At 46.4% G+C, this 142741-nt stretch overlaps 2 protein-coding genes across 2 annotated transcripts; both read left to right on the top strand.

The window, feature by feature from the left end:
- Positions 1 to 33115: 33115 nt before the first annotated feature.
- UTP6 (UTP6 small subunit processome component) lies at positions 33116 to 65303 on the top strand. Its single transcript, XM_055133756.1, has 19 exons — positions 33116 to 33308; positions 37463 to 37547; positions 41317 to 41358; positions 41608 to 41700; positions 44371 to 44418; positions 44731 to 44794; positions 45847 to 45965; positions 47579 to 47656; positions 49137 to 49218; positions 50267 to 50348; positions 52016 to 52203; positions 54180 to 54259; positions 54593 to 54670; positions 56924 to 57103; positions 58546 to 58626; positions 59959 to 60068; positions 61337 to 61403; positions 63258 to 63330; positions 64884 to 65303. Exons 1-19 carry the CDS (start codon positions 33217 to 33219, stop codon positions 65039 to 65041), a joined length of 1800 nt encoding a protein of 599 aa, XP_054989731.1. The 5' UTR covers positions 33116 to 33216; the 3' UTR covers positions 65042 to 65303.
- Positions 65304 to 70221: 4918 nt separating this feature from the next.
- Positions 70222 to 76634, top strand: COPRS (coordinator of PRMT5 and differentiation stimulator). Its single transcript, XM_055131527.1, has 4 exons — positions 70222 to 70373; positions 72141 to 72207; positions 75532 to 75753; positions 76256 to 76634. Exons 1-4 carry the CDS (start codon positions 70308 to 70310, stop codon positions 76423 to 76425), a joined length of 525 nt encoding a protein of 174 aa, XP_054987502.1. The 5' UTR covers positions 70222 to 70307; the 3' UTR covers positions 76426 to 76634.
- Positions 76635 to 142741: the final 66107 nt, after the last annotated feature.

The following is a 142741-nucleotide window of genomic DNA, read 5'->3' as shown; positions in this document are numbered from 1 at the left end:
TGTGTGGACTGAAGGGATAGCTCAACATACAGAGTACATACTTTGCATGCAGGAGGCCTGGGTTCTGGCACCACATATAGCCCCTGAACAAATAGCCAGCAGTGCCAGGTGTGACCCAAAAACCAGGATGGTGGATGGGAAAAGGTAATATGAAGGAAAAATTATTTTTGAAGAAACAATTTTAACGATTTTATTAACAGTAAAATCCCTAAATTTACTTATTTTTGTTTCTTTTGTCTAGAAAAGAAAAGACCAAGAACCATGGAACTTTTATTGTGTATTATGAAGTTTTCTAACAAACCGCTGATGTGTGTGTGTGTGTTTATCTAGAGTTAACTAGATATAATAAGGGTAGTTTAAAGCCATAGTTAGAACCCCTGGGATAAGAAGAAACTTGACACTAATAACCTAAGGGAGGAAAAAACCACCTGAGACAAATTGGAAATATCTAAACCTGAATTTGGGGGGATGTGTGTGCGTGTGTGTGTGTGCACCCAGTTGTATGTGACTCAAAATTCCATGTATTTTCCAGTATAACTAAGGTATCCAGGTTGTGATGTTGGAATCCCCAGGTGAAGGGAAGTCCCCCAGGGAACCAGTCATGCTGTGATACGGTGGGTTTTGCATCCCTATTTACCTTCTGTTAGAGCTGTTCTGCTTTGAGCTCTTGTTGTTTTGAGCATTATATTTCTTGAAAATAATTGAATCCTGGTCAACTGTGTGCAAGGCCTTACCTGCTGAACTCTCTCTGGCCCCCTCTAAGAAATTTATTGAGATTATAAAATCACTCAACAATAGAAATCAGAATTCAGGCCAGAGGGATATAGTACAGCAGGTAGGGCATATGCCTTGCATGTGAATGACCCTGATTCAATCTTTGGCATCCCCTATGGTCCTCTGAACACCTCCAGGAGTGATTCCTAAGTGCAGATCCAGGAGTAACCCCTGAGCATTGCCAGCTATAACCCAAAAAGTAGAAAAAGAAAAAGAAGTCAGAATTCTGTAACTGTTTTCTAGCAAAGGCACTATAAAGATATAGACAATTGGAGGAACAAGACATATAATTATATCATAATAAATGAAGCCTGTGTAATTTTTTGGAGGAAAGGGCCACTTTCAGTTCAGTGCTTGGGGATCGATCACTCTGGTGATACTCAAGGGACCATATGGTCCGAGGGATTGAATTTGGGCTTCCTGACCGAGAAACAAACACACTAGCCCCTTAGGCTATCTTCCTGACCCCAAGTTTCTATACTTTTGGTGTATTCAGATTAAATTAACAGAGATCAAGAAATTTTGGTTTAGATTTTACTCAGAGAGCACTCTTTGAAGTGAACTCTCTTAAGGAGAGAAATATTTAAATATTTCTATTTCTTTTTTCTCTTTTTGACCACACCTAGTGGTATTCAGAGATTATTTCTGGCTCTGCACTCAGGATTTACTCAGCAGTGCTTGGAGGACCATATGGGATGCAGAGGATACCCAGGTCAGCCACATGCAAAGAGAGTGCTCTACCCACTGTACTATTGCTTCAACCCCTATTTCTATTTTTAAAATTCATTGTTACTTCAAACTCCACTGCAACAAATTTAGCAGAAGTAACAATTTACTATGAATTAAGATTAGACTAAGTCATTAATTCACAGTGTGAATTTAAGGAAGTTAGTTGAAGCTGGGGATGTGGCTCCATGGTAGAGCAATAGCTTTACACGCATGACCTTGGTTGGGTTCCTGACACTGCATGCTTCTCTGAGAACCATTGAGACTTATTTACAAGCAAAGATCCAGGGGTAGCCTCTGAACATCACTGGGTAATGACCCAAAATACAAAGTTATGTGATTTCTCTGGTTTTTCCAAATATAAAGTGAAGGTTTGATTTTAAGACAGAATCCTTGGATGTTGAGGATAGATCATTCTTAACTTGCAAAGTCATTTGTACTTTCACCATTTTTCAACCACTCGCAGTGGTGTTTAGGGTTACACCTGGCTCAATATTTAGGACTCATTCCTGATAGTGTTTGGGACCATGTGCAATGTGGGGAATTGAAAATGAGGCTCCCACATGCAAAGAATATGTATCAGCCTTTTGAGCTACCTCCCTGGCCTCTCACTTGTATTTCTTATACTGTAATAATTGAGAATAAAATTCAGGTGACATATAATAAAAGAAATACATTCTTCTGGATATCAGTGTTAAGGCACATATCACTAGAGAGAGAGAGAGAGAGAGAGAGATTTTACGACAATAGGAATCTTCCCCCTTCACTTTGTTGCTGTTTTGACTGGGATCACACACTAAACTGAAGTGCTCTCCAGAGGTGACTCTCTTTAGAGATGACATACTCTGTTGTAGCCCTGAGAATCCCAGAGGGCAGTGCTGGCCAGTATTGCTGGGACTAAACTCAGCATGTGGGGCAGTGCCAGGATAAAACTTAGGACCTCATGCATAAAAAGTGGGCACTTTACCAACAGAACTATCCTCAGTCCCTATATAAGAATAACTTGAAAAGAAAAAATTAGACAGGAGGGGTCAGAGCATTAATAGTACAGCAGGTAAACTGTTTGCTTTGCATGTGACTGACCCAGGTTTGCTTCCTGGGACCTTCCACATGGTCCCCCAAGCACCACCAGGAGTGATTCCTGAGTGCGCAGCCAGGAGTAACTCCTGATCATCACCAAGTGTGACCCAAAGAGAAAAAATTTAGACAGGAGGGTATTTGACATGACTCAAAGGGCTAGAGCGCAGGTTTTGCATGTGAGAGCACTGGGATGAATCCCTGGAACTGCATGATCACCTGATCACCACTGGGAATAATTCAAAACATCACCAGGGAATAACTTTAGCACCACCAGATGTGGCCCCAAAATAGAGAAAAAAATTAGACCTGGATGTAGGCAGGAGTCAAAAATGAATCAGGGTTCTTGTAAAGTTCTCCCGTATTTAATGCTAAGAAAGTTCTAGGAATTCCCCTTCGGTGGTTACACCAACATGTAAATTATACTAAATGATCCTTATCTATAAAATATAAGGCTTGTAGGCTGGAAAGATATTACAGGGAGCAGGGGATTTATCTTGCATGCAGCTGACCCAGGATTAAAATGGCCAATTATTTTTAATGTTCTCAGAATGTTTCAATAATATGTATATTTTCTGTTTACAAGGTTTACTGTATTTTTCACCATCTATCCATCTGTCCACTAATCTATCTACCGCTTAACTTTTATTTTTTAACTTGTTGGCTTTTGGGACCATTCCTGAAGGATCAAACGGTTGGGTTCACCACTGGTGGGGATCCAGGGAACATATGGGGTGTCATGGATCAAACCAGGGTTGGTTGTGTACAAGGCAATCACCCTACCTGATGTAATATCTCTCCAGTCCCTCATAAGGAGAAACATTTTAAGCTTTTCTTAGGAGTCTGGGAGGAATTCCTTTCTTACTTTGTGTATGCCTCTTGTACTGTATTTACCACATTCAAAGGTATATATTTAAGTTTTTACTTCTTCTATTATACTGTACTTCCAAAAAGAAGACTTATATTATTCATCCTTATATCCTCAGCCTCTTGCTTAAGATCTTGTCCAAAGCAGATACTCCTGATCAATATTTGCTTAAGGAACAAATAAGTAAGGTGGAATATAAATTGAGTATTAACCGTTAAGAGTTTATAGGCAGAAGAGCAATAAAGAGCTTGACTCAGGAAAGTGATGTGAATCAGAACTTCATTTGGAAAAATCACTCATTTAGTTTTACTAAGTTGGAAGCCATGATTTTAAATTTTGAAGGAGTTTGCTAGAGTTAGATTATATCATCTTACAAAGAACCAACTCTTAAATTTTCAAGAATTTTGTTAAACAGAGGCCAGAGTGATAGTACAGTGGGTAGAGCATTTGCCTTGTACTCAGCCAACCAGGTTGGCATCCCATATGGTCTCCTGAGCACCACCAGGAATAATTCCTGAGTGCAAAGCCAAGAGTAATCCCTGAGCATTGCCAGGTGTGGCCCCAAAATAAAACAAAAGCAAAAGTGAAAAGGACTTTTGTTAAAGAGTCATTATTAAAAGTTAGATTATAGGGGCTAGAGCAATAGTACAGCAGGTAGGGCATTTGCCTTGCACGTGGCTGGCCTGGGTTTGATCCCCAGCATCCCATATAGTCCCCTGAGCACAGCCAGGAGTAATTTTTGAGTTCAAAGCCAGGAGGAACCCCTGCGCATCACCGGGTGTGACCCCAAAAAGCAAAGAAAACAAAAACAAAAAAAACCAAAAAAAACCATAAATCTATTTTTAACTATAAAAGTTTATTACAACAGGGGCTGAAGAGATAGTACAGTGGTTAGGGCACTTGCCTTGCACACAACTGACCCAGGTTTGATCCCCAGCATCCCATATGGTTCCCTAAGCACCTCCAGGAGTAATTCCTGAGTACAAAGTACAAAGGAGTTACAAAGGAGTTACCCTTGAGTACAAAGGAGTACAAAGGAGTTACCCCTGAGCATCACTGAGTGTGGGGTGAAAAAAAGGTTTAAAAGTTTATTACAACAAAAGTAATTAAGTATTCAAAACTCATCACTTCCAATTTGTCTATCACATTGATATGGTAGAAAGGGTAATATACATAATAAGAGACTACAGTTCTACCTCTGCATTTGGTGATAAAAGATTAATAGTTTGAAATCTGTTGTGGTTAAATATTTACATTATAAAGAATGGGAAAATAGTGGCAATCAAGGCTTTTCCCCACTTCAGAGAGTGTTTGGAAGGCAGTCACTAGCATAATTTGTTTATGCATTGTTTCAAAAACAAAATTGGTAAAGTAGTTGGGGGAAAGGGTGTAAAGTGGAAGAGGAAAGAACAAAGAATTCAAACTATCTGGAGATTGCAATATAGAATTAACAAGACATCCCTCCAAAACTTATTTTTTTAAAGAAAATACTACTCCTGCTCCTCAATTTTAAAAAATTAAAGGAACTTAAGATTGTAAAAACAAGATAATTGAGGATGGAGCATTTTTATTTGCATTTTTGGGAACTTGTGGGGGCTATACCTAGCAATGCTCAGGAGTTACTCCTGGCTCTGCACTGAAGAATTACTTCTGGCAGTTCACCATATGAGATTCTGGTGATCAAACCAATCATGCTGCACAAGGCAAGTGCCATACCCACTGGACTATCTTTCCATCCTCCAGCCTGAGGATAGAGCTTTTTTTTTTTTTTGATGGAGCATTTTAAAAATGAAGATGAGGGGCTGGAGTGATAGCATAGCAGGTAGGGCGTTTGCCTTGCACGCCACCAACCTGGCTTCGATTCCCAGCATCCCACATGGTCCCCGAACACCACCAGGAGTTATTCCTGAGTGCAGAGCTAGAGAACCCCTGTGCATCGCTGGGTGTGACCCAAAGAAAAGAAAAAAAAAGAAGATGAGTGGCTAGAGTCATAGTACAATAGGATGCTTACCTTGCATGTGCCTGACCCAGGTTTGATCCCCAACATCCCACATATTTCCCTCAGCACCGCCAAAAATGACCCCTGAGAAGAGTTAGGAGTATCTCCTGAGTATTGTGGGGTATGACCCAAAAACCAAAAAAATTTTTTAAAAAATGAAGATGAGAGAGAAGCTTCCATGGGGCTGGAGAGATAGTACAGCCACTAAAACATTTGTGTTGCATGTGGTTGACCTGGTTTTGATCTTTGACACACCTCCATATGGTATCTAAGCACAGTCAGAAGTGATCCCTGAGCATAGAGCCAGAAGTCCTGAACTCAACCAGGTCCCCCCACCCCTCAAAATAACTCCCAGATGGAAAGGGCCAGAAAGATAATACCACTAGTAACATGCTTGCTTTGCAGATAGCTGACCTGGAATTCAATTTCTGGTGCTACATATCATCCTATGAGCCTGACAAGAGTGATCCCTGAGCCCAAAGCTAGGAGTAAATCCTAAGCACAGCCCCAAAACAAAACAAAAAAGAAGAAAGAAAGAAAAAGGAATACACAAAAGGCTGAGGCCCAGTTTAGTGGTAACCACAGGTTTCCCATGAGGCCTCAGGTCTGCCAGTCCCACCAACAACTGCCACAAAAAATGTATTTTAAATATACACAGGGGCTGGGGCTGGAGAGATAGCACAGCGGGTAGGGCGTTCTCCTTGCACATGGCCGACTGGGGTTCGATTCCCAGCATCTCATATGATCCACCGAGCACCACCAGGAGTAATCCCTGTGCATCACCCGGTGTGACCCAAAAAGAAAAAAAAAATACACAGGGGCTGAAGCAATAACACAGCGGAGAAGGCGTTTGCCTTGCACACGGTCAACCTAGGTTCGATTCCCAGTATCCCATATGGTCCCCCAAGCACCACCAGGAGTAATTCCCTGATTACATGAGCCAGGAATAACCCCTGAGCATTACCAGGTGTGACCCAAAAAAAGAAAAAAAAATACACAAAGGGATAGATATAGATGTGTCTAGAGTAAAAATTTCCTTATGATTCTCAGCAATAATATTGGGAACTAGAAGATAGTTCATAGTTGAAGGAAAAACAAATTCCTATCTGAGTGAGGGAATTGACTTAAAGAGTTGGACCATGGGGCCTGGGTTCCATCCCTGGCTTACTGGATCCCAAGTACTTTCAGAGATTGCCCTGGTAGGTGGGAGCAGCACTCCCTCATTAAGTCCTGACACAGAACCCTGAAGGTCCTGGTCCAAATGATCACATCCATCAGGTGAGGTGGTCAAATAAGGACATTTTCAGACCTGCAACATCTAAAGTAAAACAGATCTCGTTCAAACGTGCTTTCTCAGAAAGCTACTGAAAAATGGACTGTACCAACATAAGACAAACAAGCTACAAACACAGGACACTGGATACTCACAGAAAAATCAGGAAAATTCCCAGCTAGCTTGCAGGATGGCTACAGAGTTGGCCCAGTGCAGTTCTGGCTGGAAAACATGGATAAATGACCCCAATGAATTTTGTTTTTATGGGTGGAAAGGGGATGGCACACCCGCCAGTGCAAAGGGCTTACTGCTAGCTCTATGCTCAGGGATCACTCCTGGCAGGATTAAGGGGAACGAGAGGGATGTCAGATCCAATCCTGACCAACTTCCAGGGTGTGATGTACATGCTCTACCCTTGTACCATCACAACGACCGTACCTGATGAGTTTTGAATGGACAGAGATTTATACTTTGGGCAGAGCAACTGGGGAGGAAATGAAAGGTAAGATTTACCAACAAAATATTGCAACAAGGATTACCAACCCTAAGGAAAGGCGAAGGGGGTGGGGGAAGGGAAGGAACCGCAATCATAGTATATGACCCAAGCCCACTATGAAAAAAAAATTTTAGTTCATCTTTGAGGAAATGAAAATCAAATATTTAACCCAAAGTTGTGCTGTCAGCTTGGGGGGCAGGAAAGGGGTGGGGGGAAGGCAGGGTGAGGGGAGGGAGAAGGATGAGTGTGAGGAGATGGGCTGAGGAGTGGGTGACAAGTCAGTAATGGGGACCACACTTAGTAGGAAACAAGTTCCCACTCCCCAAACCCCAAACAGGAAATTACTCTCAAAACTGTTGAGGTGTTTGAGTCTTACCGCCCCCACCCCCTAGCTTAGTCTCATAAAGGGCTTAAACTAAGGAGGGTCAGTAGGGAAAGTTGGAGGGCACCGGTGCCGCGAGTTCCTAGGCAAGGATATTGTGACCCCGCTTTGGAGGAAGGGACAAGGGTGTTCCTTATCCTCCACCCCGAGTCTCAGTGGGGCCTCTCTGCCGCGTGGTTCAAGCAGGGAAGCGAAGTCCCGCGCACAGAATCCGCGGAGCTGGGCCGAGGCTGCGGCCGGGCCGCTGGGCGTGGTTGGAGGGAAGTAGGGGTCGCTACGGAGGGCCCAGTGGAACCCGCCGGGGCCGGGGCAGGGAAGCTCCAGCGTTCGGGCTCTGCGGGCTCACAGCCCCACCACTCGGCTCAACCAGCAGCCGCCCGACCCCCAGCCCCAGCCCTCAACCCCCAACTATGACCCCCCTGCGCCCTGAACTCCATCCTGACGCTCTCCCACCGAGCTCAGACCTTGACCCCACCCATCGAGCCTGGCGTACCCATCCCCTTCCCGACGCTGGCCCACCTATCCCTGTCCTGCTTCCTCAACCATGCGACCGGACCCTCGGGGGGTCTCCAGGCACCCTGACCCTTTCCCCAGATACTGACCCTCTCCCCCCACCCCGTACCCTTCCACCCACTCCCTCTAACTCCTAGGTCATGGGGAGGCTCCTCCCGGGTCACCCTGCTAATTAATTCTTTTTTTTTTTTTTTCGCTAATTAATTCTTAAGGCGTGGGTGCCAGGGACTCACTGAAGAAGGGGACCCTGCTGAAGTTTCCAATCTGGAAAGAGAGTGACCGGTGAAAGCACGCGAGAGGAGCGGAGCGGGTAGAATGTCTCGTGGAGTCCTGGTCAGATTCCCTTTAGTCTGTGCAACGCCTGGGTGGTTATTTACAAATGAATGTATCGGCAAACTGGTTAGACCCCGATTAGACGTCGTGTAAAAGGCTCCACGTGGTTGCAAAACTGCAGACAGAGGAGAAGGGGCCGATGAAATGTTTGTTTTCTTTACAAGACTTAGACTACCATTTGATGCTTGGAGGCATTTAATTAGGGCTGGGGTGATCCTCCAAAGGGCTTGAGCGACTGCTTTGCTTGTAGGAACCTCAGCTTAGAACCCCAATGCCACAGGTTACCTAAGTACCACAGTAGCTACAACCCTCTCTCCAACCCCATTCTCAACGATATTGGGAGAAGCCCTGAACATTACCAGGTGCAGCCCCCAAAGCAACAATGAACAGTTAAAGAAGTAGGGCCTTAGAGAGAGAAGAGCAAGTAAACGCTTGCCTTGTTTGCAACTGACTTGGGCTTGATCCCCAGCACCCCATACGGCCCCTGAATCTTATGGGAGAGCAAAGGGCCAGGAGTAAACCCTGAGCACAGTCGAGTGTGACCCAAAAAATAAAATAATAAAAGAGAGAAATGGATAAGTAAATATCGGTTGTGACTTTTAACAAGTCCAAAGCCTAGATTCCCCATCAAGTTCCCTTATTTCCTAGCTAGTTGTGTCAATTTGGGCAGATCCTATTATCCTTCGGAGCATTGGTGTGCTCATCCATACGGTATTATCTGGGGCTGGAGCAATAGTACAGGGAGTCAGACCTCTGGTAGCACTTGACCAACCAGGGTTCAATTTCTGGTCCCCTGAGCACCATCAAGAATGATCCCTGAGCACAGTTGAGTGTGGCCCAATAAAATAAAATAAGGGAATGGAGAGAATACAGTGGGTAAAGCGCTTGCCTTGCCTTGCACTCAGCTGACCTGGGTTCTATCCGCAATATCCTATATGTTCCCCCAAGGGTAATCTACCAGGAGTAATCCCCGAGCACAGCCAGGTGTGGCCAAAAAACAAAACAAACAGAAAATAAATAAAGCTACTATCACCCACACACCGAGTAGCTGTGAGGATTGGTGACAAGGTTGGCAAAAGTGCTTTGTCAGTGCCTTGTTGATGGGCACAAACTAGTTGTGTTCAATGAACCTTATAAAGTTATTCAGAAATGAATGAAGGGGTTTGTATAGCCCAAGGGCCTCTTGCCCACAATACCTGTGTGCTGAAGGGCTGGAGTGGATGTGAACCAATTTGAATGTGTTTTTTCAGCCAACCAAGACTGCAAAGGAGACAGCAATAATAGAGCTGCTTGTGTGAACAACTTGAGGTCTTTTTAAATGTTAATTTGTACCTGGACAGCTCCCAGGTTGTGGAGGCACCAGGAAAGATGCAGAGAAAAGGGTGCAGGGTTTGCAAAAGAGACAGAACATGCCCTATTTATTGTGGGTATCTTATTAATAAACAGACAGGGACTGAAATTCTCCACCTTACAAAAAGTATTGCTCATGTGAAAAATGGATTTCAAGGCACTTTAGGAGAAATTTTTCCTGGATGAAAAAAACAACATGTTTAATAAAAGCTGAGGTGTTTCATCAATTGCTGTCTTATTTATTACAAGTTCAGAAAAAGCAAATTTTAATATGCCAACTAATCTCAATCAATGACAGAATTGGGATTTGAAACTGAGTTTGATTCTGAATCTGCTTCTTTCAGTTTTCTTTCCTCTATTAAAAAAAAGAACTTACAAAAATAACATACTTTTGTTGTATTACTTTAAAAATACAGTAATGTGTAAAGTCTATTCAACTTTTCAGAGGAACCAGCATGTAATGGCTCTGTGGGCAATTCTCCAAGCATTTTTTTCTTCATATACACATTTAAAATGTATTATGCAATAACTATTGCTCTGCAACTTGCCTTTTAAAGATTAACAATAGGCCTATTTCCATCTCATTACATACACCTACTCCTCATTCTCTTTCATAGTTGTATATGTGGCTGTGATAGAACATTTAGAATTAAAAAAATATTTTTGCAGTTAAAAACATTGCTTCAATGACCAAAGTGATAGTACAGTGGGTAGGGTGTTTGTCTTGCATGTGGCTAACCTGGGTCCTATCCTCATATGGTCCCCCTAACACCCCCAGGAGTGATTCCTGAGTGCAGAGCTGGGAGTAAGCCCTGAGCACTGCCAAGTAAGGCCCAAAGTCAAAATAAAAAAACCTGAACAAACATTGCTTCAGTGACTATCTTTACACTTGTAAGTTTGTGCGCTTTTTGGGACTGGAGCGATAGCACAGGAATTAAGGTGCTTGAGTTGAATGTTGCCAACCCTGGTACCATACATGTTCCCCTGAGTCCTTCCAGGAGTGGTCCCTGAGCACAGAGCAAGGATTAAGTCCTACACACTTCCAGGTGTGGCCCAAAAGTCAACGAAAAGAAAGAAATGTTCACTTTTTGTTGTTGTTGTTTTTGGGTTATACCTGACTGTGATCAGGGATCACTCCTGGTGGTGATTGGGAACCATGTGTGTTGCCAGGTGTCTAATTCATTGGCTGCATGCAAGGCAAGTGCCCTACCTGCCGTACTGTTGCTTTGGATCCCAAAATGTGCACTTTGGTTAGAATATTTTTCTTTACTTTTTTTTATTTTTGTAGGTTTTTGGTAGTGCTGGTAGTACTCAGGGGAAACTCCTGACTGAGTGCTCAGGGATCATATGTCTATCTACCATGGTGCTCCAGGGAACATGAAGTGCTGGGAATCAAATCTCTGGGCTCCTACATGCAGAACATGTGCTCCAGATCTTTGAGCCATTTCCCTGGCTCCTTGTTAGTATTACAGCCTCCAGAAATTCTAGATTTGTAGCTGTTAAAATTAAGATCGGTAAAAAAACGTGAAGACTCAGTTTTTTGTTTTACACACTCAGTAGAGCTTAGGGCTTACTTCTGACTTTGTGCTCAGAGATTACAGCTGACCGGGCTTGGGGATCATATGAGCTGTTTGCAAGTAGCTGGGTCAGCTATTTGCAAAGCAAGCATCTTACATATATGTCTGGCCCAAGACCAGGCTTTAAGGCAGATATATAATGTTAGCAGATACTGCCAAAGTATACTTAAAATAAAGTTGGAGGTCTCAGTTATGTACTACAGCCCTTCAGCAAATTAAATAACACATTTTTGTGACATGGCTTGGCCCTAGATTCAATCTCTGGCACAACATGGTCTCCTGAGCATGAATCCAGAAGTAACCCCTGAGTATTCCCAGCTATAATTACCAAAGCCCCCCCCAAAAAATTTTTAAAACAAATTTGCTTCTTCTGTGGGAGCTCTGTGAACGCACAGAGGGGGCTATGGACATTAAAAAGTTAAAAAGAGAGAGAAAGAGTCTGACCAAGTCTGAAGCAGAAAGTTCTTTTCCTTAGGTGCTTTGTGTCACCCAAGTCAATGAATTTTCTTCATTGAAACTTAGGGGAACCTATACTTGTGGCTCTTTTTATGCGCCATAGGTGCTCACTATTTAAAAATGGCATTTTAATTTCTAATTTTGTATTATTGTTATTATGATACAATATGGTATGATATTATGTTATATGTTATTACAATAATATATGATTGATTGTTATTACTGTTGTATTTACAATCAAGTAATTGTCCAGGGAAATGGCTCAAAAGGGTAGAGTGCTAAAAAAAAAAAAAAGTAGAGTGCTGGGGCTGGAGTGATAGCACAGCGGGTAGGGCGTTTGCCTTGCATGCGGCCGACCCAGGTTCGATTCCCAGCATCCCATATGGTCCCCCAGCACTGCTAGGAGTAATTCCTGAGTGCAGAGCCAGGAGTAACCCCTGTGCACTGCTGGGTATGACCCAAAAAGCAAAAAAAAAAAAGCTAGAGTGCATGGATTGCAGGCAGGAGGTGTGGGTTCAATCTCCGGTGCTACACAGTCCCCTGGTGCACCGGGTATGACTTATAAACCAAAACCAAAGCCATACAAAGAAAAATAAATTAAAAAGTCAAATAAAAAAACTGCTAAAGGTAAATATTAAAAAATCATACATATTTTGAGACCATAACTGAGGTGCTTGGGGTGGTACTCCGTGCCATGGTACTCCTGCCTCAGTGCTTAGGGGTTGTCCCCTGTGATGTTTGGGAAAACAGGAGTGCCAGGGGTAGAACCTGGGTCTCCTGCCTACAAAGCATGTGCTCTAGCCCATCAAACCACCTCCCTAGTATCACTGTATCACTGTCATCCCATTGCTCATCGATTTGTTCAAGCGGGCACCAGTAACGTCTCCCATTCTGAGGCTTGTTACTGCTTTTGGCATATCAATTATGCCACAAGGAGCCTGCCAGGCTCTGCCATGCGGGCAAGATATTCTCAGTAGCTTGCCGGGCTTTCTGAGAGGGACGGAGGAATCGAACCCTGGGTGGACCGCGTGCAAGGCAAATGCCCTACCTGCTGTGCTAAAGTTCCAGCCCTCACCTCCTTAATACAGCAAATAATCTATTGCTGTAAATCCAGAGTTTCAAATTGGTTTAAAGCAAGGCATAATCATGCTATACGTGGATTCTAGCTTGCTGATGGAGTGTGAGTGAAACCAAAAGTAAGAAACCAAGAGAAACCAAGTGAGACTTCAGAAAAGAAGGTTCCTCCCACTGCTTCCTTAATGCATGTTCAAAGCTTCAGGGGTGAATTGCCTAAGGCTTTGAGGAACATCTCAGTACAATCATTTGATAGAAGATATGAAAACAAAATACCTTCACTTTTCTACATGAGACAGCAAATAAATGAACAAAGACTAGTATTTAGTTAAGAATTGAGAATTATAAAGGTGATAATCTTTTTTATTTATTATTTTATTTTTAAATACATTTTTTTTTAGTTTTGGGCTGTACCAGTGGTGCTCAGGGCTTACTCCTGGCTCTGCACTCAGAGATCATTCCTGGTGGGACTTGGAGGACCATATGGGGTGCAAAGGATCAAACTTGGGTCTGGTGCATGCAAGGCATGCATCCGGGCTGCTGTACTATTGCTTAGCCAGTATTTATTTTATATATATATATATATATATATATATATTTAGGTAACATGGTTACAAAGGTGTTAAAAGTTTACAGGATTGATCTGAAAAGTTACTATACCTTTCCCATCACCAAAGAGCCCTTGATCCTCCACTACTGTCCTTAAGTTGCTTCTAGTCTATTTCTTTCTTGACATGCCCCTGACCACTCCCTAACAGCTTTGTAACTCAAGGGTATTTATCATTATTTGATACTATCCCATTGCTTGGACTGGAGTGATAGCACAGCAGGTAGGGCATTTGCCTTGCATGTGGCCGACCTGGGCTTGATTCCTCTCAGAGAGCCTGGCAAGCTACCAAGAGTATCTTGCCCACATGGCAGAGCCTGGCAAGCTACCCGTGGCATATTCGATATGCCAAAAACAGTACCAAGTCTCACGATGGAGATGTTACTGGTGCCCGCTCAGCAAATCGATGAGTAGTGGGATGCAATGGGATGACAGTGATGATGGCAGTGATCCCATTGTTTAGTTCCTCTATCTTCCACAGATGACTGAGATCATCTAGTACTTGTTCTTCTCCCTCTGACTTTGTTTAGCATTTTACCCTATAGTTCCATCCATGTGTAACAATTATTTTTTCCTTACAGCTTTCATCGTCTCGTACAATTGCAAAGTATTCCATGGTATCTACCACAACCTCTTTATTCCTTCACTCATTCACCTGTAGTTGGACATTTGGGTTGCTTCCATATCCTGACCACTGTACTCAGCTCTATAATGAACATAGGTGTGCACAACTCATTTCAAATGAATGCTTTTGTGTTTTGCAGACAGAGGCAAAGAAGTGAATTACTGGGCTATCTTGGAATCTGTGCTTAGATATCACTGCTGGTGGGGCTCTGAGGACCATGTGGGATGCTAGGGATTGAATTCGGGTAGGCCACAAGGAGGGCAAATGCCCTGCGAGCTGTACTATCATTCCAGCTCCTATTCTTATTTTTTGCTTTTGTGTTTGACCACCCCCAGCAGTGCTGAGGTCTTACTCCTGGCTCTGCACTCAGAGATCACTCATGACAGGGCTCAGAAAACATGTGCAAGGCAAGCACCCTATCAGCTGTACTGCCACCCTGACCTTAATGGGTCCATTTTCACCACATCCCCATCAACAATGGTTGTTTCCTTTGGGCGGGTGGGGGAGGGGCATACACCCCCCCCCCCAAGTGCTCAGGGCTTAGTCCTGGCTCCGCACTCCTGGTAATCTCAGACCATATGGAGTTCTGGGTTGAGTATGTGCAAGGCTAGCATCCTACACTGTATTATTGCTTTGGTCTCTGTTTCCACTCTTGATATAAGCCATTCTCACGGCTGTGAGATGATAAGAAGATCCTATTTGAAGGCACCTCAAGCAGTTGGTCAGGATTCTTAGTTGACACTGAAAGCAGAGCCTTTAGGGGAACTAGATTAAAAACTATTCAAAACGGGACTTGAGGCAAGGTAGATTGGGAGTGCACCTTTTATTTGCAGGAGTGCTTTTCAATCCCCAGAGCCAGACTTGTGCCTTGGGGGAGGGAGTGACCCTGTGTGCTGAGCAGGGAATAGTCACAAGGCCCCTCCCCCCCACAACACCATTTAGCACCATCGCCCCTGGATGTGGCCCCAAAACCTAAAATCACAACTAAAACCAATAAAACAATAAAAATAGGGCTTCAATGGCAGGAGTTTATGGACCCTCACTCTATGGTGGTCAAGACTTAGAGACACATTGACTTCTGTTAGGATTTATAACCCTTGCCACCTTTGCCTGCCCCCCTTGCCCCTTTGCCTTTACTTTGTATTTATATCTATATTTCAGGGTTTGCTGGGCTCGGTATATTACTCAGGTCTCATGCTTGCAAGGCACCTGCTTTACTGTGGAGACTTCCTAGTTTCCTCTTATTCATAGATCCTGCTTCTTTACAGCTTGGCCTTCCCAAGCTTTTCAGGCACAGTTTTTTCTCTGCTGATTTATTGAACTTTTTGGGTGCCAGTGACGAAACCCAAAACCTCACACACTAAAGCAACCACTCTGAGCTCCATAGGCAGCACGGGCCTATTTTCTAATTCACAACTCTCTTAAATTTACACTCACATTTTCACACCATGTAATTCTCTTTTCTCCTCTTTCTTTCTTTCTTTCTTTCTTTCTTTCTTTCTTTCTTTCTTTCTTTCTTTCTTTCTTTCTTTCTTTCCTTCCTTCCTTCTTTCCTTCTTTCTTTCTTTCTCTTCTATGATGAAAAAAATATTGTATATGGAATTAATCAGCTGGACTGTTTGGATGATCCCAGTTTTGTTGGCTACATTCAAGGTGTCATGGGAAGGAGCAAGCTGAATATGGGCCTTCTTTTCTCCGGCAGGTCTTATCAGGGTGGTAAACTTGGCATGTCAGTGTCCTAGGGCTTCCCCCCCCACACACACACACACACCCGGCCTCTTACTCTGGTGCTCCTTGGCCTTGACACCCACAATGAACACAAGTATGTGGTTACTTTCTATCTTCTCCATAGATGGCTCAGTGCTCAGAGGGAGCTCTATGATGGAACAGTGGTCAAGCTTATTTCTCTGGGGGTGCTCTCTGAGAATATCAGGGCTGCCTTCTTAGCCACGGTGTTTGGAGTCTTGGGTCTTCAGAAGGTGGGTGATGTGAGGATCTTCTTTCTGTAGTGTGGACACCTTTCAGCACTTCTCTCTCTCTCTCTCTCTCTCTCTCTCTCTCTTTCTTGCTTGCTTTCTTCCTTTCTTTCTTTCTCTTTCTCTTTTTCTTTTTTTAATTTGCCCAGAGTATGGCATTATTTTTTTGTTTGTTTGTTTGTTTGTTTTTTGTTTTTTTTGTTTTTTTTTTGGGTCACACCTGGAAATGCACAGGGGTTACTCCTGGCTCATGCACTCAGGAATTACTCCTGGCAGTGCTTGGGGACCACCTTGCTGGCGGCCGACCTGGGTTCAATTCCTCCGTCCCTCTTGGAGAAGCCAGCAAGCTACTGAAAGTATCCTGCCTGCACAGCAGAGCCTGGCAAGCTACCCGTGGTGTACAACAAGCCTCACAATGGAGATGTTACTGGTGCCTGCTTGAGCAAATTGATGAACAATGGGACAACAGCGCTACAGTGCTACATTTATTTTATTGAATTACATGGCATCATAATATATACTTCATAAGTCCCTTTTCTTCTTCTTTTTTCTTTCTTTTTGGGTCACACCCAGTGATGCACAGGGGTTACTCCTGGTTCATGCACTCAGGAATTCCTCCTGGCAGTACTTGGGGGACCATATGGGATGCTGGGAATTGAAAACCCAGGTCGGCCGCGTACAAGGCAAATGCCCTACTTGCTGTGCTATCACTCCAGCCCCCCCTTTTTCTTCTTAATTTAGGAGAATTAAGTTCAATTTTGTTTGTTTAGTTTAGTTTAGTTTTTTTTTTTTTTTTTTTTGCCAGAGGGTTGGAAAAAGAACTCAAAGGGCTGTGGGCAAATTGCTTTGCTTGTGAAAGAACTGGCTCTGGTTTCTGGTGCTGCGTGGTCCCTGAAGTACCTCCAAAGGTGAGCCTCAGACCCAGAGCCAAGAGTAGCCCATAAGCACCATGAAGTGTTTTACAACCCCCAAATAGTCTTTAAGTCATATGTCTAGTGACACCAAGTATAGCCCCTGAAAACCCCTCAGAAAGTCACTCTATTATAAAAGTCTGACATAGAAATGAAAGAAGTTATGATACAAAATAAGTAGTACAACGACTCGAGTATCATTCATTCACCAGATACCCACCAAGCACTTATGTGTGCCTGACGCCGGAAACGGAGCAGCAGTCTCACCTCCATGGAGCTTAGGCTTCAGTGTTCCCAGGAAAAGAGACGAGTAATAAATACTACCTGATATGTTGGATACTGATCAGGATAGGGAACGGGTGGAAATCAAGAATGTGTGCTCAGGGCTGGAGCACAGGATTTTCATGCAGAATCCTCAGCTTCAACCCTGACCCCTTTTGGTCCTTAGGTACTGCTGGCAGTGGCTTCCTCACTAAGAAACAGGCCCAAGCACCATTATTTTGCCCGCTCAATACCCCCAAACAAAAGTACCCCAAGAAAGTATGAAAAGGATTGCTGACTGTAGTGGGGTGCAACTTGGAGGTGTGGTGGTATTCTAGGGGTCATGTAGAGTCCAGGATTGAACTTGGGGCCTTCACTCTTGAACTTGGGGCACAGTAGGCCCTCCAGCTCTTTGCCTTATCTCCCTGGTCCCCTTATTTTATTTATTTACATGCGTTGATTGATTGTGTTTTGGGGGACACACCATTCGAGGGTTTTGTTTATTTTTAATTAATTAATTATTTTTTTTGCTTTTTGGGTCACACCCAGCGATGCACAGGGGTTACTTCTGGTCTTGCACTCAAGAATTATTCCTGGCTGAGAATCTGGAAAAAACCCGAATGCCCCAGAACGGATGACTGGTTGAGGAAACTTTGGTACATCTATACAATGGAATACTATGCAGCTGTTAGAAAAAAGGAGGTCAAGAATTTTGTAGTTAAGTGGATGGGCATGAAAAGTTTCATGCTGAGTGAAATGAGTCAGAAAGAGAGAGACAGACATAGAAAGATTGCACTCATCTATGGTATATAGAATAACAGAGTGGGAGACTAACACCCAAGAACTGTAGAAATAAGTACCAGGAGGTTGACTCCATGGCTTCGAGGCTGGCCTCACGTTCCGGGGAAAGGTCAACTCAGAGAAGCGATCACCAACTACATTGTAGTCGAAGGCCATGTGGGGGAAGGGAGTTGCGGGCTGAATGAGGGCTAGAGACTGAGCACAGCGGCCACTCAACACCTTTATTGCAAACCACAACAGCTAATTAGAGAGAGAAAACAGAAGGGAATGCCTTGCCACAGTGGCAGGGTGGGGTGGGGGGGAGATGGGATTGGGGAGGGTGGGAGGGACACTGGGTTTACGGGTGGTGGAGAATGGGCACTGGTGAAGGGATGGGTTCCCAAACTTTGTATGAGGGAAGTATAAGCACAAAAGTGTATAAATCTGTAACTGTACCCTCATGGTGATTCTCTAATTAAAAATAAATAAATTTAAAAAAAAAAAAAAAAGAAAAAAGAATTATTCCTGGCTGTGCTGGGGTGGGGGTGGGGGGACCATATGGGATGTTGGGGATTGAACCCGGGTTGGCCACGTGCAAGGCAAACACCCTACCCGCTGTGCTATTGCTCCAGCCCTGTTTATTTTTATTTTTTGCATGAATTATTGTGTTTTTGTGTTTCTGTTTGGAGGCCATATTCTTTGAGAGTTTTTTGTTTTGTTTTTATTTTTGGTTTTGGGCCATGACTAGTAGTGCTCAGGGCTTATTCCTGGATCTGGAGGTCAGGGACCAGTCCTAGTGGAGATCAGGGGAAACCAAAAGGGGTGCTAGAGATCAATATTTGGTCAGATAGGTGAAAGGCAAACACTTTACCTGCTGTACTCTCTCTGGACCATACCCTTTGGATTTCAGAACGACTTCTGATTCTGGGCCCAGCGGTGACTTCTGGGGCTGCTTGGAGGATCAAACCAGAGTCTTCAAAGAGATTTCCTCAAGCTACCACATTGAGCTAGATATCTAGCCCTATTAATTTTTTGAATTTTTTTCCAAGTAGTTTAAAAAAAAACTTTTTTGCTGTTAAGAACTTTGCTGTTAAGAAGTTAAGAACTGTCTCCAAAACTGAAAAAAAAAAAAACTATCTCCACTCTCTAACTTATGGTTTAACAAAATCACTGGTTGTTATTAAGAATTGATATTTGTTAAGAATTGATTCAAGGGGTGGAGCGATCGCACAGCGGTAAGGAGTTTGCCTTGCTCGCAAATGATCTGTGTTTGATTCCCAGCATCCCATATGGTCCCCTTAGTACCGCCAGGAATAATTCCTGAGTGCTTGAACCAGGAGTAACCCCTGTGCATCGCCAGGTGTGACCCCCCAAAAAAAAAAGCAAAAATAAATAAATAAATAAATAAAAATTGATTCAAAGGGTTGCATCGAAAGTACAAAGTGATTAAGGCACTTGTCTTGCATAGAGCCAGCCCCAGTTTGATTTCCGGCACTGAGTTTCTCTGGCACCATTTGATCTCAGCACTCCTTTGGGACCCCAAATATCTTTAGGAATGATCTCTGAGCAGAGAACAAGAGTAAGTACTAGTACTGATGGGTATGTCATTCCCCTACAAAAAAGGGAATCGATTAAAAAAAAATTATATGTTTAAAAAAATTTGTCCTTCTTCGTCCCGCGTTGGGACCCTGCCTTTTAGAGGGCTAGGAACTGAGGGCAACCAAGGCTACAGTCAAGAAAGCAGATGCCCGGGAATTAATAATATTCAAAGCCAATTAAATCCCAATTGCAAAGGCATAATATTAAATGTCTTCCTTTGTCCATACAAAAAGACATGGCTATAAACTAAACTATTCAAAAGACAGGAAGAGAGGAGAAAGACAATATCTCACTCATACATATAAAATCATAGATTTAACTCATCAAAAATACTTTGCCATATAACTGAAAACCCAATACCAGAAGGATAGTTATTACAGGTACTATGAATTTACAAATCCAATATTCTAACTGTTCATATATATATATATATACTATACGCTAACAAATGATTCTTAACATTATCCCATAAAAATTCAGTCAAATTTTACAGCAGAAGTAAATTTATACAAAATAAAGCATAATTCTAATCTACAGGAAATCAAAAGGGCGCACAAGCTAAAACAAAGAGTTAAATTTCTGTTAAAATACATCAGGTTAAAAATCCAAATTAAATTGATGCAGTAAGAAAAAATCTATTGCATCCATACACTGATTATCTTTAAATTGCCATACCAGGCTTATTTCTACTCTTTTGTCTATATGAACATAACTTTGATGGGCGTGGCCATACCTAAGCTCCTAGTGGCAAGGGGAGAAAGGACGAACCAATGATATCCAACACCCACCCACGTATGAACCCACAAACAAAAAATAGAGCAAAACCAAAATGTCAGGCTAATAAAACAAAACCAAGAGGGTCAGGCTATAGTGAAAGAGTCTAGCAATAGTTTAGATATGAGTGGTGATTTGTACAAGGATGATAATAGCAATCATGGGAACAAATTATGTTCAGTCTGTTTTGAGATTGGATTGCTGGCAAATTAGACAGAGTCAGGGTCAACTTCCTGACTTTCGGCCTGAGAAATTGAAAGAATTAAATTGCCACTAACTAGAAGAAGATTAAAGCGAGAACAGATTTTCAGTGAAAATATCAGCAATTTTATTTTGGACATACTGCTTATGAAATCTCCAAGTTCAGGTTGCTGAGTAGGCATTTAGATGTACTGGCATGGTTCTGGAGACCAGGGCATGGTCATGGTTTGGTGCACACACTTGACAGTACTCAGGAGACACTCCTGGCTGGCTTAGTTATTGCTTCCTGAGGTGCTCAGGGGTGCTTGGGATCGGACCTGGGTCTTCCTCATGCAAAGACTGTGCTTAGCCCATTGAGCTGTATCTCTCTGCCCACTGGTACAGTACATTTAGGAGTCATTATGCTGATGTATAACTGCTAGAGACCTAAGGCAATTGATGTCTTAAAGAATGAAATGAAACAAAAAAAAAATTCAGTTTCTTAGTTGGCCTAGTCATATTTCAAGTACTCACTAGGTCTTTGGGAAATATTGCTGAAGGACATTTGATGTGAAAGACTGATAAAATCTAGAGAATAAGTGAGAGGTAAATAAGGGTATTTGAAGACTGAGCCCCTTATGTCAATGTAGATTGAGTATACGGATTGGTGGAGGTAATGAAAGAGTGAGGGGTTAAAGAAATTCTAGGAGTCTGGAGAAATAGCACAGTGGGTAGGTGCTTGCCTTGAACATAACAGACCTGGGTTCAATCACCAGCATCCCATACGGTATACGAGGCACCACCAGGATTAATTCCCGAGTGCAGAGCCAGAAGTAAGCCCTGAGCATTGCCAGGTGTGCCCTCAAACAAAAAAAGCAAGCAAACAAAAAATTCCAGGTAGTGGGTGTTAATAAAAGTATAAAATAGCATTGTCTGGTTGGGGAACTAGAAGAGCACTGGGAATTTCTGGATTTAATTAAGTATAGATATCATTTTGGAATCATTCAAGATTCCATGTGCAACACAACTCCAAGCCTTATCTTTGCTTCGATGTTTTTTCAGTCTGAGCATGTGGGTACTCAGGCTAATCAGCCTAAGGCTAATTGGAGGGCAGAATGAGAAGGTCAGAAAGAACTTTCCTTGTCACTTGTAAAGTGTGGGCTGGGCTGGGCAGTAAGAATTAAATTTAGAGAAAAGATTACTACCTCTTACCACTTCAGTGATAAAAATGCAGTGTGATGTTCATTTTCAATTTCTTTAAGCTTTGTTCAGTAAAAACCTGAAAATTGTTTATGCAGGGACAGGTTTTCTATTCAGATTGGGAGAAAACTGAAAAAGAAAAAAATTGATGTAGCTAATCAGCTATGGCTTTGATGAAATGTATTCAGTCACAAACAATGGCCTGGCCCATCTGAAGAGCCAGTCATTCCAGAACATGTTTTTTCAAGAATCAGTTTAATAGTAGGTTTTTATCCCCAAATGACTGTATTATTTTTAATTTTTAGTCTATAAAATAGCCATGACTTAAGCCATAGGAAGAAAAATTTGCAAAAAAATGCTTTTTAACCAATTACAAACCACGTTATTGATAAGCATTTTGAACTAAAATGTTTTCATTTTAGAAAAAAAAAAGCTTTCTTTAGAAAAAAAAGCTTCTAAAAAAAAAGTAGAATCTATTAGGATCTCACGTTGTCACTCTCTGCTTCTTCAGTTGAAGACCATGTCATTATTTCCATTCAACTCACCTCCTAATTTTCGGGGCTTATTAGCCTGGCTGTAAAAACTTGCTCCGGTTGAAATTTGGCAAGCTGACAAGGCTGGGTGCCAGAAGTAATTTACTATCCAAAGTGGTTTGCAAAGTAAAAGAAGCTACCTATAATAGAAAAATACACGCAAAGTTCCTGGTTCCAAATATCTTTATGTGTACAATGTGTGTCACCTCCAACTCTCTGCTCTTATTAGCAATGTGAGATAACATGAAAGGTTTGAAAAAAGTACAGATGCTTTGCAGTCACACTGAACTGAGGGCTCCGATGTTCCTCGGCATCAAAGCCCAGTTTGTGTCCATCACCTCTGCTCCGACTTTGAAGTCTACCGGAGCCGTGTGTGGGAGGAACAGGCTGGGGACTTCGCCCAAGGCGAGGGGAAGGGACTCCAGGTGTCTCACCTCTCATTATCCCTGAAATTAGCTACTTCCCTTTACCAGAAAATAAAAAATAAAAAGGCTCCAGGGATTCTTTTTCTGTTTCTTCTCTGGCCCTGAGCTTACTCTTCAGCTGTGACAATGCATAGTTTAGGGACAAGTTCAAGTGTACCGTGTTATCATTTACATTTAAGTACTTTGGAGGCAAGAGGAGAAATTCTGACTTGGTTTGCAGTTCCTTGGTCACTGATCCATCTGGCTAACTGAAACCGAGATGGTCTGAGGAACTGTGTATGAGACCCAAAAGCACTGAATCAAGCCCAAGTGTTTCCCTAAACTACGAGGTGAGCTGGGGTTACAAAAAGCTTTCTAGGATCAATATTTCTTGACACTTTAGAAAAAAATAATTTTTAGCAAGATGAATATTAATACCTTGTAAGTGGGAATGCAACATTCTTGTGAACTCTTTGGAGAGGGAAAATGCTTCTGTGAAGTTGTTTGTGCTTCAATGTTTCTGAGCCTCTTGGAGAGAATAGCATCCTCAAAGAGAGAATTTAGCACTTTTTGTGGATATAAAAAACACTTCGGGGGGGCTGGAGAGCACAGCGGGTAGGGCGTTTGCCTTGCACGCGGCCAACCTGGGTTCGATTCCCAGCATCCCATATGGTTCCCTGAGCACGGCCAGGGGTAATTCCTGAGTGCAGAGCCAGGAGTAACCCCTGTGCATCGCCAGGTGTGACCCAAAAAGCCAAAAAAAAAAAAAAAAACACTTCAGGGGAAGCGGGGAGAGGGCAGTTAGGACAGAGAAGGGGCCACTATGAGAATGACAAATATGGTCACTCTGAATAAAATATTTTTCTTTTTCTTTTTGGGTAACACCCAGTGATGCTCAGGGGTTCTTCCTGGCTCTGCACTCAGGAATGACTCTGGTGGTGCTTGGGGGACTATATGGGATGCCGGGGATCAAACCTGGATTGGTCATGTGCAAGGCTAATGCCCTTGCACATTTGTACTATCCAACGTTGAGATCCAACGTGAGATGCTGTACTATCTCTCCAGCCCTCTGAACAAGAATTGAGTAGGTAAAGGGATATATATGATCTCTTTGCAGTACCTGTATTGCAAACCATAATGAACAAAAAGACTGAGAGAGAGAAAGAGAGAGGAAGAGAGAGAGAATGGGAAGAAAGAGATGAGAGAGAGAGAGAAAGAGAGAGAGAGAGAGAGAGAGAAGTTTCTGCATAGAGGCAGACGAGGTGGGGTGCAGAAGGAGGAAATTGGGAACATTGGTGTGGGAAATGTACACTGAAGGGATGGGTGTTGGAACATTGTATCACTAAAACCTAGTCATGAACAACTTTGTAAACTCTCTGTTTATCTCAGTGATTTAATTAAAAAATATACTAAAATAATTAAAAAATTATTTTTGCCTTGCACGCGGCCGACCCAGGTTCTATTCTTCCACCTCTCTCAGAAAGCCCGGCAGGCTACCGAGAGTATCTCGCCATCACGGCAGAGTCTGGCAAGCTACTCGTGGAGTATTCGATATGCCAAAAACAGTAACAACAAGTCTCACAATGGAGATGTTACTGGTGCCCACTCGAGCAAAACGATGAGCAACGGGATGATAGTAATTTTAAAGGAGCGAATTTAGTCATTACAGTTTTCGTTTTCTTTTCAGCAAAGCATAACTTTCTGGGGCCAGTGGGATACCTCAAAGGACTTAACGTGCATGCTTTATATGCAGGAAGCCCAGCTTGAAACTCCTGCACAGCATGGTGGGTTCCCCGCGCCCCAGGTCCCTACGCCCTCCTAGTACCACTGGGAACGACCTGTGAACACAGAGCAGCCAGCCGCCCAAAGCATTCCCAGTGTGGCTCAAAGAGCATGGATAAATAAACATAACTTCTAGAAAGAGCACAGGCCCAAGTATATACTTCAGTGAATGGGGATTAGCATTTTTGGCTATGTAACACACAAGTAATGACTACCCCATTACATGACCCAGAAAGCTACGCTGCTGTGCCCCCAGATTAGCAAGAAGCCAGCATCTTCTTGCTAATCTGAACATCTGTGGTAAATTTCATTATTTATTTATTGATTTTTTTGGGTCCCATATTGCAGTGTTGGGGGCTGTTCCTGGTGTTGTGCTCAAAAAATACTCCAAAAAATACTTGGGGATCATATGCTGCCAGGGATGGAACCTGGACCCCACAAATGTCACCAACCTTTTAAGCCATATCCTGTTTCCTTTGGTGAATTTTAAAGTCCAAGTGCAGGGGCTGGAGTGATAATACAGCGGGTAGGGCATTTGCCTTGCAATGGCTGACCTGAGTTCGATTCCCAGCATTCCATATGGTCCCCCAAGCACCACCGCCAGGAGTAATTTCTGAGGTGCAGAGTCAGAAATAATCCTTGAGCATCGCTGGGTGTGACCCAAAAAGAAAAAAACAAAATTCAAGTGCAATACAAAAAGAAATAAGAAGTGACTTAAAGTTCCAAACTAGCACTTTTTTTTAAATCTTCCTCCATGCTCTACAGCAAAGTGTGTTTAGTTAAGGACGTTGAGAGCCAGTGGGTTTCATGCAAACTTAACTTTTTTGGCCCTATTAGATTTTCTTTAGTAGGTGCTTTCTACACCTCACCCCCACCGGCTTTTTTTTTTTTTTTGGCCACATCTGACAATGCTCAGGGATCTAAATTTAAAATAAGGGAAGCGAGTATGTATAGGTGGAGTGATTTAAAGTTCAGAGCTAGTGGGCTGCAGAGGTAACTCAACAGGCTGTAGCATGTGTTTTCCATGCAGGAGGCCCTGGTTCAAACTCCAGGACCGTGTTTCCCTGAACATGGATGGGAGTGATCTCCACTCAGCCAGAAGTTGGCCCTGAGCAGCACCACATGTGACCCTAAGTCAAAACCAAAAGGTGAAAGGTCATAGTTATCAATTCAATTTGCCTTAAAATGAAATATAACATTCTGTCGGAAATTAAGGGATCCCTGTACCAGTTATCCCCAAATCACTAGAACTGGTTAGAAATTAAGACTGGAGAGATAATACCGCTGGTAAGGTGCTTGCTATGTATATGTAACACACAGGTAATGACCACCCATCACAGGACCCAGAAAGCCACGCTGCTCTGCCCCCTTTAGCCAGCATCTCCATGCTAACTTGACACCTGTGGTCAATTTTATTATTGCAGACCATGTGACTACAGCCGGTCTCCTGAGCTCCATCAGGAGTGACCTAGAGCCAGGAGTAAGCACTGAGCACTGCTGGGGTGACCCCAAACCGAAACCAAAACAAAAGGAGGAGAAACCACTAATTGGCAAGGAACCACTTATGGGAGCACGAAACTAGGGTGTACGCTTTGCATGCTGGGAGCCTGGGCGTGGTCCTCTGTACCACATGGTTCCTCAACCGTTGCAGGAGTGACACCAAGCACCAAGCTGGGAAGAGTCCATGAATACTGCTGCTGTGCTTCAGGGCCACTCTCAGCTGTGCTTGGGAGGACCAGGTAGTAGCTCTCAGGCTCACAGAGAGATCTGGTTTTATGCTGAGCAGAGTTAGGGTCAAACATCCATATTTAGCTGTTTTTCAGGGCAAATCATACATATTCATGAATCATGAGTGGAAAATTGAGGAACATGCATATGTTGAAAACATACAATGAAGACATGTGGCATGTTCAGCATAGGTGGAGAAACATCAGCACGGGTGTTTTAAACACGGTCAGGAGGAGAAATATGCCTGGGAGCTGAGGAGGGGGTCCATGGGCAGTCTCCCCTCAACAGAGGTGGCCACAAAAATGTTCCTAAGGTCTGTCCTGGGCCAACAAGAGCCCGAAGAATGTAGCTGGGTGATTGCTCCCAGGGAGGGCTTGGCCCGCCCTCCAAACTACAAACCAGACGCCAGTCTTTGTTTTTCCCTCTTTGTTGCCACGACTGAGGGGTGGGGGTGAGTGTCACACGGACTTAGCTGTGCTGCTCTCAGGGGGCTGCTGTGGTGCTCGTGCTCATACATGAGGAGGGTCTTGGTCTCAGCGGTCCCACAAGGTGAGTTGCAGTGCTCGCATGCCGCTGGCTACAGTGCTCACACACCGCTGGCTACACACAGCTGGCTACTATGCTCATACACAGCTGGCTGCAGTGCTCACACAAGATGGCTGTAGTGCTCACACCAGCTGGCTACAGTGCTCACACACAGGGGGCTGCAGTGCTCCAGAGAGTACACTCTGGAGGGGGTTGTGTGTTTTGGGGTGATAAATTACCCAAGAAGTCTTTTTTTTTTTTTGCTTTTTGGGTCACACCCAGCGATGCTCAGGGGTTACTCCTGGCTCTACACTCAGGAATCACCCCTGGTGGTGATTAGGGGACCATATGGGATGCTGGGAATCGAACCCGGGTCGGCCGCGTGCAAGGCAAACGCCCTACCGCTCTGGTACTAATGCTCCAGCCCCCCTAGAAGTCTTTTTTTGTTTGCTTATTTCTTGCTTTTTGGGTCACACCTGGTGATGCACAGGGGTTACTCCAGGCTCTGCACTCAGGAATTACTCCTGGTGGTGCTCATGGGATGCTGGGAATCGAGCCCGGGTCAGCCACGTGCAAGGAAAACACCCTACCCACTGTGCTATTGCTCCAGCACTCACCCAAGGAGTCTTGAACACACATGTTTGCCGGACTGAAGAGCCTTTATTATTTAATTTATTATTATTATTTTATACTTTTAATCACCGTGAGATACAGTTACAAAGCTTTCCTGTTTGAATTTCAGTCATACAATGATCAATCACCCAACCCTCCACCAGTGCACATCTTCCACCACCAAGGTCCCAGTATCTCCCCCATCCCACTCCTCCCCCTGCCTCTATGGCAGACAATCTGCCCCATACTCAAAGAGCCTTTATTAACCTGGAGGGGCTGCCAAGCCTGAGAGCAAGGGTCTCAGGGCAACGAACAGCCTTAAACCTGAGTTCAGGCAGAGTTTTTATACATTCTAATCACATTCTGCTTGGCAACATCAATCAGCTTTCTTCTAAGTAAGCAAGCAAGCATGGTACAGAAATTAGACTTTCATGGTTAGCCTTGAATGGTTAAAAACCTTTTTTCTTGGGTCTGGAGTGATAGCACAGCAGGTAGGGTGTTTGCCTTGCACACGTCCGGCCCAGGTTCGATTCCCAGCATCCCATCTGGTCCCCTGAGAACCATTAGGAGTAACTTCTGAGTGCAGAGCCAGGAGTAACCCCTGTGCATCGCTGGGTGTGACTCCTCCCCCCAAAAAGCAAAAAACAACAACAAAAAACCACCTTTCTGCTTGGCAGTCTGAAAGAACAATGTGTGACAGCTCCTCAGTCTGCACTCGGATTTTCTCTGGGCCGCCTGTCCCTGCATCCCGCAGTGTCTCACCTGTGTCTCACCCTGCTTTCCAGCTGTCTTGCTTTTCTGCCTACTTTGAGTCACCTCATCACAGGTGGCCCAGGGCAGCAGAGCTACCAGGATGACAGTCATGTGGGTGCACCAGGGACCAAAACTCTGGTCTCTTTACAAGCAAGTGTTTCAGCTGCAGAGCCACGCCTCCGCCAGGACCTGCTTCTGTTTTCTTCCTTTTCCTCCTCTTAAATTAACAAAATGATTTTTAAAAGTTTGGGGGACCACACTGGCAGAGCTCAGGGATGGTTCCCAACGTGTTTGGGGGATCATGCAGAGCCAGTGACAGGCAATCAGTTTTCTCTCCAGTCCAACTAAATTAATTTTTAAATTTTAAAATTGGGGGAAAGTTTTATTTTTATTTTTATTTATTTATTTAATTTTTTTTTGCCTTTTGGGTCACACCCGGCAATGCACAGGGATCATTCCTGGCTCATGCACTCAGGAATTACCCCTGGCGGTGCTCAGGGGACCATATGGGATGCTGGGATTCGAACCCAGGTCGGCCGCGTGCAAGGCAAACGCCCTACCCGCTGTGCTATACTCCAGCCCTTTATTTTTATTTTTTTTGAGGTAACAGATTTTATTTTAGAGGGTTTTAGGGAAGGAGGAAGGGATAAGTGGAAAAGGAAAAAAACAGCAGGAGTAACACACTCAAGAAAGAAAACGGGCTCCTCCGAGGATGGAGAATGCTCTACACACATCCTAGCACTGGACACAAAAGCATGAAAGTACACATCTCAAGGGGGGAGATGCGGGCGACACATGTGCTCAGGCACCACATGTGCTCGGCCACGTGGGAACAAGCAGCACATGGCTCAGGCAGCATATGTGCCGAAAGTTTTATTTTTGATGACTTGGTTACATAAATAAAGTAGGCACCATCATTTGTAAAAGAGTTAATGTTAACCTTTTGAGAACACGATGTTTCTCCCAGCATCCCCCAACCTCGGTGTCTAGGTGTTTTTGTTTTCTTTATTTGGGGTAAAGGGGGTTGAGCTACAAGCCTGGCGCTCAGGGGCTACTCCTGGAGGTACACAGGGAACCAAGTGTGGTACCAACAGATAAAATCAAGCCGAACTGTTTGCAAGGCAAGCACCTTCACCTCAGTAGTATCTCTCTAGCCGTGTTTGTTTTGGTGCACACTCCACAGTGTGGTGTTCAAGGCTTACTCCTGGTTGTACTCAGGGATCATTCCTAGTGAGACTTAGGGGACCATGTGGGATGCCAGGGATGGAACTTGGCTTGAACCTGGGTGTGCAAGACTAGCACCTTACTTGCTGTACTATCTCTTTCGATCCATTTATTTATTTTTGCTTTTTGGGTCACACCTGGCGATGCACAGGGGTTACTCCAGGCTCATACACCCAGGAATTACTCCTGGCAGTGCTCAGGGGACCATACGGGATGCTGGAAATCGAACCCGGGCTGGCAGCATGCATGGAAAACCGTCCTCTCCACTGGGCTATTGCTACAGCCCCCTCGATCCATTTTTTTTGGGGGGGGTTTCGTGTCACACCCGGCGATGAACAGGGGTTACTCCTGGCTCATGCACTCAGGAATTACTCCTGGCGGTGCTCGGGGGACCATATGGGATGCTGGGAATCGAACCCGGGTCGGCTGCGTGCAAGGCAAACGCCCTACATGCTGTGCTATTGCTCCAGCCCCTCAATCCATTTATTTTTGAGGCCACCCACACCCAGAAATGCTCAAGAGTTACTCCTGGCTCTGCATTAAAGAATTATTCATGGCAGTGCTTGGGGGACCATATGGGATGCTGGGGATTGAACCCAGGTTGCATCCAACCTGGGTAGGCCATGTGCAAGGCAAACATCCTATGTGATATACTATCTCTCCAGTTTTGTTTTGTTTTTTTAAACTTAGAGAGTCCATCTAAGTTTAGGGGAAGGTTTTATTTATTTTTGATGTTTGGTTACACAAATAAATTAGGGCTTTTTAAAAAAAACTTCCTTTTTCCTTTCTATCATGCTTTTATTTATATATTGGGTGCTTATTACCTGCTCAGCACTGTTCTGAGTACCCAGGAGTAGAGTGGAAAGTAACCTCAATTCCCTGCTTGCATGGGGGTTACTTTAGTGTCACCCCTGCCTTTCAACCCAGGCCCCAGAGATTTTCCAATTACAAAGAAATTTTATATCGCTTACATACCTACGATTCCCTTCTGCTTTTCTCATGTGTTATAGCCAAGGGAATCAAGAAATGATGAAGCCTACACCAGTTTGCAGTTCAGAGACCAGTGGGGTAAAATCTGAGAGGGAAAACAGAAAGGGAAGCTCGGAGATGGAACATGGTTAATTGCTAAGCCTGTTCCTTTTTCATAAATCACACCAAGGATCAAGGTGTTAAGGGGAATGTTGAAATAAACAGGTCTAACAAGAACTCCTGCTTTTTTTTTTTTAAATATCTTTCAGAACTTAAAAAAGAATGGAGGCATGCAGTTATTATTTTAGGTTCGGTAATCACACCAGGAATGTAGCTTCCAAGTTGCATTATTTGAAGATTCTCTTAGACCTGCTGTTCCAAAAAAGAAAAAGGAAAAGAAAAAAAATGAAAGAAAGAAAAGAAGAAGAAGAAAAAAGAAAAAGGCAAAAGGAAAAGAAGAAATACTGTTACTTGGGTCACTTAAGCTTGGGCAAAGATTCTCAAATAGGCTTACATCCTACTAATTTATATAGGTAACTCCAAACTTCCAATGCCAAATTTTCCTTTCTCTTTCCTTTCCTTTCCTTTTCTTTTCTGTACTTCTCTTTTGTGTGAGGCAAGATAGTTTTGTATTGAAACTATTTAGAAAGATATGAGGGGAGAGAAAGAGAAAAGTATGTGCTGGGGAGAGAACACAGGCTTCTCCAAAGTGGAAATAAGCAAAGAAATGAAGAGATAAGTAAATGAGATACATATTCAAGAGAGAACATGGGTTTGAAGAGCAAGCCTAGTTTTCTTCTCTTTCTTTTTTTCTTTTTTTCTTTTTGGCTCACACCCGGCGGTGCACAGGGGTTACTCCTGGCTCTGCACTCAGGAATTACTCCTGGCGGTGCTCAGGGGACCATATGGGGTGCTGGGAATCGAACCCAGGTCGGCCGTGTGCAAGGCATATACTCTACCTGATGTGCTATCACTCCAGCCCCCCCATAGTCAAGTTTTAGAGGTACAATGTAGTAGTACCAATCCCACCACCCGTGTCAACTTCCCTCCTCCAGTGTTCCCATTTCCCCCTCCATCCCTCCAGACTGCCCTCTGGATAGGCACCTTTTTAAGTTGTTTTTGTTTTGGTCTTTTTATTTCAGTGTTGTTGATCTGTGGTGTGAAAATTTGCCTCTATCATTCTTTAACACCACCTTTTTAACCTTAATGCCCTGACCTGGCCCCCATTGGTTCTTATCAGTCTCTTTTTTCCCATCCCTCCACTCTTTCTTTCCTTCTCCTCATACTCTGGGGTCAAGGTTGATCTGGGCATTCCCCCTTTAACACATTGCATTCCTTCATCCAGCTATTCTAAATACCACCTATATGGGACATATCATCCTGCGTTTCTCTTTTCGGATTTCCTTTTCTTAAAAAAAAAAGTTTTGGGGCTGGAGAGATAGCACAGCGGGTAGGGCGTTTGCCTTGCACGCAGCCAACCCGGGTTCAAATCCCAGCATCCCATATGGTCCCCTGAGCAAGGCCAGGGGTAGTTCCTGAGTGCAGAGCCAGGAGTAACCCCTGTGCATCGCCAGGTGTGACCCAAAAAGCCAAAAAAAAAAAAAAGTTTTGATACTAACTTAGGGCTATGTATTTTGAAAGATCTTGCCTACTAAGTCAGGGTAATTATTTAACTAAGAATTTCTACCCTTAGTTAAAGGGGCCAGTGCAATAGTACAGCAGGTAGGGCTTTTGCTTTGCAGGTGGTCGACCTGGGTTCAACTTTGGCATCTCATAGGGTCTCCTGAGCACTGCCAGGAGTAATTACTGAGTACAGAGCCAGGATTAAGCTCTGAGAATCACAGGGTGTAATCCAAAAATAATTTTTTTTCTTCCCCTAAAAAGCTCCCACCTCCCACACCCCCAGTGGTCTGCTCAAGGCCCCTTCCCCCTCTTGAACCCAGTACCTAGCACCAAAGTTGCAAACTCGGTTTGCATGAGACCAAGTGTTTGCTCCTACTCTTCCTCTGTTAAGCCCGGGACTCTGGGTTCCCAATCGGCGAGACCGACAGAGACAGTAGCTCAATAATGCAAAAGGAGAAGGAGTTTTAGTCTAGTATACTGGGTCTGGAGTGATAGCACAGCGGGTAGGTTGTTTGCCTTGCAAGCGGCTGACCCCCATTAGATTCCTCCGTCCCTCTCAGAAAGCCTGGCAAGCTACCCAGAATAGTTGGCCCACATGGCAGAGCCTGGGCAAGCTACCCATGGCATATTAGGTATGCCAAAAACAGTAACAAGTCTCACAATGGAGACGTTACTGGTGCCGGCTCAAGCAAATCAATGAACAACGGGATGACAATGTTACAGTCTTTGTGAAACATTTATTATAACTAACATATCCTCTGCCCATTCCCTTTGCTTTATCTTATTTTTTTCTAGTTTGTTTGTCTTTTTGGTGTTGGAAATGAGGACGACCAACGGGAGCAGCATAAAAGACAGCAGGAAACACATTTCGTGCCTCAACCAGGTAGAATCTCTTAGACCCGGTGGCGGTGGCGCTTCTTTCTGCTCCCCGCCTACGTGCAGCCCGGCGCGCTAAGCCCCGCCCCCAGCCCCGCCCCTCCAGCTCCTCCCCTCCAGTCCTGTCCGTGTGAATGCCCTGGCCCCAGACCGACAGCGGTCCCCGCTGCAATTCCACAGCCAACCACGGTGTGGAGACAGTGATCCCGGGAGCCAACGGACCATCCCCAGCGGCGGAGGCGGCGGAAGCGGAAGAGCGGCCGGCAGGGCGCCCGTGACGTCACACGCACGCGCGGCCGAGGGAAGGGCCAGGTGGGCGCCTCCTGCTCGTGGTGCGGCCCCGGAGGCCCGGAGCTGGCCGCGGACTCCCGACCTCATGGCGGAGATCATTCAGGAGCGCATAGAAGACCGGATCCCGGAATTGGAACAGCTGGAGCGCATCGGACTGTTCAGTCATGCGGAGATCAAGTGAGAGGAAGCAGAGTGGAGGCTGCCGGGTGCATTTCCCGGATTGCAGCCCTTCCTTCCTTCCTTCCTTCCTTCCTTCCTTCCTTCCTTCCTTCCTTCCTTCCTTCCTTCCTTCCTTCCTTCCTTCCTTCCTCCCTTCCTTCCTCCCTCCCTCCCTCCCTCCCTCCTTTTTTTGCTTTTTGGGCCACACCCGGCGATGCTCAGGGCTGACTCCTGGCTCTGCACTCAGGGATCACTCCAGGCGATGCCTGTTGGACCATATCATATGGGATGCTGGGGATTGAACCCGGGTCGGCCGCGTGCAAGGCGAAGGCCCTCCCCGCTGTCCTATCGCTCCGGCCCCGGCATTGCAGTCCTGCTGGCAGCTGTGCTGCTGACAGTTCTGTGACAGCTGGAGCTAGGTCGTGGGACTCGTGAATGGTATCTCCAGGTCCGTCACGGTGCCGGGTGCGTGGTGGGGCGGACTGTAAGTTAACTCGGAGCGTGTGGGTGATACTGGCCTAGAGGGACATCGGTAGGACTGGATATAGAAATACAAGTTTATTTGATTCAATTTCGCGTTCTACACCTGCAACGTTTGCTCTGTTGTTATATTCTGTGGCGTGGTCAAGTCAGGCTCAATGTCATTTGTCTATTTATTTTGTTTCTTGGTACCCACAGCGGTCCCGGGGAGCTATTCCAGTGCGGTGTTTTGGGTCACTCCCCGCGGTTCTGGGAAGGGGTCCCAGGAGCCATGCAGTGCTGGGCATGGAAGAGCGCTTCTGCCTCCAAAGCGCATGCTCCAGCGAGTGGCGTATCTCCCAGGCCCTAAGTTCAACAATTTTCAGAGTTACTATTGTTATTGAGGTGACATGATTTACAGTCAGGCTTAGGTTTATGGTTTTGGCAGTTACTACACCACCTCTCTACCTGTCCACTCCTTCTGATTGTCAGGAGGGTTCCTTGTCACTGGGCAGTCAGTGTCCAGACTCCTTTTGGTTTGTTTTTGGCCCCTAGTTGGAGGGGCTAAAGGGCTACTTGTGGTTCTGTTCTGAGGGCTTGATCTCTCTGGTGCTCAGGCCACCTGAGGTGTGGAGTGTGGGAAAAGAACTTGGGACCCGCTGCATGCTAGGCAAGCACCGTGACCATTGGTCTACCTCTACTGCCCTAGCAGTGTGGGCTCTCAATGAATGCCCTATAAATGTGATTATTACCGCTAACTAGGCACTACCACCGATTTTGCACATACGCAGTAAATACTGCACATGGACAAGAGGTGTGTTCACTCATTGGCTAAAGATAGGGAATCTGCTCTTAGGCTTTTTTTTTGGGGGGGGGGTGGGTACTTGTCTATGCTCAGGGCTTGCTTATTGCTCTGTACTCAGGAATCACTGCTGGTGGTTCCTCAGGGGACATATGGGAACCCAGGTCGATGAAATGCAAAGCAATTGCCCTATTCGCTGTTCTATCTTTCCAGGCCCTCTCTGAGGTTTTTTTTTTTTTTGTGGAAAAAAAAAGATTAGTGGAACTGTGCATTCAATGTATTTTGAATAAATACATCTCATTCATAGTGTAAACTTAAATTTTTCTTTTTTTCTTGTGCCACACTTATTACTACATAGGGCTTACTCCTGGCTCTGTGCTCAGGGGTCACTCCTGGCAGGCTCAGGGCACTATGGTCAGCTGAGTCCAAGGAAAGCTCCTTACTCTCTGTTCTGTCTCTTCAGCTCTATACTTTTTTTTTTTTTTTTAAATTAGAGCACCTTGATTTAACTTTTTCATTTTTTCTTTTTCTTTTTGGCTACACCTGATGGTGCTCAGGGGTTATTCCTGGCTTTGCACTCAGGAATCACTCCTGGTAGTGTACAGGGGACCAGATGAGGTGCCGGAGATCGAACCCAGATTGGCCACATGCAAGCACTACCCACTGTACTATTGCTCTGGCCCCTGATCTTACTTCATAGTTTACTTCATTTTAGGCACCGTGGTTGACAGTGCTGTTAATGATAGGGTCTTGCCTGACACATTCCTACACCACCCCCGCCACCAGTGTCCACTTCCCTCCACCGTCTTCTCCGGGCAGCATCACTGACAAGTGATTCAGAGTTGAGTTTCGGGCATGCAGTGTCCCAGGCCCACCACCCTTATTGATTTCTCTCTACCATTGTCCCGGCTTCCCTCTCACGCCCCCAGCCTCCCCTCTGACGGGCACATTAAGTTTGGGTCTCCTGCTTACAGTGTTGATGGCTCTGTGCTTTCCATATATCTCTTTACCACGTCTGTGTATCACCCATGTTCCCCGGGGCTCCTGACCCTATTACCTCCTTCCCACCTCTCTTATCCTCTGCCCTCCCAGCCCTGATCATTTTCCCCTCCCCCTCTCCTGATTTCTGTTATCTAGGGCCAAGGGTAATAAAGGTATCCCTCCTTTCATACCTTGTAATTCCTTATCCTGTTAATTCTGTATACCACAGATAAGTGAGAACATCCAGCATTTGTCCTTCTTTGAACTTATTTCACTTAACAGATCGTCTGCTGAGTCTTTTGTAAAATTGTACACATATCTAAGTTGAGACCATTTGAATCTCCCTTTTCCATTTCTGTTTGTTTGAGGCCATGCCCCGTGGTGCTCAGGGGGAGGGATTGGGCCTGGGGCTTCTGCATGCAAAGCTTCTGCTCCAGCCCTTTGAATCCCTTCCCTGCTCCTGCCACTTTAGTTTTTACATGTATATTGGACACTCAGACATAAAAGATGTAAAAGGAAAGAGTGGGTTGTTAACTATTCCTGAAACAGGCGAGAGGGAGCTTGACTGACTGAGCACAGGCTTTTTGCATGGGGGGCTCGGGATTTGAACCCAGACTGCACCTCCTTACCACTGGGAGTGACCCCTGAGCCCTGCGCTGGCATTTTCTCTCACCCCCCAGCACTATCAGATATGGTCCAAAATCCAAAGAGAGAGAGAAAAAAAGACACCAAAAATAAACTTAAGTATATTGAGAGTGGAGGAAAAGTAATTTGTCCTGATACTGCATGTACATAATGTACCTAGCTTTTTTTTTTTTTTTCTTTTTGTGTCACACCCAGGGGTTACTCCTGGCTCTACACTCAGGAATTATTCCTGGCAGTGCTCAGGGGACAATTTGGGATGCTGGGGTTCAAACCCGGGTTGGCCGCGTGCAAGGCAAACGCCCTACCCACTGTACTATCATTCCAGCCCCACACTTAGCTTTTTTGACTTTGCTGGTGGGAATGACAGTGGTCTTGGCTGTTAAGATAATTATTTATTTTTTTTTGCCACACCTGTCTCTGCTTGCCACACCTGTCTATGCTTAGGGCTTATTTCTGACTCTGTATTATTCCTGACTCTGTGGTTAGGGGTCATTCCTGGTGGTACACAGGGAATGGTTTGTGGGTCAGGGATTGAACCTGGGGTTGGCTGCATGCAAGGCAAGTGTCGTAACCACTGTACTATCTTTCCAGCTCCTAAGGTGATTTTAGGAAATATATAATATACATTCTGAGGCCTTTAAGGATACAGAAGTAATCAAGGGGGCTTCAGAGAGAGCTCAATAGGCTAGAGGGCGTTCTTTGCATACAGGAGGCCTGACTTCCATCCCTGGCACCCCATGGTCCCCCCTGAACCCTCTAAGGTACTCCTGAGCACAGAGCCAGGAGTAGTCCCTGAACACCACCAGGGATGATCCACAAATAGGAAATAGAGCAGAATAGGAATGTACACATATTTTGTGTATATGAAACCCAGAATTTGATCCCTGGCACCAAAGAAGCCAAAGAATAAAAACAAAAAAAAATTTAATAGAAGCAATCAAAGAGAATACTTGCTTAGGAGAGATAATTACGGGGAATTATACGATTTGGTAAATATGTGCTTTATGTGGTATTAAAAATGTTAAGAACTCCCAGTTTACTTAATTCTTGCACTTTTTTTTTTTTTTTTTTTTTGCTTTTTGGATCACACCCGGTGATGCATAGGGGTTACTCCTGGCTCATGCACTTGGGAATTACTCCTGGCGGTGCTCGGGGGTAAATAGGGGATGCTGGTAATCAAACCTGGGTCGGGCTGCGTGCAAGGCAAACTCCCAACCCACTGTGCTATTGCACCAGCCCCAATTCTTGCACTTTTTAAGAGTTAAATTTTACATGTTCTCTTTAGATCTATTATTAAGAAGGCTTCAGATCTGGAATACAAAATTCAGCGAAGAACTCTTTTTAAGGAAGATTTTATCAATTATGTTCAAGTAAGTGAAAAATTTCATTAATTATTTTTGTTTTGTGGCCATGCCTGGTGGTGCTGTGGGCTACTGCTGTCTTGGTACTTTGGGCTAATTCCTGATGGTCTCAGAGGACCATGTAGTACCAGTGATTGAGCTTGGGAGTCCCACATGCAAAAAATGCACAAAAATTTTGGGCTACACCTGCAGTGCCCAGGGCTTACTCTCTCCTCTCCGTTCAGGGATCACTCCTGGCAGACTTGGGACCATCTGGGCTGCGGGGGATCAAACCTGGGTATGCTGTGTGCAAGGCAGATGCCCTCCCCACAGTATTATCACTCAGACCCTGTCTTTAACAAATCTTAAAGTTTGTTTTATTTTGTTTTTGTTTTGGAGCCACATGCAGTGGGGCTTAGTGCCAGCTCTATGCTTGGGGGTCACTCTCCGGGGACTGTTTGTCTGTGCTGGGGGTTGGCCCAAACTGTCAGAGCTGGCCTTCTGCGATATGATTTTATTTTATTTTTGCTTTGATCACACTGTCTGTGCACAGGATCTACTCTTGTCTCTGTGCTCAGGGATGACATCTATCTCTAATCAGGGAGACCACAGGTGGTGCTGGAGATTTCAGCCCGGGTTGGCCACATACAGGGCTGGCATCTTGTCTTAGCTCTTTTGCAATATTTGGGAATGGATCATTGCACATGTAACCTTTCTTTCTTTTTCTTTTTTTTATGGGGGGGTCATACCCAGCAATGCTCAGCAGGTTACTTCTGGCTCTGCAGCCAGGAATTACCCCTGGCAGTGCTCAGGGGACCATATGGGATGTCAGAGATCGTACCCGGGTCAGCCATGTGCAAGGCTAATATCCTACCCGCTGTACTATCACTCCGACCCCAAATAAAACCTTTTTTCCTGGTTTTTAATTTTTAATATTTATTTACTTTTTTTTTTTTTTGCTTTTTGGGTCACACCTGGCAATCCTCAGGCATTACTCCTGGCTCTGCACTCAGGAATTACTCCTGGCGGTGCTGAGGGACTATATGAGATGCTGGGAAACGAATGTGGGTTGACCGTGTACAAGGCAAATGCCCTACCTGCTATACTATTGTTCCAACCCCTGCATAGGTAAATTTTCAACAGGAATAGAGATGATCTCGAAGTAACATGACTCGTCTAAGTCTTTAGTTATTGGCAAAGTTAGCTTTAAAGAAATAAATTTCTATAGCATTCGTTGATCAGGGTGTTACCATTTCACCGGAACTCTTCGGTGCCACCCTCGAGAACGTCATGCAACAACTGGAATGGGAAGGAATGGGAGGAGTGAAGTAGATGGTTGGCAACTACACCACCTCTGCTTCACTGATGACATCGTAATAACACCAAACATTAGCCAAATGGCACAAATGCTGGCCGACTTTGACCGTGAGTGCGGAAAGATAGGACTGCAGCTGAATCTCACGAAGACAGTGTTCATAAGAAGTGAACTAGTGCCTGATGTTCCATTTGCTCTCAATGGAACAAACATCTCCAAATGCAGCAGTTATGTGTACCTGGGTCGAGAACTCAACATGACGAACACTTGGTGCCAAAACTGCGCAGGAGAAAGAGAGTGGTGTAGAACGCCTTCAAGAGCGTCGAAGAAGTTGCTAAGAGGATGAAGAACCTCCGGCTCCGGGCACATCTTTTTGACTCCACCGTTCTCCCTGCACTAACATACGCCTCAGAGACCTGGGCCCTACGAAAACAGGATGAGAACGCTATTCAGGTCTCCCAAAGAGAAATCGAAAGAGCTATGCTTGGAGTATCACATTTCACTCAAGTGAGAGAAGGAATCCAGAGTTCCAACTTCCGTCGATAATTGAGAATCAGGGACACTGCCTCATTTGCCAAGGCGTCGAAAGTCAGATGGGCCAGACATGTAATGTGATTTGGAGACAACCGTTGGACTAGAGCTTTTACGACTGGATTTCACGGGACGTCAAAAGAATGCCTGGCCGCCCACCTACGAGATGGTCAGACTTTGTCGTCAAGACCCTGAATGAACAGTTTGATGCTTTTGTTCCTGGAGGGAGCAGACGCCATTGGGCTACACTAGTATGCAACAGGGATGAATGGAGATGTTACTGGTGCTCGTTTGAACAAATCGATGAGCAACAGGATGACAAGTGATACAAGTGGTAGTTGATCAGAGACTGCTAAAAACTCTGTGTGGAATTCAGCAAGAAATTTGGTGTTTTTGTTTTAGGTGGAGGGTGATTTTGATGATGGAAGATAATTGGGAAGTCAGTATGTCTCCAAATATTTCGGCATAGAAAAAAAATATGCTGATACATTTTCATTCCAGTAAATACTTGGGAGCACTGAATGAAGATCAAATATATATGACAGGAGCTGGGGTATTGCTTGGTGGGAAAGCTCCTGCTGTGTGTGTGTGAGGGCCTGTGTTTGATCCCCGGTCCTGCAAAGCTTGAAGAAAAACCCAACCTGGGGCTGGAGCAATAGCACAGCGGGTAGCGCATTTGCCTTGCACGCGGCCGACCCGGGTTCGATTCCCAGCATCCCATATGGAAGTACCCCTAAGCACTGCCAGGGGTAATTCCTGAGTGCAGAGCCAGGAGTAACTCCTGTGCATCGCCGAGTGTGACCTAAAAAGCCAAAATAAAAGTTCTATTAAAAAAAAAAAAAGAAAAACCCAACCCTATATATAGATGTAAATTGACAGTCCCAAATTTTCCTCAATTTTCAGAGGGGAAAGAAAAGTTAATGTGTTGAATGAGAGTTGAATGAGAGCATAGGGATTCAGAAAAATCCAATTGCAAGATGAAAGGTTTTAAGACTAAAAATTCCGAGTGCAGATGATAAAACAGAAACACTTGAACGAGAGACTTGAGACCTGACTAAGGGTTCAGAAGAGGTCCTACAGCTCACACTAATTAAAAAAATTAAGAATGCGTCAAAGACTATTACAGCAAATACATATTATGTATGCATATATTCTAATTGACTGAAGTGCTGGGCAAGTTCTCCTAGCAGAGGACGGTGGATGTCAGCATTCAGAAGGTAATTCATGGTTTGGGACAAGGAATGTTTTGCCCTCATCACACTATGTCTTTAGCTTAACACTTCCAACTTGAACATGGTTTTCTGACTTGAGATGGTTTTCTGGATGTGGAGGTCTTAGCCAAAGGCTATGTTTTTGTTTCTTTGTCTAAAAATAGGGGCCAGGAGACTGGCCTGTATATATTGGTGAGGACTGGCGCTGTGCTGTAGGCTACAGTTTGGTGCTCGGGCCTGGTGGCCCCAGAGCTATAGTCAGCTGTGCCCAGGGGGCCACATAGTATGGAGAGACCCAGGTCCTCGCAGGCAGTGGGCACGTGCTCCCCCATCTGAGCTCACTCACCAGCTCCTTCAGACTCTCTAAGACAGACCTTAGGGGTTGGGACTGTGCTCCCTGGTGGTGCTTCGGGGATGCTGTGGTACCGGCAGTCATACCCAGGTTGTCCTGACCGTGTGATTGCTATTATAATCTAAAAAGTTGTGGTTTTAGTAACATGCTTTCTTTCTCTCTAAGATGTTTTCTATGCTTGTTAATCCATATTTGTGAACTTTGCAGATGTGAATTTTTAGCTGATAGACTGTGCTGTAAACCATATGTCACCATAAATTTTCTTCTGTTTTCTAGTAATTTTTTTTTACTTTAGTTTTGTTAGGTAAATGTATTTCCAGTATATAAATGGTTATAGTTTTTTATTTCGCTTTCTCTTTTTTAAATTTTTGGCATATTTTTCTTTCATAGTATGAAATTAATCTTTTGGAGCTGATTCAGCGGAGAAGAGCTGTAAGTAGATGATTTTATGGAAGTTGAGAAAAATGTACAATTAAATATTGTGGCTTCTAGCTAAGTTATGGGTTTGGGCAGCAAGATGACCTGGGTCAGATGTGTGTTAAGCACAGAATTTGAATATTTTATTTGCAATTGCATTCCTTTCTTAGCTGCTATGTTTTATACACTGTTTAAGGCCAAGTGGGAATGGTGTTTTGGATAAATGATTGAACAGGCTTTTTTTTTCCCCAATGTCCCTTTTAGCGCATTAGGTATTCATTTAAGAAGGATGAGATTGAAAATTCCATTGTACAAAGGGTACAAGGTGTCTTTCGAAGAGCATCGGCAAAGTGGAAAGTAAGTGGTCAAAGCATCTCTGATTGTGTAAGATATAGACAGTATTACCCTAAGTATGATTTGAATATTCAAATATAGTATTCTTGTCTTTTTGTTTATTTTGTTTTTTGAACTGCACCTGGTGATAGTCAGGATTTATTACTCCTGGCTCTGTGCTCATGGATCACTCCTAGTGGTGCTGGGGCTGGTATGTGGAGCTTGGGATTGAATTTGGGATTGGTTGTGTGCAAAGAAAAGCTTCTAATTCCCGTGTACTCTCTCTGGCCTGTCCTGTTTTTTTCCCTTAAAAAAAAAAAAAAAGCGGGGCTGGAGTGATAGCATAGTGGGTAGGGCGTTTGCCTTGCACGCGGCCGACCTGGGTTCAAATCCCAGCATCCCATATGGTCCCCTGAGCACCGCCAGGAGTAATTCCTGAGTGCAGAGCCAGGAGTAACCCCTGTGCATTGCCAGGTGTGACCCAAACACCAAAAAAAAAAAAAGCAATTTTTTTGGTGTTTAGGTCACACCTGGCAGGGCTCAGGGACCATTCCTGACTTGTGCTCATCAATGACCCCTGGCGGTGCTTAGGGACCATATATGGTGGCAGGGACTCAAAGGAGGGTGGAAGCTTGGAAGACCAGTGACCTACCTTCTGTGCTCTCTGTCTGGCTGTGTTCTTTTTGTAGACATTTATTTATTTATTTATTTTAAAAATTTATTTATTTAAAAATTTTTTTCTTTTTGGGTCACACCTGGCAATGCACAGCAGTCACTCCTGGCTCTGCACTCATGAATCACTCCTGGTGGTGCTCAGGGGACCATATGGGATGCTGGGAATCGAACCCGGGTCGGCCGCGTGCAAGGCAAATGCCCTACCCGCTGTGCTATCGCTCCAGCCCCTGTAGACATTTTTTTAAACGTTTGGAATACACCCAATAGTGCTCAGGAGCTACTCCCAGTTCTGTGTTTGGGGGTCACTCCTGGCAGTGCTCATAGAAAACATTAACAAAAATGGGTGCTGGGGACCTTGTTCAAAGGGCTGGTGCCATGCCGAGACCCTGAGTTTGATCTCTGGCACTGCTGGGGAGAGATCTCTGAGAATTGTTGAGTGCAGCCCCCAAACCAAGAAACTCAAACACCAACTATGGAAAAAAATAAAATGAGGACCAGAGAGATATGACAGCAGGTAGGTCACTTGCCTTGTATGTGGCCAGCCCTGTTTCAGTTCCTGACACCTCACGTGGTCCTCCCAGTCCCACCAGACATGATCCTTGAGCACCGTGCCACCATGCCACGACTGAGCCCTCAGCACAGCCAGGTGTGACCCCCCCCCTCAAACAAAACAAATAAGGACTGGGGGACGCATGGTCGGCCTGAGCAGGGCCCCAGCACCTCAGAGCCCCCAGAGCTCCCTCCCTGGTGTCCTCTGGCACCCTGCGCTTGTGCGCAGAATTGTTAGCCCCAGAGCTGGACTGAGTACCTGTGAGAGTCACCTGAGTGCCCTCGGAGGCCCCTCTCCCCTGGTGAAGGGAAATGAGATCTTGGCTAGGGCTAAGGTTCAGAGCATGCATTCCTGTCCTGCTGGGCATCTCCCTGGCCTCCGAAAGCTGTATTGGGCACTTGATTCTGGATCAGAACACTAGGGTTTGTTCTCTGGGTATGGAAGTGAAATACCCTGAAGACCTGGAGTGGAGAATAAGTGGTTAGAGTAGGAGCAGCATCTCAGTCATTTAAGACTCCAAGCGTGGCTCTAGGATTAGAACATGTTCTGAAGGAAATCCTTCGGATTCTTTTGGAATGACAAATTATGGGTTTCTACCTCAGATTGAGACTCTTTCATTTTCTTTGGCTTTTTGGCCACACCTGGCGAAGCTCAGGGCTTCCTGGCTCTGAGCTCAGGAATCACTCCTGGTGGTGCTTGGGGGACCATATGAGGTATTGTACCCAGGGATTGTCCCCATGTTGAACATTTGCAAGGCAAACATCCCACCCGCTCTACCATTGCCTTGGGCCCTGTCTGAGATTCTTTAAGAACTGCTTTGGACATGCTAGTGCTGAGAGATTGCTCCTGACAGTGCTTGAGGGCCATGCAGGGTCGGAAGGATGCAGGGTTCCAGCCAGGCTGGCTGCATGGAAGGCAAGTGCTGAAACTCCTGTATTGTCTCATTGTCCCCTAGACAGCAAATTTTGTTTAACATGTGATAGGGTGGATGGGGAGGGTGCGAGAGGCTAATTATGTTATTATGGTTGAGAGTTTTAAAGACTTGGGGAGGAAGAGTCTAAGGATGTAGTAACACATTGAATTATATGAAATCTGCTTCTGTTTGTAACAAAACAATTTAAATATAAAATATGGAGAGGCTCTCTCTCTCTTTCCTTCTTTCCCTCTCCCTCCCTCTCTCCCTTTCCCTTCCTCAGAACTTCCCAATAAACCTTTTTTTTTTCCCCCCCAAAAAAGAATATATATGTAGAGGGGCCAGGGTGATGGTACATGGATAGGGCGCTTGCCTTGCATGTGGCTGACTTGGTTTGATCCTTGTCATCCTGTATGATTCCCCGAGCACTGCCATGAGTGATTCCTGAGTGAAGAGCCCAGAGTAACCCCTGAGCATTGTAGCGTGTGACTCAAAAACAAAAAATGTAGAAAATTCAAATTCAGTCAGTTTACTGTTTTGTTTTTTTTGTCTGCAGGATGATGTCCAACTTTGGCTTTCTTACATCGTCTTCTGTAAGAAGTGGGTGAGTGTTGGGGTCGGGTCTGCCTCCCTGACTTGGTTAGGCTGCTGCTGTTAAAGCTTCAAGAGGGATCTGCTAGATTTTCTCTGGAGCTGTTGCAGTATATCTCCATAACCGAATGACTATTTAAATACTGTAAAAAGTAGCTTTATATACATTTGTTGTGTGGATGGTTATGGTTTTCCTTATCTCTAGCAGTGGCAGATCTTGCCCCATTGGATTTTAGCCTTGGGAAGGGTATAGTGCAGGTTATTTATAGATTAAGACTAATTTTCTTACTGTGCAGTAAGTAAAATATTCCTTCCTCTCTTACAGGCTAACAAAACCCAGCTTAGCAAGGTGTATTCTGCTATGTTGGCCATTCATTCAAACAAGCCAGGTATGGTGAAATCCTTGTCAGTTCTTTTTTCTTTTTTTTCACTTGTTATATAGACTGTAGTTATTTTGGAATTTATTTTGCTTGATAAACCTAGAAGAAATAATTTTAAGAGTTTGTATTTGATCTTAGACATTTGTTTTTCCCTTTTTATGATACATTTTTTGATTTTTGGGCCATACCCAGCAATGCTTAGGAGTTATTCTTGGTTCTGCACTCAGAAATCACTCCTGGTGGTGCTGGGGGGCCAACTCTATGGGATGCCAGAGATTGAACCCCGGTTGGCCGTGTGCGAGGCAAGGGCTCTACCCTCTGTATTATCTCTCTGGCCCCAAGATTGGACATTTTTATGATCAGATAACTGCTTCTTGCCTCATCCCTGCCTACTCGCATTTGTTTCAGCAGGACTATTTTTTTTTCTCTTATTCTTTTGCGCCATACCCCATGGTGCTCAGGGGTCACTCCTGGCTCTGTGCTCCTTGGTTACTCCTGGTGGTGCTGGTGATCCTCTGGTCCTAGGGCTGGAGAGATAGTATAGGAGTTAAGACACTTGCCTGGCATGTCGCCCACTCTGGTTCAATCCTTATCACCTCATGGCTTCCCAGCACCTTTAGGAGCAACCCCCAACCACTGCTCAGTGTGGCTCAACCTTCCCCCCTGGCGTTGCTCAGGGGACCATATGGGATGCTGGGAATCGAACCCGGGTCAGCCGAGTGCAAGGCAAACGCCCTACCCGCTGTGCTATCACTCCAGCCCCGAGGTTTCTTTTCTTTTTTTTTTTTTTTTTTGGCACCCCCAGTGATGCTCAGGGGTTATTCTTGGTTCTGCACTCAGGTATTACTCCTGGCAGTGCTCAGGGACCATATAGAATGCTGGGAATTGAATCCAGGTCAGCCACGTGCATGGCAAGCTCCCCCCTTGCTGTACCGCTTTGGCTCCTGTTGCTAGTGGTAAATGGTATGATAAATAGAAGTCAGATATGAAAATGGAAGCATTACTCTTTCCTTGTTTGGCTTGATTAATTTCTTGAAATGAAGTCTGTTTTTCTCTTGTAGCTTTGTGGATTATGGCGGCCAAATGGGAAATGGAAGATCGCTTATCTTCAGAAAGCGCAAGACAGCTATTTCTTCGGGCTCTGCGCTTTCATCCAGAGTGCCCGAAACTTTACCAGGAAGTAAGTATTTGTGCTTATTAGATGAGAGAGTACTATTTCAGTTTGGTCCTTAATAGACTTTATTGTTTAAAAAGCACTCCAGGCGCGTGGGTGGGGCACTTTCCTTGCAGAGGGAAGGAAAATCCCTGGCACCCTGTATGGACCCTAGGGTGCCAGGGGTGATCCCTGAGTGCAGGTAAGCCCTGAGCACCACCGGGCGTGGCCCCCAAATGAAACCAAACAAAAACTTCAGTTTTGGGCTGGGGATGTGGCTCAGAATTAGAGTTTAGGATCTGCATGTATGATGCAATGGGTTGATCCTAAACGGTTCCCTCCACCCCCAAGTCTTTGTTTTCATTTTTTTTGAAACACACCTAGTTGTGGTCAGGGCTTACTCCTGGCTGTGCTCTCATGGATCCTTCCGGGTGGGGCTTGGGGGACCATATGTTGTGCTGAGGTTTGCACTCAGGTTTACCACGTGCAAGGCAAGTACCCTACCTGCTACACTATCTCTCTGGCCCCTGAAGGGGGTAAATAGGGGTCTTGGGTGAAAGGAGCCAGGAGGGTATTTCTTTACCAGTATTAACTGTCGACCTTGTTTTTTCTCCAGTTTATTAGAGAGTGAGCTACTACCTTCTCATTATGGTTGGGGGGCAGAGGAATTTGGACTGTCATTTTCTGGGGGAGGGAGAGAGAGTTTTAGGATCACCTAGGGCCACACCTGGAGGAGTTTTGGAGGTACCAGGACTGTTCCTGGCAGTGCTCAGGGTTGTGTTTTGCCCGTTTATAATCTGGAGCCTCAAATACACTAAATTTGTATGCTCTGACTTGAGTGACATCACCAGACCTTGTTCCTTTTTTTTTTTTCCTTTTTTTGTCGGGGGAGAGGAGGCCCACCCAGTGGTGCTCAGAGCTTACTTCTGGCTTTATACTCGGGCATCATTCTGTCTTTGTGGTGCAAAGGATCAAAACCTGGATCTGCCACATGCTGGGCAAGCACCTACCTGCTCAGGCCCCATGGCTTCTCATATTGAAGATCCCTTATTTGTATCTCCTAATGGCTGCTCATAGGTGGTCAAGTACCGGGATGACGTTGTTGCCTAGTTTGCCTCACAGAATAAAATAGACACTTGACCTACATTTCTCAGAAGAAATATTTAACAATGAAAAGTGGCATCTTAGAGCCTGCAGCGGTAGTACAGTGGGTAGGGCACTTGGCACTTGCCTTGCATGTGGTAGACTTGGGTTTGATCCTTGGCATCCCATATGGTCCCCTGTGCCCTGCCGGGAGTGGTCGTCAAGTGCAGAGTCAATAGTAAGCCCTGATCACTGCCAGATGTGATCTAAAAGCCCAAAACCAAAACAAATAAACAAAAAGGCTACCTTAAGGGGCCTGAGAAATAGAATAAAGATTAAGGTACTTGCCTTTTGGGGCCAGAGAGATAGTCCAGCAGGTAGGACACTTGACCCTGCACGCCAGTCCCAATGCATGCCATCCCACATGGTCCCTGAGCACCACCAGAGTGATTCTTGGGCTCACAGCCAGGAGGAAACCCTGAGCATTCCACCCTGAAACAAAACAAAACAAAAGTTGATTTTTCAGAGGTTTCCAGTTCACTGTCTTCCCTCTGTAGTACTTTCGGATGGAACTGATGAACGCTGAGAAGTTGAGGAAAGAGAAGCAAGAATTCGATAAAGCCAAGATGGATGTGGTAAGCTCCTCATGTATCGTCACTTGTATATAAATTTTGAGCCTGTTTGGGAGTAAAAGCCTTTGGAATTTATTTTTTATTTTCTATGTAGTGTCATATTTTGAGACGATAAGTAATAATGAAAGGTTTAGTAATGAAAGGGTCAACACTCCTCCAGCCCTGTGCCCCCCACCCCCTCTCCGCCATACCATACCAGGGATCAAACCCCGGGCCGTATATGCATTTTCTATTGCCAAGCTATACCCCTGGCTTGAGGGGTTTTGTGTTCTAGAAATAAACATTTGGATAAATTGAAGCGGTCTTTAAAATTATTACTGATACGAGCCCGGCCCGGCGGCGGGCTGGAGTGATAGCACAGCGGTAGGGCGTTCGCCTTTCACACGGCCGACCTGTGTTCGATTCCTCTGCCCCTCTTGGAGAGCCTGGCAAGCCACCGAGAGTATTTCGCCCACATGGCAGAGCCTGGCAAGTTACCCATGGCGTATTGGATATGCCAAAAACAGTAACAATAGGTCTCTCAATGAGAGACGTTACTGGTGCCCGCTCGAACAAATCAATGAGCAATGGGATGACAGTGACAGTGACAGTGACAGTGACTGATACGAGAGCCAAGTGCTATTCTTGAATATTTATAACCTTAATGTCCTATTAATGCTTTACATAAAATATGTGGTTGCTAGATTTCTTTTTCTTTCTATATAATTTTTTCCCTCGTGAAAGAATAATTTTAAACTGGTTTTAGAATGTTAGAACTAAGAACTCAAAAAGGAAATTTTGTTTTCATCTACTTTTGTGGTTTTTTGCTCTGAACTTTTGTTTTTTTCTTTTTTGTGGGGAGGTGGGCTCAGGCCACACCTGGGAATTGCTCAGGAGCTACTCCCAGCTTTGTGTTCTGGGGTCTCCCCTGGCTGTGTTCAGGGAATCAGGCCTGGGTCTCCTGCCTGCCGAGTGTGAATGTCAGTCCTCCTAAGCTGGCAGCCCAACCTCAGGGCCGAACTTTTTTTTTTTTTTTTTTTTGGAGTGGGGGCGCACATCTGGCTGTGTTTACTCCTGGCTCTGCATTCAGGGGTCACTCCTGGCAGTGCTCTGGGGACCCTATGGGATGCTGGGGATTGAACCTGGGTCTGCCACGTGGAAAGCAATCGCCTTACCCATTGAATGTTGCTCTGGCCCCATGAACTTTGTAATTGAGAAAAGTATCCCATAGATTAGTAAACAAAGCAGGTGACGCCTGGCTTAGCTGCTCAGAATGGAGGCTGTAAGCCTTGTGGTCCTGCTGCCGTCTCGGAGCCTGAGACACAGGTGAGAGAGCAGAGATTTTATGTTGCACATTTTGCAAGGGAGGGAACTGACCCAGAGAAGGAGGTGACAGTCACAGCTCACGGGCCACAGGCAGTCTAGGTCTGTTCATTGTCATCCGTGTGCTGTTTCTGCTTATTGGCATGGCCCGTTAAGTTACGTTCCGTTTAACACGCTCTAGGCTAATCTTGATTATCCAGAGGAGGTGCTTCAGGGTGAGTTGGCACGGATCATCTACAAAAATTCTGTGAACAAAATTAAAAGTAAGTATCTTGGAAGGTATGATGGGAAAGTGAAACATTCTATTTCTAGGAAGGCTCAGCTTATTTTTTTGTGTTTTTTTTTTTGTGTGTGTGTGTGGGGAGGCACATCCAGCAGTGCTGAGGGCTTATCCCTGCACTCAGAGATCACTTCTTGCAGGTATTGGGGGACAGTATGTGGTCTTAGGTATTAAGCCTGGGTTGGCTGTGTGCAAGGCAAACACCCTACCTGCTGTTTCGTTGCTCCAGCCCTTCAGCTTATTATTATTATTATTTAATTAATTTATCTTTTGGACCACACCTGGCATTGCTTAGGGGTTACTCCTGCCTTTGCATTTAGGAATTCCTCCTAGTGGTGCTCAGGGTACCATATTGGATGCTGGGGATCGAAACAGGGTTCGTGTACAAGGCAAACATCCTACCTGCTGTTGTGTTGCTCCAGCTCCCACTCAGCTGATTTTGAAAAGTTGCAACTTATCTCTGTTCCAGTCCCTAGTACCACATATGGTTGATTTCCCCCATGAACAATGCCAAAGGTCACTCCTGAGTACTGCCCCTGACCCCTGGTGGGTGTTACTCTAAAAGCAAAACACAAAAGCAGAAACAAACATACAAGCCCACCAGGTATCTGAAAACTCCAAAACATTCATAATGACTTTGCTTATATAGTGGACTGTGGAATTTTTTGTTTTGTCCCATTTCCCAATTGTGGTTCATGTTGTTGAACTTAAGGACCAGGGAGATGGTTCAAAGGGCCCGAGCATATGCGTTGCATGTGCCAGGCCCTGACTTGGGTCTCTGGTGCCACATGTTTCCCTGAACAATGCTGGCTGTGGCCCTGGAGGCCCCTGAACATGCCAGGTGCACCTCTGGTGGCCCGAGCAGTGCAGCGTCCCCAGATGTGGTCCTGACTGATATTCTTATGTAGCATTTCTGGGAGAGGTCCCAGGCCTCTGAGCTCTGGTTCTAAGTCCACAAAAATAGCAGGGTGAACGTTTGACTTGCAGTGGTACTTTAGAGTTTTATTCCTTCCTTCTTGTTTATGTTTTAGGTGCGGAATTTCATGTGTCATTGCTTTCAATTGCACAGTTATTTGATTTTGCCAAAGATCTGCAAAAAGAAATTTATGATGAGTAAGTAAAGTAGTGGAAAGATGGAAAATGTGTTTCCTATCTTCTGTGTTTTGGTTTTCAGACTACACCTAGTGATCCTCAGGGATTATTCCTGCTCTGCACTCAGGATCACTCCTGGTGGGGCTCAGGGGACCATATGGGATGCCAGGGATTGAACCCTGGTTGGCCACTTGTAAATGTCCTACCCACTGCACTATCTCTCTGGCCCCATATATATATATATTTTTTTTTTTTTGAGGGGTTATTGGGGGTGATTTGGGCCATACCTCTGTGCTCAGGGGACCATATGTAGTGCTGGGGATCAAACCTGGGTCAACTGCATACAAGGCAAGCATCCTGTCTGTTGTTGTAGCTCTCTGGCTGTCTATTAAGGTTTTGAAGTTTGGATGTTTAGAAAGGGAGAAGGAAGGTATCACACTTAATCCTTAGAAGAAAGCTATGGATTTGAGGTTTCTTTGGACCATGCTTGGCTGTGCTTTGGGGCTTACTCCCGGCTCATTGCTCAGGAATCACTTGTAGACTGGGGGGGGGGGGGAACGGGGACCATGTGAGGTGCTTTGATTGAATCTGGGTCTGCTGCCTGCAAGGCAGATGCCTTACCCACTCTACTATCGCTCCAGTCCAAGAAAGCTTAAGTTTTAGAACCACCATGTCATGGTGAAAATGTCCTTGGAAAAATTGTTTGACTCACTGACTCCTCTTGTGAAATTGCCTTTGTTTAACAACAGATATCCTTCCTTTAACATAAAAATTTGTGTTTCTGCTTTTTTGGCATTTCTTTTGTTCCTAAAATGAGAGAATTGTGCTTGGGCATACTAGTGGGCTAGTGGTTGAGTGTTGCAGGTAGTTTTATTCAGCATTGAATCTCACAGTTTTGAGAGTTTTGTTTTTTTTTTAACTTTTTTTGGGTCACACCTGGCTAATACTCAGGGGTTACTCCTGGTTCTGCACTCGAAATTACTCCTGGGGGTGCTCGGGGAACCATATGGGATACTGGGAATCGAATCTGGGTAGGCCATGTACTCTAGCACTGCAGCACTGTCGTCCCATTGTTCATCGATTTGCTTGAGTGGGCACCAGTAACGTTTCCGTTGTGAGACTTGTTGTTACTGTTTTTGGCATATCGAATACACCACGGGTAGCTTGCCAGGGTCTCCTGTGTGGGTGGGATACTCTCGGTAGCTTGCTGGGCTCTCTGAGAGGGACAGAGGAATCGAACCCAGGTCAGTCGCATGCAAGACAAATGACTTACCCGCTGTGCTATTGCTCTAGTCCATATGCAAGGCAAATACCCTATCCACAGTACTATGGCTCTGGTCCTTGGGACTTGATTAAAGGCCCTTGAGAGTTAATAGTAGCCCATAATAGTCCTACTGTGTGGCTATTTCCTTTTCCTTTGGGAGTGAGGTGACTCATGTGGTGCTTGGGTCTCATGAGTATCACTCCTTGAATACTTGGCCTGACCTAGCAGTATGGACCTGACATTTTCAGTGCTTGGACTTCATTGCTGAGGCCCCCTAGGGCCATGTGGCTTCCTCAGAATATTCGGGGGGACACATGGGTCCATATGCCCCGGGTTGACAAATGCTGTTTTTGAGCACAGGCCTGTGCTTGACACTCTGAGCGAGGCTCCCAGAGAGCCCCCCTGCCAGTGAACTCCCTTTCAGTCTGCAGGCCCTGCACACGGGGGACCCCCTCACGTGGGATTATGTCGCTCGGCGAGAGCTGGAGTTGGGGGCTCAGCCGGAGGAGGAGCAGCAGCCGGTGACGAAACAAGCCAAGGCGGCGGCGGTGGACCGGAAGGAGGAGCGGTGTTGTGCGGTGTATGAAGAGGCGGTGCAGACGCTCCCGACAGGTGAGTGCCACTGGGCCCTTCGGGGCTGGAGAAGGGCCAGGGCTTGATCGTGAGCCCGAGGCTCCCTTGGCCCAGGCTTCGTCAGCAGTTTCCCCGGAGGCCTGTTTACAGTGTGCCTTGATGTCCCATCCAGTTGCTTCCCTCGATGGTCAGGTGGTCCTTTACTCGGTTGTATCCTCTGTCTCTCGTCTCCCGTCCCTTCCTGTTGGGATGTTCGGGGCAGTGAATGCCTGTGGCCTCAGGCCTCACTGGGCCGTGCACACTGTACTGTGGCACTAGCCCCTGCGTCGTTGTGGCGCACTTAGAGGTGTCGGCCTATTTTGAAACGAGGGGTCATGGGTGCACTGCAGTGTGGGAAGTTCTGCTGGGACTTGAACTCTCGTCCTCATGCACCAAAGCAGATGTGCTACCACTGAGGTGTCCCTAGGCCCCGAGAGGCAGCTTGCGCGGTTTCCCTTGAGTACAGTGGTATTTATATTCATGTATTAGGAAATGGTAATGCAGAAGATTCTTCACCTTTTTTTTTTTTCAAGCTTTTTGTTTATTTATTGCTTTTTTTGGGGGGGAGGGCCACAGGGGTTACTCCTGGCTCTGCACTCAGGAATTACTCCTGGCGGTGCTCAGGAGACTTATATGGGATGCTGGGAATCAAGCCTGGGTAGGCCGAGTGCAAGGCAAACGCCCTACCCACTGTACTGTCACTCCAGCCCCTTTAGCCTTTGTATTGAATCACTGTGAGATATACCCTCATAAGGTATGTACAATCATGGTTGGATTTCAGTCGTACAGTATTCCAACACTGACCCCTCCACCAGTGTACGTTTCCCAGCACCAGTGTTTCTAGGTTCCCTCCTATCATCCCCACCTCCCACCACCCCACCTGCCTGTAGAGGTGTCTCTCTCTCTCTCTCCTCTCTCTCTCTCTCTCTCTCTCTCTCTCTCTCTCTCTCTCTCTCTCTCTCTCTCTCTCTCTCTCCCTCTCCTTTTCTCCTTTTGATACAGATTTCCTTTTAAAATTTGTAACAATGGAGAATAAAGGTAAAAGTGTGTTTGTGTGTGTGTGTGTGTGTGTGTGTGTGTGTGTGTGTGTATGTTTAAGGCTGTTTTTTCCCTAACACTTGAGGTGCTTTTTTTTTTTTGTCTCGGTTTTTTGGGTCACACCCAGCAATGCTCAGGACTAATTTCGGGCTCTGTGCTCAGAAATTACTGCTGGTGGTGCTGGGGAACCATATGGGATGCCAGTGATCAAACCTGGGTTGACTGTGCGCAAGGCAAATGCCCTACCCACTGTACTATCACTCCAGCCCTTATTTGCTTTTTGTTTTTGGTGGCGGTCCTCCCAGGCAGTGGTCAGATTCTTGGGTTCTTGGCCATCTGAGCCAGTGATTCTTTGCTTCTTGGGCCCTTGGAGTTTCTGGGGGCCTCCAAGGCTGCACCCAGCAATGCTTGGGCACTGGATAGTCCCAGAAACTGAACCCACTGGACCATCTCTTGATCCCTATATGCTTATATAAGTGATAATCAGAATCCTCCTGCCCCCGCCCCTCCTTAGACTATCTTAAATTCTTGTTGTGTGTGTGTATGTGTTCCCCCCTCACCCCAGTGTCAGGGATGGAACCCAGGATTTCACACATGCAAGGCAAGTGCTCTACTGCTGACTTACATTCCCACCTGCAGTTTAACTCTTCTCTTTTTGGGGGGTGGGGTGCGGATAGGGTTTGGACCACACTCAGCAGCACTCAGGGCTTACTCCTGGCTCTGCATTCAGGGATCACTGGGCTTGAAAGATCACATGTAGTGCCGGGGATCGAGCCTTGGTTGGCTGCATGCAAGGTAAATGCCCTCCCTGGGTATTGTTTGTTTCATGAACCCTAAATACTCCTTAGAGGAATTTTTCCTTTCAAGAAAAATATTTGTGGTGATGATTAAACTAAGAATTGATTACCTGATCAACTTCATCTTTGTGACTTTTCCAGAAGCCATGTGGAAATGTTATATCAGCTTTTGCCTGGAAAGATTTAATAAGAAGACAAGTAGTCAGTTTCTCAGAGGGAAGGTAAGGATTTTATGTGGTTTTGGTGATCAACTAAAAGGGAGTGTCTTAGAAAAGAACATTCTTCACAGCTCTTTCGTGGTTCGGGACAGCATCCCGGAATTTCATTCATTGCTTCCCTTTCTCCTGCGAGTGACATACCCTTCTAAGGCCTTGAGTCTGCCCTGTACAGTTGGAAGTGTCCTCCTGCTGGACTCTGCTTCCTGCAACTGCCCAGCTCATCCTCACCCTGCCCACTGAGTTCTCTCTCCTGCCCTGGGCTGCTTCTGATGTTCCAGAGACCACAGACTCCTGCTGGGATCTTTTGAATCGACTGTGGGGTTCTTCTGATTTCAGAGACTGGAAAGAACCATGACTGCTTTCAGGAAAGCACACAACCTCAAGCTTTTACCAGAGTTCCAGTACAAGCAATGGGTAAGTATGTGGGGAACTTCGATTCTAGTTGGTTTGTGCTGGTTCATGTGTTTTGATATATACAGTTATGATTTCTATATTTTCGGATAGTTAAACTCAGAAGTGGAATTGCTACAGCAGCTCTGTCTTTAATTGCTGTTGTTGTATATGGGCGTGGTTTTTTGGGGCTCATTCAGCATCTCTCAGAGCTGGCTTCAGAGGCTCTGGGCTTCGGGGTCAGTCACAGTGGGACTTAAGAGACTGTATGCTGTGCCAGGGACCCAGCCAGGCCGGGCATGTGCAAGGCAAGTGCTTTACCCGCAGTACTATCTCTTCAGTCTGGTCTTTTTTGGGTCACACCTAGCAGTGCTCAGGGGTTACTCTCCTGGCTTTGCACTTAGGTGTTACCCTGGCAGTGCTCAGGGGATCATGGGATGTTGGGGATCGAACCTGGATCGGCCACATGTCAAATGTCCTACCCGCTGTATTATCACTCCAACCCCCAGTCTGGTCCTTTAGCTTATTAATGAAGCTCTGTAATGTTTTTCAAAATGTTTGCACTAGTTCTATTCCCAGCAACAGTGCACCAGAATTCCCTTTTTCTCCACACCCTCTCCTACACTTACTTATTTGTTTGTTATGGGACCAGACTCAGTGTTGCTCAGGGCTTTCTCCTGGTTCTGCACTCAGGAATCACACCTGGTATTGCTCAGGGGACCATATGGGATACCAGGGATAAACCCAGGCCAGCTGTATGCAAGGCCAGTGACCCTCTACTATTTCTCCAGCAACAATTTAAAAAATGAATTAAGAATTTATGAATTGGGGGCTGGAGCGATAGTACAGCGGGTAGGGCGTTTGCCTTGCACATGGCCAACCTGCGTTCTAATCCCAGCATCCCATATGGTCCCCTGAGCACTGCCAGGAGTAATTCCTGAGTGAAGAGCCAGGAGTAACCCCTGTGCATCGCCGGGTGTGACCCAACCCCCCCCCCAAATTAATTAATTAATGAATTAATTCTCTTGTTGAGCTTATCATCAAAATACACTTTAAAAAGTGTATTTTGATACACTTTTTAGGTTGTATCAGTTAGGAGCCAGAGCAAAAGCATCCAAGCTAGGTGACCTGAACATATCTTAGGGTGTGACCCCAAAGGCCCCTACCCCCCTCAAAAAAAATTACCAGTTTATAGAATGTCAATTTGGATTTGAATGAATAAATTTTTTTCTTGTCACACCACAGATCTTTTTTTGGGGGGGAAGGAGGGGAGGTTCCACTCCTGGCTTTGCTCAGGGCTTACTCCTGGCTCTACCCGCAGGGATCACTCCTGGAGGGGCTTGGAGTGGGATGCAGGGATTGAACCCGAGTCATGTATGTGCATGGCAAACACCATACCCATGTACTATTGTTCTGGTCCTCACCCCACAAACCTTTTTTGTTGCTGTTCCTTTAGGTTTTATTTTATTTATTTTTTTAAATATTTTTAAATGAGTCACCATGTGATACAGTTACAAACTTACAGACTTTCGTGATTACATTTCAGTCATACAATGATCGAGTACCCATCCCTCCACCAGTGCCCATTCTTCACCACCAATGTTCCCAGTATCCCTCCCTCCTGCCACCCTCCTCCATCCCTCCCCCCAGCCCCGCATCTGTGGCAGGAACATTCCCTTTCACTCTCTCTCTCCTTTTGGGTGTTATGGTTTGCAATATAGGTGGTAAGTGGACATCATGTTTGGTCTGTAGTCTACTTTCAGCACACATCTCCCCTCCCGAGCGAGCTCTCCAAGCATTATTCACTTAGTGGTCCCTTCTCTATCCCAGCTGCTTTTCCCCCTAGCATGTGAGGCCGGCTTCAAGCTGTGGAGCAATCCTCCTGGCCCTTATCTCTGTTGTCTCTGGGTGTTAGTCTCCCATTCTGTTACTTTATATTCCATAAATGAGAGCAGTCATTCTACGAAAACTCCCAAATTATTTAGATCCTCTGTTTGCTTCTTCCCTATTTTTGATATCTCCTTGGGATAGAAGCAGGGAATTGAATGGTGTGTGTGTGTGTGTGTGTGTGTGTGTGTGTGTGTGTATGTTTGCATGCCTTTTTCCAGCGAGAATGCTGAAACTGCTGTGTGTGTTTGTGTGTGTGTGTGTGTGTGTGTGTGTGTGTGTGTCTTTTTCCAGCAAGAATGCTGAAACTGCTCACACCTGAGTCCCCTATTTGCCTGTGTTGTTTTGCTCTCCTTTGTGAATTTCCCAGCGATGCTCTGTCTTCTCCAGATTCAGTTGTTGCTGACCCATGACTGCATGAAGGAAGCGCTGGAGGTGGCTGTGGCGGGGACCGAGTCTTTGAGCCACTCGGCAACCATGTGGCAGATGAAGCTGCAGGTGCTGATTGCGGCCAAGAGCCCCGACGTTGCTCTGCTCTTTGAAGAAGCCCTGGGAAAGCTGAAACCCCAGGTCTGACTTGGAGCGTTTACATTTCATTTTGTTTGGGAAAAACTGGCAGAATTTCTGCCAAAGCCCATTGTCTCAGGAGCACTGCCTGGAGGGTGCTTGTTTGTTTTGTTTTGGGGCTACACCCAATAATGCTCAGGGGCTGGTCCTTGCTTTGCACTGAGGAATCACGTCTAGTGGTGTTCGGGGACCATTTAGGGTGCTGGGGATCGAACCGTGGTTGGCCACATGCAAGAAGCACCCTACCCACTGTACTATCTCTCTGGCCTCTGAGAGTGCATTTGTGGCTTGGCACAGGAGTGCAGACTCAAAGAATTTGGGCTGGGATGTGGTTTGCTGTAGAGCACATGCTCAGATGGGTGAGGTCCTGGGTTTGATGCTGGCACAGGAAAAGGAAGAAAAGATTTGTTTTTATTTAGTAGTCTGTTTCCGATTTTGTGTGTGGGCTTTCCTGGTGCTTGAGCACTCACATGTGTGGCCTGTTTGCCATTGAGCTGCCTCCCTGACTGTTTCTAACTCATTATTAGAAAGTGGACTAAGTGATGTAAAAATTCCTGTTCTTTTGAGGTCTTTTATAAGAGAAATAGGATATTCTCACGTAGTCCCAAAGCTGAACCTACTATTGAATGAACCTAATATTGAAACACACCTGTATTTCTGAACCATAAAGCTTTTCAACAAATCTCTTCTGTTGGCAGGAGGAAAAAGACAAAAAACATCCCAAAAGATTGGGGGGGCAGGGCGCAAAAATTGTAGTTACTGTTTGATTGCTCATTTGGGTGTGTCTCTGGGACCTAGTAGAGGTCTGTTCATTCAGCAACATTGGTTAGAATTTGTGTGTGGGGGGGGGCTGGAGCGATAGCACAGCGGGTAGGGCGTTTGCCTTGCACGCGGCCGACCCGGGTTCGATCCCCAGCATCCCATATGGTCCCCTGAGCACCGCCAGGAGTAACTCCTGAGTGCAAAGCCAGGAGTAACCCCTGTGCATCGCCGGGTGAGACCCAAAAAGCAAAAAAAAAAAAAAAAAAAAAAAAAAGAATTTGTGTGTGGGTCCTGGATAGCAGAGAGAAGGCCAGGCTGTGTCTCACTGGCTGTGGGTGGCTAACTGTTTACTGACCTTACAGGAAACTGATGGGAATAGCTGTAGGCTGGGCATCCCCAACTAGCCCCCTAGAAGGGAACTAGGAGTAACAGGAGAACATTGCTGGGAGTGACTCGGTTGGAAGGTGGCCTGGGTACTGACCCATTCTTCCTGCTGGCTCCAGCCCTACTGTATATTCTCTTAGGAGGGAAATAGACCCCTACTGTATATTCATTTTCTTAAAAGGGAAATAGACTGTATTGTATACTCTCTTAGGAGGAACCTGTCTTTATAGTGATTGTTTATAAAGTTTAGTGCTAAGCTGTCATTTTCTAATTTTTTTTTTTCCAAACCTCATGTGCAGGACTGTCTGCCATTGTGGATTTCTTGGGCAGAGTGGAGTGAAGGGGCCAAAAGCCAGGAAGACACTGAAGCAATCTTTAAGGTATTGGGAGGACCCTGTTCTAAGTCTGAAGTCTGTTGTGTGTGGAGAATGAGCAGAGAGGTTCACTCGCTGGCTAGCTTTAGGAAGGTTTCCATAGTAGGCATTCCCATGCACTGTCATTGAGCAGCAGGAGATGAGTTTGGAAAATTTTTTTTTCTCTGCCGCCTCCCCCACTTTCTTTTCTTTTTGGTTTGTTTCTGGTTTGGGGGTCACATCCAGTGGTACTTGGAAAGCTGAAACTGTTCTCAGGGATCACTCCTGGTGGGCTCAGGAGACCATATGGGATGCTGGGGATCGAATCCAGGTCAGCTGTATGCAATGCAAGTGCCCTACCTGCTGTACTATCACTCCAGCCTTAAAAATTTTTCTCTTCTAAGGTTTTGTTTTGCAATATGGAATGTAATCAAGGTAGAGAGAAAATGAAGTGAAATTCATCAGTTATACAGTTGGGGTGTGGGGCGGGGGCGGGGGGTATACTGGGGATTTTGGTGGTGGAATATGGGCACTGGTGAAGGGATGGTGTTTGAATATTGTATAACTGAGACATAAACCTGAAAACTTTGTAACTTTCCAAAAAAAAAAAAAAAGACAAGAGAAACTTCTCAGTATTTGGCAGAGTATGGCATTCATTTGTGGTACTTAAAGTTGTCCACTACTATATTAAAAAACAATTTGTTTTTACCCCTCCCTTGCTAAGGGAGTTTATACATTTTTATAATGAATTAGTGTTCATTGATCCTGGATGTTCTATGTCTGATTAGGTGAATCATTTTTACATATTGGAATTTTTAATTACAAGCTTATACTTATTAATGTAGATCTTAAATAGTATCTATTGTATATTTTCTAACATAAAGTCAAAGTCAATACTCCCTTTCTTAGGATAAAACATGCTTTATACTTTCATAAAGCTATTCACATTTTCCCTTTAATATTTTCTTCATTCTCTTCATTCTTACTTTTACTTTTGTAGACTTTATTTATTTATGTACATTAAAAAATATATTATCATTGAATTATTCATAACATTTTAATATATACATATAAAATATATGGTTTTGAAAAATTGCTTTATTAACTTATTATTGATTTAAAATTTTGTGGAATTCCAGGAGATTAACTCTATTCATCTATATGTATGTATTTGTTACCATTTCCACAATTTAAAAAGCTGTAAAGAGAGAGCTCTCTCCCTTATGTGGGATAAAAAAGAAAACCTAGTAAGCAAAATGTCAAAATAATTAGAATTAAAACCTTTGTCTATACAAAAAAAAAAAATTCTCTTGTAAGTATGGGTTTCCTTACACCTTTTTTTTTTTTTTTCTTTCATAGAAAGCTATTTTAGCTGTCACTGGCCCCAACTCAGTCACTCTGAAGGTTAAGTACCTGGATTGGGCCTATAGAAGTGGCGGCTATAAGAAGGCGAGATCTGTGTTTAAAAGGTAATTCTGGGATGTTTCTAGTTTCTCTGTCCCATACTGTTCTCCTGCCCTGATTACCTGTGGCAGAAACTGAGGAAGCAGAATGAGACTTTTTCAAAAGTCGTTCCCCTTTTGCCCTCTGTCTTCTTTTGCATGGTAAAAGGCATTGTGGGGGAAGAAAAGAGATTATGAACTACTTTAATTCCATCATTAATAGAAAAAAAACACTTAATATTTTGTATTTTATTTTAATTATTTTTAGTTAAGGTCAGTAATTTGTATTGAAAAGACTTGCTTAGAAAGATGTGAGAGTAGAGAAAGAGGGGAAATGTGTGTTCAGGAGAGAACATAGCTTCTCCAGGCTGGAAATAACCACGCAAGGAAACAAGTGAGATATGTGTTCAGGGGAGAACATGGGCTTGAAGAGTATGACTGTTTTATTTTAAAAGTTGCTTTTCATAACGGCAGGGTTGTGACTCAGTGGATGCATTCATTGTGTGTGTGAGGCCCTGGGTTCTGTCCCTGCCACTAGGGCATCACTCTGATCTTTGTGATCCCCCGGGCCCTAACCGTATACGAGGTCCTGTGTGCGTAGCCAGGTACGTGTGAATACCCCGGCTAAAGCGTGGGACCTCCTGTGAGACGACAATGTCAAAGTGTCATAGCCAAGGGTGTGTGACCCCAGCCATTGGGCAACAAGAGGGGCCTCGGGGGAAGCACTTAGGAAGAAGAGGACAGGAAGAAAATGGATAGGAAAGAGTTTAATGGGGGTTAGTCACTGGAGAGTGGAAGGTTGAAAATGACTGGGCTTTGCTTGCGTTTGCTTGCATTGAACTTCACCCATTGAACTTTTAATTTAGTTTTTAGTTTTTGTTTTTGAGCCACACAAGGTGGTGCTCAGTCAGAGTTTCTCCTGACTTGGTGCTCAGGGATCACTCCTGGTGGGGCTCAGGGAATCATATCTGGTGCCACCATAGATAGAACCTGGGTTAGCTTGGTGCAGGGCAAGCTTCCTGGCCGTTGTACTCTCTTTCTCTCCTGTTTTTCTTTTGGCCTCACCTGGTGCTACTCAGGGGCTGCTCCCAGCTCTACAGAGAGGTCCATTCAATGCTGGGGATTGAGTATAAAAGGCATACAGAGCATGCACTCCAGCTGAACCACTCACTCAGGTCATGATGGAACCATGTGTTGTATACTTATGGGATGTAAGAAGCTTTGGGTCACTGTGGAAGATAGCAGTCTTTCCCCCTCCTTCTAAAACACACTCTCCTTACCCCTTTTCTTTATAGTTTACAGGAAAACCGTCCCTTTACAGTTGATTTTTTCAGGAAAATGATCCAATTCGAAAAGGAGCAGGTAAGTGTTCAATTTGTGTGCGTTGAAATTTTAATTTATTTGTTTTTGGGTTAAATTGTGCCTGGCTCTGTGCTCAGGAGTGACCCCTGGTGGTGCTTAGGGGACTATGTATGGGATTTGAACCGGGGTTGTGGCTGATGTAACTGCATGCAAGGCAACCCACCTTTCCCGCTGTACCATAGCTTCTACCTCTGTCTGCCTTTTTTTTTTTTTTTGGCTCACACCCAGTGATGCTCAGAGGTTAATCTGTTAATCTGGCCCTATACTAAGGAATTACTTCTGGCAATGCTCAGGGGACCATGTGGGATGCTGGGGATCGAATTTGGGTCAGCCGTGTGCAAGGCAAATGCCTCTCTGCTCTACTATCACTCTGGCCCCTGTCTGCTTTTCTTGTCTGGGAAAGTGTGGTGATTGTTAATCTGTGGTGGCAGTTTGTTCCTTAAAAAGTTTTATTACAGGCTGGGCTGTAGATCAGTGTAAAGCACATACTTTGCCCCCCTGGCTTTGATCCCTGGCACCATCCAGAAAAACAGAAGTTATGCTATGGCCCCTAAAGTTATTTCTGGTCCCTTCGTCTAATTCTTTTTTCAGAGAGATAACTTAGGAGTGGACAGAAGCAAAGAGGAGACAGTACATGAGCAGGCAGTCATGTCCGTTGCCTTAAGTAACTTTCCCTGCTAGATGGAGCGAGGTCCCTTACCTTGCTTCCTCCGCAACACCCTGTTTGTCTCTGTATTGGGGTTGTAAGATAAGAGCCGATGCTCGACCTTAGAGATTTCTTGCCTTTCCAAGCACTCTTGGGCACACCTGGTGAGACTTACCGGACTCTGGTTGTGCGGTGGGTTAGTGCTTGGGCGGGGTGATGCCGAGGATCGCCTGGACGTGCTGGGTTGGGGGTGTGGCCGCGTGGTGCTGGGGATCAAGTGAACCATCTCCCCAGCCCAGTGCAAGATTTTTTTAAAAATTAAATTTGCTAGTGAGGGCTGATAATAGGAAAATCTCAGTGAAAATAATATACCTAAGTGTGTTTGTAATTCCATGAAAAAACCACAGCCAGCCGTATTTATTTTTTTGTGTTTTCCTTTCATCTGTGTGTTTCTGTATACATGGTTTTGTATTGTTTTTGTGACTCATACACCGCCGCATGTTTTTAGTATTGCTTGTAAGTGCATTCCTGTGTTCTTAGTAGGTTTTTGTTGTTTGTGTTTTGGGCTGCACCCAGCAGTGCTCAGGGGTTACTCCTGACTCCGCACTCAGAAATCACTGCTGGCGGTGCTTGTGGACTGTACGGGATGCTGGGGATTGAACCCGGGTTGGCCAAATGCAGGGCAAGCCCTACCTGCTGCATATTGCTTCATCCCATGAGCTAGGAAGTACCTAAGGCTAGAGGGCTTCAAACAACTTTTGAAGGTCATATAATTAGTATTTAGTTATCTTTGCCTGTATACAGTTTTAAGGGAGACAGGACTCATTATTGCCAGATATTTAAAAAAGAAGAAATCCTAGGCATAGGGACTAAAACCCTCCCCCGTTTATCCCCTAGGCCTGTTCATCTCTTAGTGCTTTTGTCTACATTTCCCTGTGATGCTGCCCACATTTCCCCAACTGAGAATTAATTAGACTGAGATTTTAATTTAATTTAAGGCTACCATGTCCAAATGCTTTTATTACTATTTGATATTTATGTCACTCTGGTAAGTAGTTCATTTGACTTTCGATTAGATGAAAACCTGACTCTTTGTCTCAAACCCCACCCATTCTTCCTTTCAGTTAATAGCTAGGTGGTAGCTAACTTAAAATGTGATTGAATGAATTTGTGACATATAAATGAGATGGTCTGATCATTTTTGCTAGGAATCCTGCAAGATGGCGAATTTAAGAGAATACTACGAGAGGGCTCTTCGAGAGTTCGGATCTGCAGATTCTGGTGAGTGAACCTCATTATGAACACCATTCAGTAGTGTTTGAATGCAACTTCTGTAATCTCTCAGGCTGGGTGGGTAAATGCCTCTCAGGGGACCATATGGGATGCTGGGAATCGAACCCAGGTCGGCTGCATGCAAGGCAAACACCCTACCCGCTGTGCTATTGCTCCAGCCCTGTAAATGCCTCTTTTCTTTTTGGATCATGGTCCTCTTTGAGAATAAAACTGGGTTTCTTTTCTGATCCTGGCCTTGTCGCTCACTTTGTGTGTAAATAGTTATAGATATAAAGTTGTTTATCATTTCAGGTTTGCAAAGCTCTTAGAGTCTGGGGTCTTCTTAGTCAAGATCTCTGGACTAAATCTTGCTTTATATCCTTTAATAAATGTAATATTTGGTGCCAGAGTGATAGTTCAACAGGTAAGGCATTTGCCTTACATGCAGTCAACCCAGGTTAAATCCCCTGCATCCCGTACGGTCCCCTGAGCTCTGCCAGGAGTGATTCCTGAGTGCAGAGCCAGGAGTAACCCCTGAACATGGCTGGGTGTAGTCCAAAATACTTAAAAATAATTGGAATGAAAAGTAAATTACATAAGTTAGACCAAAAAGGATTGAGAGGGACTGGAGAGATAGTACAGCAGGAAAGATGCTTGCCTTGCATGCAGCTGACCTCAGTTCAATCCCTGGTGCCCTTTATGGTTCCCTGAGCCCCACCAGGAATGATTTCCTGAGTAAGCACTGCCAGGTGTGGCCCTAAAAGAAAAGAAAAGAAAACAAAAAGGATTGGGAGTTATATAGTAAAGGGGTAGTGGGATGCTATGACATCTATCATTGGCTGTTACCACATTATCCTCATTTGGAGGAGTTAAAAATATCTGGCTATAAATTAGTTCATAAAAATTTGTTCATTTATGAACTTAAAAACTTGCTTGTGTATGTAGCTCATCTGGAAAATATGCTTGTTCTTACAAGATTTTATTGTACCTTTCCTGATGAAATGAGTGAAAATATTTTCGCTCACTCAGCAAGTTTTATTAAGAATGCTAACAAGAGTATAACAACCTTTCTGAGATTAGTTTATCCTGATAGAAAAAGATGGAGCAGACTCCTCTTTAAAGTTCTGTCTGTTTTTGAGTTTATGAAATAATATATCCTGTTATGATTAAAGTGAAATTTTGTACTTAAATATTTTTATTTTGGTTGAAATATTCATAGGACCCTAGGGAAATAATATAGGAATTTAAATTTCTCAAAAATCTTGCATTAACAGGGCCAGAGAGATAGTGCAGTGGGTAAGGTGTTTGCTTTGCAAGCAGCTGACCAGGTTTGATCCCCAACACCCCGTATGGTCCTTCAAGCACCACCAGAGGTGATTCCTGAGTGCAGAACCAGGAGTAGCCCTTGAGCATTGCCTAGTATGGCCCCAAAATCAAATATCAAAACCAAAGCCAAACATTTTTGTATTGAATCAGTAATAGTCATTTATGTTTCTCTGTTCCTTATCTGTCACTTGTCTGATTACTTGCTTACAGTACTATTTTTTTTGTTCCGTTTAAAGACCTTTGGATGGATTACATCAAAGAAGAATTGAAACATCCCCTGGGTAGACCTGAGAACTGTGGGCAGATCTACTGGCGAGCCATGAAGATGCTGCAGGGGGAGGCAGCAGAGGAGTTTGTGACTAAACATGCGATGCACCAGGCCTGCCAGTCGTGACGAGAGGAAGAGCGCAGCTCCCCCTCCCCCCCATCCCCGCCGGAGCCACAGTGCTGGGAGCCTCTCACCTGCTCCAGGCCCGGGTTCATCTACCGTCTGCTCAGAGCGGGCAGACAAGACAGCTCTTGGGTTTTGAGACACACAAATCTTTTTAATGCATAATATTTTATGCTTAGAAAAGAGAAACATTCTTTATTGGCCAGAGGCCTGACCTAACTGTAGGTCCTACATGTTTTCTAAAATACATGGAAATGATACCAGTTGAGTGTCTTTTCTTATCTCTGCTCAGCTATGAATATTTATACTTAGGGATGAGCCACAATGGAGGAGAAGGTACAGCTCTGTTTGTTTGGTACAATTCTGTGTTTATTCTTTGGTTTGGCGTTTGGGGCCCTACCCAGTGGTGCTCAGGGCTCATTCCCTTACTCCTGGCCTGCACTCAGGGATCACTCCTCAAGGAGCTCGAAGGACCAAATGGGGTGCCAGGGATTGATCCTGTTTGACTGCTCGTAAGGCAAGGACCTACCCACCCAACTATCTCTCTGGCCCTTATTCTCTTACTACAAAAGTACATGTGGTATGCGTTGTAGAAAGTATGGAGGGAATAGGAGAATTTGAAGAAAAAGTATCCTACAGTACTGCCATTTGGATTTTTAAACTCATTTAATTTGGTTTCCTTTGTCAGAATTGGATTTCTACCATTAGATCCATTTGTTCCCAGATATATTTGGCCTGCTACCCCCTTTTCAGAAAAATGACTCAGTGGCCTCCTAGAAATCACCCTTGTTTAAACAAAGCACTCAACCAGAATCAACAGAGCCCACTATTGCCTGCCTGCCTGCTTCTTACCAGCTCTCCCCTAATCCTTAGAGGGCGCTGTTGCCTACTCTTGGAAATAACACCGCACTGACTTTTTCAGTCATTCTTTATTTTTTATTTTTTTGTTTTTGTGGCATACCCCTGGCGATGCTCAGGGCTTATTCCTAGGAACTCAGGAATTACTTCTGATGGTGCTCGGGGGGAATATGGGGGATGCCGGAGATCGAGCCTGGCTCGACCACCCTACCTGGTATGCTACTGCTCTGGCCTTCATCAGTCATTCTTTGAGTGTCATAGCAGGAAAGGAGGGAATCTCTGTGGGATGAGGTAGAGGTGGGAGGAACAGCTGATGTGCCGAGAGAACTGGTTCAGGCAGCAGCAGATGTCAGACATTGGAAAAAAACTGTTGTTTAAGATAGATGCATATTAGAAGTGTTGTTTTTTTACGTCGGGGGACACACCCTGTGGTGCTCAGGGCTTACTCTTGGCTCTGTGCTAGGGGATCACTTCTGGCTCAGGGGACGCCATGGGGTACTGGAGATAGAACCCGGGATAGCTGGCCATCTGGAGGCAAGTGTGCTGCCTGTGTACTCTCTGGCCCCTGTAAAAGTATATTTTAAATCCCCAAGACTGTTTCCTTTGCAGTGGGCTGAAAGCAGGGCAGGGCAGGGAGTAGACTAGTGCAGAGGCCAGAGGGAGGGAAAACAGCTGACTTGGGCTAGAGAAGGGCCTTCTGGAAGCAGAGGAGGCAGTTGATGGAGGTTTATAACCTTTAAATTATGTAACTGAGAGAAGCGTTTAATGTTGTTTTGCTTAATATGTAGTTCCAAGTCATTAAATAGCCTGAAAAAATTAGTAAATTTATAACAGTTTACTGTACAGATGAACCATAACCCTCTGTGATTGGTGGATCTTTCATTCTAATTTTTTTTAAATTGTAAATCTGCTGGGTGAGGATTCTTTTTGCTTTTTGGGTCACACCCGGTGATGCACAGGGGTCACTCCTGGCTCTGCACTCAGGAATTAGCCCTGGCAATGCCCAGGGGACCATATAGGATGCTGGGAATTGAACTCAGGTGGGCCACGTACAAGGCAAACACCCTACCTGTTCTGCTATTGCTCCAGTCCCTATTAATTTTATTCATAACTCTGGTTCTTTCTTTCTTTCTTTTTTTTTTTTGCTTTTTAGGTCACACCCGGCGATGCACAGGGGTCACTCCTGGCTCTGCACTCAGGAATTAGCCCTGGCAGTGCTCAGGGGACCATATGGGATGCTGGGAATTGAACCCGGGTTGGCTGCATGCAAGGCAAACGCCCTACCCGCTGTGCTATTGCTCCAGCCCTGGTTATTTCTTTTGGTGTTTTACATAAAGTTACTGGATTAAAGGTTATAGTGATTGGGGGCCAGAAAGATTAAGGCACTTGCATTACACACTACTGATTCTCGGTTTGATCTCTGATAGTACACTTGGCCCCATGAGTATCACTTGGTGTGATCCCTATAGCAGAGTCTGGAGTAAACCAGTGGTTCAGCCAGTGTGACCCAAAGCCAAAATTTAAAAAATACATAAATATTATAATTATTTAAGAGATATTGATGTGTACTGTTAGTTTGCAATGTATGGAGATTTACTTTTATTATTTTACCTTTTTTGGCTTTGGGGTCCTACCCAGAGCTTACTCCTGCTCTGCACTCAGGAATTACTCCTGGTGGTGCTCAGGGGACCATATGGGATGCTGGGGATTGAACTCAGGTCGACTGCATGCAAAACAAACATCCTGCCCCCATGTATGGATTTAAATAATTTGGAATTTCAACCCCTTTGCATTTTTACTTTAAAAATAGGTGAAAGCAATATAGTGTTTTAATGTGCGTTTTTTTCTTTTCTTTTTTTTTTTCCTTTTTGGGTCACACCCGGCCATGCACAGGGGTTACTCCTGGCTCTGTATTCAGGAATTACTCCTGGTGGTGCTCGGGGGACCATATGGGATGCTGGGAATCGAACTCGAGTCGGCCGCGTGCAAGGCAAACGCCCTACCCGCTGTGCTATTGCTTCAGCCCCTAATGTGCATTTTTAATTTGGCTTTTGGGCCATAATCAATGCTGCTCAGGGTCTGTACCTGGCTCTGCTCAGAAGTAACCCCTAACCCTGCTGGGCACCATATGTAATGTTTGGCTGAAGATAATGTGTGCAAGGCAAGTGCCTTACCTCCTATACTATTTCTCTGGCCCTTGGGCTCTCTTGTTTTAATGACCTTTTGAATTTCTTTCTAATTGAATATTTTAAATATGTTTAGCATATTTATTTTAGGGGCCAGAGTGATAAGTATAGTGGGTAAAGTGTTTGCCTTGCACATGGCTGACTCGGGTTCAATCCCTGGCACTGCTAGGAAGTAATTTCCTGAGTGCCAAGGCAGAATTAACCCCTGAGCACTGCCAGGTATGGCCCCCAAGCAAACACCGCCCCCAAACAGCAACAAAGAAGAGAATATTCATTTTCAGTTGTTCCCTTTGGTAAATAACTTTTTATTTTTTATTTTATTTTATTTTTGGTTTTTGGGTCACACCCGGCAATGCACAGGGGTTACTCCTGGCTCTTCACTCAGGAATTACCCCTGGCGGTACTCAGGGGACCATATGGGATGCTGGGATTAGAACCCGGGCCGGCCGCGTGCAAGGCAAACGCCCTACCTGCTGTGCTATTGCTCCAGCCACCCGTAAATAACTTTTATCACTTATTTGTATGTGGTGTGTATGGTATCCAGAGAGGGGTGGGTATGTATTTGTGTATTTGATGACTTCTGTTACTAAAAGCCCTTCCTTTTTCTGGGGACAACCCAGTTTCTCCCCCTAAGCATAGTTAACTACTTCATTTTTCTCTTTGCTGATTTGTGACAACTTTTATTACATATTAAATATTTTAATATTTAAATATGTAAGCTTTTATTACATATTGAGTCCTGTGAAAACTGGAGGCTAGGACATTTTTGAGATTTCAATGCTTTAGATCAGCCTTTTTGTCCCGTACCAGTCTTTGGACCAGCAGTTAGAACAAAGATGGTAGACTAGTGGTTTCCAGCTTTTCAACACCTACGGGTGGTCTGGGTGGTTGAAGGATACTTTAAATGCTATCCTTCAATGCTATGCTTGTCCTTGGGCTTTAAAATAATGAAGGGTTCTGCTTTTCTCATTAAGTCCTGGAATGTTCAACATTTTAAATATTTACTTAGCATTTACAAAGATACTTGTTGAACTTGAAAGAGGAGGGGGGGGGTGCTTCTCCGGGGAGTCTGTGAAGGTCTGGGCTCATCCCAAACCCATAGCTATGCACTGCCGTGAAAACGCGCCTGGCTAGTTCATCCAGAGCCGTGATGTTCCTGATCCGGGAGCTTCTAGCATGCCCTCCAAAGTTCTAATTCAGTTCATTTCCACTGGCCATATTTCAAGTGCCCCCAGCCAGCCACGCTCACACTGAATGAACAGCACATTCTCTGAGGGAGGTGGATGGGGCTCTTCCTTGTCACAGGAGAGCTTCAGCAGGTGTCCGGTGGGCCGGGAAACCTGGTCTCAGCCACTCTGTCTGCTACTCCACTGTCAACAGGTCTTCTCAGCCGCGCACCTGGGTTGACTTGGGAGGGGAAAGGGTAAAGCTGTCTAGAGAGGAGCTGATCCCTTGCGGTGTTGTAGCCCCCTCGCTGCGGGAAGCGGGAGTTGGGCAGTGCCAGACTTGAGCATTCAAAGGAGGAGTCCAGTTCAGGGTAAGCTGCCCAGCACAGAGCTGGAAGAATTGCTTGGGAGGAGATCCACCTAGATGGTGTCTGGTGTGTGGACCAAGGTAGCAAAATCTTGTTCACTCGTTGTACTTGTAAGTTGTGTGTGTGGGAGGGTCAGGTGGGGTGGGGGGTGCACTCCGACGGTGCTCGGTGGCTACTCAGGGGTCACTCCTAGTCGTGCTGGGGGCCATAGGGGGTGCCGAGGTCCGAACCCGGCCGACCTGGTGCAAGGCCCACGCCCTCCCCGCGGTACTAAGGCTCCGGCCCCAGTTCCAGTGTGATGACTCCGAGGCAGAGTTAGCCGGGGCTGGAGGTCCCCCGGCCGGGCGCTCTGCAGCCCCCCGCCCGAGCCGAGAGCCGTTCCTCGAGAAGACAGTAGGAAAGGCAGCTGTGGGCTCCACGGCGGCGGCGTCCGCGGCGCGCGAGCGGCAGCCCCGGGGCGGGGCCGGGCAGCAGGGGCGGCGGCGGCGGCGGCTGCTGCGGGGGGCTCCGGGCGGCCCGCGCGCCCCGCCCCGCGCCCGGCCCCGCCTCGCCTCGTGACCCCCGCGTCCCGCCCCCCTCGGCCGGGAGCACCCCCGGCTGATTGGCCCCTCGGCGGCGTGTCGTCGGGCTGGCAGCCAGGCCGGCGCGTCACGTGGCCGAGCGCCGCGTCCAGGGCGCCGAGCCGCCGGGCATGGAGCGCCAGGCCGCCGGGGGCCGGGCGCCGGGCGCCGCGGGGCCGAGCGCGCCCAGCCCGGGGGTGAGCGCGGCGCGGGGAGCGGCCCCCGCGGCGCGCCCTGGGCCCGGGGCGGGGCCGGGGGCCGGGGCGGGGGGCGCCGCGGGCCGCCGTTGGGGCGCGGGGAACGGCCGAGCGGAGGCGCCGGGAGCCCCGGTGGGCGTGGGCGGCGCCGGAGTCCGGGCGGGAATGGCAGCCGGGGCCGCGCGGCGCGGGGGGCCCGGGCCGGGGCCAGGGGAGGGCGGGGGGCGGGGGCCGGCCCGGGATGCCGGGACCTGTGCCCGTCGGGGGCTGGGCTCGGGCGCCGTCGCCTTCTCTTATTTGCCGGCGCCCCCCGAGACCCCCCGTGTGATGTGGGGTTCCTTGAAACTTGTTTTGGTGCGCGCGCCAGACAGCTGAGGTTTCGAGGACCGTTATGACAGCCGTCACCGGCCTGGCAGGCGGTGATTTGTGCCAGCTGGGGAGCACCTGGAGGGGAGCAATCTTTTGTTCGGTGCCTGGAACGCAAACGCAGGGCCTGGCACTGGAGACACCTAGTCCTGGGGTGGAAGAAAGAAAACACTGGAGCGGCCGAGGGCGGGCTGAGCCCAAGGAAGTTAAAAAAAAAAAAAAAGGAACCATAGGCTGCATTGCCTTCCTCCCCAGGGTGAGAGCGTGGAGCAGAGGTGGTCAGCGCCTGGGCCTCGGGGCCGGGAGCTGGACGTCGGGATGGAGGAGGGGGCGTGCACGTGGCCTTCGAATGCCCCACCTGTGGAGGGCCGTCGGAGCAGCGGAGCACTGATCAACTCCGAGGCCGGGTGGTCCTGAAGGCGAGGGGTTCTATTAATTGGGCCCCGAGTAAAAGAGGTGGATTGAGCCCACGGAACCCAGGCGTCCATCACTCGGGGATTTGAAGCTAATTGAACCTGCACGGAGTGCAGCGTGGAGAGGGGGCCGCGAGGTGGATTTGAGTTCACGTGTCACTTTCCTGCTGCAAAGTCCCGTGTCAGTTTCCTGCTGGTGAGGCGTGTTTGCTCGCCCGTTTCCGCCGTGTCCGGCCGCCTGCTGGCAGGGCTATCCCCGCAGGCCGTGAGAATTGCTGGTTCGGTTTAGAGGTGTAGTGCTCGGAGCAGAGACGTGGGGCCTGGCTGGGTCCGAGTTTCAGCCCTGCAGAGGCTCTGTGAGTCAACCTGGAGAGGAGCACTGGCCCAGGAGAGTTGGTAATGAGATAAGAAGTTATTAAGGAGGGGGCGGAGCGATAGTATAGCTGGGTAGGGCCTTTGTCTTGCTCACAGCCTGCCTGGATTTGATTCTCGGGTCCCTAGAGCACTGCCAGGAAGCAGGAAAAAAAAAGTTACTAAGGAGCTGAGAAGGTAGAGCATGAGCGGGAGTCAGTGGCTGCGGGACGGGGGTGAAGGGGAGCAAGGGATGGAGTTAGAGTGGTTCAAATATCGGCATGGAAGAGCTGAAGGCCCAGACCTCTGCAGAGGGGGTGCTGGGTGTCTGGGAGCCAGCAAGGGTGCCGAGCACCGGGGCTCAGACCTCTCAGAGAGGGCCTGCATCGGTCACGCATGTGTGGACTCACAGGGGACGTGGCTTCAGCGGTTCCACAGGAGGGCACGTTTGCCAGGGTGGTGCCTCCCAGTGGTTGCGGCAGGCTGGCCCACAGAAGCTAGGATTCTTGGGCAGAGTGGACCCGGGGTGGGGTAGTCCTGTGGGGTTCGGCGTCTCTGCGGGGAGGGTGGGTCTGGGGCAGAGAGACGGTAGCTAAGTCCTAGGCAAGTCCTTTACCTTCGTTTCTTCTCCCTGCAGGCTAGCTATGACCCCGCCGGCCCCTCAGACCAGGAGCAAGAGACACAGACGGCTGCGGATGGACTAGGCAAGTAGCTGGTGGCCGCTGGAGGTGGGGGGGCGGTTGGGCTGAGGGGCTTGCTGCCTGGGCCTGCTTTCCTTTCTAGCTAGTGGGCTCGGCGCTGCCCAGGTGCTTTTGGGTGCCCTCAGTGCCACTGGGAAGCTGCCTGCATCATTTACAGGCAGTCTTTTTTTTTTTTTTTTTTGGTCACACCCGGTGATGGTCAGGGGTTATTTCTGGCTCTGCACTCAGGACTCACTCCTGGTGGTGCTCGGGGGACCATGTGGGATGCTGGGAATCGAACCCGGGTCTGCTGCGTGCAAGGCAAATGCCCTACCCGCTGTGCTATCGCTCCAGCCCTACAGGCAGTCTTAACCGAGGACCACACCCATCCCTTGACAAACAATGTAGGATGCTGTAGCAGAGAGGCCTTGGAGCCGGCCAAAGGGTTTCCAGGCTCCACTCTGGGGTTTTTGTTTTTTTTTTTTTTTGCTTTTTGGGTCACACCTGGCGATGCACAGGGGTTACTCCTGGCTCTGCACTCAGGAATCACCCCCGCAGTGCTCAGGGGACCATATGGGATGCTGGGAATCGAATCTTGGTCGGCCGTGTGCAAGGCAAACACCCTACCCGTTGTGCTATTGCTCCAGTCCCGAAGGCTCCACTCTGGCACTGCATCCTGCACGTGAGATTTGTGGCTGTGGATAAATCACTTGGCTTTTCCTTGTCTTTAAAGCCAGGCTGCTCAGGACTGGAACGGGGGTACACGGGGCAGAGTGCTTGCCTTGCATGCAACTGGCTCGGGTTTGATCCCTGGCATCCCCAAAGTGTCCCCTGAGCCCACCAGGAATATTCCTGAGCACCACAGGGGATGACCTAAAGGAAAAACAAACAAACAAAAAATGGTGGGGGGTTGGTGATCTGAGGATCAGGTGAGAGGACTGTAATAACTGCGAGTTACTATTTGCATGTAACTTGGTTAGAATTAAAATGAGAAGCTCGGTTCCTTCAAATGCTGGGGACCGTGTTGGGACAGTCCAGATTATAGATCAATACCAGTATCCCAGAAAGCTCGACTGTATGTTCTGGTTGAGATAAAGTATCCAGGACACCCACAGGAGCTGTCCTAGTGGCTGATGACAAGTGTTCAGTGTTCCAGAAGGCACAATTCTAAGTATTTCCTTCCCTTCCCCCTCTCCCCCCCCCAACCCGGCTGTGTTTGGGGGTGGTGCCTCCTGCTGAGCTGCTTCTCCAGCTCTTTCCTTTCCCGGTTGGAGTCCTTGGAATGCTCCTAGCTCCATTTCACAGGTGAGGAAACTGAGGCACACAGTTACGTTTTCTTTGTTGTTCTGGGGCTACACCTGGAGGTCTCTGGGGGACTACCAGGGCTATACCTACAGTGCTCAAGGGCCAAGGGGTACTGAGGGTCATTCTTGAAAGGCATATGCTCTACTAGTTTTAGCCACGTCTCCCAGGGGAGAGAGTCTTGGGTTCTTTTGGGAAGGTCACACCCAGCGGTGCTGAGGGCTTACTCCTGGCTCTGTGCTCAGGGATCACTCCTGATGGAACTAGAAGGACCATACCTGGTGCTGAGGCGTCAAACCCAGGTTTGGCTACATACAAGTCAAGCACCCTGCCTGCCCTGGACCCCAGGGAGGAACTGTTGATGGGAGGCACAGGACAAATTTATCTGTGAAATGGTTTTTAAAGTACATAGTTCAGTGGTATGCATCAGACCCTGGCCGCCACAGGTTGGCTTCCTTCTCTGGGTTTGCCTATACAGACAGGCACATGTCACTTGCATGGTCTCGCGTACTGCCTGGCTTTGGTATGTGGCTTCTTCCCGTGGGCATATTTTCAAGGTGCAGGACATAGCTTGTGTTGGCACTTCCTTCCCTTCCTGGTGGGGGAATCCTGCCACAGGGACAGGCCGTTGTTCCATATTTTCTCTGCCCATTCATCCTTTGATTGGCATTTGGGCTTCCACCTTTTGTTGGTGGGCAGTTGTGCCACTTTGTACATCCTAGTGCTTCCTAAATTCTTTTTTACTTTTGGGGTCACACCTGGTGGCGCTCAGGCTTACTCCTGGACACCCTGTGGGGTGCTGGGGATTGAACCCAGCCATGTAAAAGTCAAGTGCTCAACCCCCTGTAATATCGCTCTAGCCCCGGGTACCGGGTTTGTTTGCACACGGATTTCATTGCTCCTGGGTGCCAGTTTGGGAGCAGAATTATTAATTTGTGGCCCTGCTGTGTTCCAGATGTGGAGCAAGGGGTTGTCCTGAGCATGGCTCCTCTCAGGCTCTTTGTCCCCCTCTGGACAGGTGCCATCACAGTGTGGTGGCCTTTGTCCTTGCCCAGATCTTTTCGTGGCTGGAAGCCTTTTCAGACAAGCAGTCCCTCTTGCTGTCAGGAGCCGCGTGGTCACCCCCGGGGCTGGGTGGCTTCTGCTCTTCTACTTTGCTGCCCCTCACTGCGTGTCGGCTGTTCACCTCTCATTTGCTCTTTTGAGGACAAAGGAAAGAGACTAGAAGAGCAGAGAATTCCCTTCAGACTTGGGGCAGAAATGCTCACCATTTGCCAGACGCCCATTCCCTGGAGTAGGGAATAAGATAAACTGCCCGCGGATAGAAACTTTGCCCACCTCTCTGTGCCAGCCGCAAGCCCTGGCACTGGGGCTGAGGGAGTCATTCCTGGGGCCCAGTGCTCCGGTGCTGGGCCACCAGAGTCAAGCTGGCCGTGCTCAGGGATTGCTGAGGGTTGAACTCGGGACCTCACGTGCATCCCTTTGAGCCGTATCCCCGGCCCTAGGATACGGTGTGAATATTTGTTTCGGGGCTATACCTGCTCCTGGTGCTTTGCTAGGGGGTTGTCCCAGTGGGGTGCTTCGTTGGGGGGGGGGGGGGCTTATGGTGCCAGGGATCAAACCGCATGTAAGGCGAGTACCTATACTGTCTCTCAGGCCCCACCACACGTTTTCTGAAGTGTTGGGGTGGCCTCTGACTTCTCTACCCCAGCTGGACCGGTGCCCTCTTTTGTAAGCCTGCCAGAACTTTCCTTAGAACACGGGTCGGTCCTCTCTGGCTTGTCTCCCTTGTTTTAAAAACACCCCCCCGCCCCTGCCAACCTTTTCTTGCTTGTTTCTTTTGTTGCTTTCTTTTTTTTTTTTGCTTTTTTGGGTCACACCCAGCAATGCACAGGGGTCATTCCTGGCTTTGCACTCAGGAATTACTCCTGGCGGTGCTCAGGGGACCATATGGGATGCTGGGATTCGAACCCGGGTCGGCCGCGTGCAAGGCAAACGCCCTACCTGCTGTGCTGTCACTCCAGCCCTCTTTTGTTGCTTTCTTAGCCAGTGGAGCCCAGAGCACCTTGGATGACAGTCCCACCTCCAGAGAGGGCGAGCACCCCGAGGAGGAAGACTTCGAGGTGGACGGTGACGACTCGGACGGCGAGCCCAGTGCCTGGGAGCTGCCGGAGGAGGTGTCGGGCGGCCCGCCCAAGGGGCAGGCGGCTGACTTCTTCACCGAGGACTGGGACCTGGAGCTGAAAGCCGATCAAGGGAACCCATACGGTAGGTGTGGAGGTTCTGAGCCAGGGTTCTGAAGCCAGGCTCCCCCTAAAGACAGGGGGTTTGGAGGAGGGTCTCCACACCTGTGAGCTTATTAGCCTGAGGAACTGGTGGTGACGATGGTTCTGAAATGTCTATGATTGCTTCTCTCGCATATTACAAAAACCGGTCAAGCAAATTTTGTACTGGCTCTATGAAGTATCAGCTTGAAAACAGAAAGAGTTGGGCCGGAGCGATAGTACAGTGGGTAGAGTTCCAGCCTTGCACTGGACAGCTCGAATCTCCGATACCATGTATGGTCTCCATGCACTGCCAGGAGTGATCCCTGAGCACAGAGCCTGGAATAAGCCCTGAGCTGTGGCCCCAAAACAAGAAACAAGAAAAATTGAAAGAGTGTGTGTGTGTATGTGTCTGTACGTGCACACGCATTTAGATAAGGTGGAAGTGAATGACTCACCCTTGCCTTTTCCCCTTGCCTTCATTCGTCCTTTACAACTGCCTACAGATGCCGACGACATCCAGGGCTGCATTTCCCAAGAGATCAAGCCCTGGGTATGCTGTGCCCCGCAAGGAGACATGATCTATGACCCCAGCTGGCACCACCCGCCTCCTCTGATCCCCCATTATTCCAAGATGGTCTTTGAGACGGGCCAGTTTGACGATGCAGAGGACTAAGCTGCATCTCCAGGTCTCTCTTCTGTTCTCTGAGGTGAGGTGCTGTGTCCGAGGAAACATTCCCAGTGATCCCTGAGTGAGACACAGGCCCGTGTCTAAGTCAGTCCCTGTCCCCAGTTCTGTTGTTGTTGTTCTTGATGCGCTCCTCCTTGGAATGTGTGTTTCTATTAGGAGGGAGAATTGTGTTCTTTATAAATAAAGGTGGAAAAAACAAACAGTTTTTGTGTAACTCTTTCCCCCTTTAATTAGCTAAGTTCTTTTTTCTTTTCCTTTTTTTTTTTTGCTTTTTGGGTCATACCCGGCGATGCACAGGGGTTACTCCTGGCTCTGCACTCAGGAATTACTCCTGGCGGTGCTCAGGGGACCATATGGGATGCTGGGATTTGAACCCGGGTCGGCCGCGTACAAGGCAAACGCCCTACCCACTATGCTATCACTCCAGCCCCTGCGCTTTTTTTTTTTAATGGGGGGCCATAACCTGTGTTGCTCTGGCCTTCCTCCTGCCTTCATGCTCAGGGAACACACTTGGTGGGCTTGGCAGACCAAATGGGGTGTCAGGAATCTGGGTTGGTTGTGTGCAAGGCAAGTATCCTAACCCCTGTACTATCTCTCCAGCCCTTAATTAGATAACTTCAGAGCAAAGCCTTACTCTTTCTTAGTATTTAGGCCATAGCCAGTGGTACTAGGGACTCTGCCTGATGTGTTTCTCAGAGGTGGCGGGGTCACTCCAAACAGTGCTGTCTGGATTGAGGTGCCAGGGGTCAAATCTGGGCTTCTTATGGGGCCGGCACGATAGCACAGTGGGCAGAACACTTGCCTTGCATGCAGCTGATGGAGATTTGATTCCTGGCACCCCATATGGTCCCCCGATCCCTGGCAGCAGTGATCCCTGACTGCAGGGCCAGAAGTAAGCCCTGAAAACTGCTGGGGTGGCCCCAGAACATGAACAAACGAAACCTCTGGACTTTGTGCTTGCAAAACATATGTTCTAGCCTTTGGGCTCTCTCCCTGGGTTTTTGGGGTATTTTTCTTTTTGGGGAGGGCGGGGGAGGATGGGTGGGGAGGGCACTCTTCAGTGGGGCTGGCGGCCACCAGAGCAACACTTGGCATTGACAGGCAGGTCGTGCGGTCCTGGAGGAACCTGGGGCTCTGTCATACCAGCCCTGGGCTCTTGCCCTTTGAGCTAACTCCCTGCTGCCTTCCTTTTTATTTGAGTCCCCTGACTTGTAATAAAAGGATCCAAGGACTCTGTGAAAGGGCCAGAGGGGCCGGAGCGATAGCACAGCGGGTAGGGCGTTTGCCTTGCACACGGCCGACCCGGGTTCGATCCCCGGCATCCCATATGGTCCCCCAAGCACCGCCAGGAGTGATTCCTGAGTGCAAAGCCAGGAGTAACCCCTGAGCAGCGCTGGGTGTGACCCAAAAAGCAAAAAAAAAAAAAAAAAAAAAAAAAAAAAAAAAGAGGGCCAGAGAAGGCCCCTTTCCCCCCTCCCTTCCCTCCTTCTCTCCCTCTCCCTGGCACTGAAAAAAAAAAAAAAGAAAAGACAGACATTTAAGTGACTTTTGGGTGTTCGGGAGGAGAATAAGAAAAGGGGGGCATCCAGGAAGATAGCTGCAGCACAAGCCTGGCACACACAGGGCTTGTCCCTGGCACCCGTGTTCTCCTGCGCAGTGGCCTGCACCTTCTGATTTCAGGCACAGACAGCTTTGTGCAGGCCCCCCAGGAGTGCCACTCCTGGCCCCCTTGGTTGCAGACACCACAGAAAGCCCTGTCGAGTGCTACGTCCAGATGAGAGGGACCCCTGGAGAACACCAAGGACACGGGAATAAGCAACCAATAGGGTGCCCTCCTCAACCCTGTCTGTCATTGCAGAGACAACAGAAGGGGGAGTGTTGGTGGGTGGGGGATGACTTTGTGGGCTGGAGCAACAGGCACCACAGACGTTGCATGAACAAGGCCCAGGTTTGATCCCCAGCACCACATAGTAGCTCTTGAGTACCTCCAGGTATGGCTAAAAAATGAAAATAACATGCCATCAAAAGGAAAGGGAAGGAAATGGGGAAAGAAGCCAAAGAAGCTGGAGCTAGCACAGCGGGTAGGGCGCTTGGCTCTTTGGCTGGAGCTAGCACAGAGGGTAGGGCGCTTGATTCACATGCAGTGCAGGGGTTTAATCTCCGGCATCACTTAAGGTCCCTGGGCCCTGCTGGGAGAGATTTCTTAGTGCAGAGCCAGGGTTTGTAACCTCTGAGCATTGCTGGGTGTGGCCCCACAAAACAATGAAAAAACCCAAGAGTTTTCCACCTTTTGTTTTATAAAAAGGGCTTTTCAGTTAGGAAGGAAAAGGGTTTTGGGTCAATAGACTATGTTCTAAAAAAAATTGAAAAGACTATGTTCTAAAAAAATTGAAAAGAATTTTTTTTTTGTTTTTGCGGCCACACCTGGTGATGCTTAGGAGTTATTCCTAGCTCTGCACTCAGGAATCACTCCTGGTGATGCACAGGGGATTATATGAGATGCCAGGGATTGAACCCAGGTCGTCTGCATGCGAGGCAAAAGCCCTACCTGTTGTGCTATTGTTTCAGTCCCTGGAAAAAAATTTTCTTTTGAACTGCCACCATTCTCCCAAGTCCTCTGGATTGGGAGCAAATCGGGAAGAAGAACAATGCTTGGATGCTCACAGCAGATGGAGTGAGCCACTGCTTTCTGGTCAGAGATTGGTGCTCTGCAGTCAGGACCGTGGTCCAGAGACCTGGGTCTTGTGCAGGTTGAGCAGGCTGGGTCACATCTGGCGGGCTCAGGGCATACCTCTGGCTCTGCACCTTGGGATCACTCTTAGCCTGGCTCTGGGGACCATACGTGGTGCCAGGAACCAAACCCAGGTCAGCCGTGTGCAAGGAAAGTGCCCCACTTGCTGTACTATGTCTTCAACCCCAGAGAGGGTCTTTGAAGGTGGATGTGGGAAGTCCTGATGCAAATAAGGCAGTGAAGACACCCAGGAGGCTCGGTGCAAGCTTGTGAAATGAGGATCAGAGAGATGACAGAAGCCCAACAAGGAGACAGGTAACAGAAGGGCAAGTTACTGCTAGTACTAGGACACCAGTGTGTTGATGTGTTGATTTATTTAGTGGTGCTGAAGGTGGAACTAAGGACCTCATTTATGCAAGTGCCCTGCCACTGGGCTACCTCTCTGGTCCCCAAGAGGGCGTGATCAAGATATCATTTTTATGGGTTGATTGATATTAGAGTGCCAATCTTGGGGCTGGAACAATAATATAGTGGGGAGGGCATTTGTCTTGCACACGGCCAACCTGGGTTTTTTTTTTTTTTTTTTTTCTTTTTTGGTCACACCTGGTGATGCACAGGGGTTACTCCTGGCTCTGCACTCAGGAATTACTCCTGGCAATGCTCAGGGGACCATATGGGATGCTGGGAATCGAACCCGGGTTGACCGTGTGCAAGGCAAACGCCCTACCCGCTGTGTTGTCGCTCCAGCCCCCCAACCTAGTTTTGATCCCTGATATCCCATGGTCCCCTGAGCACTGCCAGGAATAACCCCTGAGTGTTGCTAGGTGTGACCCAAGAAGCCAAAAACAGGGGCTGGAGCGATAGCACAGCGGGTAGGGCATTTACCTTGCACGAAGTCAACCCAGGTTCGATTCCCAGCATCCCATATGGTCCCCTGAGCACTGCCAGGAGTAATTCCTGAGTGTATGAGCCAGGAGTAACTCCTGTGCAACGCCGGGTGTGACCCAAAAAGAAAAAAAAAGCCAAAAACAAAATTAAGAAAAAGAAATAGAATGCCAAGCTTTTCCACCTACTTTTGGGTTTTGGGTCAGACCCAGACCCAACAGTGCTCAGGGGCTGCTCTTGGCTCTGTGCTCAGGGACTCTATGATGTCAGGGGTTGAAGAGGGCTTGGCTGCAAGTAAGGCAAGCGTCAACCCCTGTACTACCTGTCCAGCCCATTTAATTTTTTTCTTGGAGGCACATCTGACATTGCTCAGGGATCATGCCTGGTGGGACTGGGGGGGGCCATATACGGTTTCAGCATTGAACCCGGCGAGCCAGCTGCATACACTTTACCCACTGTACCATCTCTCTGGCCCTTCTGTCTCTTTCTTAGAGACTGTCTTGGGGGATGTCCCCCTAGCAGCACACCGCCCTTTCTTCAGAGTGGTATGCACAGCGGGGATGGTTTGGTCATCAAGAGGCTGTGGTGGGCACTCTGTTCTTGGAGCTGGCGGCTAGCTCATTTGCGGAAGCATTCCACCGAATGACTCTGCCCTGTGCCCTGCAGAAACCAGAAATTCAGGTGCCTTCAGGGACACAGAAGCGTCCTCATTTGCTAAGTAAATTCTCTTGGCGCTGCACTGCTCTGAATTTCTGGAATCTGGATTCAACCTCCCCCCCCCCCCCCTGCTTTCCACAGGAAAGTTGCACTGTGTGTGGCCCAAAAAAAAAAAAAAAAAAAAGTCAAGAATCCTGTCTGGATTCTGGAGCAGGTTGAGGATGGTTGAGGATGCAGGATCTGGAGTTCGGAGGTACCTGGACGTGCACACAGCCCCACACTAGTGGGGGCAGGAGAAGCTGCAGAATGGGCGGGACCGGAAAGCAGGAGGTGGGGCAGCTCCCCTCTGTTGACTCAGCGAGTCTGGCTGTAAAGAAGGGCCTCTCTGTTGCTGGGAGCCCGGTCCAGCGCTGAGCTTGCTTGAGTTTGCAGGTGCTGCTGGCCAGGAGGACAGTTCAGTGGGGCCCTAGGGCACCCGGATTCAAATTTCACCCTTTTTTGTATTTGGTGATGAAAATATAACCAGGATGTCCAGGAGACACTGTTTGCTCCTGCTGAATCACGAACACCCTCTGGGAGCTTTTTTTTTTTCCTTTGGGTCACACCCGGGGATGCACAGGGGTTACTCCTGGCTCTGCACTCAGGAATTACTCCTGGCAGTGCTCAGGGGACCATATGGGATGCTGGGAATCAAACCCGGGTCAGCCGTGTGCAAGGCAAACACCCTACCCACTGTGCTATCGCACCAGCCTCTGGGAGCACTTTTAGTTTCTGACCACTATAAGGCAACTTGGCTGTCTTCCTTTCTTTTTTTCTTGGGTCTTTGGGCCACACCTGACTGTGTTCAGGGCGGGGCTCAGGGGGAACCATACGTGGTGCCCGGGAATTGAACCAGGGTCTGCAATATATAATCCCCTGCCTCCAGCCCTCTATCATTTATTGTTGTTTTATTTTTGTTCTTTTATTTTAAATTTAGTTTTTAGGGCACTTTGTTGGCCACACTCAGCTTTGCTCAGTGCTTATTCCCAGCTCTGTGCTCAGGGATCAATCCTGGTGGGGCTTGAAAGACCATATGGGTTGTAAGGGATAGAAGCCGGGTTGGCTGCGTGCAAGACAAGCACCCTTCCCACTGTATTATTGTTCTGATCCCTTGTTCTATGCCCCCCCGATGTGTTTATAATTATGTGCAATTAATGTCCTTTGATGGCTTCTCAGAGAAGCAATGGTGGCAAATAGGAGTTAAATCTTTTGTTCTGCAGTTCCAGGAGTGAAGGGCCTGAATTTCACCTGCGATATGTGGTCTCATTCCACTTCTCCAGCAGATGGCAGTAGAGACCCACCGCTGGTTCCTGCCTGGCTGTTGCAAGTGACGGCCCCTAAGGAAGGCTCTGGGGTTACCTTCCTGTGGGGCTTCCTGTGGGTTGACAACTCACCCGTGAATTCCCTGGGCAGGATGTACTCCGGATTTTATGGATGAATTTTCTTAGGAAATGTTGCTGTGAGATCTAGATACATTATAGATATTAGCCCCAGCAACTATCCCTGAGTCTGGTATGTCTGCTTGACAGAGGCTTGTTGACTGTGTATGTGTGCATGTGTGTGCATGTGTGCATATACTCCTATGTGTGTGCATGTTTGTGTGTGCATACCTCTGTATGCATGTGCATATGTGTTATGCTTGTGTATATGCATGAGTGTGTGCATGTGCTTGTGAGTCTGCATGGGTGTGTACATTCATGCATGCATGTATATGTGTACATACACTCGTATGTATGCATGTGTATGTGTATATGCTTGTGTGCGTGCATGTGCATGTGTACATGTGTATGTATGTGTGTGTGTATAAATGTGTGTGTATGTATGGACTTGGAAAAGCTCCACTGAGGTTAGTCCTAGAAGAAATGTAAATGTCAAAGACAGGATTTTATTTTGGCAAAAAAGAAGATTTGTTCTCAGGATCAGAGGCCTCCAGCTAAGCAGGCATAACCTATGAGGGTGTGTCCTGGCATCGGGGTCCATTCACCTCTCTGCAAAGGCTCAGGAATGGTCCCTTTCCTGCTCTGCAGTAATTCTGGTTGCCTCCCCGACATCTCAGCACCCCCCTCCCCCGTGACCCCAGTTTTGTTAGATTAGCACTGTACTGTAACACTGTTGTCCCTTGTTCATCGATTTGCTTGAGCGGGCACCAGTAACGTCTCCAATGTGAGACTTGGTGTTACTGTTTTTGGCATATCGAATACGCCTCGGAGAGCTTGCCAAGCTCTGCAGAATTTTGTTAGATTGGGGGTAATAAACCTGTAATAAACTAGGAGTGAACTACACAGGCTGATTATTACTCTCTCTACACCCCCTGTCCTCCCCCCCCACCTGCCAGAAACAGACTTTCACAGTAGATGGCTCAAGTCCTGCTTTCCGTCTTTTTCATCTTCCGTCTCCTTACTTCTGTGTTCCTGTATCACTGGTTTCTCCCTCCCTCATATAGCATTCCTTTTTTTTTTTTTTCTGTTGTTTTTGGGCCAGACATGATGGTGCTCAGGGCTTACTCTTGGCTCTGTGTTTAGGGACCAGTCTTGATGGAGCTTGAGGGATCCCATGGGGTGTGACGGGGATTGAACCCGAGTCCACTGCATGCAAGGCAAGCGTCCTCCCTACCATCCTACTCTCTGGCCCTATACAAATCTGTGTACCAGCAGTTCTTATTCCTGCCATTTGAAAACAAATCTTGATCCCTTTCCTCCTCCTCTCCCTGCCGCCTATGTTCTCAGCTCCACTTTGCAGCAAAACCTCATGAAAGAATTGTCTGCATGAATTGTCTACACAGTCCTCTCGCTCAGTGACAGGATGTAACTGAGTCGTGTAACTCCCATCCAGGGTTTCTGCTGTCCTTCCCGCCTCTGCTCTGTGGTCCTCAGGATCAAACCTAGGACCTCACATGTATGAAGTTTGTGGTTTCTTACTGAGCTACGTCTCCAGTTGGGTTTTCTTTTTGGGAGATGGGGTGGGGTGGAGTGTTGATGTTTTGGGCCCCACCTGGCAGTGCTCAGGGGCTACTCTTGGCTCTATGCTCAGGAAGGACCCTCTAGTGCTAGTCATGGGACCATTTGAAGTGTCAGGGATTTAAGCCAGAGTGCACTGCAGATGCCTTATCACTCAGACTGTCTCTCTGGCCCCAAAGCCCTCAGGATTTTTGTTTCTGTTTTTGGGTCACACCTGCCAATGCTTGGGTGCTACTCAAGGCTTCGGGTGTCTCTTTCCATTGGTGCAGGGATTGAACTCTGGTCTCCAGCAATGTACTCCAGCCCATTTAGCCATTTCCCTGGCCCTTCCTCTTATTTTTTTTTTTTTTAGAAAGTACAAGCAGCACCCTAGAATGCTGAATACCACCCCCTCTTCTCTGAGTACCCCATGTAACTATTGTTTTGATGATAATATCGTCAGTTTGTTTAAATCGTATTTCAGGGGCTGGAACAATAGCACAGTGGGGTACCGGGTGTTTGCCTTGCATATGGCCGACCTGGGTTCAATTCCCAGCATCCCATATGGTCCCCTGAACACCACCAGGAGTAATTCCTGGGTGCAGAGCCAGAAGAAACCCCTGTGCCCCTGTGCAATGCCAGGTGTGACCCAAAAAGCAAAAAAAAAAATTTGTGTTTCAGCTTTTGCATTTGGTTTTGGTAAAACAGAAACATAAAGTTTACCATTATAATCTGTTGAAAGTTCACGACTCAGTGGCAATATATTTCCAGCATTTGCGCAATCATCATCGATACCTAGTTCCGGAACATGTTCGTCACTTTAATCGGAAGCCCAGGTGCAGGGCTGTGGCTCCCTGGTGTGAGTCCCTGGGTTTGATCCTGGCACTGTCCCAGTACCAGCAAGAAGACAAAAAAGGTCCCTCCATGCACATTAGCCGTCACTGTTTGGCCGTATGCTCCTTATCTGCCCATTTGATTTGCTGCCTTTGCAGACTTGTCTGTCCTAGGTCCTTCATCTAAATGGAATCTGATCATTTGTATTGGGCAACTTTTACTCAGCATAATATAAATATACTTTTGTGTCTGGACCACACCTGGCTATGTTCAGGGCTTAATCCTGGTGGTGCTCAAGAGACCATAAGCCCCGGAGTTGACTACGTGCAAGCACCTTACCTATTTCTCTGGTCCACAAAATAATATTTTCAAAGTTCAGCCGTGTTAGAGCGTCAGAACGTCATTCCTTTAAAAAAATTTAATAAAAAGTTTTTAGTAATTTTTTTTCTTTTTGAGTCACACCCAGCAATGCACAGGGGTTAGTCCTGGCTTTGCACTCAGGACTTACTCCTGGTGGTGCTTGGGAGACCATATGGGATGCTGGGAATCGAACTCGGGTTGGCTGCATGCAAGGCAAATGCCCTCCCTGTTGTACTATTGCTCCAGCCCCAGTAAAAGTTTTTAAAAATAAAAATTAAGGTACTGCAGGGACTAGAGAAATAGTACAGTGGATAGGGCACTTGCCTTGGCACATGGCTGATCTAGGTTTCATCCCCAACACTCCCAGGGCCTTGCTAGGAGTGATCCCTGAGCACAGAGCCAGGAGTCAGCCCTGAACACTCCTGGGTATGGCTAAAACCAAAACAAAACTGTATGAACTTGTCCTCTCATCTGTCACTGGTCACCTGGGTTGATTCCATATCCTAGCTATTATACTAAGTGTTGCAGTCAATAATGGTGAGCATATGTCCTTTTGAATGATTTTTTTTTTTAAGATAGATACCAAGAAATTGCTTGGTCATGTTGTAGCTTGCTCCTCCCTCCCTCCCTCCCTCCCTCCCTCCCTCCCTCTCTTCCTTCCTTTCTGAAGCAAGATAGTTTTATTTTTTTTCAGGCTTTTTTTTTTTTATTGAATCATCGTGAGATACAGTTACAAAGCTTTCATGTTTGAGTTTCAGTCATACAATGATCAAACACCCATCCTTCTACCAGTGTACATTTTCTACCACCAATGTCCCCAGTATTCCCCCCTTCCCAACCCTCCCCCTGTCTCTGTGGCAGACAATTTCCCCAATACTATCTCTCTATTTTTTTCAGGCTATTTTGAGTGTATTCTCTCTTCTTGCTTTAGAACAGAATCAAGAATACACAAGATATTTTTTTATTGAAAGGAATTTTCTTGGGGAGGTGTAAGGGGAAAGAGAGAAATGTGTGTTCAAATTGAACATGGGCTTCTCCAGAGTAGAAAAACCTTGGAGAAAAATAGATATGTGTTCAAGAAAAAACAGGTTTGAAAAGCAAGCTATTCTATTTTTTTTTTTTTCTGAGAAATCTCCACACTGTTTTCCATAGGGATTTTATGGCTGAATTACAGTCAATTGAATGGCTGTCCCATGTTTGGGTTTATCCATTCATTAGTTGATGGTCATTTGTTTTGTTTCTGCTTTTCGGTTGTCATGAATAGAGCTGCTATGAATATCCACATACAAGTTTTTGTTGGGCACTATTTTTATGCTTTTGAATATAAATGGGATACACATATTATTTTAAAATATGAATGGGATCCATACTTGTTTTTGGGGTTCTCATCTTTTTTTTTTGTTTTTTTGGGTCACACCCAGTGATGCTCAGGGGTTACTCCTGGCTCTGTACTCAGGAATCACTCCTGGCAATGCTGGGGAGACCATATGGGATGCCAGGGATCAAACCTGGGTTGGTTGTGTGCAAAGGAAACACCTACCCGCTGTGCTATCGCTCTGGCCCCTGGGGTTCTCATCTTTTACTCTGTCAAGGTGAAATCCAACTTGAGATCTGTTCACATCACTGCGTTGTGATTGCTTACTAATTTGCATTATATAACTATGATACCACTTACAGTAGTTTGTGGTTATTATTATTTTTTAAATGCTGTTGTTGGGTGTTGTTTTGGGGCCATACCTGGTGATGCTCAAGGCTTACTCCTAGCTCTATGCTCAGGAATCACTTCTAGCAGGCTCAGGGGACCATATGGGATGCCAGGGAGAACCAATCTAGGTCAGCCATGTGCAAGGCAAATGTACTATCTCTCCAGCTCCTGGGGTTATTTTAAATTTTACTTAATTCTTTTATTGACACCTGACAGTGCTCAGGCCTTTCTCCTGGCTCTGTGCTTAGGGCTCACTCCTGGCAGGGCTCTGTATGGTTCCAGGGATCTAATCAGTGTTGGCTATTTGCAAGGTAAGTGCCTTACCCACTGCATTCTCTCTTCGGCCCCCAGTTTGGAGTTATTATGAAGAATACTGCTATGAGCTTTCTCATTCATGTTTGAACACATTTTTGGATTGCCATTAGACCTTGCAGTAGAATGATGGCAGCCTACTTATGCCCGTGTTTCACTTTAGTAGACAACTGCCCAGGGGTCTTCTAAGGTGGTTCCAGTTTTCACCGTGGGAGTGTGTATGAGTTCCAGTTGCTCTCCATCTTTATCAACTTCTCTCTTAGTAGAGTCACACCTAGGTCTCAAACTCAGCATGTCCAAAGCTTGACTTATGTTCTCTAAGCCTGTCCCCCTCTCAGTGGCAGCTTTGTCCTGTGATGATCTTTTTTTTTTTTTTGCTTTTTGGGTCACACCCGGCGATGCACCGGGGTTACTCCTGGCTTTACACTCAGGAATCACCCTTGGCGGTGCTCAGGAGACCATATGGGATGCTGGGAATCGAACCCGGGTCGGCCGCGTGCAAGGCAAACGCCCTACCCGCTGTGCTATCACTCCAGCCCCTGTCCTGTGATGATCTTGAAGTCAGCATGATCTTCCCCTCTTGTAAGGTCTCACGTCCAGTGTCAGGAGTCCATCCAGCTCTACCTTCCACTGGATCCAGAATGCCACTTCAGGGGTCGAAACGATAGTACGGTGGCTAGAGCACTTTCCTTGAGCTTTGCCAACCCAGGTTGGATCCCCACTACCTCATATGATTCCCCAGGACTGCCGGGAGTAATTCCTGAGCACAGAGCCAGGAGTAAGCCCTGAGCATTGTTGACTGTGACCCCAAACAAAAACCAAACTGGAAAGCCGTGTACTTCTGTGCCCTGCCCCTACCTTGCCACCATGCCTTCCACTGGGATTCCCGTCCTGTGTGGCCTTCCTGCTTCCATCCTATGTATTCCTAGGCACAGCAGCCGGGACAGCCAAGTCTTATTGTATCATTGGTCGCTCTCACAGGCAGTTCCCTTCAGGCTTCTACAGAGTGAACCTTTTAAAACAGAAGTTGAGGGACAATGAGATAATACAGGTTGAGGTGCTTGTCTTGCACTCAGCTGACCCAGGTTCAATCCCTAAGTACCATGTATATTGGACCATACATGGGGTGGTTCCTGAGCGCAGAACCAGGAGTAAGCCCTGAGCACTGACAGGTGTAGCCCCCCTCAACCCCCCAAAAAATACAAAAAAGAAAAAAATTGTAAGTTGACAAAGTTCACTTTCCTCTTGCTTGTGTTCTCCCTGTGGTTTTGCACCACCGAGGAAGAGTCCTGTTTTCATGAATGCCATGTCCACCTGGGTTGACACCTCTGTGCCTTCCTCTTCTGCTTCTTCCTGGCCTCCCCGTGAAGCCCCTGAGGCCCGCCTCCCTGTGTGTGTGCCTAGAACGGGCCTTGGAGACGGCTCTTTCCTCTGTGCCCCTGCCCCCAGCTATCTTATGTTTAACTTAAAAATATATTTATTTATTTATATTTTTACAAAACTATGATTGGGTTTTAGTCATACAATGTTCCTTTTTTTTTTTTTTTTTGCTTTTTGGGTCACACCCAGTGATGCTCAGGAGTTACTCCTGGCCCTGCACTCAGGAATCACTCCTGGCGGGGTTTGGGGGACCATATGGGATGCCGGGGTTCAAACCTGGATTGGCTGCGTGCAAGGCAAATGCCTTACCTGCTGTGCTATTGCTCCTGCCCCACAATATTCCTCTTATGCTTAACTTAGGCCCCCTTCAGCCTTGCTCAACCAACATGAGGATTTGTGCCCACTCTACAGATTTACCTATTAATTAACATATCACTAAGTATTTGGGTCACATCCAATGGTACTTGGGAGCTACTCTCAGCCCTGTGGGCAGGGGTTGCTTCTGCTAATGCTCAGGGGGACCGTGCAATGCCATAGATGGAGTCTGGGTCTCCCTTGTGCAAAGCTAATCCCTTTGAGGTTTCTCCCTGGCCCTGTTCTTTTTTCTTTTCTTTTCTTTATACAATTGTTTACAATAATTTATTATAATTAATATTCCAACACCAATCCCACCACCATTACACCTTCCCACCACCATATTTCAGATGTTTCCATCCCAAACCCCAAACCCTGCCCCCAAAGCAGAACCGAAATAATTTATTTTGTATTGTTTATTATAAATGATCGGCTAAAAATGATCCAAAAATTGTTTCTCAGAGGAAAGTGTGTGAAGATTGTTTTATTTCACCCAGGAGCCATTAAGCCCTTCTATAAGAGATTACTAACATGTTGTTAAAGGTTGAAACTTGTATTTATATATATATATATATATATATATATATATACACACATATATATGTACACACACACACATATATATATATATATATACAAAGTAATATATAAATTACTTTACTTTTGGTTGCCTTCTACTTCACACCCCATCAAACATGGTGTGCTACTCTTGGTATATCACTGGTGTAGAATACGAGATGTTACTCCAGGAATTCTAAAATTTTTAATACGGTTTACAGCTGAGGTTATTTATTTACTTTAACTGGACGATGACTTTGGGGTCTGGAGGCATCTCTGCAGCATGTCACTCTCGTGTTGCTTTCTTTTGAGAGATTTATTTGTGAGTTGTGAGTCCCTGGATCATGGCCGTTAAGGAACTTATTCGGTGCCAGAGGCAGTTTGTAGGTGTGACTGCTAGGCTGCTGGAAGCGCAGGGCAATGGGGGGGGGGTCGCCTGTTCCTGACTCCGTGGGAGCCTGGAGATTTTGGTCATGTGTCCTGCATACCTGGGTTTTTCAGCAGATTTGCTCATGGATGAGGCTTGTCTGGGCCTGTGGAGATCGGCTGGGAGCATGGTGGCTATTCAGTTCTGGATTGAGTTCAGGGCCCTGGCCCTGTACTTTGAATTGAAATGCAAGAGGTGGTTAATGAATTCTCAGAGATAGGAGTAATAGTACTTGGTTAAGGCGCTTGCTTTGCACATGACCTCCAGCACTGCATATGGTCCCTCGAGCACTGACAGGAGTGATGTCTGAGCACAGAAAAACTAACTTTCTTTCTTTCGTTCTTTTTTGGGTTACACCCAGCAATGCCCAGGGGTTACTCCTGGCTTTGCACTCAGGAATTACTCCTGGCGATGCTTGGGGGACCATATGGGGTGCTGGGAATCGAACCCGGGTCGACTGCATGCAAGGCAAATATTCTACCTGCTGTGCTATTGCTCCAGCCCCTCTTTCTCTCTCTCTCCTTCCATCCTTCCTTCCTTCCTTCCTTCCTTCCTTCCTTCCTTCCTTCCTTCCTTCCTTCCTTCCTTCCTTCCTTCCTTCCTTCCTTCCTTCCTTCTTTCTTTCTTTCTTTCTTTCTTTCTTTCTTTCTTTCTTTCTTTCTTTCTTTCTTTCTTTCTTTCTTTCTTTCTTTCCTTCCTTCCTTTCTTTCTTCTTTCTTTTCTTTTCTTTTCTTTCCTTTTTTCCTTCTTTATTTCTGTGTGGCTTCCCACCCTCATTTCTTAGAATAGGACTTTTTTTTTTGTTTTATTATTTGTTTTTCTTTCCAGCCACTTCCACCGCTTAACACTTGTGATTTTCCTGGCTCCTCTGCAGAGCATGAGTTTATTTCTAGCTCCCTTCTGTCATGGAGATGTGGCCCAGCATGACCAAAGCTCTCAGGGGTTTTCCATCTCCACGGGCCTAAGGTTTGTCTCCTCTTTCATGTGCTTCTCGGAGCCTTGAGAACTGCAGTCCGAGAGCTCTTGGCCATGGCCTGTTTCTTGAGTGAGGAAGCCTGTCTCCACATCCTCTCTGCCTTTCTGCTCTCCCTTCATTTTTGGCCAATGACTATTCTGAACCCTTTTTGCCAGCTCACTTGATGCCTTTAAAGGACTGAAAACATTTTATCCAGCATTTTTAATGTCTCGGCAGGAAACAGTTCAGAGTGTCTAGCCTGTTCTTTAGCCAGAAATAGAAGTCCATGAAGTATCAGCTTCGGAAAGGCAGCACATTTGAGGAGAAAAGGCTGGGCTTCCAGACCCCCGGGTCCCCCTCCTGGCCCTGCCCTGCACGGATGGTGGTTTATTTTATTTTATTTTATTTTATTTTTTCCACTCTAGTGGTGGACCTCAAGGGCCCCACACCTGCAGGGCAGCTGCTCGCTACCACTACGATATATCCCTGGCCCTTGGGTTGTGGTTCGATTTTTAATTTTTTTGTTTTTGTTTTTGGATCACACATGGCTATGCTCAGGGCTTACTCCTGGCTCTGTACTCAGGGATCACTCCTGGTGGGACTCAGGGGGACCGTATGCATATCAGGGACCAAACTCAGGCTGAGTGCATGCAAGGCAAGCCCCTTACCTGCTATACTATCTCTCCGACTCTGGGCTGTGATTTTAGAGATGCGTCATACCTTCTCTGGGATTTAGTGTTTAAAATGAGGCTTTGGGTTGGGATGACCCCAAAGACCCTATGGCCCCCCGTCTTTCTGGGAGACTCTTTTGATGATGTATAACTAGGTGACGATGAGGGGTAAACTCTGCCAGTATGGGGGCTTGCGCTGTTACCTTGGCTACCATCTGGTTCTGGTTCAGGAAGGGAGATAGCAGATACAGAATGCCAATGGTAGGAATTTTTTTTTTTTTCCTTTTTGGATCACACCTGGCGATGCACAGGGGTTACTCCTGGCTCTGCACTCAGGAATTACCCCTGGCGGTGCTCAGGGGACCATATGGGATGCTGAGAATTGAACCCGGGTTGGCCGAGTGCAAGGCAAATGCCCTACCCGCTGTGCTATTGCTCCAGCCCCAATGGTAGGAATTTTTTGAATCAGGGCCAGGGAGGTGCCTCAGAGGGCAGGAGCGGGATGCCTAGCCTGCTCAAGGCTCGAGGTTCAATCCCTGACATTGCATCGTTCCCCCAATCACTGCCGGATATTCACCTGTTGCCCCCCCCTCCCCAGCACTGTTGGGCCTAAGCAACATTACATTGCTGACCCCAAGGATGGAATCTTCTGGATGAGTATCACTGAGAGCAGCCCCAAGGCCCCCTGAGTGTTGTTTGGGAGACGGCTCCCCCTTGCATTTAGCCATTTTAAATTGTCCCCATTCAGTGGCCTTCGGTTCATTGACCTTGTTGAGCAAGTGTCACCTCTTGAGAACGTATTCACAATCTCAAACTGTTGTAAACAATTCCCCCCTGCCCCCCCCAACTGGGCCTCCCCCTCTGATAGCCACTTTGCTCTGGACGTGCTTCTTCCCTCTCCTCCCTGTGGTCTGAGCGCTGAGACACATGTCCCTGGTCAGTGTGAAGCTCGCTCTGGGCAGGGGTTTTGCTCTTTTGACTTAACAGGTGAAGGCACACGGGGCATATAATCTTGTGCTTTGCTTTATTCACGCAACAATGAGCTACACTCATGGAACTTAACTTGTTTATTTTCACAGGCCTTCCTTGTAGGAAGTGAGCATAGGTTTTTTTTAATTCATTCTTATGTCTATGAGTGTTTGAACCATTTTTGGCTTTATTTATTTTTATGTTTATTTGTTTTTTGGGGGAGAGTCATACTTGGCCATGCTCAGGGCTTACTCTGTGTTCTGTGCTTAGGGATTCCTCCCTGGCTGTTTTCAGGGGATTATATGTGGTGCCAGGATTTGAACTAACAGGGGCTGGCTGCATGCAAGGCAAGTGCCTTACCTATGAGCTCTCTCTCTAGCCCTGTTTGTAGTTTTGACTGATTGATCAATGGTGGAGCCACGTGTCACACCCTAGCATCAAACATATGCAGCATGTGTTTTACCTCTGAGCCACCTCCTGGACTCTGCAGTTTTAATTAATTAATTTTATTGTGTAGGGAGCACAGCTGGTGCTGCTGGGGGAGCCATGCAATGCAGAGAATCAAACTCCAGGCACTGCATATTCCAGACATATTACTCTGTCTCTTGGGCATATCCCCGACCTCTCTGCCAAGAGCTCCTTATATAACTCACTTATTTCAATGGAGCATAAATATTTTCTTTCTTTCTTTCTTTCTTTCTTTCTTTCTTTCTTTCTTTCTTTCTTTCTTTCTTTCTTTCTTTCTTTCTTTCTTTCTTTCTTTCTTTCATTCTTTCTTCCTTTCTTCCTTTCTTTCTTTTTTGGGGGGAGGGGCAATACCTAGCAGTCCTGAGGGCTTACTCTTAGCTCTGAATTTAGGGATCACTCCAGCAGAGACCTGGTGGACCATATGGAGTGCAGAGGAATCAAACAGGTCAGCCACGTGCAAGGCGTGGCCTACCCACTGTATTATTGCTCTGGCCCCGGAAGTAGAGATACTTAGTTCCATTTTGCAGATGGGAAAAAATGAGGGTCAGGTAAACTATGTGATATAATTAAGAGATAACAACATCTGAATTACAGCTAGGTCATTTCAATTTCAAACCCATATCTTCCCACCATGTCACCATGTCATCACTGCCCACATCAGTTTTGTGTTCCAGAGCATGCAAGAGTGTAGATGCTTTGCACACACAGTTTTTTAACATTCCTGTAGGAGCCTGAAGAGCTGCTCAGAGTTCCAGAAGACACCCCTGTTTGTATGCAGGAGCCCTGGGCTTGAACCCCTGCACTGCAGGATGCTTCTCTTCCTTTGCCTCTCAGCACTGATAGGAGAAACCTCTGAGCAACAGTTCAGGAGTAACCCCTGAGTACACTGGGTGTGTCCCCAAACCCAAACCAAATAAATACGCCGAAAACATAGCTAGGGCTTGTATAATACCTACACAGATGTAGATCATTTCACAAATAAGGATGCAGTGGTGGAGAAAAGTTAAATCATCAACACAAGATTCCGCTGCTGGTCACGGTGGGTGTTGGTTGCCATGGCATTGTCGCACCTGCTTGCGACAGGGAAAACCCAGCCTCTCAGTCGGGGACACATGGCTCAGCCCCAGCACAGCGCTGGGAGAGAAGAAGCCTGTGACCGGGAAGTGAGTGCCATCGGTGGCTCCCAGCCGCTCTCACTGCACCAAACCTCAGACCTAGTATGGCATCATTCAGTGCACACGAACCCTGTGACCAGTAATCCCACTGATGAGAAGAAACCTACAGAATCCTCCACTCTTCACTGGTCCCTGGCAAGGTTACGGCAGCACAATTTATAGCAATATAACTGGGCCAGGAAAAGAGCTCTAGGTGTAAGAGCTCCTGTAGAGCATGAAAGGCCCTGAGTACCATCCCTGCCACCACATGGGCCCCCAAGCATCACTTGGTGTGACCCTAGGGGCCCTGAGCATGGAGTCAGACCCGCCGTGCCAGCTATGCTCTCAGCCCCAGCCCTGTGAAAACTGTGGGCTTGGCAGAAAGTGGTTGCTTTGTATGTAGGGCTACTCATAAGGACACAAGGTGGAAAGGCCTTATTTTCTCCCAAAGGAATAGGCTCAGGGACAGACAGAGTCATTTTCCGTGGAGCAGCCCAGACATCAATTTTAAAAGTGTGTGTGTGTGTGTGTGTGTATGTATATATTATGATATATTATGATTTAACATTGTGGTGCTGGGGATTGAACCCAGGGACTCCACATATATATGTGTATATATTGTTTGTTTGGTTTTGTGTCATGCCCAGCAATGCTTACTCCTTACTACTGTCTTTGTGTTCAGGGATCACTCCTAGTGGTGCTAGGGGACCATATGGAGTTCTGGAGATCGAAACTGGATTTGCTTGATACAAGGCAAATGCTTTAACCCCTGTACTATCTCTTTAGCCTCATGCATGGGGGAGCCGGCAGAGGAACCCAGGTGTGCGGAATCCGGGGCTGAAATCTCCAAGGCTGCTTGGATCGGGACTGGGCCTCTTCCACCCAGACCCCCCATTTTCTAGTAGCTAGGCAATCACACCCAGAGACTGCCCCCGGCGCCGTGTAATCCCATCAACGGCCAACATCCAGAGATATAAAACCAAGCTCCCAGAAGCGCTCGGCTGCAATGCTGGCGCATGACATCTAATAGCCTAGTTCTCCCTCTTGAAGAACCTGACAAGCTACTGAGAGTCTATTGCCCACTTGGGAGAGCCTGGAAAGCTCCCCTTGGCGTATTCATATCCAAATACAGTAACAGATATATACATACCTCTCAGAGAGCCTGGCGAGCTACCGAGAGTATCCCGCCCGCATGGCAGAGCCTGGCAAGCTACCCATGGCGTATTTGATATGCCGAAAACAGTAACAATAGGTCTCATTCCCCTGACCCTGAAAGAGCCTCCAATCGCCTCCAATCATTGGGAAAGACGAGTAAGGAGAGGCTGCTAAAATTTCAGGGCTGAGTGTAATAGAGATGTTACCGGTGCCCACTCGAGTAAATCAAGGAACAGTGGGATGACAGTGATATAGTGATATATATACACACGCACCATATATATGTATTTATATTTTTACGTACATTATAAACACTTTTCTATTAGTTGTTGGGTCATATCTGGCCACTCAAGGCTTACTCCTGGCTCTGTACTTAGCGATCATTTCTGACAGGGTTCAGAAGATCATGTGAAGGGCCGGGGATTGAAGCTGTGTCAGCCGCTTGCAAGGCAAGTGCCCTACTTGCTGTACTACCTCTTTAACCTTCATTATAAACATTTGGGGGAAAAAGTAAAAGCCCACCAACTCCTCCAGCACCCTGACCCCACTGACTCCTCTGGTGTCCCCACTCCACAAGCACATCAGAGCACAGGCTGCATGTGAAAGCACTTCCATCCTTCCTTCCTTCCTTCCTTCCTTCCTTCCTTCCTTCCTTCCTTCCTTCCTTCCTTCCTTCCTTCCTTCCTTCCTTCCTTCCTTCCTTCCTTCCTTCCTTCCTTCCTTCCTTCCTTCCTTCCTTCCTTCCTTCCTTCCTTCCTTCCTTCCTTCCTGTAAGCCTTGTGGTGCATGGCTATGATGGTTGGAGGCACACATTTCTGCAGGCACACATTTCTGCATTCTCTTCCTTAAAGCTGTTTCACAGGGGCTGGAGAGATAGTTCAGGGGTTCAGATGCTTTCCTTGCATGCTGCCAACCCTGGCTCAATTCTGGTCCCCCAAGCACAGAGCTAGAAATAGCCCCTGAGCATTGTTGAATGTGGTTCCCCGCCTCCCCTTCCCAAGTTTAAAAATAAAGTTGTATCATAGGCTGTGGGGTAGCCTGTGGTTGCATCCTTGTCTTGTATGTGTGAGACCCTGGATCCATCCCTAGCACCAAGCTGGCACCCCCTCGCCCCCCATCCCCTCACCTGAATCACGTTGTGACATGTTTTTTGTGATTGTAATTTTTTTTAATGGCCTCACCACTGTATCACTGTCATCCCGTTATTCGTCGATACCCTTCTTAATTAAGGACTTGATGCATAACATTCTTCAGTTTTCAGTCTCCCTCTCCCTTTGGACTCCAGAAGTCAAATTTACTGGGTCATAGGTTGTGAACACATTGTATAGCCTCAGTATTCATCTAGAAAAATTGCTTTGCCAAAAGGTGGCATCTATTTGCAGTATTGTCTGGGAAAGCTCATCCAACTGCATTCCCATCAGTACTGGGTTTTACAAATACAGTGTTCTTTAGGCTGATTTATGAATAAGGTAGAGTCTTTATTGGCAGTAATTGTCAAGCAGGAAGGAAGAAAAGGAGAATTAAGAAACCACAACAGCCTCAACTAATGCAAAAATCATGAAACTGAAAAGCCACTGAGTGCTGTGTTAAGTTCTGGGCTCCTCTGTTTACCTTCTACATTTGGGCTATAAAGATGAATGGATTCTATAGCTTAATTTAATGCAAAACTCCAAGTATGTTTTCCTTAAAGAGTAAAAGGTGATTATCAGAGGCATTTTGGATGCTGCATAAAAAGTTGAAAGATAAATCACTTTTATTCTCAAGGATAACATTTTGGTATTTTTCCTCATTTCAGTCTTTCTCTAGACATTTTTTTCTTCTCTCACGTAACTGTAAACATATGATAAATATTCTAGCTTACCTTTTTTCATTTAACACTATAATAGTGGTTTTTAAGTTAAATACATTGTATTTATAATTAATATACATTATATAAAATTAAATAGATTATAATTGTATAAAAACATACAAACACATTGTCTTTTTTTTTTGAAAAGGAAGTACTGATCATGATTTCAATTAATTCAGAAAGAGCAAGATATACAATTTAAAAGCCTCTTTCTCTCCCTGGACCTCAGATACCATCATTTTCTTGTGTGTCCTGAGAAATTCTGTGCACGTTCAAACACACATGAATTTCTCTAAACAAAAAAGCAAAATATCAGAATGATAATTTTGCACTTTGCTTTCTTGTATTTTTCTTAATAACTTAGAAACCTTTAAACAAAAGCATGGTTCTGACTTGATCTTCCTTTAACAGTACATAGTATATGTTCCCTCTCATCCATTCTCTTTTTGTATATGCTCCTTCAAAGTTGCTTTGTTATATTTTATTTGCTGTCAATGAACTGGTTGTCTTTTCCTGTTTTGGGACCACGCCCAACTGGTGTTCAAGGCTTACTCTTGGCTCTGTGCTCAGGGCTCACTCCTGGTGATGCATGGGGGACCATGCATGGTGCTGGCCATTGAACCTGGGTCCACTGCAATGCAAGGCATGTAACTTATCCCCTTTGCCCCTTTACTGTCTCTCTGGCCTCTTCTCCCTTTTTTTGCTTGACATTTTTTATTGTTGAAAACATTCCATGGAGTGGATTTAACATAAAGAATCTACCTGCTTCTACTGTTGTTTCTAAACTTGAGCCATAATGGCCATAATGCCATGGTGAACATTGGTTTGGCATAAAGCTTCATATTTTTGTGTTGTTTTCATTTCATGCTTGGAAATGAAACTTTTTTTTCTTTTTGTATCACACCCGGCAATGCTCAGGGGTTACTTCTGGCTTTGCACTTGGGAATTACTCCTGGCAGTACTCAGGGGACCATATGGGATACTGAGAATCGAACCTGAGTCAGTCAGCTGGGTGCAAGACCAATGCCCTACCTGCTGTACAATCGCTCCAGCCCCAGAAACTTTTGGTTTTTTTTTTTTTGATGCAAGGCAAGTGCCTTAAACCCTTTACTATCTCCCCAGCTCCTTGGAAATGAAACTTGCCAGTCAAAGGGTACTGGCATTTTAGGGGAATATGGGAGTACTTGGAATTGAACACAGAGATTCATACATGTGATTCTTTATATATACACATTATACATATATGATGTATATATGTATATGTATATATGTATATAATGTATGTATGTTCTACCACTGAACTTATCCTTAATCTAGGATTGGCATTTTAGGTTTTTTCTGTTGTTGCTATTGCTTTGGGACCACAACCCTGCATTGCTTAGGGGCCACTCTCTTCTTTGTGATTGGGTGTTGTTTCTGGTGGTGCTTGAGGAATGAACACTTGTTGTTTCCTGTTTGTGCCAGGAACAAACCTGGCCTCCTTCACTCAAAACTTCCGCTTAGCTAATAAAGATCTCTGCCCCTGGTATTGTCATTTTAATTAATTTATTAAGTAATTTTTTGATTTTGGGTCACATCTGGCTGTGCTTAGGGGTCACTTCTGATGGAGCTCGTTGGATTGAATTCAGTGCCAAGATGGAACTGGGGTTGACTGCAAGCAAGGCAAGTGGCCTTTAACCACTGTCCTCTCTCCAGCCCTGGTATTGGCATTTTAAAGTCACAGTTACCAAATTGCTGTTGGAAAGACTCATTGTGGCCACACCACAATGAATGCATGTGCCCAGTTTACCTTCCCATGGCCGGCCCTGGCTTACCAGGCTTAATGGCTCCCCTGTGATGCAGCTTCTGCCTTTTTATTTCATGTGCCAGAGTCTAATCCAGTGTTAGCCTAACCTTTAATGCCTGCAAACTTTCCCCTTTTGTACCTCAAACCAAATCCTTCCTGTCAAATTGAGGCCCAGCTTTGTTCCGGGAGAATCAAAGCTCGCCACGAGGAATGTCAACGTCTGTTTCCCTTTCTTTTCAAACCCACAGCCAAGTGGGTCTGAATCACCATGGAAGAAAAACATTGCCGCCGTGAGAAGCGCTCCAATGCCTCTCTCCTAGTCACCAACTGGAATAGATCACGTAGGGCCCTAGAGGTGTGGAGCTCTGTGGGTGCCAGGCTTTTCGTGGGGAGGCGCCATGCTGAGTCACTCTGGGTCATGCTGACTGGGATGTGGTGAACTCAACGAGGGTGAGCCAGAGTGTTCTTTGAGTCACTGTCACCTGCACGAGGAGACATTTGCTTTTCTCAGCTCGACCTCTCTCTCATCTTCTGAGGGCTTCTCTTTCTCTAGCAGATGACTCTGGTGACCATACCTTGACCTAACAGAGTCCCTCTGTCACTTGATCAGAGCCTCAATCACAGGAGCAGACAGTTGGCTCCTACAATGGTCCACCACAGTCCCTCCTGGAGTCGGACATATGGGTGCTGGGGGGCAAGGAATTTGGTTTTCCCACAAAGTCTGCTCAAAATTGGGATGGCCAGAGTTGGAGTGGAGTTTTGTTTGTTTCTGGGCTACACCCAGCATGGCCCTGGTCATTCTGTCATTAATTGTGTCCACTGCATCCACTCAACACAGAGGAGGAAAATTAACTCAAGATTTTTTTAAAAATTTTTTTTTGGGGGGGTGCTTACCAAGCAATTCTAGGGAACCTGGGAACCTTTATGGCTATACTTTGCCAACTGGGCTGGCAGTTTAGTGCTTGGGCCCTGGGCTGGAGAGATGGTACAGCAGTAAAGCACTTGTTTAACATTCATTTGCTTGGGTTTGGTTTCTCGCATCCCAAATGGTCCCTGAGCACAGAGCCAAGAGTAAGTCCTGAGCACTGTTTGCTATGGCTCAAAAACCTAAAGAAAAAGGGGGGGGGTCAAGGATGTATTGTTGCTCAGGGGCTGTGGTGACAGAGATGACGAGGGCCAGCCCAGCAGGGCTGAAGACCTCTAGGACTGCACCCAGGGATGCTCAGGGGACCATCCGGTGCCAGGAATCAAACTAGAGTTGGCTGCTTGCATGGCATGCACTCTAACCTCCAGACCCTTTCTCCAACTCCTCCTTTTAAAAAAATGTCACTCCTCTGCCTTACCTGTAACATTAGCTGGGTGATAAAGTCCAAGCTTGCCTGTTAGGCACTAGAAGTCTCCTACAATCTAATCCAAAGCTGCCTTGCTTACCACTCCCCAGTATTGTTTCTACACGGACCTTTATGAGGTCCCACAAGGCCCCTTTCCCTCCATTGTACTTCCAACATGCCCTGTCATTAACCTTGCTTCTCATCGTTTCCCAAAGTGGGTAATACAGCTCTGTGAGTGGGGGAACAATGTGTGTATGTGTGTGTGTGTGTGTGTGTGTGTGTGTGTGTGTGTGTGTGTGTGTGTGTGGTGGTGGTGGTGGAGGGTTATGGTGGAAGCTTTGGGTGTAATTGGGGGGCATCAAAGGATACTCTTTTTTTGATTAAGGAAGGCAGATTTCCAGAGAGGTTGCTGAGTACTTTTTTTCTGGGTGGGGGCCAGAAGGTCAAGTAAGTTTGGGAACCTCTGAATCTCTGTTTTGGTAATCTGGTTTTACTCAGGTTGGATTATGAAAGCAAAGGTACATCTGTGTTTGACTTTTCCAGTCTAAGATGTAGGCCAATCACATCTGGTTCTTCCAGATTCCAGTTCTGGCACTGTCACTGTATGAACTATATAACCTTGGACAAGTCACCAGCCATTAAACCTTGTTTTTAAAAAAAAAAAATCTGTAAGGGCTGGAGAGATAGCACAGCAGGTAGGGCGTTTGCCTTGCACGCGGCCCACCTGGGTTCGGTTCCCAGAATCCCGTATGGTCCCCTGAGCACGGCCAGGGGTAATTCCTGAGTGCAGAGCCACGAGTAACCCCTGTCCCCTGTGCATCACCAGGTGTGACCCAAAAAGCAAGAAAAAAAAATCTGTAAATTGGAAAATAATAATACCTAATCCACAGGGTTAGTGAGTATGGGTATCTGAACCAGCACCTCACCAGGACGTGGAACCTAAGTGTTTGACCACTGGCATTGTGATGATAACCATGATAAGCATTGTGAATGTGTTTGTTGAATGGATTTAATTTTATTTTTGTTTGGGGGCCACACCTAATGGTGTTCAGGACCTACTCCTGGCTCTGCGCTCAGGGATCACTTCTTTCTGGTGGAACTTGGAAGACCACAGGTGGTGCTGGGGATCCAACCTGGGTCAGCCATAGGCAAGCAAGTGCCCTACCTGCTGTAATATTGCTCTGGCCCCCAATTTGTTGAATGAATTTTAAACTTTGCTCACATGCTCACAAAGGAGCAATGGCTTTTTCTTTCCTTGTGATCCCCAACTTCTCTTCTAGAACCTCCTTCTAGACATATCTGTGTTCCATTAGCTGGAGAGATAGTGCAGTGAGTTAAGATGCTTGCCTTGCACATGCCAGCCAGGGTGTGGTTCCTGGCACCCCATATGGTCCCTGAGCCCCACCAGGAGTGATCCCAGTGAACTGAGTCAGGATAAGCCTTGAACACCACCAGCTATGACTCCAAAGGCCAAATCAAACCAACCCCTTCAAGTAACCCCTCTCCTCCAAAACAAGCAACAAAACCCCAAGCAGCCTGTGTAGGTTCTTGTGTAGGGCCATGCTAGAGTTTCTCAAGGTTTTCAAGAGTTTGATGGACATTTCTGACCAGGACATCTGGCTCACCTGGAATCGTGCCCCCTGAGAAAATTTCTCTGCTCATGGTCAGCACCACCCTATGCCTCTCATCAGAGATCCCTCTAACCCCTCTAATGCTAAAGGTCCCCACAACTAACTATCCAAACATTTAAAAGTAATGCACGAAACTAATCAAGGACGAAGTAAAATATATTCTACCCCCTACTTTGACCCTTTTTTTTTTCATTTTTGGGTAAGACCTGACAATGCACAGGGGTTACTCCTGGCTTTGCATTCAGGAATTACTCCTGGTGGTGTTCAGGGGACCATATGGGATGCTGGGAATTGAACCTGGGTCTTCTGTGTGCAAGGCAAATGCCCTACCCGCTGTGCTATTGCTCCAGCCCCTGCTTTGACACTTTCATCCTCATACGAAGTTAAGAAGTATATGTCTGTGTGCTTGGTACCCTGACAGTGGCAGAAGAGTGTGACAGAATGAATCGTAATCATGTGTGCCTGGGTGCTCTGTAGGTGAGCTGGCAATATCTGAATCTAGTACAAACATCAAAGTGAAAGTTGATCTGTATGTTTTAAAAGAACTTAGATGCTCAGGGCTTACTCCTAACTCTGTGTTCAGAGATCACTCCTGACAGTGCTTGGGGGACCACATGGGGTACCGGGATCAAACCCAGGTTGGCCAAGTGCAAGACAAGTGGGTTACCGACTGTGCTATCTTTCGGGTTCCAAATTTATCTGATTTTAGAAGAAAAGAACGCGATAATTAGAAAGGTATCTATGACTCTCCCCATGTAGTCAGATTTGATTCAGATTTGTTTGTTTTTGGGTCACACCTGCAGTGTGGGGAGCTACCACCGGCTCTGTGCTTGGGGAGCAGTTGGGGAACATATGGTCCTGACATCTGGGCTCTACCATGCAATTTTTTTTTTTACTTTTTGGGTCACATCTGATGATGCTCAAGGGTTACTCTCCTGGCTCTGCACTCAGGAATTATTCCTGGCGATGCTTGGGTGGACCATATGGGATGCCGGGGATCAAACCTGGGTCAGCTACATGCAAGGCAAACAACCACTCCAATGTGCTATTGCTCTAGCCCCTAGCATGCAAATCTTATGCTCTAACCCAATGCACATCCCTCTAGCTCTATTTAGATATTCTTTAGTGCTTTTTTTTTATAGTGTGTGTGTGTGCATGTGTGATCCTGAGCCTCAAACATACAAAGCAAGTTCTCTGCTACTGAGTTATACCTTACCCCTCTTCAATGTTTTAAAAATAATTACATGGGGCCAGGGAGGAGGTTCAAAGAGGGTCCTGGGTTTAGTCCCTGGGTTTAGTCTCTGGGCCGCATGGTCCTCTCAGCACAAAGACAAAAGAAAAAACATGGGGCCTGAGCAATTGTACAGTAGGGATGGCACCTGCCTATTGTGTGTCGGGCCTGAATTCAGTTCCAGGCATCCCAATGGTTCCAGAAGCACTGCCGGGTATGTTTCCCAAATGCAAACCTCTTCCCATAAAAAAAAAAAAATTCTAAATTTCTCTTAAAGCTCTCATATTGTTATTTTTAAATTGATTTGAGTTTATATTTTAGTCATACAAATCTCTTAAAATTACTATTTTATTTATAGTTGATAAAATTATTTAACTTTTGCACATTATTTTTTAATTTGACAATCGTATAAGTTCTTTTATTAAAAGTAATAACTTCTCATAGATTTTTCTTTTCCATGTAGACAGTAGTATATAATGAATGTTTTCTTTCTTTCCAGCTCTTTATTATATTTCTCTCCCTCTAATCTAATGTTGAATGAAAATGCCATAAGAAGATACTCCTTTTGTTGATCTCTAGAGGAAAACATTCCATAAGTGTTTGTTCCATAAATGTTTGCTTTTTCTTTATGAAGCTCTACAATAGAAGGTTAAAAAAATTCTAATCTTAGCTTTTTATTTATTTATTGGCTTTTTTGGGGTCACACCCAGCGATGCTCAGGGGTTATTCCTGGCTCTGCACTCAGGAATTACTCCTGGCGGTGCTCAGGGGACTATATGGGATGCTGTGAATCGAATCCGGGTTGGGCGAGTGCAAGGCAAACACCCTACCCACTGTGCTATTGATCCAGCCCCCTAATTTTCACTTATTAAAGGAAATTTTTGTTTGCTGGGGAAGTGGGGATTGAATCCAGGACCTCAAACATGAGAAGCATGTGCTCTACCATTAAGCTACATCCTGACTCTAAATTTCTATTGCAAATGGATATTAAAATTTAATAAATATTATTAATTACATTAACCATGTAAATTTTCTCCTATAATCTGTGTGAATTACAGTAATTTTTTTTTGTTCTTTTGCTTTTTGGGCCACACCCGGTGATGCACAGGGATTACTCCTGTCTCTGCACTCAGGAATTACCCCTGGCGGTGCTCAGGGGACCATATGGGATGCTGGGAATCAAACCTGGGTTAGCCGAGTGCGATACCCGATGTGCTATCACTCCAGCCCCCAGTAATTGGTTTTTTAAAAGTTAAAACAATCCTGTTTACCTGAAATAAATTCAAGTTGGTCTTTCTTTCTTTTTTTGGGGGGGGCACACTTGGAAGTTCTCAGAGCTTCTCCCCAGCTCTGTGCTCAGGGATCACTCCTGGTGGGCTTAGTGGACCATGTAGGGTGCCAGCAGTAGGACCTGGGTCAGCTTTTTGCAAGGCAAGTCCCTTATCCACTGAACTATCTCTCCAGCCCTGTCTTGATTTTTTTTTTTTTTTGCCACAACTTACTATGCTCAGGGCTCTCTCCTAGTGGGGCTTGGGGACCACATGTGGTGCTGGGAATTGAACCTGGGTTGGCTGCATGAAAGGCCTTACCCACTGTACCATCTCTCTAGCCCTGGAGGAGAAGTCTGGTCATACCCTGCAGATAGAATGATGTAGTAGCTTATACACATTCTAGTGTTTTTTTCGGGGAATTCATGCATATCCACCAAGGAGAACGTTGAGCTTGTGAATTGAAGAACATGTAATGAACATACATCACATGTACAGAAACTAGTGGAGAAAATTAGTCTGTCTACTCTGGCGTGCACTGTCCGGCCAGGGGCCTGGGGTCCTCATCAGTACAAAGGTGTTCTTTTTGTTTGTTTGTTTTTTGGGCTACACCTGGTGATGCTCAGGAATTACTCCTGGCGGTACTCGGGGAATTGTATGGGATGCTGGGGGTTGAACCCCGGTCTGCAGCATGCACTGTCTCTATGGCTCCTACAAAGGTGTTCTAAAGTTCTGTCGACCCAGTCAGAGACATAAGAATGTGAGGAGGTGGCTTCTGCCAGGGAGAGGTTGTCACACCCCCATAACTACAGGCCTGAGGCCAATTTGTTTTAGCTTTTCCTAACTCCAGACAGTCCTGGGGAAAAAGGGATGAGAAGGAGCCAAGAGCTCCGCACCCTGTTATTTAGTGATGAGTATGTATGAATAGCAAGTCAAACACTATTTGCTATCTATCTATTATATCTCAATATAATGGGAGAAAAAGATTTCTGTTCTCTCACCAGAACTAGTTTGTGGGTGTAGCTAATGCCCAATAATTAAGGTTAGGGAGAGCACAATGAATAGAGTCTGCCTGCACCTTCACTTTCCACCATTGCTTTTGTTTGGCCTTATTTTTTTGGTCACTTCTGGCAGTGCTCAGGGGTTACACCTAGCTCTGTGCTCAGGAATCATTCATGGTGGTACTTGGGGGACAATATGGGATACTGGGGATCAAACCCAGGTTGGCTGGGTACAAGGCAAATATCCTACTTGCTGTGCTATCTCTTTGGGCCCCCTTGGCTTCGGATTTGGAGCCACATCTGGCTCTGTGCTTAGGGGTCATGCCTACTGGTGCTCAGGGGGATCCTAGGCTGAGGGTCAAATCAGTGTTGGCTGTGTACAGGTCAAGTTCCTTAACCCTGTACTATCTCTTCAGCTCCATTGCTGGCATCTTTTCCTATGTAACATGAAAGAAAGTTATTTTGCTATGTCCTTATTGCTTCTTTGGGAAATTGGGTTTTGCATCACTCCCAAAAGCATTGACTTGGAATTAACCTACTCTGTCAGCCCTGTTCTTTTTGGTATTAATTAGTTTTTTCCCACCAAAGTCAGTTCTGAGGAATATAAATTTCCTCAAGATACTCTGTGAAAAGAAAGACCTGAGTACCTAAATCACTGAAAAAAAATTAGATTAAATGAAAAAAATTTTGGATTATAACTGCTATTTAGATTCATAATATGTATAGAATATTAAAGCTCATAAAATCCTTTTCAGGGGCTGGAGCAATAGTACAGCAGGTAGGGCAGTTGCTGTGTGTGGAAGATCCAAGTTCGATCACCAGCATCCCATATGGTCCTCTGAGCACTGCAGGAATAATTCATGAGTGCAGAGCCAGGAGTAATCCCTGAGCAGGTGTGGCCCAAAAAACAGTTTAAAAAAAAAAAAAGGAAATCCTGTTTTAAATGTGTCAAATCAAATCGAGGGCTTTCCATGTGTATTTTGCTCCTGAACCTTCATTGGTTGTTGTTCTGGATATACTGAATAATCTGTGACAGTTGCTTGGAAAACTTTGTTTTAGAAACTAGTCCTTGTCTGAAACTAAAGTGAATAATCTTTGCAATAGCCAGGTTTTCCCAGAGAAATAAAAACAATAAGATACATGTATTATATATATTGGAATTACAAAAAAAAAATTGTCTCACATGTCTACAGAGACCAAGAATGCCCACAGTCCGCGCTCTCTCAGGCTGCAGAACCAGAAAAGCTGGTGTGATTCAGTCTGAGCTGAAGGTCTAGGAAATGTGCATTGCTGGTGTGAGTCTGTGAGTCTGAGGGCCTGAGTGCCAGGACGAATATGTTATTGGGGGGTGTGGGAGGGTTCAACTCAAGAAGAGAGGTGAAAGAATTTTGCATCTATGTTCATCAGTAAAACTGTCTCATAATTTTGCTTTGTATACTCTCCTTATCCGTTTGTGTTCATTTCTTTTTTTCTCTTTTCCTTTCGTTCCGTTCTGTTCTCTCCCTTCCCCCCTTTCGTCTCCCCTCCTTCCCCCCTCTTCCCTTTCCTTCCCCTGTGCTCAGAGTTTGGGGAACCACATATGGTACTGGGTATCAAACCTGGGTCAGCCATATACAACTTTACCTACTGTTTTATCTTTCCAGCCCAACTATAATTAATTTAAAATGATAGTACTGTTGATATAAGTGAGAGAAGGAATCCGGAATTCTTACCTCTGTTGACGGTCAAGAATCAGGGACGCTGTCTCGTTTGCCAAGGCATCAAAAATCAGATGGGCCGGTCATGTAATGCAATTCAGAGACGACCGCTGGACAAGAGCTGTTACCGACTGGATTCCATGGGACGTCAGAAGACCTCGTGGCCGCCCACCAACTAGATGGTCAGGTTTCTTTGTCAAATCCCTGAATGAACGATTTGAGGCTCTTCCTGTTCCTGGAGCAAGCAGATATCATTGGGCTGCACTAGCACACGACAGGGACAAATGGTGACGTTACTGGTGCCCGCTTGAGCAAATCGAAGATCAATGGGATGACAAGTGATACAAGTGAAGTTGATATAATAGAATTATAAATGTTTTAAAATTTTTGCTAATTATTTGTTTTTGACTTCTATAAGGTATATATATTTTGGTTAAGAAAATGTATCTTCATTTAAAAACATATTGGGGGCCAGAGAGACAGTATGGCGGGTGAAGCTGCCTTGCACAAAGCTGACCCGGGCTGGATCACTGGCACTGAGCATGGTCCCCTGAGCCCTGCCGGGAATGATCCCGGAAAACAGAGCTAGGAATAAGACCCAAGCCCCACTGGGTGTGGTCCCAAATCAAAAATAAATAAATAAAAGCATATTAACTTTTACTCTTAGTTTTTGGTTTATATATTGACTTCAAATTTGTATTGTGGCTAGAACAAAATGATCTGTAAGACTTTTAATCCACTGAAAGCTATTGATACCTGAGTGTAATTAAATTTCTTAAATATTCATGTATTTCTGAAAAGAATTGTACATTTTAAAATAGTTGAGTCCAGTGATATGTGTGTGTATAATTAATTTTTTTTTCTCCTTGCTTAAAATAAAGTTGTTTCTTTTTCAGGTCTTTATTTTCAGTTTTTGGGCCACAGCCGGTGATGCTCAGGGGCTACTCCTGGCTCTTTGCTCAGGAATTACTCCTGGCAGTGCTTGGGGACGGGATGCTGGGGGTCAAAGCTGGGTTGGCCACATGCAAGGCAAGCGCCCTCCCCGCTGTACTATCTCTCCAGCCCCTGAAATAAAGTTGTTTCTTAATTATGCCTACCTGCTTCACTCCTGTAAGTTGGGTTAAGGGATGCATGGTTTTATGTATATTTATAGCAAACATTGAAAAAAAATCATCAAGAACAATTAAAGATGCTGGAGAGATAATACAGTAGGTAAAGCACTTGCTTTACATCCCACTGATTTTGCTTCAAATCACCAGCATCACAAATGGTTTCCCTGAGCACAGAATTAGAAATAGCCCCTGAGCACCACTGGGTGTAGCCTAACTCCTCCCCGCAAAGCAACTCCAAAGCCCCCAAACTGCAAACTGTCTTTGTTGCTTCTTTGTGTATCACCATTTTTACACTCCCAGAGCACTGCATATGGTTCTGGCAGTTCTACAGGGCAACACATGGGCCAGTACTTTTTGTTTTGTTTGTTTGGGGGACACACTTGATACTCAGTGGTACTTCTAGCATGGTGCTTGGGATTGTTCCTGGCAGTGCTTGGGAGCTGTGTGGGTCCAGGGATGGAACCTTGTCTCCTGCACACAAAGCCTGAATTTTACCCCCTTGAGCAATGACCCTAGTCTTTTGTAACCAGTGGTATTTCGTGGTACCTAATTGTGGTTTGAGTGTGGATTTCCCTAATGGCCAATGATGTGGAACATCTTTCCTGTGTTTACTTATCTTCTTTGATGAAGTATCTTTCAAACTGTTTGCCCTTCTTTTAATTCAATTGCTTGACTTGTAACTGAGTTGTAAAACTTCTTTGTATATTCTTCTTCTTTTTGCCTTTCCACTGCCAGGGACTGAGGCCAGGACTCCATACATGCAAAGCATTTGTGCTACCACTTGAATAACATGCCTGGGCCGTGGGAGTTAACTTCTTTGGGGGATGACTTCAAAGTGGGGTTCAGCTCCAATATTTAAATCAATGAATTTTTAAAAATCATTTTTCTAATGTGAAAATTGTTATATCTCACCATGGGGGTTCCTTGTCTAAGGATTTACTAGGCTGTTTGTTACTAAGTCTTCTTAGCAACAAGTTAAGTCTTCTGTGTTATTGTTTTTGTTTGTTGACCTTAGTTGGCTTCTATGTTACTTTGCCATCTAATTTGGTGGGATTCTACTGGAATTTCAGTATTGAGGAGTTTAGAGGTGTTGCTTGGCCACATACGTGACCATGCAGACCAGAGACTTCAGGATCTATGGTCTGGGCCAATTATTGCCATGGAGGAGGCTCTAAGAGGTGGGTGTGTCTGCCTGGGCTTCTTGAAGTATGGGGAGTGTGATGGGGGAAGCTGTCCACCCCAGCTTCAAGAACATTCCAGAATTCTCAGCCTGGGCACTACCTGAAATTTTTTGTAGTCTGGTGCCTCTGCAGAAAGTATTAGTGAAACAGTGGAGTTGAGACGTTGGCATGGCTGCAGCAGTGGGTATGGGTGTGGCTGCCAGGGAGGGCTTCAGCGGGCCGGGGACTCGTCTCCCCACCTCCTAAGGGCACACCAGGGTTTTCATCCAGGAGTAGTGGTGTGTCTATGAATCTTAGATGCTTGGCTTGCATCAATGGAGACTGATGATTTTTAAAGTATTTTTTACATCAGTTTTTAAATCGAAAATCTGGAATATAGAGAGAAGCAAAAAAATTACCCGTGATTTTCTACTCTTAGTCTTATTATTGGTTTATGATGTTATTTGTGTTATGGTTGTTGGTATATTTCATTATTATTCTGGTCTTGGACTGAGAATCACTGAGGCAGGTCCCCGATCTTTTTCCACATGGAACAAGCTTTTGGCTACTGCCATCTTAGATACAGTGCAAAGAAAAGGTTTCCATTCAGAATCCTGGTCACGTCTCCCTCTTCTTAGGGCAGGAAACTGGTTTTTATATTTATTTATTTATTTAATTTATTGGGTAGCATAACTGCAAAGTCTGTTAATTTTTATGTTTCATTTGTGTTTGGGTCCCATCCAGTGGTGCTCAGGACATATTTCTGACTCTGTGCTCAGGACACGTTCCTGGCAGGGCTTAGGGACCAGATGGGGTGCTGGGAATTGAACTCAGGTTGGCGTCATGCAAGCAAAGTTCCCTACCCTTTGTACTATTGCTCTGGCCCAATTTTTATGATTTTGATGTATGTGATTACTGTACCTCACTACTTCCAAAGGACCCAAGATCCTCCACCACTGTCCTTAGATCATGTTTAATCTTCCTCTTCCTTCCTCTACATGTATAATTTATTAATCTCAGTTCTGCAATCCAAGGGTAAGGGTTTATCATCATTAGCTACTTTCTGTTCCCTTATGTTATCTTTCTGTATACTTAGATCAGTGTGAGCATGAAGTATTTGTCCATTCTCTGACTTATTTCTCTTAACCCCATGCCTTTCAGGTCTATTCATCTTGTAGTAAACTATAAGATTCATTTCTTTGTGTGTGTGTGTGTGTGTGTGTGTGTGTGTGTGTGTGTGTGTGTGATACCTGGAAGTTCTCAGGGGTTACTTCTTTGTGCTCAGGAGTAACTCTTGGTGGGATTGGGGGACCGTATGGGATGCTGGGGATCGAACCCTAGGTTGGCTGTGTGTGAAGCAAAAACCCTACTCACTATAACTATTGCTTTGGCCTTGATTCATCTCCTTTTACATCTGATTAGTATTTCATTGTGTACACATACCACAATTCTTTATATACTCATATGGCCCTGGGCATTTGGATTGTTTCATATCCTGCTGGTAATACTTAGTGCTTCAATGAACATAGATGTGCATATGTATTTCTAATTAATGTTTTTGTGTTGGCAGCAGGGGGAGTTAAGGTCAAGAAGTGGGATTGTGAAGCTGGAGAGATAGTACAGCGGGTAGGGCATTTACTTTGCACACGGCTGACTTGGGTTCGATTTCCAGCATCCCATATGGTCCCCTGAGCACTGCCAGCAGTAATTCCTGAGTGCAGGGCCAGGAGTAACCCCTGTTCATGGCTGGGTGTGACACAAAAAGAAAAAAATAAAGTGGGATTGTTGGATCACATGGAAGCTCTATTCTTACTTTTCTGAGAAATCGCCATTTTGTTTTTCATAGGGGCTGAGCCAAACAGCGTCCCAGCCAACAGAGAAAGAGGGTTTCTTATTCACTACCTTCCTCCCAGAGTGGGAAACTTAATTGATTTTTTTGTATCAATGGTCCTTGTCTCCCTCAGCTTAAAACCCACTAGCACAAACCTCAGCAAGGGGCTGGAGTGATAGTACAGCGGGTAGGGTGTTTGTCTTGAATGCGGGCAACCCAGGTTTTATTCCCAGCATCCCATATGGTCCCCTGAGCACCGCCAAGAGTAATTCCTGAATGCAGAGCCAGGAATAACCTTTGAGCATTGTTGGGTGTGTCCCTTAAAACCAACCAACCAACCAGCCAAACAAAACACCTCAGCAAGAATCAACAGCACTGGGCATTTCCCCACTATCACTGCTACTGGCTGTTAATTGTATCTTCTGGAAAGTATCTCATTATTTGGAGTTCCATAGTATAGGGCTAAATTACTTGCCTTGCACCTGGGGCTGACCCTGGGTGATCCCGCATACAGTCCCCTGACCACTGTCAAGAGTGATCTCTGAACACTGCTAGGGTGATCCAAAACCCCAAATAAACAAAAGAAAATGTTTAATTGCATGTCCCGTGCTGTTCAGCTGGACATAGTGCTCACTTACCACACCAGGCCCAAAGAGACAAGCATGCAGAGTCTCATGTGGCCCAGCCTTTTACTTTCCGAAGGCTGACACTGTCGGGTGTGGGCATTGAGAGTGGCAGTCACAGAGGAGCTTTGGTCCAAATACCCATCAAGAAAAACTTGCTCACTTATTAAAAAAAAAATGGGGGGTGGGGCATACTCAGCAGTGCTTGGGGTCTACTCCTGCATCTATGCACAGGGGTTACACCTAGCAGGGCCCAGGGGACCATATGTGGTGCTGGGGACTGAACCCAGGGCAGCTATGTGCAAGGCAAGCACCTTACCAGCTGTATTGTCTCTCCAGCTCCTGCCCCAGTTCTCTGAGGTCTGCTAGAGCTAGTTAGGGCACCAAAGCCAGCTCCCTCTCATTAGAGTTCGGGCCCTGACTATTCTTGTGTCCACTTGCCCCTTATGCAGAGTTGTGTAGCGTTTTCACCATGGGTGTGAGCACTGCTTCCACCATACTGCAACTTCTTAGCCATGTGGGCAGTGTGGGTGTGGGCCCTTTGGAGATTGTAGGGCGCTCTACCCAGTTTACCCATGAGATAAGCACCGGATTGTTGCCAGTGGCTCAGTGAAGTGGGGAGCACAGGAGGTAGATGCAAGAGTGTTGCCACTTCTCCCTTCAGTCTGCCTGGGCCCCCAGCTCTTGGGGAATACCCAGCCTGGATCCTAACCTCACTGCAAGCTTTTTTGGGTCCCTCACAGGAAAGAATTTCAGATGGAAGCAAAATGTTGAAGCAGGGAAGTTTCTTGAAACTTATTTAGAAAGATGTGAGGGGACAGCGAGGGAGAAGTACATATTTGAGAGAGAACACAGGCTTCCCCAGAGAGGAAATAAGTGAGCAAAAAACCCATAGAGACAAGTAATCAATCAAGACACACTTTCAAGGGAGAATGACTTGAATGGCTTGGAAGGAGCTTTTATACAGTTCTTCCAGTGGGGTTTTCTGGGGTTTTGCATGCATAACAATTAATCTGGGCGTTGTCACAGGAAAACCTTGTGCTGTAGATGGTCTTCTCGGAATCTCACGATTCTTCTGTAGCTTCTCCTTTCCTGAGGGCTCCACCCTTCTCTGGCTGGGTCCTTGAGTTTTTGCCTCTGGGTGGTGCCTTAGTTTCTCTTCTCCAAAGAGCTCAGGATTTGTATGAGTCAAAGGGATGTGATCTTCATACTTTTGGGCTACCTCAGAGCTAGGAAATCTTCCCTTAAGTTTTGTTATTTCCCCAAAGTACATTGCCAGGTTTCCTTTCCTACAGCAAAACTGAAATCTCCATGTCCCTGCCAGGACCCATGAGACATGAAACTGTAAAGGCCGTGGGAGAAAGGCTAGTTAGGAACCAGTCTTGTCTCTGCACAGACAACCCTGTTACTTCCTCTTGAGTATTTGTGTTCTCCTGGATTGGAGAAATAAACTATCTTTTCCTAAGCTCTGCCTTTTTGTTTTTATTTATTTGCTAATTATTATTTTTGTTTTGGGACCACATTTGGCTGTACTCAGGGCTTACTTTTGGTTCTGTGCTCAGGGGTCACTCCTGGTAGTGCTTGGGGGACCATATATAGTGCTGAGGATTGAACCTTGGGTGATTACATGCAAGGCAAGTGCCTTAACTTCTGTACTATACCTGCAGCCCTGTTGTGTGTGTGTGTGTGTGTGTGTGTGTATGTGTTAAAGAGCAAGAACACACCAGCATGGGAGCTTTCCTTTTAAGACTGAGAAGTTGCCCTCTGCTCTCTTTACCTTTCATTGCTTCTGTTCCCCCCAACAATCTCCTCCCTTCAATTGTGTCTTTGCTCCTCCTGAGTCCTGACTTAAAAAAAATTATTATCATTATTTTTTTATTAGTGAATCACTGTGAGGGTACAGGTACAGATTTACATATTTCCATGCTTGTGTTACAGTCATACAATGCTTGAGTACCCATCCCTCCACCAGTGCCCATTATCCACCACCGATGAACCCAGTACCCCTCCAATCCCCCCCTTGCATCCCTCCCACCTCACCCTGCCTCTGTGTCAGGGCATTCCCTTTTATTCTTTCTCTCCTTTTGAGTGTTGTGGTTTGCAATAGGGGTATTGAGTGGCCATCGTGTTCAATTTATATTCTACTTTCAGCACATATCTCCCATCCTGAGCAGGCCCTCCAACCACACTTTACTTGGTGTTCCCTTCTCTATCTGAGCTGCCTTTTCCCCCAGCATGTGAGGTCAGCTTCCAAGCCATGGACCAAACTTCCTGGGACTCATTTCTAGTATTTTTGGGTGTTAGTCTCCTATTCTGTTATTTTATATTCCACAGATGAGTGCAATCTTTGTATGTCTGTCTCTCACTTTTGACTCATTTCACTTAGCATGATACTTTCCATGTTGATCCACTTACATGCAAAGTTCATGACTTCATCTTTTCTAACAGTTGCATAGTATTCCATTGTGTAGATGTATCAAAGTTTCTTTAACCAGTCATCTGTTCTTGGGTACTCGGGTTTTTTTCCAGATTATGGCTATTGTAAACAGTGCTGCGATGGACATATAAGTGCAGATGTCATTTCTACGTTTTGCCTCTCCAGGATATATTCCCAGAAGTGGTATTGCTGGGTCAAATGGGAGCTCAATTTCTAATTTTTTGAGAATTGTCCATATTGTTTTCCAAAAGGGCTGAACCAGTTGGCATTCCCACCAGCAGTGTAGGAGGGTCCCTTTCTCCCCACATCCACACCAACACTGGTTGCTTTTGTTCTTTTGGATGTGTGCCAGTCTCTGTGGTGTGAGGTGGTATCTCATTGTTTTGATCTGCATCTCCCTGATGATTAGTGATGAAGAGCATTTTTTCATGTGCCTTTTAGCCATTTGTATTTCTTCCTTGAGAAAGTTTCTGTTCATTTCTTCACCCCATTTTCTGATGGGGTTGGATGTTTTCTTCTTATAGAGTTCAACCAGTGCCTTATATACCCTTGATATCAACCCCTTATCATATGGGTATTGGGTGAATACCCATTTTCCATTCTGTAGATCCTTTTCCATTCTGTAGATTGTCTTTGTATTCTGGTCACTGTAATCTTTTGCAGTGCAGAAGCTTCTTAGTTGAATATAGTCCCATTTGTTTGATCAGTTGCATGTCATCTTTGAAGATACCTTTAGTTTCAGTATCGTGGAGGGTTTTGCCGACCTTGTCTTCAATATACCTTATGGATTGTGGTCTGATGTTGAGGTCTAATATTCCATTTTGATCTGACTTTTGTGCATGGTGTTAGATTGAGGTCTAAGTCTTTGCATGTCATGCCAGCACCATTTGTTAGAGGCTTTCCTTGCTCCACTTCATATTTCTTGCTCCCTTATCAAAGATTAGATGATCATACATTTGGGGTTGTATGCAGGGATATTCCATTGGTCTGTGGCTCTGCCTTTGTTCCAGTACCGTGCTGTTTTAATTGTTACCACTTTGTAGTAGAGTTTAAGGAGGGTGATGCCTACCATTTTCTTTTTCCCAAGAATTGCTTTAGCTATTGTGGGCATTTGTTGTTTCATATGAATTTCAGGATTGCTTGATCCATTTCTTTGAAGAATTTCATGGGTATTCTTATAGGGATCGCATTAAATCTGTATACTGCTTTGGGGAGTATTGCCATTTTGACAATGTTGATTCTCCCTATCCATGAGCAGGGAATATGCTTCCATTTCCTCATGTATTCTTTTATTTTGTGGATGACTCCAGCACTGTTTGTGGGAGAAACCGGTGGATTCAACTGCTGACAGCTGATGAGAAGGTGTGTGGTTGCTTTTGACTTTTTTTTGTCTTCCAAAAACTAAGCTTAGAAGTCCTACACCATGACAATAGTCAACATGCCATCGTGGACTGGATACAGAGCACAAAAGCATTTATAATAATTATGTATCTCCTGAAAATTTTCCACATTCAAATAATTTTGAGATTTTAAGACATATTGACCTGGAGAGATGGAGAGAGAGCACTGTGGGCAGAGAACATGTTTTGCATGCATAAGACTTGGGTTAATCTCTGCCACCACATGGTTCCTGGAGCTTGTCAGGAGTGACCCTTAAGTATTGTCAAGTATGATCTTCCACTTCCACTCCCCCCTTCCCCAACAAAATAAAACAAAACAAAAAAGATTTTAAGGGGCTGGATAGATTGTACAGTAGGTAAGGTGCTTGTCCTGCCTGCACCTGGCCCAGGTTTGATCCCCAGCGCTACAGAGGGTCCCCCAAGCAATACTGGAAGTGACCCCTGAGCATAGATCCAGGAGTAAGCTCTGAGCACAGCTGGGTATGGCCCCAAAACAAAACAACTCAAATAAATCCACCCGAACAAAAAACAAACAAAATCCCAAATGTAAAAATGATTTTAAGAAGTATTAACTGCTAAAATTATATGTAAGAATTCCAAGACACCATAGAAGAAACACTAATGGAAGGATCGAGATGAAAGAGAATCTAACTTGGATTCTAAATTCTGTACCACAACCATGGTCAGATAACTTTGAAAAAGGAGGGAGATTATTGGAAACGAGATGTCGGCGCGCTGCAAGTACTGGTTGTGAGTAATCAATAACATCTGATTAATGTGGAAGAACATGCCACAGTAAAAATGTGTTACAGCTGGTGTCTTGCAATGCAAGCTAGTGTGAATTAAGTGCTAACCACATAAAATAAATATACGAGGCTGGTTGTATCTGCTGTAACTCACACCACCGCAGGAGCTTTTAAGAGAGGCTAATAAAATAATAATGCATTTTATTTATCTGACTTCATGTTTGGAAACAGAACAGACAATTTCTAGGCGGCCGGGCAGCTCCCCTCCCACTGGTAAAAGGCCAGTTCATGGCTGTAGTTGGGTGGGCAGTGCAGGACTTTCTTCCTGTCCACAGAGCCTGGGGTGGGACTCTTGCAGTGAAGCTGGTGTTTTAGGCTCAGCTGACTTGGGGTCAGAGGGGTCTCAGGCCATAGAAACTGCAGCTTTACTTCCAATCCATACCCTGTTCTCTTCCTGGATAGTAGTTAGCTCCAAGCTTCATCTTTCCCTAGCTTGGGGATTTTCAACCTGCCTGCCCATTCGCTACACTTCAAACCCTGAACTCAGACCCTCTGGGTAGGGAGGGGACCAGAGGGCAGCATTTTGAAGCTCTCCCAGTGATAACAACACACAGCCAAGGCTTCGCAAAACCTGTTAGCTTCTCTGCTAGAGGAGAAAGGAAAAGCGCCCCCAACACAGATGTGGCCTCTATCCAGGCCAGTTCGTGTCTGGCTCTCAATGAAACAAAAACCAAAATTTCTCATGGAGGGCCCTTAGGTTTAGCTCTGCAAACTTCCGAACACTTTCATCAAAACCCTCAAGTGAGTCAGCCATAGGGAACTTGGAGTCAGAAATCCAGCATCAAGATCTCTCTTCAGTATTGATCAGTCGCCAAGTGCCTCATCCTGTTCCTTCACTCCTGTGAAGCTGAGATTTTCTGTGTGAAAATGGGACTTGCACCTTTGTGCAGGCAGAGCAGAGCAGATGGGGGTGGGAGTGGGGGGCGGGGAGATGGTACAAAGAGCTAAACTTATAGTTTGCATGTGGGAACTCTGGGTTCTATTCCTCGCTCCACATGCCTCCCTGAGCGCTCCTGGGAGCCGGACTGAGGTTAAACTTGACAGACATTGTTGCCAATCCATGTCAACAATCTTTTTGGCTAGATCTTATTTTATATTTTGTTTTTTGGGGTCAGCTAGTGATGCTCAGGGCTTGCTCCTGGCTCTGTTCTCAGAGATCACTCCAGGCAGGGTTTGCGAGACCGAACTCTGGGGATCGAACTCAGGTTGGCTGTGTGCAAGGCAAGTGCCGTATACTATTATTGCCCCGTTCCTCTTGGCTAGATCTTTAATTATCTTTCTCCCAACAGGAAAGAGGTGCTGTGAACTAAACTCACTAGATAGCTAGTTCCTGTCTAAACAGCTTCTGTGTCTGCTCTTGGTGGTTAGGGGTGTGGCTTTGGGATGAGACCAGGTTCAAATCCCCCTTCCACCTCTTATGATCTGGGGGTCATGGGGGACATGGTGTCCCACCTTCAGTGTCAACCCCTAAACCCTGAAACTTCCATTTCCCTCCCCATGAAGCCTTTAGACAGAGGCTAGTGGCCCCACGGGGAGTATTTTTGCCAGTCTGGGGACACCCTGCAAGGCAGAGATGCCTAAGAGGAAAACACAAGGAGTGTCTCAGGACGGGCACACCCAGCCTTGCGTGCTCCCCCACACTAATAGGCACTTTAGGGGCAGAAGTCACAGGGCTGGGCTGACCCTGACTCGCCGCTAAGTCCTCAGACTCCTGTGTGCCCCGGAAGAGCAGCGACTCAGATGGCCTCTCTGTGACTTCAGCTTACATTGCGGGGTGAATGACGCCCCAGAGCCAGCTGGCTTCTGTGCGGCCCATCTGGAAAGCCTGTTTACTTGACTTGCACGTGGCTTTTCTCATTCGAACTCATGCCAGGAGGTGGGGGGTCCTGGCCTAGCCCAGTGGTGGGTGGCTTGGCGAGCCTCTGCCCTTTCTGCCCTGATCTGACGGGGCATCGCCTGTGTCCCGGACTCTTCCATGGCCTGGGCTTCTCTTCACTCCTTCCCATTTCTCTAAATGTTCTTTCTGGATGTTGACCTGACCCTGGTGTCACTTTCTCCTTCTGTCCCCTATCCTCCTGCTGGAGGGTCACTTACTCCTGGTTTATTGTGGGGTGTCACTGAGATAAGGAAAGTGTGTGAGTCCTGGGCGGGTTGCTCTTGCTAATACAAATGAAGGACCCTTGGGAAAACCAGTTCTCCTCCTGTCTGAGCTAGGCAGCAGGGAGTCTGGAGCGCACAGTGAATGTTCAGGAAGTTCACAGGTGCGAAACTGTAACTGAGATGACAGCTGTGTGCTGACTGGGGGCCCAGCCACCCACCAAGCATTTCAGATTACCTTGTCACTATACACTCATTGATACCCTGGGTAGCCAATAGTCATATTCACTGCTGCCTAGTGTCACTTTTTCTTGTTTGGTACTGAGGATCGAACCCAGGTCCTCCCATATACAAAGTTTGTGTGGACATCCTGGCCCTCCCTGGCTTGAAATATTTTTTTAGCAAAACACAGGAGAAATGACATCTGTACCTATATATTCATTGCAGCATTGTTCACATAGCCAAAATCTGGAAACAACCCAAGTGCCCTAAAATAGATGACTGGTTAAAGAAACTTTGGGACATCTACACAATGGAATACTATGCAGCTGTTAGGAAAGATGAAGTCATGAAATTTGCTTATAAATGGATCGACATGGAGAGTATCATGCTAAGTGAAATGAGTCAGAAAGAGAGGGACAGACATAGAAGGACTGTACTCATTTGTGGAGTATAGAATAACATCAAATGAGGCTGACACCCAAGGACAGTAGATACAAGGGCCAGGAGGATTCCCCCATAGTTGAAAGACTGTTTTATGAGTGGAGGGGAGAAGGCAGATGGAATAGAGAAGGGATCACTAAGAAAATGATGGCTGGAGGAACCAGTTGGGATGGGAGATGCATGCCAAAAGTAGATAATAAAACAAACATGATGACTTCTCAGTGTCTGTGTTGCAAGCTATAATGCCCCAAAGTAGAGAGATAGTATGGGGACTATTGTCTGCCATGGAGGCAGGGGAGGGTGGGAAAGTGGGGGTATACCCAGGATATTGGTGGTGGGGAATGTGCACTGGTGGAGGGATGGGTGTTTGATCATTGTGAGATTGCAACCCAAACATGAAAGCTTGTAACTATCTCACGGTGATTCAATAAAATAAATTTTTTTAAAAAAAGGAAAAAAGGAAAGAAACATTTTTTTAGTATCAAGGGCCAGGGATGTGGCTCAGCTATGAAACATGTGAAGACCTGGGTATCATCCCCAGCACTGCCAAAAAATAAAAAGTGATAACATTATTTATACAGAATTTTACATAATCTAAAATTCATTTTTTTTGTGGGGTCTGGGGGCACTGTATCTGGCAGTGCTCATGTTCTATTCCCAGTTCTGTGATCAGAGGATCATGCGGTGCTGGGACCAGACCTGTGGCTCTCACTCAGGAAGTATAAGTCTATCCTTTCGCGCTATCTTCCTGGCTCCTCATCTGCTCTTGCTTGTTCAGTTCAGTGGCATTGTGCCCATTGGCATTGCTGTGCCACCATCATGAGCCTGCAGTGCTGAACTCTGCATCTTGTATCTGAGTGTCCGTGGCTGGGGAAATCCCTTTCCCATCTTCCCAGGGAGGCATTTGGGGACTGGAGGGCAGTCTTGTGACCAGGCTCCATGAATCAGAGGGAGACCTCAAAAAGAGACCGGGTGTCAGGAATGGAACTGAGTTCCCAACTTCAGGTGTCTGCGGCGATGGTGGCTCCCTCAGGAAAGCCAGGTCCAGCTCCTGAACCAGAAGGGAATGTGACACTAGCTGGAATGTTGGCTACAGAGGGCCCAGGCTCTGGGCACTTAGCACCTAGCACTGGGAACCTTTCCTTACCAGCTGATGACCAACTGGCCTGCAGGTGTGAAAATGTTGAAAAGTCACTGGTATAGGGTGTGACTTCTGGATGGCTCACCTCAAGTTTCTCTTTTTGGGGCAGAGGGTTTAGAGGAGGGGGCTGGGCCATACTTAATGATGCTCAGGGGCTATTCCTAGCTCTGTGCTCAGGAGTCACCCCTGGCGGTTTAAGGGAACCTTATGCGATATTAGGAATTTAACTTGTCAGATGCATGCAAGACAAGTGTCTTTTTTCTCTCTGGACCCTTAAGTTTACTCTTGAATAGTTTTATTTTAAAATAATAAATTAATAAATTAAGGGTCTACCAGCAATACCACTGCTGGGAATATATCCCAGAGAATCAAAAAAGTACAATCGAAACAACATCTGCACATGTATGTTCATCGCAGCACTGTTTACAATAGCCAGAATCTGGAAAAAACCCGAATGCCCCAAAACGAATGACTGGTTGAGGAAACTTTGGTACATCTATACAATGGAATACTATGCAGCTGTTAGAAAAAAGGAAGTCAAGAATTTTGTAGTTAAGTGGATGGGCATGAAAAGTTTCATGCTGAGTGAAATGAGTCAGAAAGAGAGAGACAGACATAGAAAGACTGCACTCATCTATGGTATATAGAATATCAGAGTGGGAGACTAATACCCAAGAACCGTAGAAATAAGTACCAGGAGGTTGACCCCATGGCTTCGCGGCTGGCCTCACGTTCTGGGGAAAGGGCAACTCAGAGAAGCGATCACCAACTACATTGTAGTTGAAGGCCATGTGGGGGAAGGGAGTTGCGGGCTGAATGAGGGCTAGAGACTGAGCACAGCGGCCACTCAACACCTTTATTGCAAACCACAACAGCTAATTAGAGAGAGAGAACAGAAGGGAATGCCCTGCCACAGTGGCAGGGTGGGGTGGGGCGGAGATGGGAGTGGGGAGGGTGGGAGGGACGCCGGGTTTACGGGTGGTGGAGAATGGGCACTGGTGAAGGGATGGGTTCCCGAACTTTGTATGAGGGAAGTATAAGCACAAAAGTGTATAAATCTGTAACTGTACCCTCACGGTGATTCTCTAATTAAAAATAAATAAATTATAAAAAAAAATAAATTAAGGGTCTAGAGTGGGTAGGGCGTTTTCCTTGCATGCAGCTGACCAAGGTCGATCCCCAGCATCCCATATGGTCCCCCAAGCACTGCCAGGAGTAATTCCTGAGTGCAAAACCAGGAGAAACCCCTGAGCATTGTTGGGTGTGACCCAAAAGGCAAATAATAAGAATAATAATAAAAAATTAAGGAGCCAGAAATGCAGTTTAGCATTGGAGCACTTCTGACTTCTGGCTTATAAGGGGCCTGAGTTCCATCTTTGGTACCACACTCTACACACACACACACACACACACACACACATTAATTTTCCTTTCCTTTCCCTTTGTTGCTGGGATAACTGTGGTGGGGTCCGGAGCCCACCTGGGTAAGTTCCTTGCCCACCAGGCAGTGGTCCTCACACACACCTGGCCCCAGGTGCAGGATTCCCAGTAGCAGGTGCTGCCTTCAGGACCACACTGGGCATGTGCAGTGGGGCTGGAACTTGAACTCACGACCTGCCAGGGAGGTGCTGTACCTCTGGGCTAGCCCGGGGCTCTCTGATCGTCTGTTTAAGCAGTGGGACCTCCGCCAGGCCTCTTTGTGATTGGAAGTACTGCAGAGAATGCTGAGACCCAGGCGGCCAAACCCTCCTATCCTTGCACCCTCTAAGGAACTGCTCTGGCTTCAGCTGTTTCCTCAAGTTCTTTGACTCGAGGCCAGGCAGAGATGCCAAAGCTCTTCCTTGCTAGGCTCCTCAGGAGGGAAATCAGTTCAGAAATTGATCACTAGCAGGAAGGAGGTTCTGGCGGCTGGACCCTGTGCAGGCCTTTGCTCCTAATTAATTTAAAAAAAAATTAAAAAGAAAATGAACACACTATAATTTATCAAGTTATTTATATTTGGGTTTTAGACAAACTATGTTCCAGCCCCAATCCCACCACCAGTGTCTTTGTTCCTGCATCAAGGCCCCTAGGTTCCCTCCCACCCACCCCTCCTGAGTCGTTCTCTTTCCTCCTCTGGACGCAGTTTGCTCTGAACCATTCCGCTTTCTTTTCTGTTTTTCTGTCTGGCTTTTCCCACATTGTTCCTCTGGGAGGCAAATTCTGTGAAGAGGCATATTGGAGGGTGGGAGGCAGTCTGCTGCTTCCTGCAAGAAAGACAGAGAAACAATCATCCGAGTGTCCCTCGGGTCATATGGGGAATATATAACAGACCCCTAATAGCCAGGCAATGTCCCACCTCAGTTTTCCTTTTTGCAGGACCAGACTTGGCTTCCCAGGTCCTGCGGTGCAGGATCGAGGGGTTTCTCTGTGCTGGATCTGCATAAGCATAAGAAGATTACTTAGATATGCCTGAAGAGAGGAGCTGCAGAAAGTGATTAACTGGACCTTTACTTACTTGGTCTTACGGGCATCTTTGGGAAGAAAGCTTCGCTGATAGGGGGCCTGTAAACACTCTTCTCTCTGCTACCTCTCTCACAATGGAGATTCCTCTGAGATAAATCGCTTCAGAGACTTCCGCACCTACCCGTGCTAGTCCCCTTTGATTTTGCCAAAGCTCCTCCAGGGTAGATTAGCATGGCTAGGTGAGTTCCTGTAAATGTTTACCCTTGCTTTTCTGATTGTTGGCTTAAGGCAATAAATAAGGTATGTGATAGAGAATCAGGGCCCTCAGTCCACCGGCTGTGAGCCCCTTGGCCCATGCTTTTTCTCTCTCTCTCTTTTTTTTTTGTTTTTGGGTCACACCCGGCGATGCACAGGGGTTACTCCTGGCTCTGCACTCAGGAATTACTCCTGGCGGTGCTCAGGGGACCATATGGGATGCTGGGATTCGAACCCGGGTGGGCCGCGTGCAAGGCAAACGCCCTACCCGCTGTGCTATTGCTTCAGCCCCATTCTTTCTTATTTCTATCTCTTTTCTTTTCTTTCGTTTTTTTTTTTTTAATGTAGGAGTACTTACAGCCATTGATTAAGCTGATTGAATTGGGCATGAACTCCACATTATTTTTTTTTCTTATTATTCTTTTAGTCACCATGAGATACAGTTACAAAGTTTTCCTGTTTGAGTTTCAGTCATTGAATGACCAATCACTCAACCCTCCACTACTGCACATCTTCCACCACCAAGACCCCAGTATCCCCCCCATCCCATTCCTCCCCCTGCCTCTATGGCAGACAATCTTCCCCCATACTCTCTTTTGTATTGCTGGTTATGAATAGCATAAGCTGTCATATGGCTACGAGAGTGTCCGTGTGTTCCTGGAATTCTAAAATTGTATTTTATTTTATTTTATTTATTTATTTTTAAAATTTTTATTTTATCACCATGTGGAAAGTTACAAAGTTCTCAGGTTTATGTCTCAGTTATACAATATTCAAACACCATCCCTTCACCAGTGCCCATATTCCACCACCAAAATCCCCAGTATACCCCCCGCCCCCGCCCCCTACCCCCAACTGTATAACTGATGAATTTCACTTCATTTTCTCTTTACCTTGATTACGTTCCATATTTCAACACAAAACTCACTATTGTTGTGGGAGTTTCCCCCCAAACAAGACAGCCCTACTAAGGAAGCATTTGATAATTAGTTTTCCATTAAAAGATTGTATGTTTTCAGTTTTTAGAAAAGGTTGCGCGGCCGCGTTAGCAGCCGAGCGGTTCGGATGTGTCCCAGTCCCGCATCCCGGAGCCGTGTTAGTTGCTGCTCAGTGTTGCCAGGGCTCCATCTGGAGAAGGTGTGGTGGCTGCACCTCCTCCGTCTGGATCCCCGGTGTTGCTGGCCCTGATTCGGGTCCAGAGCATTCTCCTGCCGCGTTGCTCACCAGAATGCCTGGCTGTTTCTCTGTTGAATGTCGGAATTCTAAAATTTTAGATAATTAGGGTCTGGGGGAATCTCTGCAGCGAGCTGCTCAGTTCAGATATTCTTTCCTTAATCCTCTCAGCCCTCCTGCTTTTTCATATCTGGTCACCTGGGCTGGTTTCTGGCCTGGATCTCTCTGGTGACACAGGGATGTGTAAGAGATTTGGCCTTATCTTGCAGCCCAGTGGAAAAGAGCAAACAGCTCCAGGTTTCAGTCAGTAGCTACCACAAAAGACCACTTTAGGCATCTGGGATATTGCAACTGTAGAGCACCTGCATTGTGTCTCTTAGGTGTAAGGCTGGTAAGGCCACCAGTCGGATCCTTGGCACCACCTCCCATATTCCCAATTGCCACCTGGGGCCTTGCTGTTGGGATTCCCTGTACCACCATGAAGTATGCAATCTCCAGCACATCACAGCTAAAAAGTGGACCACTTCCGGGAGAACACTGTGGCCAAGTGTGAAAGCACCACCAGTCAGTGTATCCAACCCTCCAGTTGTTGCAGAAACAGTGGCAATGGAGAAGAAGGAGGAGAAAAAAAGATTCTTCTAGGCTGGGGAGATAGTACAGCGGGAATTCACTTGCTTTGCATCTGACTAACCTAGGTTCGAACCCTGGACCCCCATGTTACCCCAAGCACCAGTGGGAACAATCCCAGAGCACAGAGCCAGGAGTAAACTCTGAGCACCTCTGGGTGTGACCCCAAAACAAACAGAATTTTTCCAAAGAGATCACTTTATCACTGACCAGCCATCGTCACATCAGCCTCACTTTGTGTTTCTCTGAGTATTTCTTGTGACTCTCTGGAGATGCTTCTGTCTTATCTCGTTGCAGGCTGAGAGATTACCCGAGAAGTCTTGAACACACTTGTTTGCCAGACTGAAGAGCCTTTTTTTAACCTGCAAGGGTCTCAGGGCAACGAACAGCCTGGAACCTGAGTTCAGGCAGAGTTTTTATACACCCTGCTTATCACACCCTGCTTGGCAACGTCAATCAGCTTCCTTCTAACTAAGCAAGCAAGCATGGTACAGAAGTGATGCTCATGGTCAGCCTTGAACGGTCAAAAACCTTTCTGCTTGGCAGCTGGAAAGAGCAAAGTGCACTCAGTCTGCACTCGGGTTTCTCTGGGTCTCCTGTCCCTGCATCCTGGAGTGACTCACCCTGCTTCCCAGCTGTCTTTTAGCAGCCACCTGCTTCTCTGCTACCTTTGGGTCACCTCATCACAACCTGTTCTGTTCTGGTTGTTCTTTATCACCCAGTCATCATGGACAGGACTTAGGCCCACCTCATGCCCTGGAGCCTGGCCATCTTTTGCACAGATAGCTTGTCCTGTGTTCCCTCAGCTTTATGGAGAAAGCGAATTTCTCTTCTAGGTGAGCATCTTCAGCCTCAGTGTTTTAATTTTATTTATTTAATTAATTAATTAAATAATTTATATTTATTTATTTTTAACAGGTATCAGGGCTCACCAGGACCACACCTGGTGGTACTCAGGGGGCGATGTGGTGCTAGGAATCAAACTCAGGCCCTTGCGCATGCCAGGTCTGTGCCCGATCAGTTGTTCTACCGCCCATCTAGCCTGTGCACCCTAGGATGAACTCCCCCCAGGATGCCTGGTGGTGGTGGTGACAGAGGTGGGACATGTCTATTTTACAGAAGAATGACTGTATCTCTAAAGTCAGCGCATAGCCTCTGCCACCGTGAATAGCGTCTTGAATGTCATCCCTGGGGAACATGAGCAGATTCTCTTCTTCAGTTTGTGGTGAACCCAAGACCACAAGACCCAAAACTGAGAGGAGAACTCAGTTTCTCCTCTCCCATGACTGTGGTGTGCAGAAGACTCCACATATTTCTACATTTAAGCAATGGTGTTTGGGCACAGTATACCCCAAAGCCACACCTTGCATGGAAAGCGTTTCTAAGGTCTCTTGATCTGCAGCAAGTCACTCACAAGTCCCACAGCCTTTTCCAGATTCCTTTGGTTCCTGGGGCCGTGGCAGTCTTTGTGATCTCTGTGGTCTCCATGGTCTTCGTGGTCTCTGTGGTCTCCATGGTCTCCGTGGTCTCTGTGGTCTCCATGGTTTCTGTGGTCTCCGTAGTTTTGGTGGTCTCTGTGGTCTCCGTGGTCTCTGGGGTCTCTATGGTTTCTGTGGTCTCCGTAGTTTCGGTGGTCTCTGTGGTCTCCATGGTCTCGGTGGTCTCGGTGGTCTCGGTGGTCTCCGTGGTCTCCGTGGTCTCCATGGTCTCCGTGGTCTCCGTGGTCTCTGTGGTCTCTGTGGTCTCCGTGGTCTCTGTGGTCTCTGTGGTCTCCGTGGTCTCCGTGGTCTCCGTGGTCTCCGTGGTCTCCGTGGTCTCTGTGGTCTCCGTGGTCTCTGTGGTCTCCGTGGTCTCCGTGGTCTCTGTGGTCTCCGTGGTCTCTGTGGTCTCCGTGGTCTCCGTGGTCTCTGTGGTCTCCGTGGTCTCCGTGGTCTCTGTGGTCTCTGTGGTCTCCGTGGCCTCCGTGGTCTCTGTGGTCTCCGTGGTCTCTGTGGTCTCTGTGGTCTCTGTGGTCTCCGTGGTCTCCGTGGTCTCCATGACCACAGGAGGGTTTGTTTCCCAACTCCGTGGTGCAAGAGCTGGATGGATTGCTCCTGCAGTCAAAGGTGATGACAATGCCTGTGGAATGGAGGAGAGATGCTGGAAATTTTGAAACTAGGAGCTCCCTCCCACTCCCAGCTTTTGCCTTTCTCATGGAGGTCTTCAAGTGTCTTGGGAACTTTTGCTTTTTAAAATTTAATTACTTGTGAGATTTTTCGCCCACCACTGGTGGTGCTCAGGCAGTTACTCCCTGTGGTGCTCAGGGGACCATGCAGTGCTGGGGCCATAGCCAGGTTAGTCACATGCAAAGTCCATCCCTTACCGCCCCCCCGCCCCATTCTCTCTCTGCTCTCCTAGCTGACATTTTTTTTTCTTTTTTGTGTGTGTGTGTTTTTTTTTTTTTTGGTTTTTGGGTCACACCCGGCGATGCACAGGGGTTACTCCTGGCTCTTCACTCAGGAATTATTCCTGGCGGTGCTCAGGGGACCATATGGGATGCTGGGATTAGAACCTGGGTCGGCTGCGTGCAAGGCAAACGCCCTACCCGCTGTGCTATCGCTCCAGCCCCTGCTGACATTTATTTTCAAAGTGTTCTGTGTCTCCCTTCTTTTATTGGTCTGTTGGTTTTCCCTTCGCTCCATCCCCTCCAATTCATTTGATAAAGTCCCAGATCCCAAAATTTCCCAGCATGGGACTGTTTGGAGATAGTGCCTTTAAAGAGATGATTTGTTTAAATGTAAAAATAAAAATAAAGAGGCAGTCAGGTTAACACGAGGTCCCTAAAGGTGGTCCCAACCCACCAGGCCTGGTGACTTTGGAATAAGTGGACATTAGGACATAGATATCCTCAGCAGGCAGAGCTAGCAGGGACCACCTACCAGCCAAGGAGAACCAAGCCCAGTGCCTGCCAAACCCGGGTGGTTTGGGCCCTCAGTGTGCAGGGCTTTGTGCTGGCAGCAGAGCAGACAAACATTTCTCCCCCTTCACCCTCCACCCCCCAACCCTACTGCCATGTCTTTGCAGGAAGTCTTTTTTTTTTTTTCTCTTGGTGGGGAGAGGGCTAGCTTCCCAAGCAGGGCTCAGGGACTCTGCTGGTGATTCACAGCCACATGGGCAGATGGTTCCATGCTGAGTCCTGGAGGTGTTCAGTGTGTGTGTGTGTGTGTGTGTGTGTGTGTGTGTGTGTGTGTGTGTGTGTGTGGTGAGGGCAAAACTGATATTATGTCAAGCTGCAGCTAACATTAAGTCTCGACTAGGCCTCAGTTTCTGTTTCTCTGGAGCAAGACTTACAGTTCTTGGTAGATTCTCAGTTGAGTAATTTGCTGAAATAAGGAATTGGGCACTTGGGTCGGGTCAGTCATGAAGGGTCACTGTACCCTCCTTAGAAACTATTAGTAACCATTGCTTAATTGCTGATCACCATTGTAATAGGGCTGATGCTAAAAATAGACCAGTATACAAATCAGTTTTTTTTTCAGTTAAGAAGTTAAGAAGTTCAGCTTCTTAACTCTGAACCCTATATAAACTGCTTGTGATTTGGAGTCGGGGTCCTTGTTGACTCCACTGTGTTGGATGAGACTTGGATCCTAACTCGAGCTAGTGGTGGCTTGGGCTAGTAATAAAGTTCCTTTGCTTTTCCATTACCATGTGTGGACTTGGTCTCTCCAAGTCCGCAACTGGGGATCTGAAACTCGGGTGCAACAGAGTGTGTGTGTGTGTGTGTGTGTGTGTGTGTGTGTATGTGTGTTGATGGGGATCAGTGAGTCCTTGGGCCTGTACATACCCTGGACTCCTGTTCTGTCTTCCTGTGGGAAGGCTTTTCTCTGCATGCATCCTAGTCTTGCACCTGCCCTTTAGGCATCCCCACAAATGAGCCTAGAGAAATGAGAAGTGTCTCAAAGGAAACGGTCCCCACTGCATCCCCCTGTGCTCTGTTGGGCATCTTAGTCAGTGTGGAGCTGTAGGAGGGATGCGAAGGGGCAGTGAGGATGGAAAGAGACATAGGAGAGAGACAAAGAAGTAGCTGCAATACCTCTATTGCAAATAACCACACCCAAAAGGAGTGAGAGAGCAAAAGGGAATGCCCTGCCACAGAGGCGGGGTGGGGGTGGTGGAAGGAATACTGGGATCATTGGTGATGGAGAATGGGCACTGGCGGAGGGATGGAAACTTGAACATTGTATGACTTAAATATAAGCAAACAAAAGTTTGCAAATCTGTAACTGTACCTCATGGTGATTCATTAAAACATTAAAAAAAAAGACCAAGTAGTTGAAGAGAGAGGATAGGCATTTGCCTTGCACACAGCTGACTTGAGTTTGATCCCTCCCATCACATGGAGGTCCCCTGAGTACCACCAGGAATGATTCTCGAGTGCAGAGCCAGCACCAAGCCCTGAGCACTGCTGGGTGTGACCTACACCCTCCTCCTCCCCCCAAAAAAAGAAAGAAAAGAAGCACAAGGGAAATGTAGATAATTGACACCATTCTTGGAGAAGGTGTTAAGAGTTGCCTTGCTCTGGGGGCTGAGCAATAGCACAGCGGGGAGGGCACTTGCCTTGCATGTGGTCGACCCAAGTTCCATCCCTGTCACCCCATGTGATTTTCCGAGCATTTCTAGGAGTAAATCCTGAGTGCAGAGCCAGGAGTAAGCCCCTGAGCATCACGGGGTGTGGCTCCAAAATAGACAAAACAGGCAAAATAGAGCTGCCTCACTCGGATTGCGGATGAGACATGGGTATTTGCTTCTCTCAGCTGTAGGTCAGCCCACATTCAGGCGCTCCAAAGTTTCCCTGTGCTGAAAGGGAGCCGCCAGCCACAGGTGGCTATTGAGCACTGGGCATGTGGCATCTTTGTGTGAAGACCTGTGGAAAGAGAGACTTAGATGTAAAACCCAGGCAAAAACTGTATCAATGTTTTGTTTTTGTTTTTGTTTTTAATGTAGGGCTGGAGCCATAGCATAGCAGGTAGGGCATTTGCGTTGCACGTGGCTGACCCAGGTTCGATTCCTCCTTCCCTCTCAGAGAGCCCAGCAAGCTACCAAGAGTATCCCGCCCGCATGGCAGAACTTGGCAAGCTCCCCGTGGCATATTTGATAGCCAAAAACAGTAATAACAAGTCTCACAATGGAGACATTACTAGTGCCCACTCGAGCAAATCGATGAACAATGGGACGACAGTGCTACAGTGCTACGGTGAATATAGAGTACATATTTTGGGTAAATTGGGAAAAATAAATTATGTCTCTAAAATAAATTCCACCTGCTACTTTTGCCTTTATAATGTGGCTGCGAAGCCCTTTCAGATGCCGTAAGTGGCTTGCACGGCAGTTCTAGGGGAGAGGTACAAGCCCTGCACCCAGTTCCCTCCTGCTGCCCTTGTTTAGGGCCTAGAGTAAGGAGAACTGGTCCCTGCACTGGAGGGGACTCAGGGCTCTCACCCCGGTGAATGCCCAGCTTGGCCTGCACCTCAAGTAATACTGAGCCCTGCAGTCTGCCCTTGCCTGTCTGCCTGGGCCCTCAGCCCTGCAGTGAGCATTTGCTCTCTCAGACCTCTGACCTGTGCTCCGGGGTCTGGTGATGCCCTTGCTGCTCTCTCTCTCTCTGTCGGGGAAATCTCACACTTCTCAATTCCTTTCCCCCACTCATGCACAAGGCACTCCTGCCCATCTGCTTTAAACCTCCCCCAGTTCTCTGGGGCTTGAACCCAGTCATCGAGTGCTCACTGAGTGCTTGTTTAGGGGGACTCAGCATTGATTTCAGCTCTCTTGGAACCAGTAGGGAGACCCAGATAAAGAAGCAGGAGGAAGCCCCTTTCCTTGAAGGAACCCAGCATTTTTTTTTCATCATTCCAACTTACAAATTATTTCTTTAAAAAATTTACTTATTTAAGGAAATGGAAAGATATCCCCTGCTCATGGATTGGGAGAATTAACATTGTCAAAATGGCAATACCCCCAAAGCATTGTACAAGTTCAATGCGATCTCTATAAGGATACCCATGACATTCTTCAAAGAAATGGAGCAAACACTCCTGAAATTCATATGGAACAATAAGCCCCCCCATGAATAGCTAAAGCAATTCTTGGGAAAAAGAAGATGGGAGGCATCACTTTCCCCAACCTCAAACTCTACTACAAAACAGTAATAATTTAAAAAGCATGGTACTAGAACAAAGGCAGAGCGTGGACCAGTGGAACAGGGTTGAATATCCTGACACACATCCTCAAATATATGATTATCTAATCTTTGATAAGAGAGCAAGAAACGTGAAGTGGAGCAAGGAAATCCTCTTTAACAAATGGTGCTGGCAAAACTGAACAGCTACATTCAAAAAAATGGGCTCAGACCTTTACCTAACACCATGCACAAAAGTCAGATCAAAATGGATTAAAGACCTCAACATCAGACCAGAATCCATCAAGTACATTGAAGACAAGGTTGGTAAAACCCTCCACGACATTGAAGCTAAAGTTATCTTTAAAGGCGACACACCACACCTTTGGCTAAGCAAGTGGAAACAGAGATAAACAAATGGAACTATATTAAACTGAAAAGCTTCTACACCTCAAAATATACAGTGACCAGAATACAAAGACAGTCTACAGAATGGGAAAGGATATTCACCCAATACCCATATGATAAGGGGTTGATATCAAGAATTTACAAGGCACGGTTGAACTCCACAAGAAGAAAACATCCAACCCCATCAGAAAATGGGGCAAAGAAATGAACAGAAACTTTCTCAAAGAAGAAATCTGAATGGCCAAAAGACACATGAAAAAATGCTCCTCATCACTAATCATCAGGGAGATGCAGATCAAAACAACAATGAGATACCATCTCACACTACAGAGACTGGCCCACATCCGAAAGAACAAAAGCAACCACTTTTGGTGTGGATGTGGAGAGAAAGGGACCCTCCTACACTGCTGGTGGGAATGCCGACTGGTTCAGCCATTTTGGAAAACAGTATGAATGCTTCTCAAAAAATTAGAAATTGAGCTCCCATTTGACCCAGCAATACCACTCCTGGGAATATATCCCAGAGATGTGAAAAAAGTATAGTAGAAATGACATCTGCACTTCCATGTTCATTGCAGCTCTGTTTACAATAGCCAGAATCTGGAAAAAACTTGAATGCCCGAGAACAGATGACTGGTTAAAGAAACTTTGGTACATCTACACAATGGAATACTATGCAGCTGTTAGGAAAGATGAAGTAATGAAGTTTGCATATAGGTAGATCAACATGGAAAGTATCATGTTAAGTGAAATGAGTCAGAAAGAGAGGGATACAGAGAGGCAAAAAAGTACAATCGAAACAACATCTGCACATGTATGTTCATCGCAGCACTGTTTACAATAGCCAGAATCTGGAAAAAACCCGAATGCCCCAGAACGGATGACTGGTTGAGGAAACTTTGGTACATCTATACAATGGAATACTATGCAGCTGTTAGAAAAAAGGAGGTCAAGAATTTTGTAGTTAAGTGGATGGGCATGAAAAGTTTCATGCTGAGTGAAATGAGTCAGAAAGAGAGAGACAGACATAGAAAGATTGCACTCATCTATGGTATATAGAATAACAGAGTGGGAGACTAACACCCAAGAACTGTAGAAATAAGTACCAGGAGGTTGACTCCATGGCTTCGAGGCTGGCCTCACGTTCCGGGGAAAGGTCAACTCAGAGAAGCGATCACCAACTACATTGCAGTCGAAGGCCATGTGGGGGAAGGGAGTTGCGGGCTGAATGAGGGCTAGAGACTGAGCACAGCGGCCACTCAACACCTTTATTGCAAACCACAACAGCTAATTAGAGAGAGAAAACAGAAAGGAATGCCTTGCCACAGTGGCAGGGTGGGGTGGGGGGGAGATGGGATTGGGGAGGGTGGGAGGGACACTGGGTTTACGGGTGGTGGAGAATGGGCACTGGTGAAGGGATGGGTTCCCAAACTTTGTATGAGGGAAGTATAAGCACAAAAGTGTATAAATCTGTAACTGTACCCTCACGGTGATTCTCTAATTAAAAATAAATAAATTAAAAAAAAAGTATTCAAAAAAAAAAAAAGAAAGAGAGGGATAGACATAGAAATACTGCACTCATTTGTGGAATATAAGGTAACAGAATGGGAGACTAACACCCCAAAACAGTAGAGACAAGTACCAGGAGCTTAGAAGTCGGCCTCTCTTGCTGGGGGAAAAGGCAGCTCAGATAGAGAAGGGACCACCAAGTAAAGGGTACTAGGAGGGTCCGTTCAAGATGGGAGATGTGGGCTGAAAATAGACTATAGACCGAACATGATGGCCACTTAACACCTCTACTGCAAGCCACAACACGCAAATGGAGAGAGAATAATAGGGAATGCCCTGCCACAGAGGCGGGGTGGGGTGGAGGGAGGACAGGGAGGGGGTGGTGGGAGGGATGCTGGGACCATTGGTGGTGGAAAATGGGCACTGGTGGGGGGATGGGCACTCGACCATTGTATGACTGAAACGCAAGTACAAAAGTTTGTAAGTCTGTAACTGTACCTCACGGTGATTCACTAATAAAAATTTTTTAAAAATGGGGCTGGAGCAATAGCACAGTGGGTAGGCCATTTGCCTTGCACGTGGCCAAACCAAGTTCAATTCCCAGCATCCCATATGGTTCCCTGAGCACTGCAAGGAGAGATTCCTGAATGCATGAGCCAGGAGTAACCCCTGTGCATTGCCAGGTGTGACCCAAAAAGCAAAAAAAATTTTTTTTAATTTACTTATTATTTATTTATTAGTTTTTTGGGTCACACCTGGCAATGCTCAGGGATCATTCCTTGGATCCACACTCAGGAATTACTTCCAGCAGAGGGACCTTATAGAATGCTGGGGACCAAACCTGGGCAGGGTGCGTGCAAAGCAAGCGCCCTCCCCACTGTTATCTCTTTCCAGCTCCACAAATTATTATTATTATTACTATTATTATTATTATTTTTAATTGTTTCTCTTTTTGGGTCACACCCAGCACTCAGGAATTCCTCCTGGCTCTGCACTCAGGAATTCCTCCTGGCGGTGCTCAGGGGACCATATGGGATGCTGGGAATCGAACCCAGGTCGGCTACTAGCAAGGCAAACGCCCTACCCACTGTGTTATTGCTCCAGCCCGACAAATTATTTCTTTCTTCAGCCCCCTGCCCTCCGTTTGCAGCTGTGATTCTAGGAGATCATGCATACTTGGTGATGTCACTCACATGCCTGACACTGCACACTTTGTCGTGGTACTGGGGATCCCTCATATGGCAGATTCCCTGGGATCCACCTTCAGCCTGTAGGGTTGATCATGCTGGGGATTGAACTCATGATCTCATGAACCTCCTATTTGCAAGTCAGGCACTCTTGCCACTGAACTCTTCCCAGGGCCACTGTGATCTATTTGATTTGTTATCAGTGAATGTTTTCGGTCGGGCCTCTCCAGAAGTTCTTGTTGAGCTGGGGTTCTCTCCTGGTGATACTTGCTGGGCCTGTCTGTTAGGTGCACAGGCCTGGCCATGCAGGGCTGGGGTGCTGGGGGCCACCAGGGGCACATCCCAGCAGCAACCAGGGTGGTGCTGGGACTCCAGCTTGGGGCCTCATGAATATGGGGCATGCACCACCCTTCTGAGCTATCTCCCTGGCCCCTGTGGCCTATTTATTTTATTTTATGTCACACTCAGTGGTGCTCAGAGCTTACTCCTGTCTCTGCATTCAGGGCTCACTCCTGGTAGTGCTTGGGGCCCATACGTGGTGCTAGGGATTGAATCCAGTTTGGCTTTGTGTAAGGCAAGCTCCTTACCCATGTACATCTCTCTGGGGCCTGTGATATATTTTATTATTTTATTATTATTATTATTTTGGGTTAGGGCTACACCCAGTGATACTCAGAGGTTCCTCCTGGCTCTGCACTCAGGAATTACTCCTGGCATTGCTCAGGAGACAAGTGGGATGCTAGTGATTGAACATTGGTCATCCGCATGCAAGGCAAACTCCTTCCTGCTATATCATCACTCTACCCTCTTTATCTCAAACTCACCCTACAGACAAACAAATTCAAGGTAGAGCCCTGTCTGAACTACACTGGATGTTATCCCTAGCCCACCCCAGCCTTGCCTGGGAAGCCCTGAGCCTTCATGCAAAACTCTCAGAGACCCAGGGAGAGGCTGTAAATCCCAGGAATGTGTGTGCACAGATGGAAGCAAATCAATTACGAGGGATAAATCTAGAAAATGTGGCAATAACTGATACAGGCAGGCCAGACTCTTCAGAGAGCTTCTCTGGGGAGCCATGAAGAAGAGAGAGATCTGGGACTTCTGTAGGCTCCCGCCTTCAGGACTTTAAGTGGATTCTCTGCACGTCTGCGCCAGAGCATCATGGCTCCCCCCAGACCCTTGTGGGCAGTCTCTCTGCCCCTTTCTGCCTCTGTCCCTTTGCTCATCAGTTCCCTCCTCCTGGATGCTGTCCCACCCATGTCAGCTAATCCAAACAGCCCTCCCTCACAGTCCACCAGCAAGTCCACTTATCTTGGGAGCAATCCCCGATTTAGTGCCAGGAACTCTGTGTTTCTTGGGGACACTTTTGTTCTGCTTGTTTGAGGTCCCTCCCCTTTGACCTTGTATTGAGACTGTTGCTCCACACCTTTCTTTTGATGCTGAGGGGCCCCTGGGACAGGACCATGCTCTCTCCCTTCATATTCTATAGGGTCAAGAGCAATGTCTGGCCCCTGTTCCCTCAGGGAGGGCCTTTCTGGTACCAGCTAGTGGGGTTACAAAGCATATCAGGTATTGTCCCAGTCCTGCGGGGAAGCTTGGACTGAAGGCACAAATGACCATCAGGGTGATTTTAATTATCAGTTGATTTTGAGTGTGCCAAGAGGTACACTCAACCTGGGACCACTCCTGGATTTATGTGTCTACCTGAGCCAGTGGTTCAGTGCGAGGGCCCAAGGATGGGGTGCCTACTGTGTGGGCACTGTGCTTGGGAGCTTCCATGGCTGTACTTGGTGATGCTTGCTGGGGCGGGGGGCGGGGGCAGGGAGCCATGTGGTGCTGGGGATTGAGTCAGGGTCAGCCACAGGCAAGGCAAACACACGCCTTAACCTTGGTACTATCTCTCCAGCCCCACCAATGTGATTTTACATGGGTTGGTGGATATTGATCTAGGAGTGGGTGGCAGGCAGAATGGAGACCAGAATTAGGTCGTTGTGGGTCATTGAAGACCCACAGGCTCTTACCTAGAGCCGAGGGACAGAGTGTTCTGCAGAGATGGCCTGCAGCAGCTTCTTAAAGTTTTTCTGCCCACAACCCCTTCTCACCCAAGAAATGCAGCATAAATGAGCGTTGCCAGAAACACACGCTTGATCGGAATGAACGTTTGCTTGTGGTGTATTCAGAAGCCCTTTCCTGTTGCCAAGTTTTTCACGACCCCTGAGGGTTAGACCGGCCCCCACAGTTGGAGAAAGGTGGGGCTTGAATTCCATCAGTGTCCCGGACATGCGCAATCCTGACTGCGGAGCACATGTGTGGGGCGGTTCAGCGCCTGAACAGAGTCGGTCGGAAGAAATAAATGAAGTCCGAACTCCAAGGTTGAATATCACCGCGGCTCCTTCATCTCTTAGCTCCTTTCATGCAACCTCTCAGGGCTCACCCCAGCTCGAGTTGTCCGAGGGTACCTGGCTTTTACAAGCCACCTGAATGGCTTGTGTTGACCTTGAACAAAAATCAGTGAGGTCATCCACAGAGTGGGTCTGTTGTAAACAAGACCCAAAGGCAGCTTGGTCAGAGCTGTCTCCAGTCGAGGCCCTCACGAGTGTCCATTGGATTCACGGCTGCACCTTCTGAAAGAGAGTCAGGGGGTGACGGCTCCTTCTTCTTCCCTTGGCAGGGCTGGGAAAGCAGCTTAGTGTCCCGTCAGAGAGGCAGGCAGTAAGGGGGGTTTGTAGCTGCTCATGGCATGAGTCTTCCAGCCTCCTTCAAGCAGGGCTTTTGGTGTTTATTGCCACACTTTCTTTTTTGCTGTTCGTTTTTTGGGCCACACCCAACAGTGCTCAGGGCTTTCTCTTGGCGTAGTGCTCAGGGATCACTCGTGGAGGGGACCAGGGGCGCATATGTAAAACCAGGGATGGAACCCAGGTCAGTTGCGTGCAAGGCATACGCCTTGAATCCTGTCCTATCTCTCCAGCCCTCATCATCACACTGGTTAGACACAAGGCTCTTAGAGTCCCTCTTACAGAACTGGATTCACCGGGCCTGGGGCGGGATCCAGACTCTCCAGGTCTTGGGGGTGTCCTAGACATCCTCACACTCACACACATTTGGAAAACAAGTTTGGACACAGGCAGGAAGCTGGGACGGAATGACCTGGGTGTCTCGGAGGATGATGCAGCCCGGGAACTCACCCAGATCTCTTGGAGCATCTTCAGGGCCGGGTCTGGTATGTTGGATGTACCCCAGGTGTGGCTCACTCCCATGTTCCAGGCTGCACTGCCTTGTCACTCTGTGGTTCTCAAACTCCTTATTTGAACACCTTAGAGAGCTTTGAAAGTTTGCAATGTCTTTCCAGTGTCCTAATCACATGGCTGAGGCCAGACCAGCACCATGATCCTGACATCGGGCCCTCTGGAGGGGACACCTCGGTGCCGGCAGATGTGGGTCTGTTCAGATGACTTCAGTGTGCTGCTCAAGAGGAGAAACTCTGCTCTAGCCCAGGGGGCTCAGCCCTGCTGCTCATCAGACTTACCTGGGACCTTTAAAGTGCTCTGTGACGGGGCCTGATGATTTGTTTTCCTTTAACCACCCATCCCACGCCCTCCAACTCTTTTGGCTGAGAACTGTTGTGATGCTCTCTGATTGGGGCCTTTCTAGAACCTTCTGTAACTTGGTCTGTTAGCCCTACTGGGATTTTCAGCGCAATTCAGTCATGTCCTGTACATGGGCCTCTATTATCCAACTGTGCATCAGTCTTGTGCGTGTTAAATGTCCAGTACTTAGCCCTCATCTATGCCAATCAAATCAGAAACCATCTGGGTCAGTGCATGGGTGAGGGTAGTAATGTGGCCGGGTCCTGGTTCTTTTCCCTTCCCTCCCTTCCCCTTTCCTTTCTCTCCCTTCCCTTTCCCTTCCCTCCCCTCCCCTCCCCTCCCCTGTCTTTCTCTTCCTTCCCCTTCCTTTTTCTTTCCCACACTCAGCTATGCTCAGGTATTACTCCTGGCTCTGTGCTCAGGAATTACTCCTGGCAGTGCTCGGGGGTCCATATGTGCTGGTGGTGATTGACTGGGCCGGTTGTGTTAAGGCAAGGCAAGTGCCTTAATCTTTGCACTATCTGTCCAGTCCTGGGTCCGGCTATTTTTAACATGCTTCTTAGGTGTTCCCCACTGGGCCTCGGGAGGGAAGTCCCCAGAACAAGGCTGTGTGTAGCAGGTCAGATGAGTCACACAGAAGCATTCATAGTCTTCCCCCACCTGCAGGGACGGGCTCCAGAAGGGCCCTGTCACAGTTCCAGCTCCGAAGCAGGATTTAGCACACCTGCCAGATTCAATAAACCTATGCTTCTGCTTTTAAAAACAGCAGCAGAAGCCCTCCCTGTCAGAGGCTCTCTCTAGGCTCCTATTTTGTGATTGATTTAGTGTTTTCATAACTGATCCATCAGCTCCACTGTAAAAATGCCAAGGAAAAGACTTTGTTTAATGCTCATGCATCTGTTTGGCTTTGTTACCATTAATTTCTGGGGCAGCAACAATTACCTTGTGTCTCACTGTTCTCCCTCTGAGTGCCTCGTCTTTCCGGTCGGTTTAGAGGGACCATCATTCTCTGGCACAATTGCTGCCTGCATGCAGACGTCCAGCCTCTGGCAGGGACTTGGAGTCTCGTGGCAAAGTGTTCCATTTAGGAACCTGCTCATCCATGCATCTGTTCCTTCAGCAAGTCTCTGCTGGGCACCTTTCTTTGTGCTGGGGGTAGGTGATAAAATGGGACAAGTGGGGCTGGAGAGATAGTACAGCGGGTAGGGCACTTACTGGCACTCGGCTGACCTGGGTTTAATCCCCGGCATGCCATATGGAACCCTACGCACCACCAGGAGTAACTCCTGAGTGCAGTGCCAGGAGTAAACTCTGAGCGTCACCGGGTCCCCAGCCCCACCCCGTCCAAATAAATAAACACAATGGGAAAAGTGGCACTTTAGAGGTATGCACAAAACACCAAAGAATGTGGAAATGAGGCATGCTCTCTCCAGCCCGTGTTCTCTCTTGAACACACGTTGGCTCTTTCTCTCCCCTCACATCTTTATTTTTTTTTTCAATTTGAAACTTGATTTAAACACCCTGATTTACAAAGTTCTTCATGATATAGTTATTTCAGATGTTCAATATTCCAACACCAGTCCCATCACCATGGTGACCTTCACTCCACCGATGTGCCATGTTACCCACCCTCCCCCCACCCAAGCCTGTTCCCTTAGCAGGCACAAAATAATATACTTGAAATTGCTTGCTGCAACATATATCTCATCATGGTGTTACTGAAGTCACTGTTTGCGGATTTGCTGAGCTGTTAGGTGCTAGCTGAGCCTTCTGTGCTATTGTCTTTGCTCATCGAGCTTGGGTTTCTACACAACTTTCCCATCTAATTCTCTGCTCCCACTGGGCTGTCAGAACTCTGAACTTCAGAGATGTGTGGCCGTGTGTTCCAGCAGCTGTGTCACTAGATGATTCATCAGCACAGCATCTTGGGTCTACCAGGTTTGCCTCAGCTGTGGCTTCTCTCCTTGGGGCCGAGCCATTTAAACGTGAGTGAGCAGAAGTGGTGGTGTGGGTGGGTGGGTGGCGAAGCCTTGCCCTCCTTGCTGAGCCCTCCAGCAGGGAGGGAGGGCCTACTGCCCTGTCCCAACAGTGCTCCAGTGATCTGGGCCTGGACACTGGGCCTCCCAGGCCTGGCACAGCAACATCTTCCCTCTCACATCTGAGTTTCACTTAATAAAAACTATCTTGGGGGGTGGGCTGGAGAAAGGGTGTGGCTGGTAAAGCCGCCTTGCATGCGCCTGATCTAGGGTCGACCCCCAGCATCTCACAGGGTCTCCTGAGCACTGCCAGGAATTTTTCCGAGTGCAGAACCAAAAGTAACCCCTGAGGTGTGGCCCCCAAGCCCAAAGAACAGAGCCCTAAGAAACAAAACCTATCTTGTGTCACAAAAAGAGAAAAAGAAGAATAGGGAAATGAGAGATTCATTCCCTGTGTGGGTGTGCGGGCTTGGGGGGCTTCTCTAAGGAGGTGACCTTTGCCCTGAGTTTTGAAGAGTCAAAGGAGCTATACTGAAAAGGGAACAGAATTTAGGCTCGTCACTGACCTTGTCGGATGGTCAGAGCTAGCGGGAGCCCAGGCCATGTGGCAGAGCATCACCTGAGACCCTCTGGGGGTGAGACCGAGTGATTTGCTCTGCTATATATTTGCCCTCTTGTTCTTTATTACACTCACTGGGGCCCACTCATGTGCTTAGCCTTGGCGAAGCTGGGCATGGCACCCTCTAGATGAGGTGTTTGCACAAGTGCTTGGTGTGGTCACACGTATCTAACTGGGGCAACCCAGGGGTTACACATCTGACTGTGGTTAGTTCAGATATCTCTTAGCTGCAGTAGCCGGAGATCGCCCACTTTGAAGTTTATTTTATTTTTATTTACTTTTTATTGAATCTCTGTTACAAAGTTGTTGATGATTGGGTTTCAGGCATAAGATGTTCCAACACCCAAATGTACTTCACCAGTGTACATTTCCCATACCAGTGCCCCCAGTTTCCCTCCTGCCAACCCCCACACCACCCCCCCAGCCTCTATGGCAGACACTTTTCTCTCTCTCTCTCACTTTCGCTCTCTCTCTCTCTCTCTCTCTCTCTCTTTCATTTTGGACATTATGGTTTGCAATACAAATACTGAAAGGTTATCATATATAACCCTTTACCTCCTCTCAGCACTCAGCTCTAGTCCAGAGTGATCGTTTCCAGCTAACGTTGTCATAGTGGTCTGCTCTCTGTCCTGACTGCTCTCTCCCTGCCCCCCACTTGTGGTGACTCTTTGCTCTCATTTCTACTGTCCTTGGCTGTTACTCTCATACTATGCTTTTTGTGTGTGTGTGTCCTACAAATAAGTGCAATCATTCTATATTTGTCTCACTCCTTTTGACTCATTTCACTTAGCATGATACTCTCCATGTCCATCCGTTTATAAACAGATTTCATGACTTCATTTTTTTTTCTGGTATTCCATTGTGTAGATGTACCATAGTTTCTTTATTCAGTCATCTGTTCTTGGGCACTAGGGTTGTTCCCAGATTCTGGCTATTGTGAATAGTGCTGCAATGAACATAGAAGTGCAGATGACTTTTCTGCATTGTGTTTTTTTGCTACTAGGGTATATTCCCAGGAGTGGTATTGCTGGGTTGTTTGGAAGCTCAACTTGTATTTTTTGAGGAATGCCAGTTTGTTCTCCAGAAAGGTTGGACCCATTGGCATTCCCACCCTTTCACCCCATATCTGCACCAGCACAGTTGTTCTTGTTCTTTTTGATGTGTGCCAGTCTCTGTGGCATGAAATATCTCATTGTTTTGATTTGTATCTCTCTGATGATTAATGACATAGAGCATTTTTTTATGGGCCTTTTGACTATCTGTATTTTTTCTTTGAAGAAGTTTTTGTTCTCCCCATATTTTGATGGATGTTGCACACTTTTTTAGTTGTGTTTGCACACACACACAATTGCACACTAGAGATTGAACACTCTGTTGCAGTGCTGGGGTCCCAGACTACAGATTTCTGTGGGCAGCTCTGAGGCAACTCCTGGCCTTAGGCTTTCAAGCCTTCACATGGTGAGTCACATCCCCTCCCCCACCCCAGGTTTAATGTATTCTTAAGTTTCCTGGGTGAATATGTTAGAAATGGAGGTCATCTCAAAATTCAAAATAAAAAAAAGAGGAAAGAAAATGAGCATCACCTTGAGGGCAACCAATTCATTGAGCCGTACCTGGCAGCGCTCGGGCCTTACTCCTGGCTCTACACTCAGGGATCACTCCTGGAAGGCCTTGGGGGTCCACATGGGGTGCCAGGATCAAACTGGGGTTGACTGAATGCAAGGCATGTGCACTACCTATTGTACTATCGCTCTTGCCTCCAATTCTTATTCTTTTTTTTTGGGGGGGGTCATACCCAGAAAAGCACAGGGGTTACTCCTGGCTCTGCACTCAGGAATTACTCCTGTTGGTGCTCAGGGGACCATATGGGTTGCTGGGAATCGAACCCGGGTCGGCCGTGTGCAAGGCAAACACCCTACCTACTGTGCTATGGCTCCAGCCCCAGCAATTCTTATTCTTAAAGGATAAAAATTAAAGGTCGAAAAGATGAAGATGTACTGGAGAGATAGTACAGTGAGAACTTGGAATATATACAGCTGGTTTGATTCTTGTCAACACAGATAGTACACCAAGCCTCACCAAGAGTAATCCCTGAGCACAGAGCCAGGAATGAATCCTGAGCACCGATGGATTGCTCAGTGCTTCCAGCCCCGGCAGGGAGATTAGATCCTCATGGGCAAGACCGGTCATCTCGACGGAAGTAACCCGCTATGTAAAGGGAACACAGATGAGTCAAGGACCAAGTGTCCACATGTGCCAGGGTTGTGTTCTCTGAGGCTGTGAAGATGGAAGGCAGGACGTGTCCTTGGGGCAAGGAGATATGCATCATCCGAGACTGATTCCGGTAGCAGTGAAACCTAACAGAGAACCAGAGCAATGTGGGGACCAAGTGCAGGGATGGGCACAAGGGCTCTGTTCAAGAATGAGAGTGGCGAGTTGTTTGATTCGGGGGGGGGGGGTGATGGTGGGTGGGGGGAAGCACAGAACCTACCATGCTTAATTTAAATAAGCAGCCCCTGAAAAAAATGATGATGATGGGGATAACTGCTTTAGGTTTGGTCAAGCAAGTTTGGTTCTGTAGTTTCTCCCACTACCCCCAGCCAAGCACCCTGCTGTCCTGTCCTATTATTGTTTTGGTTTTTGGGCCACCTGGCAGGGCTCAGACGCTACTCAGGGCTCTGGGTTTGGGAGTCACTCCTGGCGGTGCTCAGGCGAACGTGCAACACTGGTGCTCAGGGGAACGTGCA

This window comes from Sorex araneus, chromosome 3 (genome assembly GCF_027595985.1).
Source record: "Sorex araneus isolate mSorAra2 chromosome 3, mSorAra2.pri, whole genome shotgun sequence".
Taxonomy (NCBI): Eukaryota; Metazoa; Chordata; class Mammalia; order Eulipotyphla; family Soricidae; genus Sorex; species Sorex araneus.
Note: the sequence above shows the minus strand (reverse complement) of the source record. Positions and strands in the feature narration are given on the sequence as shown.

Excerpts from the sequence above, each read along its gene's own strand:
- UTP6 (XM_055133756.1), top strand. The coding sequence starts at position 33,217 with ATGGCGGAGATCATTCAGGAGCGCATAGAAGACCGGATCCCGGAATTG. Across the intron at positions 54,671-56,923 it reads AGTTCCAGTACAAGCAATGG|ATTCAGTTGTTGCTGACCCA; the intron begins GTAAGTATGTGG and ends TGTCTTCTCCAG. Across the intron at positions 60,069-61,336 it reads GCGAGATCTGTGTTTAAAAG|TTTACAGGAAAACCGTCCCT; the intron begins GTAATTCTGGGA and ends TTTTCTTTATAG.
- COPRS (XM_055131527.1), top strand. The coding sequence starts at position 70,308 with ATGGAGCGCCAGGCCGCCGGGGGCCGGGCGCCGGGCGCCGCGGGGCCG. Across the intron at positions 70,374-72,140 it reads CGAGCGCGCCCAGCCCGGGG|GCTAGCTATGACCCCGCCGG; the intron begins GTGAGCGCGGCG and ends TTCTCCCTGCAG. Across the intron at positions 75,754-76,255 it reads CGATCAAGGGAACCCATACG|ATGCCGACGACATCCAGGGC; the intron begins GTAGGTGTGGAG and ends AACTGCCTACAG.